Genomic DNA, 144179 nt, shown 5'->3' with positions numbered 1-144179 from the left:
GGAGGTCGAGGTCGTGATTTATGAGGGCAAAGTTTAAAACAGACTTGTTTTTTGAGGAATTTCAGCAAAGAAAAAGACACAGCTTGGGTGCTGGAGTCTAAATTAACGCGTCTCCTGTGACAAGAGCTGCTGCAGGGGAACAGTCCTCCTCATCAATATGACCTGTGGACGTAAAAGGTGTTTTAATAATTGGTAACAGGATTGATCCCTGAAGGTGATCCTGGGCCCCATAAAGCACAGAGGAGACTTCACAAAGTAACTGTTTTATTTTATCGTCTGGTAATTGTTTTTTTTTTGTTGTTTTTTTCTACAGCCTGTTAGTCATACTCACAAAACTTTAAAACACAATTGATTTCCCTCCCAGCCGAGAGTCGTATAAACCCAGAGCAGACGAGACTTGTGTGCAATGACACGGAGCCTTTTGTGGGTCTTGTCGCCTCTCCATAGGTAGTTAATTTGATTGCTCATGCAAGTTTGGTCACAGGAAATTAAACTGAATTTCATTCTGCAAAAATCTCTTTAAAATGTTCAGTTTGTTAAATCACCCAGTGATGCAAGTTCAGCTATTGTCTGTATTATAATATATATAATATTTGCGACTTTAGTGATGTCCTCACGAAATAAACAACTACTAACAACATTATAAGCAACTAAACTCAGACTTTGGTAAATAAAGCCTTCTAATCTTCGCTATGTTACTGCTGATGTGCATGCTAGCATGTTAGCATTTATCTGAAGGCAATAACTTTTAAAAACAGTTTCAAGATTGAGTTTAAAATTATTTAGATTTTTTACATTTTTATAACATGTATTTATATGTCTTGGTGTGTTACATATTTTATTGTCCTTGTTAGACTGGAGCAGTTAATTTAATCTGTAATCACAACTATATTGATATATAAAGCATTGAATTAATAGCCGGAAACTGGAGAGATTGAAGTGGTTTAATACAGCTGCAAATCAAAGTGTTGCCATTGAAACTGAAGAAGTCAGACAGGTCATTTCCTTCATTCTGTGAGTTAATGCTACACACGAAATGAGACTATGAACAGCAGGACACAATGCACAGACCTGCAGCTCCTCATGTAACAGCTCACTGTAGCTGCTCATAGTTTTGGATTGTTGTGATAATAACACACATTTGTATTAAGCAAGCATATGTGTCCTCCCCAGTGTTTTTTAAGAGTTGTAAAAACCTGAAACATAACCTTCCAAGGTACATTTAAAACATTTTTTTCCCCAAACACTTATTTTTTCGATGTGTTAATCGTGCAACTATGAAAAACGCGCGATTAATCGCGATTAAATCTCTAAATTATAAGGTTTTCAAGGCTGCCCAAACAGATTTCTGAATTACACTACATAGGTGTGAATTCTGTAGTGTGTTATGAGAAAAAGTGTGATTTTTTTTCCTTTGTTTAGTCAGATAGCAAAGGTTAAATAGTTTGATGCCTGAAGAAATTGGGACATTCCTTGGAAAATAGAAATTCCTTGCCCTGATAGGAGGTAGTTTATGTCAAAATACCACAAATGTTAAATTAAACATGTGGAACAGGCCGCGGCATTTAAGTTTCATCATTAGCGCTGCAGCCTGCCTTTCTCCCTCAGTTGCCTTCTATTCTGAGGTTCAATACAATTAAGCCTTTCTGGATAATCAAGCCAGCCTAGAGCGTGTTGTTGATTTACACAACGCCATCAAAGGGAGCTTTAGTCCAAATCAATAAAAGCAGCCATCTGTGTGTCTTTGGGGTTTGAAGCTTGATTTGCTTTTTCCGAGGCAGGAGAACGCCTCTGCCGAGGCTTCTATTAGCGTGATCCATCCACACTGTCGGACAATGAAAATCTGATTCTCTGAAATGTGTTGTTTGAATAAGTTTTTAGAGCAGCAGCTGGCTGACAAGATTGTGTATCACTTATTTATTTTAAAGAAGTAGAAGATTAATTTCCACAGCCCCTTTGAGAAATAAAACGACAGTGTTTTTTTGTTGTTTTTTAAGAAAAGGACAAAAAAAAAAATTTAAATCAGTCTTCATTAGTTGGCCCATGTTCAGACTCGATTCTAGAACAGAAATTTCTTGTTTTAAAGCATCGGAACTAACCTCTGCAACCAAACACACACAAAATTATATGTACAAATGCGCAAGAAACAGAAAGTACACATATATATATGTATATATAGGCCCTTTTTATTTATGATTCAGCATGGTATCCCAAAATACTTTAATAATTTTCCAATCCCAGAATGGGCATCATGCATCCTTCAGGGTCAAATTGTCAAATCCAAACCACCGAGTACGTTAGTCTGAAGTTCATAAACTTGGTGCTGAAAAAGAGAGTTGAGAGTATTTTTCTAAATGTAAATTGGTAACCAACAAATTAATAGGAAGTTTAACAATAGACATTACAGCTGCAGGCCACTTCCACATTGATTTAAGGGAAGACTTACATTAGAAACTTTGTATCAAAAAAAAAAAAAATCAACAACGATGCCACAGACAATTATACTAATCAAACCTTCTGACCTTTTTTTTTTTTTTTTTTAATTATAATTGTCGACTTCCTTTAGTGACGAGTGAGCTTACTGATTAATGAAGCTTCTGAATCCAATTAACTGCCACCGGCTGTATAGAGTTTTGACCCTGATTGCACCCTGCAAGAGGACGTATAAGGCGGAGAAACCCTGTGGCTTCATAAAAGGCTCAGACAAAAGGTAATTGAGTGAAACCACTGGGATGTCTGGGCTGTTTTACTCTTTTTAAAAAGGCTTAAATTGTCAAAGAAGAAGCAACTGTGCTTTCAGTACGTAATGTTTTCCTGTCAAAAATTTAAGAGGGATGAAAGGAGAGTGGTCTTAAACATAAACAACATTAATATGAGGAGAAAATGCAGATATTCTCTTATTTAAAGTTACATAGCGGTTGAGAAAAATGAATCCCACCTGGTGGCAAGCAAAGAGCTGCACACAAGAGGTGCTGCCTGCCTCATTTAAAATCCGAGTGCACTCATTTTGATGAGCTGAGAATGCGACTGCTACCTGTTTACTGAGGCGATTTGATTTGATTCAATATCAGATCATTTACAGAGATTTCATATTCATATTTTTACTTAAAACTAAAAGTATTGATACCATTGGTTCCAGAGATCTGTGTTATTTCCACAATAGTTCACCTCTAGTTTCACACCTTGCATGTATTTTTGCTTTTGTGCAGCTCTTCTGTGTTGTTATACCTTTCAAACATTTCGTAACCTCTGAGGGTTTGAGCTTCTGTGCGGTATTGGCTTTCCCTCACATGTGGACTAATCTCACTGCACAGTCTTATGAGATTTCTAAGGTGAGGATACAGCAAGTTTCGATTTTATGAATCGATATCGGAGCTTTTCAATCAAGATTGATTTGAACTCAGCCCTACTAGTCACAATGTCAAGAGCACCTGTTTTGCCACAGTTACAATTTCTTTATGCAAGTTTTTTCTTTTCGTTTTTTTTTAAATTAAAATCACACAATGATCTCAAGCTGAAGTGGGTAGAAGACACTGCAGTGTGCACTGGAAGAAGCTAAAAAAAAAACTGACATGTTACTGCACCTGTCCTCATCAACGACTTTATTCTGCGTCCCAGTGGTATATACTACTGCTTCTGACATCCACTGCATCAGGCATATTAAGTAGTACATGCATTTATATGGGTATCGGCACACAACCTGAAGTTAATGGGCACTAGAAGCATTAGCGATGATGATGATGATGGTTCTGAAGCCGTGGGGAATGGCAAGTATAAAACTTACTTTTTTTCCTCCTAACATTGCGACAACTCTCTGAACTTTATGGATATTTCATGGTCTGTACTTGCAACTACATTGGTGCGAGTATTTTACCGAGTGTACGGGCCTCAGACCTTCACAATGCTAGATTTTCTCTACAGTGCCCCATGTCAAATACATCAACTTTTCTTCAAATATGGCAAAATGCTTTCGCCGGAGGCTCGATCCATTCACCAGACGAATGGAGGGGTTGAAGCGTGAGGCCAGTCGAAGGGCGGAGAAGTGCACCACGTCGGAAAATAGCGACTGAAATCGTTGATGAAATGAATGCGTGCACAGCCACCTGCTCTGTGGACCCAGTGATGCTGTTGCTATGGATACCGACCGCCACGGCTATATAATCGCTACATGTTGTGCTGTTTAATTACATGATTTGTACCTTGACTTCATAAAGGTGGTCTCTTCATGGCATATGGCTTAGTTGAAAACGCTAATTATTTGCAGAGAGTTGCTGGAAACGTTCAAATCATCTCTTCACCCAGTGGTTATAGTCACACAAGTGTGTGGTTTTTTGATGTAAAAATGATTTAATATTATAGATTGGATTTAATAATTTTATTTTTATCACATAGAGAATTAAAAAGAAAGATGGTTTACTTAAGTATATTTTTGTGTGTTGTGTGTTGGACAAGTGCTTGTAAAAATGCAATAAGTGCACTCACTGGTTTGTCTATTTAGTTTAATTGTTTTATGCAGTGTGAATGATTTTTTTTTTTTCACAGTAGCATCGGGAAAGAGAGATAATTTTCTGAACTGAGCTCTAATGGCATCCACAAATGGTCTCCAGCACTCACCTTGGCCTGAGCACTTTTCGCTCTCAAGAGAAGCTCTCGTGTTTGATTGGAGGGAAAACACTGTGTCGGCGTTGACTCTTCTTAAAAGGTGTATGCAGGAAAATTGTTATTTCTATTCAGCTATTTATTGGAATATGAAAATATAAAAACCTGCATGCGTGGACCTTTTCTGTTAAGCTAATGTCCCAGAAAAGGATGAGGCAGGATGGAGCCTGACACAGACACACACAGAGAAACAAGCATCAAGTATTTGTGGGTCTGTGATGTCATCTCTTGAGTGTATCATAGATGCAGATGGGAAAATAAGCGAATGAAACGACGAAAAAAGAGTTTGAGAGAAAAATGTTCATACAGCTCTACTTTTGCACATGTGTTTTTCAATTCAAAATCATAATTCCTTTCATTTATTCAGTTTAAAATAACAATTACGTTACATCTTAACCATTTAAGAAAAAACAAAGCGCACAAACTTGGCTGGCTCAATTTCATGTTAATTTATTTTGAAGATCTAAGCCTGGGGGGGAACTTTTTCTATCCTCCAAATACGATTAAGAAAACCATTTTTTGTTAATATTGCACATAATCATCTCACTAATACGCATTCGCTTGGGAGGATATTTGTGTATGTCTATATATTCCAGATACACAGATATTTATTGTGTGAGAAATTCAGTAAAACATCTTCGCGCTGACTGGGAATCGAACTCTGGTCCACTGCTATGCTCACCTCTATAATGCTCAAAGCATGAACTTCTGTGTGCGTCTATGTGAAAGCAAAAAAAATAAGATAAAATAAAGACTGGCTTATTCAGGAAATGGTCGTGGTACATCATGATACATTTGCTCAGACTTTGAAAATGCAAAACTTTGTCTTAGACTTGCCATTTTTTTATATAAATATATATGACATTAATCTCCTGCACAGTTCTTCCAATACTGATGTAAATTAATTAAAGATAACATTGTTTTTTAGCAGTTCAGTTTAAATCTGTGTTCACACAGCAACAAGCTGAAATTCAAAGTCACTGTCAGTTAACGGTTTCCCGCCCAAAACCACTCAAAACATTAGACTGATATATTGTTTAGTACTTTAACCACCCAGACTGGTTACTCAACTGTAGCCTACCGTAAAAAAAAAAATCAATGCAGTCGAAGCACAGTAGCCATAGAGTGATAAACCGCAACAGTCAACAACCACAGCTACTCTCATCCAGCCACTATGGAGTCTTTCTCCACCCACTAAAAGCTGCATCTCAAACAGCTGTGTCAGTACAATGAGCTCCTTCTTCTTTGCACATGCAAGTATTTCAAGGAGTAGTTGCACTTTGGGATTCTTTCTTTTTCTTTTTTTTTTTAAATGCTGATTTGAAACAAATCCAAACTGCAATAACATCCTGATCTGGCAACACCACAGCCCTGATGCACGCTGTGTGTCAGAGTTGAGCTGGCATCAACTTGTCAATGCTCAATTTACACAGTGACACGTCAACCAATTCTATATTTTACCAGTTAAACTGTAAACAATTAATTTAAACCCATTGTCCTTGTTAGTGGACACTTTACTTTGCCATCTAGTGGTAGCAAAGGGTCAATAAACTAGTTGGTAAAAACATGATTCAAAAGTGGACAAGGAACAAAACCCATCAAATTCTACGGTTAAAACTTCTTTATTCATGCTTATTAACATTTGTAGTTTGATATGACACGAACATTTAATTTTATCAATAGCAACGAGCTACAACGTCGCTAATTAGCAGGTACTCGTTTGAGGACGTTGGGACTTCATTGTTCGCAATTCTGGTTTCGCTCAGCCATGTACAGGTATTAAAATAAACAGTTTTACATATATATGTGTGTGTGTGTCACACATTGATGACTTTGTTGTAGAATAAATAATGATATAATCCCATTGCCACATATGAGGACATATTTCTTTTCAAAAACTATGACTTCCTGTTGAAAGATGACGCTTAGTTTTAATACTTATTAGGCTCTACTGATACCAGATACCTTGGAAAAATTAAAAATGTATACCAAACAAAAGCTTGGGTCTTAGGAGGTTAAAGGTCTGCACATGTACATTATGGTTTTATTGTTTCTCATCACATTCAGGATAAAAAAAAATGAATGAGTTGCCTTTTAATAATTCAATAAAATATTTAGACCTCCATATATTTGAATACTTTATCATTGTAAACTGGGACAACAAAATTTTACAAGTGACTTCTGAACACTGCAAAAGATAAAAAACAGACAAAAGATTCACACAGTCCACAATCATAAATCCATTATAAATAGCCAATAAATAACATGATTCAAAAATAATAACTACTGTACTGTTTAAAATACATAAAAACAGTTGTTCCTTGTCAAACATATTGTGGGCTTTCCAAGTGTATGACTGAGAATCTTACACGGCAATGCTGACTCAAAGATATAAATAAAATAGAGAGAAACAATTTTTTTCTGAGATTTTCACAAAGCCTGTAATCAAAAGAAAAATCAAGCAAAAATAATTCTGACAAACTTTCTGTAAACGTGAATCATCTAATTCAATCTCCCTCTTCAATGATCAACCTTCTCTTACTCTGCAGAACTGTGAATGTGGTTATTATGTTTGGATAATCCCTGGGACTAGACTGTCCTCTGAGGGGAGCTGGTTTTGTCTGCGAAATCCCCACCAACCCGTCTCTGTCTTTTCCATCTCTCCCCAGATGTCTCGGTGAGCCTGTTGTCCCTGCTGGTGACCACCTGTGGTCTGGCGCTCTTCAGCGTCTCGCTCTTCGTCTCATGGAAGCTGTGCTGGGTGCCACTGAGTGGTCGATTCCTCCCAGATGTCCTCAAGGGGGCACACTTCTTGGGAGGGGACCAACAACCTGTCCTTACAGAGGTAAGTGGAAGGACGTGCATCGTGAAGTGAAAGTATTGATATGTGCACATCATGTACAGTATGTGCAGGTTTTTAACACATGAAAACCACTAGAGAAAGGAAATTTTCCCATTTCCCGCAGCTATTGATATAAATGAGCTTTCCCATTTGTTTTTTGATATGTAATATTGGTATTATTCGTCATCACAAACGTAAATGGAGAACTTGGCTAATATTTCTGATATTGTTGAGTTTCCACTGACTAGGAGAGAATTTTTTGTTGTTTCTTAAGCATGGTCAATTACTACAGAAATGTCTGTGATGGTAGTCGTTTGAGTCTTGAATGCAATTTTTATTATGCACCATAATTCTTATAGAGTCCAGTTTCAGTTGTCAGATTAACCAAATTAATTGAACCTTTCTTTGAAGCTTACGCTGCCACATTTAACCCAAACACTAGAGTGGAGTGAAATAAATCAGGTTAATGGCAATTTAAGGTGTAACAAAATGCTGGCATGAGAAGGCAGGTAGTCCAAATGTGAGTCCAAAGAAAAGATTAATCCAATAGAAGGTGACTGATAAAAAAACAAAAAACTGAAATAAGTAGTGAACAAGGAAATCACAACTAGAAACCTGAAGGAAACACTGTGAAGGTTGCCTAGATGCCTGGAGATACACTGACAAAAGACAACTGCAGGGAGGCAGTAAATAGCATCTTGTGACAATACAATGTTCTTTTGGGAAATGTTTGGAACTGGCATTCGTGTGGATGTTACTTTGAAATGTACCACCCACCTAGACCAGACCCTCCCACCCTCTATAGTACTGATGGTTTGGGATCAGCCCAAAAACACGTGAAAAACAGTGTTGACCTGGCCTCCAAATTCACTACATCCCAAACTGATCAAGTATCTGTGGGATGATTCACAAAGACCTCACCCATCAACCTGATGACTCACAACTGCTTTGAGAGCACACAGGAGACCTACACAATATTAGGACATAACGTTATGCCTGATTAGTGTACATGCAAAGGCAGAGACACTGGTGAAACTAACTGCAAGACACACGAACAAGAATCTTTGCAAAGTAAAACATGAATTTCAAAATTAACTAAAAGTCCAAAACTGAAACTCCATTGCATAATAGCAGACAAAGCTAAAAACAAACAAACAAACAAAGGAAAAGCAGAATTCAGTATCATGACACACACTCCACCCACACAGGTGTTTTCACTTATGATGCCATATGCTTAGATTTCCACTGAGGACACTGTGGGCGTCTGCTAAATTGGTTTGATTGACATTTCCCCTATTCTCCTGTTATGTGTTGATATATCATTCTGAGTGGTTTACAGAGACGTGTGACATGATATCAGTCCATCCTCGGCTCCACCCAACATTAACCCAACTAACAGTGTGATCCAGCAGACTGAAAACACCTGTGTGGGTGTGCAGGGCTTTTAACAAAGGATGCATATAACGTTTTGGAGCTTTGGGCTGGTGAATTTAAAAAAAAGAAGCCTTTGTTAATATTAAGGTTATATGCACTTTTGGGTTCAGGCTTAAACTCTGATTTGACGCAAGGTGAAAACACACCTTGTTAAAAGCTTTGTGGACATTTTAAATTCACAGTCTGATCATGAATCCAACACATCCGACCCAAAGTGAAGCCTAGGGATGGATATTGATAGGATTTTATTGATACCAATGTCATTATTGATTCTGCTTGTTGTTCCGATACTTTGCGGTATCGGCATGAAGAGAATCAATAAACATGAGGGTTAATGATGTTGATGAATTGAACCAGTTGGAACTGTTTGTCGATGCCCATCCCTAGTAAAGATTAAAAAGTAATTTGTTTCTTTCTTCTTTTGTTTGTTTGAGATGCAAAGCTTGTAATGAAAAGGAATAATACATAAGAAGAAAGTAGTAATGGACAAGCAAAACACAAATCCGCCAAATCCTCTCTGTAAACATGAATTCGTTATAAGCCAAATCAATCTTCCTCTGCAACGAGTGAGTGATTGTGTTGAATGGATCGGTGAGATATGCAGCTTGCTCGAGGCGAGTTTGCTGCAAGTTTGTGACCTAAACAACCAAACACAACCTGCATTATTTAAACTCATTGTTGTTGACCACCAGTGACCATACAAGGTTTTTAAATCAATGCCCATTAAAGGAATCATTTGAAATTCTGGAAGTTACCTCGCAGCGATCACAACATTTCAAAAGTCTAGGAAAAGTTAGAGAACATATTTATATGCCTGTCATCTTTACACCTCTAGCGTAAATCTTTGCCGTAGAGCTGCATTGTAATCCAGGATGTAGAGCTGCCACATCAGGAACAAAACTACTGGAGGTTCAAATTATTCTGTGATTAAGTTCAAATTTGTGGACCAAGTTTCAGCAAACAAGTCCTCTACCATGGCAGGTCTTGTCTCAAGCCAGTCTAAATTAGCATCCCCTAGTTAATACCTATGTACCATGTGTCACAGTAAATACTGACATGTGCTGCTGTGCAGGTGGACGGGGAGGAGAGGGAGTACAGTGAAGATGGTTGCATGAAGGAACCTTCAGGGCCCCCCTCGGCTGTGGCTGTCCCGGAGTCGGCCCTAAAGATAAGCCACACCTCGCCTGATATCCCGCTGGAGGCCCAGACCAAAGTGGAGAAGAACCAGGTCCATACTCTGGCCCGGGACAGGGTTCAGAGACAAATTACTGAGCCGACGTCATCTGTACGGTTGGTACACGTTAATCCCTAAACTACTGTCCAACTTGGACATGCAGAGACCTCTCTATAAAGTAGTTGATAGAGAGTGAACCCAGTTTCTGCAGTCAGATTTAATAAAACACTTTAATGATATGTCTTTAAATAAAACCACTGTTTCAGGCACAACTCCATCCGCCGTCAGATGAATTTGTCCAATCCAGACTTCAACCCTGCTCAGTTTCAGCGTCAGGAGTCTCTGTCTGGTTTGGGTCGAATCAAACCTGAGCTCTACAAGCAGCGCTCAGTGGACGCGGAAGATGGCCGTCGAAGCGACAGCTGCGGGCGTCTCAACTTCATCCTGAAGTTTGACTTTGACCTGGAGCAGCTGATCGTGAAGATCCACAAGGCCCAGGACCTTCCTGCCAAGGACTTCTCAGGGACCTCTGATCCTTACGTCAAGATCTACCTGCTACCCGACCGCAAAACCAAGCACCAGACCAAGGTGCACCGCAAGACACTCAACCCCGTATTTGATGAGGTGTTTCTCTTTCCTGTGGCGTACGCTGAGCTCACGAGCCGAAAGCTTCACTTCAGCGTCTACGACTTTGACAGATTCTCTCGCCATGATTTGATTGGCCAAGTGGTGGTGGACAACTTCCTGGATCTTCCCGACTTTCCCCGGGAGACGAAACTGTGCCGGGACATACAATACGTGACCTCGGTGAGAATCCTTTTCTTTATATTGTATGAACACATGTCCTCCCTTCCTTGCCCCTGTTTACATCACATTTCTTGTACCTGTGATCCTGCACTAAATTTAAATCCCCTGATCCCTCCATAACCTGGACAGAATCTTCTCAATCAGAAAGAGCAAAAGCTCCTGTTAAACGCTGCAGCAAAATCAAAAGGAACACAATATATCAACAGACCTGTATCTAATTTCCCCTCCATTTAGAACTCATCTATGGTTTCAAGAGGCAGGGACACAGAAATATACTTAGACATGGTTAATGTTTAATGAAAGCTGTAGGAAACACTTGGGGGTAGTGACCCAGATCTACACTAACATAAGACTGCGGTTGGTCTGACAGAAATACACCGACACTGTCTATATTACATTATTCACTTGGATAAATCTACAGTGTTGTTACGAGTTACTCGGCAAGGACGTTATAGACTCCTGGCAGAGAATTCCTCTTGGACAAAGGATTTCAGTCTGGGATAGAAACTCTTTTTTCTTCTTTTTGGTTTTCTTCTCAGCCATCATGAGCATGATGACATATAATCAGTTTATACAATAAAACGACTACTACTAACTCGGGATGTCCTGATCAAGTTTCCTTGCTCCCCGGCCTGATACCAATCTTTTAATATTCAGCATCGGCCTATCTGAGTCCTGCTCCAATCTTAAATTAACAAAATGTTTCCCCCCTGGAGATTCATAAAGACTTTTCTTATCTTAATTGTATTCTCCTAGATAATGCGTGCACTGTGCGTCTGGATTAGTCTAATAAGTTAATGTAGTTTAGAGAGGGAAGCTTGTACCTTAATTCCAGGAACGAGTAGACACTAAAAAGCTGTGTTCCCTGCTCCAGAAATGGGCATCCTGAAGATTTAGTCTTTCTGAGAAGCTGAATGAACTTCCACCTTACGTGTTTGTGCGTGCATGTGCTATTTTACATAAACAATAATAATAATAACGTAACGGATTCGAGTGTTTGCAGACTTCTGTTTATTCTTCAGCCTTGTTAAAGCTCATTCTCAGTGTTCTCATCAACATAATAAGACCCTTTCAAAGAAGAGATGCTCAGGTCAGGTAGACGACTGAGTCAAGGACGAGGATGCAATGTTAAACTTACACGAAGAAGCGATGGCAGCGTTGTGGATTGTTTTTTGTGCTTTGTGTTTGTCTTGCTGATGGACAGACGAATCAAAACAGCTACTTATGTCCTCAAAAAATCCATGCTCACCACAGGCTACATGGGCGGTTGTTTTGATTACAGCAACCCGTTCATGGTGACTGCTTTTCAATCATAGTGGCTGCATCCCTGCTGATTATCCGCTTATAAACGACAAAGCATTCTTTTGGGGCACCCAATCGACTGTATACTGTATGAATTGACTTTACATGGAATGGCACAATGCTTGGTTTTCTGTCACTTGGTTGAAACATTATGACCAAGGACAGGAGAAGTAAATAACATAGACTATCTTGTGACAATTCAGTGTTCTGCTGGGAAACATTTGGACCTGATACCTGTGTGGATGTTACTTCAACATTTACCACCCACCTAGAACAGATCAGACACTCCCACAAGCCCATAACAAAACTAAATGCAATGCAAAAAAACAGTACAATGCTGCACAAGGCGGATTGCCAGACACCACAGGACAGTCAGCTGCCGTCCCTGCTGAATCTGGAAAAGATGCATCAGCACACTGTTGAGGAGAGGTTTTCTGTTCAATCCGCAGATTTTGCAATGACTTTTGTTGCATGAGTCCCATCCTCCTTCACATTATATCTAAAAACGTGGAAATATTTCAGTAGTTAGTTCAGAACGCAGAGCTTCATGCTTCGTAGGCTTAAATCGTTTTTTTCTTGCAAGTTTGAAAAATGCTACCTTATTCTGGACACTTACTACAGATCACTTTATACACTGTAGCTACAGGAGTACAGTAATAAAACACTACTACTACTTCCTTTTAATTATAACGTTGAGGAGCTGTAAAAGTATCACTCACTTAAATATACCTTTAATAACCATTTTCATTACCTCCAGATTCACATGAATCTGTTTTTGCTTTGATTATTAAATATATGATGACATTTGCCAGAATGACCAATTAATTGTCTCAAAATAGAGAAATCAGGCACATCAGAAAGAGTGTATTCAGTTCCTAATTCTAGTGTCTGGATTTTTCAAAGGAAGAAACTGATCCTAAGCTAGGTCAGTAGTGAACCAGTTGTGACCCATTTCTGCTTCGCTTTTGTGACCACAATGCAAAGATCCAGCTGGACGAATCTCCCACCTCATAACAACCACACAAATGTTGGTTCACAGAACTTGCTCCAACACCAAAAAGACGCCAAGTGCAACCCCGGCTAAATAAGGTCAGAATAAATGGGTTAGACCCTCCTCTGAGGCATTCAACATGTGATATATAGCTGTCTTGTCTCAGGTCTCTGGGTGTGAGGCATCTGCTTTCTAAATATAATTCCAAATGTATCATCCATTTGTCCTAAGACAAACTGAAATCAACAGTAAGCGATACTGGACTTCTCCAACTTTGGACTGCATGTGTTTACCTTTACCAACTCTGGAAAACTTTCTTTTCAAGTAAGAGGAAATACTGTATAATTTAAGATGCATGTTTAATTATTTTCCCTTTACTTCATCTAAATTCTTTTCTTTTTTCATGAATACAGAGTAGGAATTTGAAACGTACAATAACATTTATCCAAATTATTGTGAATTGATACCTCTCTAAAATCTCCATAGAGAAGGTTATATCAGAGAAGGAATACGTGCCCCCATGTCACGATCAAATACGTGCCCTCCGTATTTCATGTACAAATACTGAGGGCGATATAATGAGTGCGAGTTAGTCATTGAACAGTGTCACCAATGGTTTTCAGTTTTGAAGCTCAGTATTGTGTCTCTGGCCGACGCCATCTTGGCAAAACCAAGACCACACAGTTGTTGTGGATGGAGAAATTAGCAACAGAGTAGGGGCTGTAAAAGATTTAGTTTGGGCATTTTAGCTCGTAAGTCAGTGGGAATTCTCTTACTTTTGACTCAAATGGTTATGCAGAAAAACTTTTCTTGATTTTTCAGTCTCCTAGGTTGCTGCTCGGTGTAATTGGGAGAGTCCCCATACAGCGGATCAGGTGGCAATTCCAATATATATGTGTGAGACCTATAGAAATCAAAGTGCAGTTGTATAAATATCAACAGAAAAGTGTAATAAGAATGGATAAACCCTTGAAAAATCCCTGAAAAGCGGTTTTGAAGCTCAGTGCAATAGCTTTGGCCGACGCCATCTTTAACACTTGTCTTAGCTTAACTCCTGTCCCAGTTTGTGCATTGTCTTTCCATGGACCCAAACTCCAGGTCCGATAAATCGGATTTGTGTTTTGTTAATCATATGTGTGTGTGTGAGAATGTCTCACCATATTACGTCTGTGAGGATGCCCCTAAACAAATCTAGCAATGTGAAAAGTTTCTCTCTCTCGTTCACACACTGTACCCAGCAGAACTAGGTTACATCCCTTGGGACAACGAGAAGGGACCCAGCGCTGGTCCACTCTCCAGTCTGTGTGCATTAATCATGGCTCCTGGCACAGAATGAACTTCTAGCCATCCCTGACCATATGCACTGGACGGAATATACACTAACATTCTGGAGTTGCATGCTTATAAAATTAATTCAGTTCATCCTTTAGCGCTATACATCACAAGGCCAGTCATGTTTGTTACTGGACTGTGTTAACTCATGTTTACAGGTCAAATTAGCATAACCCTTTTGCGAGTTTTAATATACTGCAACCCAATGCTCTGTGTATAAATATCATGTAGAAGCGTTAACACCTCAGCGTTAATCCACACACTTTTAATTACTGAAACTGTAATTAAAAACCTCCTCTGGAAACCCCACAGACCTCTGCAGGCCCATGACACAGCGGCAGCATTAACAAACAGACCTCACAATGATTCAGTGTTAGTAGGATTTTAGTTCTCAGCTTCCCCATTGACGTCACCATTTCTGAAATAAATGTGTGCTGTGCCACAGTCATGGAAAAGTCACTGGTCTCATATATAACATGTTTCTTATGAACTCATTGAACAAATACAGGGATTGGTGGATTAATCCTTGGTTGAAAAGAAAGTCCATATATCTTTGGTGAAACGTACTCTCCTCATTGACCAAAACAAAGCTGTCCTGAGATATCAAGCTGTGCAGAACTTCTACACAAATAAGGGAATGCTTTGCAATCAGATAAAACTAGAGATGATGATATAAATGCTGTATATCATTCCTGTAAAGTGTGTGAGATTACTGACCCTTAGTGACCAACAGCAAGTGGCTGATAATTTCCTAATCTTTTTCCACCTTAGAAAAGAAGGGTTGTGCTAATTGTTAGCATTATCTCAGATATGTTTTAAATAGAACATGGAATCAGCAGTTCAATCATTCCTTGGTATTTTTGTGCACATTAGCATATTGAATTATTTCTTAACGTCAAGATACTTTTAGCTTGTCCATTGGGTCAGTCGAGGGAATTCAATTAGTTCCAATCTGTCCTATTATCACATGCATGATCCTCTTTCTGCTCAGCTTATTTTTGAGGCAATGAAGACCTCAGAGACACTGTAACCGGCTGCTCTCGCAGAGTCGGTCAATACTATTGACTCCAGACTGGTTGGCGTGTATTTAGGACCTTGATGAATGGGGTCAGTGAAGGAGGTTCCCATTTCCTAACAGTGATAAATGGCAGCGTAGAGCAAGCACTTGTCCTCCCATTTGCCCTTATTGACAAGGGCCTGTCCATGTGTGAGAGCGGTCTTTAAGTCTTTGAAAACTGACCTTTTGGAAAAACTCTGAGCAGGATGAAGATATTCAGAAATGTGTTTACAGTGTTGATGTGTAGAGAGGTAAATTTTGGGCTTGTGATGGGCATCGCTTACAGGATTTTTTATGAAATTGTCTGGGTCCTGTGGGTTGATTGAAGAGGCCTCCATGGACCATAGATGCTTGATAAGTTTGATATCTGGTGAATTTGGAGGCCAAGTCAAGACCTTGTGCTGTTCTGTTTTTTGTTTTATGTTTTTTTATTTGTTCCTAAACTTTGTTTGTTCCTGCATCCTGATGGGGGTGACTCCTGCTATCAAGGAAAACATCAAGTTTTCCCAGGAGCCCATTGAATTGTCATAATATGGTCTATTATATTGACCTCTCCTGCCAGTGGTCCTAATGTTGTGGCTGATCTGTAATAATGTATGAAGAAAACAAAATGGACATGCACAGATACGTACAAGCCAAAAGTTCGCTCTGTCATGGGACCAACCAGTCACAGAAGCAAAAGCAGGTGACGTCTAGACAGATAGAAACCTGTGAGGGCTCCACCTATTATACATAACATTGAGCCTTAAAATGATTAAATCTGGTGAGTAAAAGTCCAACCTTTAAACACCAGTGGAGAAACTAGCTACAGAGACCAAAACATGTTTGTTCCCACTGTAAATGTTGATATTTTAACACGACGGTCCCGGAGGGGATTGACTCACTTTTGGAATCAGACAAAAATGGACTTTTAATGAGCTACTATTCATATTGACTGCTTACAAAAGTTTATTTCATTAAAGAGAAAACAAAGAGGCAACAGGTGAGCTTCTGCAGCTGAAAGGTGTCCAACAAGGCCCTTTATTTGGTCCTCTCAGGTGTGGCTGGTTAAGGTGATTAAACACAAGCACTGCCACTGCCACTTTGATTAACCTTTGCTTAATAGTGATTCGTGGAGAGTGGTAGGAAGTAATGAGGTGATGTCACAACATGTAGCTCTGTGGAATCTGATCAGATCAACTGCTTCTGAGCCTCTTCATTTCCTGTTTTAGTTTGTAGTCACCAGCTATATTTGATTGTTTGCCTCAACATGATGTGTCTCATCTGTGTCCCATTCCCTTTGTACTCAGTCCCAGCGTCTTCTTCCACCTTTGCCAGTTCTTCATTCTACCTCATGTCTGTGTCATTCAAACATTTACCTTGTGTGCTGAATAACTTTTTCCTCATGAATGTTTGGACTTTGTATTTGCTTACTTCTTTTCTGGAAAGCGGCAGCTTCTGTCGCTTTGACTTTGTGCTTTAAAACTTCTCTCCACACTCTTATAGAAAGCACTTGAATCGGTGAGGAGGCCATGCGTGAGACAGAAGCGCTTGTAACAAATGAGGAAGACTGTAAACGTTTCCTTCAAAGCTGCAGCACACTCTTCATACTGGAACAAAACAGCCATTCAGATGGAGTTTTGTTTATGTCCATCTCACTATTCTTTACTGGAAGTCATACAGAATCCTTTAGCATAACCTGAATCTGCCAGGATCCATTTGCTAAAGTTCAGCAGAGGCAGTGATTCATTTACTTCCACCATGTTCACTCAGGCAGATTTACTGGACTGCTGCACGGCTCTCAAATAAAAGGATCTTCAGTGTGTAAGTGAGCGGAAACAAACACTCGTCTTTTTTTTTTTTTTTGTCTTTGTGGTACCAGCACAATTGTAAGAACAATATTAGTTTTTATTATTGTTCAACATCCATCATTTTGGAAAAAATAAACTTAAACATGATATAATAAGTAAAGTATGAAAAACACGTGTAAAGCTGTTAAGATCCAGCAATAAAATGAACCTGTAAACCTATTTGCCATGGATACGGTCCCTGCCGTGGGAACATTTGTGTTAACTGTACACAAACAAGTCTAAAAAAAGCACATCATGGTTCAGGGTTAGTTACGAAGGAGTGATTTGGATTTTAATCAACTTTTGCATTTATTCTTATGCATAGAATATACAATCAAAAAGTTATCTCAAATAAGTACAGGTTTACACTGGGATTGAAGTGTCGTCCAGTGGGTAGAGGAAGTAGTACATGTTTCATATATATGTGCATGTTATTGCAGAGGTAGTATGTCAAATAAATCTAGAAATAAAAATAAGGTTCTGGGTGGAAAAAATAAATAAAATATACAAAAAATATCTGAAAACATGTGCAGGTGTGTACTAAATACTAGAATACATTGCAATAAATATGGGTATGAAGAGGTGGTGATGTAAAACTAAAAGTTATAAGTTATAAAAGCTTATTGGGAAAAAATAGGAACAAGACATTTAAAATGTTGCAAAAGAAAATCTGAATTAGAGTTAAACTTTTGCTGCTTGTGCAAAGAAAAACTTTCTGTTCATGGTGCGCTTCATTCCTTTATTGTCAGCTTTTAGTTTGATGTCAGTATGACTTCTTGAAGATGTCTGGTTCTTATATTTACATCACAATCATGTGTTAGAGCGAGTTTCTAAGCGAGTATAAAATATTTCTCCTTCTCTGTCAGGGATGGAAGGGATCTGGTTAATTTCGTTGTAACACCGTGTCAAACGCTTTAAAGAAAGAAAGGCCTGGACGTGACAGAGGTGAGAGATGAACAAAAAGAGGGTGAAGGAGTCAGAGCGAGTCTTTGATTATGGAAGACACCGGCCAGAGAGAGGCCTGTAGATGAAGGCCTGGCTGCTCCCGAGGGAGAGCAGGTGTTAGTGTTATAATTGGAGAAGATGGACTGTCCACTCTGTCTCTCTCTCTGTCTGCTTCATTGAGGCACTTTAGAGCACCGGTCTAATTTCATTGCCCATGCACGAGTGACCATAATCCCGACCGCAGGCTTGATTTGAGTGCTCATAAAAGTAGTGACCGACACTCTATCGTCTGAAAACGGAGTGTGGGTCTGTGTGTGATGGGAGAACGATATCGGATTTATGAGTGGAGAGCTGAAGGGCTTGTTGATCCACCGCGTCGTTCGTGTGTCAGCAAGTGCCTTCCCGCGCTTGTTACACCTCATAAACTGTTCACCATTAACGGCCCGAGGCTCGGAGCAAACGTCGATGACGCAGTGTTAGGAGTGGACGCTGCCTGGGCGAGGTGACACCTGTGATGAATAAACAGTCTGAATGTCTCAGATCCCAGACCACGTCGTTCATGCATTTGTGTGTTTGTGTGTGTTTGCAGATGCAGACATCCGTGATGAATCTACTCATTTTGTTCAATTTGATTTTCAGCAAATTTGAGCTCGGGGCAGTAACTTCCTAATATGTGTGTGTGCGTGTGTGTCCTCAGCCTGTTTAATCTGACTCCAATTAATCTTAATAAGCATGAGAAGGAGCACTTATTGACGTCTGAGTGGAACAAGGATTCTCCTCTGTAACGGCTACATCTGACCTTTAATGAGTCTTTCTAGCTAATTGGTTAGCTTTTGACAAAGCCTAAATGCAAAATCACTAACTGGTGCCTGTGTATCTATCACTGATAGAATGAACAAAACACGCTTGCTAGTTTGTGGTAACCTGCTCTAAAATAGTGTTGAGTCAGAGTGTGATTCAGTGAGTCAGTTAGTTGCAATTTTCCCTTAAAATCCAAAAATGATTCCCCTGTCCTCGGTCCTATATTTGGCAGAAAACTGAAAAATCAGAGTTCCCCCCTGAAAGAAACCTTCTTGCGTAAACACGCCGCCCGCCTTCACGACATCACACGTTATTTTCAGACGTGTTAATTGAGAAATGAGCTTGGCATGTGCTCGGAGAAGTTGCGAAGGCAGGGACATTCTTGTAGGAAAGCATCAGACGTAATGGTAGATTCCACCCAAGTTCGATTTAGAAACAAGCATCCAGAATCATATTCCTTTGACAAGACATGCCAATTAATGAGTCACTTCATTGATGCAGATGTGGTTTCAAAAAAGGTTCCCATGTCTTTTCTGGGCATGATCTGAGCTGTGAACTCTTGTGTAATTCACTTATTATGATGTGCCTTCTGTTGAATTAACCTTTCTTTTCATTCAAAAACTGTTTCCCTGAACCTGTGAGGTTTTCATCTCAGTCCAAGGACCACAAAAATAGATTTTTGTTTTCCTGCTTTCATTTTATTTCTGGCCCCGGTGTCATTATCGAGCATGTTATTACACCTTCTGATCTTATAATGAAATCAGATCTTTTCACATGGGACTAAGTATACATACAGATTCCAGAGTGCGCCACCTTCAACTACAGTAATGACTCATATGTAAATTAAAGTTTGATATGAAAATGTTGAGAGGAGAACGAGCAAGCAGCACTGATATAGAAATATGATTATATTTCTTTACAGGACAATGTGGACCTGGGAGAGCTGATGTTCTCATTGTGCTATCTCCCCACGGCCGGCAGGCTGACCATCACCATGATCAAAGCCAGAAATCTCAAAGCCATGGACATCACAGGAGCTTCAGGTGAATAAAGCCATATAGGAAGATAACACTCCAGTGTAGATGGCTCTACATGCTAATAGAATAGTTTGTGCTCTTATTTTAGATCCTTACGTGAAAGTGTCCCTGATGTGCGAAGGCCGGAGGCTGAAGAAGAGAAAGACGTCAACCAAGCGTAACACTCTGAACCCGGTGTACAATGAAGCCATCGTGTTTGACGTTCCTCCTGAGAACATCGACCAGATCAGCCTGCTCATAGCAGTCATGGACTACGATCGGTAAGTTGTGCGCAGTTATTCGCCCTCGTGTGTATGTTTTAATGTCTCTTATGCTTTGCTGTGATTTGCTCTCACGCAGGGTCGGGCATAACGAAGTGATTGGGGTGTGCAGGGTGGGCAATGAGGCCGAGAGCCTGGGGCGAGACCACTGGAGTGAGATGTTGACATACCCACGGAAACCCATCGCACACTGGCACCCACTCATAGAGGTATGAACTGTTTTAGCTTGTGGTGCGACGCATTGAAATGCACACACACACACCGAACCGACGTCAAAGGTCTACCAGAAACAAAGGCCGACTGTCTGGACCACAAGCTTGCACTTTGCCAGTATTCAGGATTTCAAATTAAAAAGGGGAAATCTTAGCTGGGGGGCTAGGAAGAGCTTCAAACATACAACACAACGACCAGCCACAACATTAAAACCACTGACAGGAGAAGTGAATAACATTGACCATCTTGTGACAATAAAATGTTCTACTAGAAAATGTTTGGACCTGGCATTTGTGTGGATGTTACTTAGACTTGTACGACCCACCTAAACCAGACCAGGTACCCCCACCCCATAGCAATGACACTCCTTGATGGCAGCAGCTATGCAAAAACTGTGGGATGATCCACAGAGGTCCCTCTCCTCAACCCACAGGACCCAAAGGTCCCCACTAACACCATTGTGTTGCCACCACTGGACACCCCAGGACACCCACAGAAGGCCTATGTCCATTCTATGATGAGTCCCAACTGTTTTGTGCAAATGTTTAGCAAATACATTTACGCTCAATTCAATGTGTTGGCCTGCTAACATGCTAACTAGCACCAAACACAAAGTACAATTCCAAGACTTAGCGTTGGCATTTGGTCTAGGGCCAAGTGCAAAAAGACTGGATCTCATGAATGTGTAAGATGAAAGGTAGAAAGAATTGATTTCTGTACTTTCTCTGATGCGAACATCAATTCCTCAAACCAATTTCAAGGCAATCAATCCAGCACTGAGTTAGGCTTAGTTAGGTAAACAAATGTTCAAGACCACAAATGTGAAAGAGTCAGGTGATCCTCAAAAATCTTTAGGATTAATCTACTGAGATGTTTTGACCTTTAACATGGTAGGTATTAAGATGTATTGCAATGCAAATAAAGAAATTGTCTTGAGGTCGGTGCTAAATAAAAAGAACTCAAGTCATTAGGATTTATCCCCCAAACAATATTGCCATCAATACTGCATTAGTTTCCTGGTGAACCCATTCAAATAACACATCCAGTAAAGCCAGGGGATCTTCAGAGATGGAAGGATTTATTTTCTGGGGACCGTAAATGCCATGGTGTTTTATCCAAGAATGTGGTGAATCACAACCATAGTTGCTATCTTTGCTTTCAGATCTGAATCATTACTCAGCTCGTGTCTATTCACCCACATATCAAGTTTTATTTCCTCTATTCAGATTCATTTATGTGAAGCAAAATTTAAATCCAATGTGATTATCAAGCCAAGAAAATGCATTGTTAATGCACTTTCTGTCTTAATCCAGAGCTAAGTTTAGCAAAACAAATGATTTTAAGTGAGCCCCATATTCCATGGTGTCGTCCTGTGGGTTGCTATTTCGAGATATAATAAATAAATAAATAAATAAAATGATTACGTAACACAAATACCACATAACCCTGATACATACTTGACTTGTTTTGCTGTGATTTACACAACAGAGGCAGCTAGCTTTCAGAGAGCGTGAGAGAGAGGTGGCTACATTCACAGAGCTGTTTCTATTTCTGAATTCCCAGCCCACACTCATTAAAAAAACAGAGCATGCTAAAACAGATGCTGGACTGATTCATGTAAATTCATGTTGAGTTGCTGAAGCTAAATATATTGGTATTCAGCTGAAGGGGTCAGGAGATAAAATGCCTTGGAATGAATTGTCACCCCGGTAAATTTAACGCCTAGCATCTGCTGTGCCAGCTCATTATGCCTCTTCTCTCGACTGGAGAATTTAAGGATTTACTTCAGCTTCACTTGGGGATGCGTTGGCATGTTGAGCATTTCATAACCTGTCTAATGATTAGCAGCTAGCTGGAAGCCGGGCCTCCATGAGGTCGGCTGACGTCAGGCCTCTCCAGACATCATCAATGTTTACCACAGGAGGTCTGTCGATGTTCATTATGAGAGAGGTGAGGGACGTCAGGAATATTATTCCATCCTTAACGGATGTGTCACTGACTCTCTTTAATAGCAATAATTTACATCTATAATTATTTTAATGTATAATGAATGCAATATATGTTATTTATTTATTTAGATCAGTCGCGGTTGGTGCCTGTTTCGTGGCCTGGGTGAACTTCAGTGACGCATATAGAAAACATATGGAAAAACAAATAATACACAGAATTTTCAAACTCAATTGGAGTTGGATGGCTCCTCATCTTGACCAGAGGGAGCTCCAAAACACTTCAGAAGGACCTCAAATGTTGTATTAATAGACAAAATAAGTATCATATATGAGTCTCAACCTTCACATTAGGGGCTGAATGTGGTGAAAACCTTTGGAGACAACGATGACTAGTCGCTTGTGATATCACACAAACATAAAAACCCAGCAGAAAGTAATGCTTTGCAACAATGAAGTATATATTTCTGACCTGAATATTGTTGCCTGTCTACCGAGGCTTTTCTGCAAGTTTATTCAACACAAGCTACTGTCGACTGTAGCCCACGCTAACACCATAAACACCATCAGTCTGACATATCTAATCAGCGGTTCTCTCCCCTTGCAAACTCTCAGTTTCACCATAACTTTTGTCTCCAGCATGGTGCATTCACTGACATCATGGACAAAAATATGCTCTACAACCAACAATGTCAACTAATAGAACACAACAGAACTGAACATAAACACATGAGCTTATCTATTAATACAGTTTATCAAAACAGGTCAATAGCGTGGTACGTAGTAAGATAAGGATAATGGATATAAAAGCAGTATTACTCTGAAGCTTTCTCTGTGTACAGAGGCTACAGCTCAAATAACTTGACAACGTGACAAACTGACAAATATTTGATGTGCCCCCTTCTCTGTTCAGTTTCTCTGTTAGCATTAAGGGGATGCCTTTTCAGATGTATTGCAGTAGTACTTTTGTTGTATTTCAGGACTGACATGTCACAGTAGTGTGGGCTTCATCTTTAGTGGAGCATTTCCACACACTGGATGAACTGCTGCTAGTTTGCTGCAATGATCCACTGGGCTCTTCCTCCTCTGTCTTCTAGGAGGCATCCATGGTGTTATTGTCAAGTGATGAGTGACTAGTCGACATGATGCTTAACGTGTCATGGTACAGCAGAATAGTTGGTACAATGCCTACATGGATTTTAGTTGACAGTCGTTTTTATTGTGAAATTCTTGATGCCGAGCATGGCTGCTTTACAGGATAAAGTTCCACTTCCTTTTACAATATTTAGGGTGAACTAGAATGTGAACTAGGGTGAATGTTTTTGCAAATTCAAATACATTATCTGTCTATTAAAAGTATACTAAAAAGAAGAACATAGCACAAATGTTTATAGGGTATGTCATAACTTATCTGTACACAGTTCAACAAAAGACTCTCTATATAAGTTTGGCCGGAAAAAAAACATTACCAAAAAAAAAAACAAAAAAACAGAATATGTCGTTTGTGGATAAGCAGTGCATAGTTCATTGATTTGTTCGCTTTCTGTAACCACTTGTCCTAAAGGGTTGCGAGGGGAGCCTATCCCAGCAGTCGTTGGGCGAGAGGTAAGGTACACCCTGGACAGGTACTATCGCAGGGCTAACACAGAGAGACAGATAACCATTCACACTCACACCTACAGCCAATTTAGAATCACCAATGAATATGCAACAACTATGAACACACGGAGACACAGGGAGAACGTCCAAACTCCTAAGTGGGCTTGGATTCGAACCCGGGACCTTTTTCCTTAGTCTTTTGTGAACTTGCAACTTCTTTGCTTCTGTCCTGTCCAACCCTCACTCAGTCTGTGTGTATTTGATGTGAGTCAGTGGGAGGATCAGCACGCTGCAGTTTGTTCAGCTTTTAAAAAGAGCGTGCGGTCTCTAACACCTTTTACCGCACCTCAAAATCAATTTGTTACATCCCAACACCAGAAGTCCAACTCCGTGTTTCTCTGAACATTTCATCACGCTGTAAAGGAAGTAAATGAAACACTGGCTGTCACGTTGTGTTTATCAATGGAGGACTGTCGGTACGGGTGGGAGGTCAGTGGACCTACATTTACAGCAATATCGAGGTCAGGCGAGCTGGTACACACTGGTACAGGCAGACACACACATAAATACACACACAAGGGGTTCTGTCAAACATTCTCCATTAGCTATTCTTGTCTGAGGCCATTAGCAGCAGCTATGGATGACAGGAGTCAAGTCCGGGATCCCAACTAATGGTTTATTTGAGTTTCTTTAAAAAAAATATATACAAAAGCCCTGAGGGAACTCGGCCGAATGCACACATGCATGCACACAAACGCACACACAGCTATGCACACATATGTATCTAATAATAATATTTGTTTGTATAGGTCTTGTAAAATGCACAATGTAAATCAGGAGATTTCAACAAATAATATAAACACATCCAGTAAGCCGTCTTTTATGCACACAACACGTCTATCTCTGACACACTCACAGGTTTATTCTCCACTTTAGGTTTCATGGTTGTTCTGAAGTGTTGGAGTAAGCTTCACTGACCTCCTGACCACAGACTGAGAACATTAATAATTCACCAGCTTGATCTCTTAAGCCAGGGCTGCAAACACACTCTCTCACACACACACCATGACCAACAACAACAAAATGTTACTGAATTCCCCAGAGCCATTTGGGGCTGGTTCTGATGCTATTGAGGGGAAAGTAAAGGAAACGGAGGAAGCTGAAAGCTCACTTGCTTCTACTTTGTCACATGAATGAGTGGCTGGATAAGAGAGAAAAATAAAAAGACTGCAGGGGCTGCTAACATGAAGGCAGGTTAGTGTGTTGCCAAGCCAACTTTGCGCTCATGCAGCATCTTTCAGTATCGCAGGGCTGGCTCAGGTTAAAACATATCACCATGGAAGCGTGTGCCGTGGATCAGCCTGCTGCAGGCCAGGTTGAATTCAGATCAAAGAGGAGCAGACCAAAATCAGAAAATCAGCTTTGACAGAGTTGAAACGGAATCCAGTCTGTCTTATATTTGTGCCAAAACAGTTTAATTCACTCCAGGTAATACACTAAAAAAACATTTCCTGAGTTCACCCAGGTGCCATTGCTGCGGTTTGTGACTGTGACGTATTCGGAGAGGATCCTAAATGAAACCTGGACTGTACAGAATTGCTTTGACAGGTTTAGCCGCATTAAGCTGCTCAAACATTATTTGTCCTGCTTTAAATATATTCACAGGAATGAAACCGTTTGAGTCCACATGACTTTCAGTGGCGTGACTCCTTCTAAGGGATATCAGATGTGTCATTCTGTCAGTCCACCATCCGCTGCTTGGCAACCACAACCCTCTACACTTGACAAGGTTCCTAAAAACGAATAAATCTTTTTCACAGAAGAAATTTTAAGGAAACAGATCCGTCTGTCTATATAAAAAAAAAAAAGGTGAAGCCAAAGCAGAAGCTAATATGTCCCTATTCAGACTTAAAGTTGTGGCATCTTTGAGTGACAGGTGGATGCCATCACAGGTTGCTAGCTGTCTACTGTGATGTCACCCACCACCCACCTCCTCTGACACATTTCACCTCTTCGCCCATTTTTGAATTAGCTGGTAGTTAGTTGGAGTCAAACACAGCCAAGATGGAGACCTTTGGAACAACACCTTTCTGCACCAAAACTAGTGTAAACTTCTTTACACTAAGCAGCCACAATATTAAAACCACTGACGGGACAAGGGAGATGTACACAGTATTAGGAAGGTGGTCATAATGTTATGCCTGACTGGCTTATATACACTCAATGAGTAGCACTATGGTGGCAATTACAGCAAATGTAATTGGTAATGTCCAATGAATTTTAATAAATCATTCAACCAGACTCCTTGTGTGATCCTGTTTTAATAGCCTTTACACCACCTGCTGCAATCTAGCAGCCGTCTGTGCAGCATATCCCATCCCATCACAGTTTAAACATAGCTCTACCTCTTCACCACTTCTATGCTGTATCATAAACTTGCTGCATTGGCTCACTTATTTTGAAGTACTTTGATTAAACACGAATGTACGTAGGAAATTACACCTTGTGGGCACGATATGCTCATTATGCGGTTATTTAAGTTTGTAACCTTCTATAAAAGTAGACAGAGGATTTGAAGGCATACCATTTGAAGGCAGATTAACTGGTAAATTTCACAGAAAGGCCCTGTGACAGGCTGTCCAAGATCAAACATAGCAGACAGGGAATATGTAAGGACACCAAGGGCAGTCAACGTTAACGAACAGACACACTCTGACTGGCTAGAACATAAGAGAGAACAGGTGACCTGCTAGAAGTTGAAGCGGTCAACACGCCAGGGAGCTACCGCAGGGCTTTCTGGGAAAAACAAGAATCTCAAGTGACACGAGAAGACTTAAAGAATAATAAGTTGCAAAAATAAGTTTGTTTTAAAGCTACATTAATGGGTTTCAACAGCTACTTAGGGGAAACAGAAAGTCGTTTGGTGATGGGAGGGTAACATATGATTACAGTGGGGGAAATAAGTATTTGATCCCCTGCTGAATTTGTAATTTTGCCCACTTCCATAGAAATGATCAGACTCTGGTTTTTATGGTTGTTTACTGGTTATGGGTATAGACAGAATATCAGTCGAAAATGCATAAAAAACACACAATCTAAAAGTTATAAATTGTTATGTATTTTATTAAGGGAAATAAGTATTTGATCCCCAAGCACAACACAAGTCAGTACTTTGTAGAGAAACCTTTGTTGGCAAGCACAGCGATGAGACGTTTCTTGTAGTTGGTCACCAGGTTTGCACACAGCGCAGGAGGGATTTTGGCCCATTCATCTTTACAGACAGTCTCTAAATCCTTCAAGTTTCTTGGCTGCCTCTTGGAAACTCGGAGCTTCAGCTCCCTCCACAGGTTTTCGATCGGGTTAAGGTCTGGAGACTGACTAGGCCACTCCATGACCTTAATATGCTTCTTCTTGAGCCACTCCTTTGTTGTCCTGGCAGTATGTTTTGGGTCATTGTCATGTTGGAAAACCCACCCACGAGGCATCTTCAGTGTTCTTGCTGAGGAAAGAAGGTTTTTGTCCAAGATGTTACAGTACATGGCTGCATTCACTGGCCCCATAATGCGGTGAAGTTGCCCTGTGCCCTTTGCTGAAAAACAGCCCCAAAACATGATGTTTCCACCTCCATGCTTAACCGTGGGTATGGTGTTCTTTGGGTCATACTCATGTTTTTTCATCCTCCAAACACGAGTTAATGCCAAATAGCTCAACTTTGGTTTCGTCAGACCACAGCACTTTCTCCCAAGCCTTCTCTGAGTCATTTAGATGTTCACTGGCAAACTTAAGGCGGGCCTGTACATGTGCCTTCTTGAGCAGGGGGACCTTGCGGGCACTGCAAGAGTTCAATCCATAACGGTGCAGTGTGTTGCCAACTGTTTTCTTGGTGACGGAGGTCCCAACTGCTTCCAGATCATTAACAAGCTCCTGCCGTGTTGTTTTAGGCTGCTCCCTCACCTTTCTCATCATCATCCTCACTCCATGAGGCGAGATTTTGCGGGGAGCTCCAGACCGAGGACAGTTGATGGTCCTTTTATGGGTCTTCCACTTGCGAATAATGGCACCAATAGTTGTCACCTTCTCACCAAGCCTTTTGCTGATGGTTTTGTAACCTATACCAGCCTTGTGCAGGTCTACAATCTTGTCCCTGACATCTTTTGACAGCTCTTTGGTCTTGCCCATGGTGCTGTAGAAGTTGGAATGTAAGAAACTGATTCTTAGAGCAGGTGTGCTTTATATACATGACGAGTTAAGATCAGGAGTATTGGTAATTAGTTGACTGAGCACAGCTGTGTGCCACATGCGCACCAGCCAATCTGTAGGAGCCTGAATTCTAAGTGAATTGTTGGGGATCAAATACTTATTTCCCTTAATAAAATACATAACAATTTATAACTTTTAGATTGTGTGTTTTTTATGCATTTTCGACTGATATTCTGTCTATACCCATAACCAGTAAACAACCATAAAAACCAGAGTCTGATCATTTCTATGGAAGTGGGCAAACATACAAATTCAGCAGGGGATCAAATACTTATTTCCCCCACTGTATATCAGAGCGAGAAAAGTGCACAAGCCAAAACCATCTCACTGTGGATAACCTCTTCTTCTTCTTTATTCAGTTACTTAAGTAGTAATTTAATTTTTTTTTGAAATAGGAATACTAATTGACACTTGCTACGTTTTCATTACCCCTAGAAATGCGCAAAACCTAAATAACGCAAAAAAAATGGTAATGGAAACGCCTACACTTTGAAAAACCTCTCAAATATCACTAAAACATGTTTTAAATCTCCCATTCCAAATGAGTAAAACTGATTAAATCATGACATCAAACTGATGCCATATTCCCAGGGATATGGGCGGGGTCATTTTGGGATTTTGGAGTCAGAGTTGTATGGTCCGAGAATGGAGATGTTGATGACTGTCCCACACTTGCTCTACCTCCGTCACTTGCAAAGAGACGTTGAATTATACACTGAATTTCCAACTCTTATGGTCCTGAAATTATTTGATGTGTATTTTAGGCCCATCCACTAACATGGAGGGGGTGGAGCTTATGACCTATACCGCAGCCAGTCACCAGGGGGAGCTCTACTTGCTTTGTTCATTGCCCATCTTTGTGTAGTCTAGGGATTATATTTACCTCTTCTTGCCATTACCACTGTCTAACCCTCCTATTATCCTCAAATATTACTAACAGATTTTACCCTCAAGAAAATTATTTACATAAACATGTTGACCAAGTTTTTGTGTCAGGCACTTTATTTGTTGACTACATAAATAACCCTTTGCTACCAGTGAGTTGACCTTCACTCTACTGTTATTTTTTAAATGATGAACATTGATTGGGGTCAAATTGACCCCGAGGATAATAGGAGAGCTAATTGAAAAGAAAATATTGTCAGTGTTAATGCCACTTCACCTGGATGTACCCGTCATTTCAAATCCGCTATCAGTATGATTAATTTGTTGGTAAGTCATTGGTGTAAACATTTGTAAACATTTGGGGAACTCTGTATCAGACGATCCCATTGGATTGTCACCTTAAAGTTTGGATACACTGCCAAACGTTTTGGTCATTTCTGACTCCAGGCCACTCTACTCCGTTTGCCCAGTTGGTTATCCAGCATTATACCAAGAGAATAAAATGTTTCATTACCACATAAACTCCAAAATGTCAGTCTGCCATGCTGCAATATTGTCTCTGAGTGTATTCATGTCCTCAGCTCAAAGGTATACTCAAATTTAACCTTTTTGCTTCCACTTCTGTCTACAACTGACCAACTTTGTCTTTCTCTGTTTTGGTCCAGTGGGTGGGACAGGGAGCGACAGTGAGCGGAAGCCAAGGAGGATCAACCAATTCCCTGAAAACACCTCCGTCACCGTGAACGCACACGGCCCTTCCACACACTCACATTAACAGCCTCAGGGTGGTAGAAGGACGGATGATGGACCTCCAGATAGTCCGACTTAGATGTTAAAGAAAAAAAGAAAAAAAAAAAAAACAGAGCAAGGTGTGACTAACAACAAAGTGACTGCAGTAGTAACATCAGCTACAAGCCGAGTCTCAAACTCGTCAGAGTGAGCTCGTTTTGCGTGTGCTAGGACTGTTGAAAATGCTAACCCCCACTTCTTACTTCCTCCTCCTGTGTCTTCACAACCAAAAAATTACTTAACTACATTCCAAGTGAACTACTACAATGTTTTCTATTTGTCATATTAAGTTGTTACTGACAGTATTAACAGACTGAGATTAATTAACGAGTCAGGCTTTTAATTTTATTTTATTTTAATTTTTTTTTTCTCATTTTTTAGCAACTTACAGTTTGTGGACCAAAATCTTGTGGAGCTGTAACTGTTATTAGTGTGAGTGCTTGGCTATTATAGACAGAGTATTTGCCAAATAGTAAAAGTTGCGTTACAGATTTAGGAATAACAGGAATTGGTTAGACGAATGTAGAAAAAAGGTAAACCTCAGTTTTACATTCACGCAGAGCCCTTCCTGTCAAGAAGTAAACTGGAAAAAAAAGATTTGCTCCAAGAATGTGAGTGAAGGTGAAGTGTTTTATTTATTTAGTGCATGTTAAAACTGTCATACTTTGTTAACAGGGCGTGGTCAAAATAAAAGGAAACACAAGCATCATAGTTGTCATCAGTGGTTTTTGGGGCAGTTTGCTCATCTCCTCTGAGAGATGATCCATGACGATAACGTACTGATCTTTTGGTTTATTACAACTTGGGTGTTATTTTTGTAGTTTTGGGCATCATTTACTTTGCTAATCGTAGGACTCTGTTGCCCAGAAAACAACCAGTGCTCTCACAATAAAGGGGTTTTTGTTAGTTGGAGGCAAACTGAGCAAAACATCATTAAACAGAATATGTTTTGCAACAATTCTGATGATACAATGTTAGGTAATATTGTCATTTTTCTCAGGGGGGTCACTTGGTAGAAGCAGAACAACAAAAAAATATTGAAAGGAGCAACATTATCAGTCCTGAACAACGATTAAACTGACTTTTACACCTGTTGTACCGCCTTGATGACTTATTTTGTGAACATACCATTTATTTATTTTGGGCGCATTTAGTCGATTTTAGAGCCTTTTCCACTTAAAACAGCCGCCTGCTTCTGCTGAGAACAAACATGCTAGGAGCAGTCAAGACATACAGGAAGGAAGGAGGACTTTAAAATATGAACTATAAAATGAGATTAGACCCAATGCTCTATTTATATATATTTTTTTTCAGCAGTATCAGCAATACTTTGCTTTATGCTTTGTCCCACAGTCAAAAGACACGATTTTAGGTTAATTGGTGCCTCTAAAGTGGCTGTATGTGTCAATGCACTGTGATAAACTGGCAACATGTCCCCCACTGCTTGGCCACTGACAGATTGGATAGACTCCAGCCACATAGAGGATAATGGGCATTAGCAATCAACATGCTCTGAGAAGACAAATGTAACTTACATCAAAGAAACTTATTTGCATTTGCCGCATGATGTGTTGCAAACATAGACTGTAAAAAAACATGGATGAAGCATCTCCACTTCCTTCCATTGGCCAAACTGATGTTAGTCCAATAGGATATGGGTGGTGCCATCTTGCGAGTTTGGAGCCAGAGTTTGAAAAGTTACCATCTCAGAGAGGAGCCATGTCATGCATTTGTTTAATATCACCAGTTACCAAGAAATTAGACTTTATTAGACAGACTTTAATGACCCACAAGGGAAATTTATGTCATTTTTCTACTCTCGTGGACCTACGGGACCACTTGCTGCAGTTATCTATGGCAATACCGTGATGTCACATCCTATTTTTATTTTGTCAAATAACTAAAATTAAACTTCTCAGAAAAATGTACACTTAAATTTAAGAAACTTAAACATCAGTATTATATTAACTATGTCAAATGTCAGAAACGATATTTGAAAACATGACATGAACATTGACATGTGTGTTTTAGTTTTGCCCAAATGGAGTGGGCAAACGTGGAGTTTATGACCTACACTGCAGTCAACCACCAGGGGGAGCTCACCTCCCTTTGAGTAGCTGTCATGGAATCCGCTTTTTATGCAGCTGTGGTTGCAAAGCACCCTAGAGAGCAGACAGGCTTTAAATAAGACATCCTGGATGAGATTTACCTTTTACAAAAATAAAACCCTTGTTGTAGTAAACCACAGTTATTCCTGACGATTACACAATGACTGCTAGTTGTTGTACGGCTAACATCAACTCTTATCAGAGTGCCTTTCTGACAGGGGCTCTGTCGCTGTGCTATAGTGTCCCATCCAGACAGAAGCTCAGCAGATAATGAAGGTGATCACTCTGACTCGTGTGGTGATCAGCCTGTTAATGATGCCGCACCCTTTTCCCACTGTAATGACACTTAACATGGTTGTCTTTAAGCAGATCCATAGCCTGTGGTTGTTTCGATAAGTCAGTGTTTTTTCCTTTTTCCTTTCTTAAAATCAAGATGAATACGAGTATATCCTTTATGTCTTTGTATTGGACACCGTCACAGATAATGATGACAACTTCTTCTGTTTGTAGGTACTACAGTGCATGAGTCATTTCTAAATCTTTTTTTTTGTTGTTGTTGTCATTGCAATATAATAATATTGTAAACACAAGATGTATTATGAATCTAATGCAGACTGTGAAAATTGTCCATTCAGATGTTATTAATAAATATTTCTATAAATATACTATATATATATATATATATATATATATATATATATATATATATATATATATATATATATTATATATATAATATACATATAGAGCATGGGTTGATTAATGAGGAGTGTGTGATGCAAAGAGAAAATGAGGCCAATATAAACACACGTATCAACCCCCGAGGCCTCTTTTCTTTTTCCTCTCCCATCACACCTGTGCTGTGAGCTCTCCCAGCAGACCGCTGTGATTGAAAGATCCGTGAAGGGTTTGTGGCACACGCTTTTCTGGTGACACATACAGCGCCCGGTGAGATAGGAGCTCAAAGGCAAAACGTCAGCCTGTCTGCAAGCGCGTATGTGGGTGATGTTCCTCTCGTTTGTATTTATTTTTTTATTTATTTATTCCCCAATCATCCTGGAGCTTGCACTCATTAAAAGATAGGATTTCAAAGCAAACGCTGCTGCGCGGCTACATACAGTGAACGCCGTCGATATTTCCTCAGCCCGACAGAAACGATACAGATCAAATATTCCAATTTAACCGTTTACATGGACGCCAAATAAGAAAAAAGAGAGAGAGAGAGACAAAATATGCATTTACATGAACATCACGAAGTCCTGCTGTGGAGCATAGAATCTGTCAGAAATATGACAGAAGAATAAAAATCTTTTTATTTTAAAATTGCTGTCCACATGGATTCAGGCTTCGTTCATCTTTTCAAACACTTGCTTCAATAACTTATTTTTTTGCTACATATTTCTATCGTCACCTGATAGATTTATTCCAACCATTAGGTCAAGTGTTTGTACACATGGTTATATGGAGCTTGTATTTTCCTATTAGATCCTCAAAGGTTAACAAAGTCTCTCAACCTGTCAGAAAATCCCGTCTGATTAGACTAGTCAGGTGCTTTAAAGAGATACTCTTTATTATTATTAGCCACACACTGATGTCCACATTAGCCGCATTTTGGAGCTTTAAGTCTGCTTAAAGTAAGACTTTTGATCCAAAGCTCAAAAATAGAGCTGCATGATCTGTTGTAATAATACAGAACCCAAATGGAATAACAGAGGTCAGTTTAATCCTGTGTAAAAAAAAGTGATGAATGCAGTGGATGTTAATCTAACACAAGGTGATGCAGAATAACCTAGAGCACAAACAAAAAGAGGTAAAGCAGCAAACACAAGTAAATGTCAAGAAGAACTTGTGAGGGAGCAGGAGAACAGACGCATGACTAACTGGCAGAATGGCCCTAAAGATGGGGCTACATATACACAAAGGCTAACGAGACACAGGTGAGAGCATTGAGGGAGGAGGAGCACCAGGAGGAACCAAGTCTCTAACCAAAAAAGAGGGAAAACACAGACAGGAAGTAAAGCAAGACAGAGTTTCAAACCAAATAAAAACCACGAGGAAAACCAAACAGGATTACTGAAAATGTTCAGAACTCAATCTCATTAAGGAACGAGAAAAGTTTCAATTGTCAGCGTCGTGACATGATCACCACGGCCTCAGGTTTCTGCTACTCAGCATTCAAATCTGATTTGAATCGATCAGTTGCAAACTTGTGAGACATCACGGCAGGTTTAATCAAGAGGTGTTCCCCTGAGTGATAATAACTTTTTAGAAACAAGAACAAAGAGTGGGGAGGTTTTCAGTTGTCAAAACCTCAGCAATTACCTGAAAAATGCTCCACTGAGCCGAGGGGAACGGCAGAGCGTGGACATTCAGTTTGTTTCCTGTTTTCTTTTGAAAAAACAAAACAAAACATGTCTTATCCTGCAGCTAACTTTACTTCCTGTTCCTCCCTCGTTACCGCTCTCACCTGTCTTGCGTTGTCCTTTATCTGTGTGCTCCTCCCTTCGTCTTTGTTTCTTGCTATCCCATCAGCTCTTGGGTCTGTCTTAATAAATTAGAATATCAATATAAAAAAGATACTTCAAGTGTTTAATCAGAAAAGTGAAACTCAAATATTATTTAGATTCATTAAACACAGTGAAATAATTCAAGAAAAGTATTTGTTTTAATTTTGATGATTATGACTAAACAGCCGTAACAACCCAAGGCTCACAATCGGTATCAACTTTTCTAATCATATTCTAATTTAGTGAGATGCAGCTGTATACACTGATCAGCCACAACATTATGAAGTAAATAACACTGACCTTTTTGTAAGAACCCAATGTTCTGCTGGGAAACGTTTGGACCTGGCATTCGAGTGGATGTTACTTAGACATTTACCAGCCACCTAGACCAGAACACAACACAACAATATTAGGAAGGTCGTCATCATGTCATGCCTGGTCGGGGGTATAGCCCCTGCGTTTTCCGGTTTCCCGGTTGCATTTCCTGTCATGGTTCTGCATGGTTCCTTATATTGTAGTTTTTGGATCATCTTCGGTTTGGACCAAGGTTGTTTTATCATGACTGTCCTGCATTGGGATTCTCCTTATTTTCTGCTTCACTCATTTGTCACTTTCTGCAACCCCATTTGATCCATTCTTATAGATAACAAACTGTTATCAGTTGTCTGTAGGTCCTTCTGTTTGCTTCTGGTGTCTGCAGGCGTCTCGTTTCCACTTTCACCAGCAGCTTCAGTCTCGTGCTACATTTACATGTCCTACAGTAGAAACGCATTTTGCATAGTAATTTAAGGTGTTTCTTTTTTCTTTTTTTTAAGTGCCAGGCTGATTTACGTAAGTGTGAATCCAGGTGGGGAAACCTTGACCTCGGGTTTATAAATAGTACAAATTTGGCTACTTGCATGAGGCCGACCGCGGACCCACCTGCCTCAGGACTAAAGCGTTGGTACGGCCACGACACGAGCGCTCATCGTGTGACTGGACATCACCTGAAGACACTTTCGTGACACGCAGCTGCATCCCGTTCATCAGGGTCTCTTGGTTTTATTCTTCTGACACTTTGAACACCTTGAATATGTGCTATTATCCCTCCACTGGAACAATCATCGAGGACCTAAATAAATCCTTAGGTATAATACAGTATTGCATTAGCACAAACATTTAGTAGTAGATCTGCCACACTTCAAACGTTCGTAGATGTTATTTTCAGCACATTTAAAAGCACAGCAATCAGTAGTACAGAAAAACGTGGAAAGCTGCGAAAAATAAGTGGAAATTTTGTAAAAAAATAAATAAATAAAAAAGCTCAGCGACTCCAGACTAAATCCTGAGAGGATAGGATACTTTTGTGTGTTACTAGACTGCAGAGACATGAACATCTTCCTGACCGGTGCAAAAATGCAATTCCTAGATGATGAAAATATTGTGTATCTGGCTTCAGTCCCCCCGTGATGCACGACCACAACCAGACGATATACCACAGTGAATTTCAGAATCTATTTAAGCACTCATATATTTTATGGCACCTTGAAGTGATGAACGTACGAAAGAGTGCATTTTTTTATTTTACTATCTAAGCAAAATGACGCCCTCTCTGAAGCAGATGTGCTCCTCCATATAAGCTTCTGCTCAAGGTTTCTTCTTCTATAGATCTAACGCCCCACAACAGCAGAAGGACTCAAAGAAGTTTTACTGTGATTGATGGAAACCTTCTGTCTACTACCTATTTTTATTTACAGTGGATTTAAATATAGTAGGTGGCAGGTTTTGAATCAGATCCTGGGAAGCTAAAACATGAGTTTTAGACATAGTGAAGGACTGAGATTAGAGTAGACTTGGAGACCACATTAGGACTGAGGGCTGCCACTTCCGTTCACACTCATCCATCCCAACTTTATTAAGCCATCAGAAAATGTACATAGGCAGCTCCTGTTTTAATTGAATGAATTTGATTAAATGTATTATGCGCTAACACAGAGCTAACTCAGAGAGACAGACAACTGTTCACACTCACACCTATGGCCCTGGCTGGCAGATGGATTCGAACTCAGAACCTTCTGGGTGTGAAGTGTTAGTGCTAACCCCCGCCCCCTAATAAAACATACAGCAACTAATGTGCATATTTAATGGACTAAGGTAGAAAAAACAAGAAAAAATATTCTAGACTGTGGCATAAAACGACTTTCTAGAGTGAAACCTCACAAGAACGTTGAGTTATGTTCAGGTCATTCATTTGTATCATTACTGCACTTCAAGTATTTCTTCTACAAGGTGTTTGACTGTTTCTTGACCTGTCTGCACGATTATAAAGCAAGGAGCACTGGTGGACACTAGTGAGGCTTTCATGTGGTTTACTGAGTGGAATACATCAATCACTGCATGAAGGAAAAGGTTATGGCGCCCAAGATAAAGTGTACCGAACATGTGCAGCAACAGATAGACCTTTATAGTATAATGAAATTATTACCGTACACACGCCTGCAGTTTTGTTGCACAGTCAACAACCATGGCTCATGTTTAGAGGAGGAAAAGGCTTTTCTCTTTACAGCTGAGCAAGAGACTTGGCGAGGAGACACATTACAGTTTGACCTATAATAACTCTCTTACGGTCTCCGGAATAATTTTATCAAATCACTGAGGAATAAAAGTCACAATCGTGCAATAAAAGATACAAACGACGTGGAGAGTTACAAATAAGTTATTTATCGGCGATGAGTTGATGTCATTTGATCAGTCCAGGGTAAAATATGAATGAATATGAACACATTTCTTCATAATCATAATCGGTGTAAATTCACTCAAGATGCTGAAGTGGAGATATGTCCTCCTATACGTCTACAAAGAGGGACATATGTCCTGAAACCCTAAACCAGGCGTCTTCAACATTTTATTTATAAATAAACATTATTATTATCATTCTGCATTCTTTATTAAGCTATTTAAATAATACACAGGTTCAAATATTATTAAATTTTTATTTCCATTTTTTGTTCAGGCAACAAAGCGATCCATTATGGCCTCAATAGTTGGCTGATGGGAACCAGCTGCACTTTTAGCTTCTCGTCTCCCAATATTGCCTCAGGGATTTTACCTGGGGGCTCTTGGAACCTGGCAGTAAGCGTGTGATATGTGGCCTCATGATTGGCTCAGGAGCGATAGGGGCGGGTCCTGCTGTGTGCAGGAGGCTTAGATTGACAGGTCTTGTGTGGCGCTCTGTGTAAAGAGGCAGCTCCTGTAGCCGAATGAGTGAAGTGTTGACTGAAAGATAACTGCCTCCATTTATCCCTTTACTAAAACAAGTTGGATTAGTGTCAATGTGTTTTTAAAGAAAATTAAATTTGTGGCGGAAAATTATTAAAAATATTTAAAAATGTCTAATCAACTAAAGATTTTGCGACTCCCCTGTTAAAGAGCTATATCCTAAAGAAACCAAGGAAGCCAAGGAACTGCAGATTAAATTGTTGCATTACTTTCAGTTATCATAAGATGGACCTTGGTAAGTGAACTGTACATGTACTGAGTATAGGAAATCCATTTTTATCAGTTTTACACATCAGTAAATATTCAGAACGTTTTTGGGGGGGAGTAATCTTGAAGCTGAACTTTTTCATTAAAATAAATTTTATGGACCAAGCATGTCTTTTGTTGGGTAATATTTGACCTACTACACAAGGGGGGAAAAAAGGAAAAAATTATATATTTTATCAAGTGTGGACTCCGTTACCTGATTATGTGGGACCCAGAATATCCAGGTGATTCTGGAAGACACTTCCTAGACCATTGAAGGATGATGTTGGTGTAAACTAAGACTGTGCTGTGTAGAAAGTGGTAGTGGATGGGAGGAATAAATGTTATTATCATGAATCACATACAATGATAATAAGTCAAGTTTCCAAAAAAAAAACAAGCTATTCAATAATACTTTTTCTTTTGTTGTTTTGTGGTTGAAATTCTGACAATGCAGTGAGGATACGAACGAGTCGGGAGAAAGTTGAGGCAACTGCGGCAGTATAAAGCGGCAATGATGTGGAATCCGAAGTGATGTCTGGGGTGATATCCCGTCTGAGGCTTACACAAGGACATGACACTTCACTTTCATTGTGTTCAAAAGCACCAAAAGGGAACGGAAAAGTGCTTCCGTGGCGGCGAGGCTGCTGCAGATAAAACCGACCAGGATGCTGACGCGGTGTTTCCTCTGGTCGAGACACCGTCAACAGTCAGTCACTTTCACAGTTCAAACCTCACATCACTGTCGAATCTGGGCCCTGGTCTGAAAATAAGGAGACATTTGAGAAGATAAAAGTGCATGTTGGATGTAAGTCTGCTTTTCAACAGGCATTAACGGGGGTGAGCCAACGGCGAGGCTTCATGGCTGCACGAGATGCCAATTTGTCCACTTGATCTATCCCTCTTGAGCACTTGAGGGCAATTTTGAGAAAGCTGCTGCAAAGCACTTTCAGGGAAGTTTGTGTTACTCTGTGGATATGTTGTACTCTCTTGATGGCTGTTGTGGGCGCGCGAAGAGAAAGACGAGCCTCATGAAAACATCTAAAGCTCCTGAAAAAGTCTTGGTCGAGGCTGTATTGCATTTCGGGTTGAAATATTCAGAGCATCTGAAAGGAAAGGAGAAAGACAAGCTGCTGCTTTCATTATTTTCAGTGCAAACAAGATGGCTGCCATGCTGCGAGGTTGTTCAGTGAACATCTCATGACAATGTTATCTCAATGTTTTTCAGGCCAAGGACCCCTAAATTGATGGAGAGATTAAGTAGGGACCCCCTACCAACTATATGTGATCTATATTTAACGCGGTCTAGTGCTACTCATACATCATTATCATCATTTTGCATTCAATATAAAGCTATTCAAATAATACACAGGTTCAAATGTTCTTTTTTTTCTATTTCAAATGTGTGCAACATTAGGGTGGCTGTGCAACTGCCGTAAACATAAAGATACCAAATTGACAGATTCAACATTTGACTTTAAACATTTTTAGCTAAATGTAATGAATCACCAAACCAGCTGACCAAACACATACTCCTGCATTAGTGAGATGTCACTAAGCTTGGAGGAAAGGATGTTAATGAGAGCAAGCTGCACGGCCAAAGCATGTGGAGCTCCCCCTAGGGGCTAGCTGCTGTATAGGTCATATAAGCTCCGCCTCCTCCATGTTAGTGGATGGGACTTGGGCCGAGTACACGTCATATATATTTTACTCTAAGACTTTACAATGCAGATATACATTTCATTTTAGTTATTTGACAGTGCTTCTGCTAATAATGTAAATATATATAAAAATGTCTTATTAACCAAAGATTTTGTGACGCCCTGGAGTACCTCTGTGGACCCCCTGTTGAAGACCTATGACTTATGATATTAGCTGCTATAGTTGTTTCTTTGTGTTGTCACAAATTCTAAATTACTGGGCACTTATCAGGACCAAAATGTGAGCATAAAACTGACATCGCTTATGGGATTGACATGTTGAACCTGTTAGCAAACAACAAGCAGGAGATACAAAGCAATGTGTGGCGTCAAACCTGCACCACTGACATATTAACCTGTGAAGATTGAGCCCTCTCCAACTGCATACAAACAGGAAGCAACGGACAGAGATGTGGACTAGTACGATTGGCAGAAAGGAAGAAATTATAGAAGAGAGGCGCCCAAATTCTTCCCAGTTTAGGGCCAAAATTGAATCCAATAATTTTGCAGTACATTAAGCTGTGCAAAATAAACACTATTACAAATTAATTTTGAAAAATGAATGACACTGGTTACTGTTTAATGTTCAAACAATTACTGAACATCTATCTGGCTTCTTTAGATAAGAAAAATAACTGAAGCACTCCGAAATATTTAAAGATGGCATGGATCATTACTAGGCCTCAGGCCTATGTCTTCAAATATGAAGACATTTAATGCTATGGACAAAGTAACATGGGATAAAACATGCAAATGAAATCAGTACTATACTTACTAGTGCAATAAACAGGCCCCAAATTGGGCAGCCAGGCTATAGAGGGCATGCACGTGACGTCACAGCATGCAAAGTCTCTGTGGTTACAGACAGTGAGTGGCAAAAAGTTACAGATGAGCATAGATATTAGCTGCATTAATTTGAGTCATAGACTTTAACAATGTATAAACTGTAAAACTAAATAAGAGCTGGTGTCTGATTGACTGTACCAGCAAATTTGAAGCAGTCACTTCAAGTAGGCAGAAGTTCCTGATGATCCAGATAAAGGAACAACTACAATCTAAAAAAGAAAGGACTTGGGGAGAACAACCAGATATTTTTTCATGTTGGAAAGGGAAAGACGTGAGTATGGGCGTTTATGTCTGGCCTTGTGGACTTGTGAAACCATGTTGCTGCCCAAGTACCATTCCAGTTCAAAGTATGCGTCTAGTCAAAATTGACTGAGGATGAAACTTGTGTGAACTTGGACCAGACAGATATCATATGCATTTAATAGGCATCATTAAATACACAACCGTTACAAATTAAACTATGGTCTTGCCTCCTCTCCTCCAGAGTCTGTATGTCAGACTACAAAAGTCTGCATAGTTGGTACTGATGGACACTCTGCATGTCTGTAAATAGATGCATCAACAGTCTAGCCATATTTCCCTTCCTCCTATTGTTTCTGTGAGTGATGGACAAATAACAAATATCTTAACAATGCTGCCGTTGTGACCAGGGCTTCCATGGAAACAGATCTCTGCAGATACTGTTGGTAGAACTTAAATGAAAACATAAAAAAAGAAAAACCAAGTCTAGAGCACTCAAGAGACCTGTGCTTTATTATGGTTTTTAAACACTTAAGTGAGGCTGTGTCTCCAACCTAAACCACAAATTCCACAAATAAAGACGTCAGTGTGTGCGGGAGTTTCATTGAAAGAGGCGGCTGGAGAGCATTATTTGGAAGCCCTCATCATAAACGCTGTGAATTACAGATCAGTTTGTTGTTAATTCTGCTTATAGACACATAAATGTTTGGCTGTGGCTTAATTGAAATACACTATCACACACTGATGCTCTGTTCTGTTTACCTCCCCGATCCCATTTTAACGGATCATACGAGGAAGGATTCCTCAACTCTCAGCCAGTGGCAGACTTACTGAATCTCATCTCACCTCCTACTACGGCTTATCCTCACTAGGGTCGCGGTGGTTGCTGGAGCCTATCCCAGCTGTCGGCGGGCGAGAGGCGGGGTACACCCTGGACAGGCCGCCAGTCTAGACTTATTGAATGAATTCAGTTAAATATTTACAGGGTGTGGGAGCAAAACTCAGCCTCACTTAAAATACTTTTTTTTTTAAACTAAACCTGTGAATGCATGTGAAACATGAGCGGAGGACGAAGCTACTTTTGGATTTTAGCAATGTGTGCATGTGCACTGATCAGCCACAACATTAAAACCACGGTGAGGAGAAGTGAACAACACTGAGTGTCTTTTGGCGATACAATGTTCTGTTGGGAAATGTTACTGGGGATGTTACTTAGACATATACCAGCCACCTAGACCAGACCAGACACCCCCACCCCATAGCAATGATGGCAGCTTGATGGCAGCAGCCATCCCCAATGGAGTGCAGCCTGGAAACACACACAAAAACAGTTTAGTAACAACTCAAAAAACAAGAACAACAAGGTATTGACCTGGCCTCCAAATACACTAGATCTTAAACTGATCAAGTCTTTGTGGGATGATCCATGGAGACCCCTCCCCTTAACCCATAGAACCTAAAGGCCCCCACCAACAACATCCTGTTACCAAACACCACAGGACACCCTCAGATGTCCCATGTCCATTCTCTGATGAGCAACAACTGTTTTGGAAGCACAACAGAGACCTACACAATATTAGGAAGGTGGTCATAATGTTATGGATGGTAAGTATATATATATATATATATATATGCAACCTATTTTCATTCAGTCCCTCAGGCTGTCTAAGTCTGTGGTCAGCATGGTCTCTTGAATAATTAACCTCAATAATGAATGAATGCCATCCATCCTGACGGGGAGCTCATTACCAGAGAACGAGGTAAACGTCGCCCCATTTTTTACCACCTCATCTAAATGGAGAGTCATTTGCATGCGAGCGTCTGTTTGATCTTACGAAGATTGAGGAGAAAAGAGAGAGAAAGGGGGGTTGTGTGAGGTAGGACCGGGATCATTCCACCAGTAAGAAGCACTTAGTTGAGAGAGCAGCGAAGGAGGTCACTTAGTCTGCAACCGCATCATCACCAGTGGGATTCCAACAAGCAAATGCGATACACACACACACACACACGCACGCACACACACACACATGCATAAACTGTAATTGCTCAGGCATGCTAATGGTACCACTAAGGAGATCTCCTTCCTGTCAGCGAGCAGAGAGTTACTGACTTGTTTGTGATCTCTGGGTGGAAATAAATGCAGAAACATGAGCTAATGCACTAATACAACACGCGGCAACATGAAAATGCATCGGTGCCAAACATAGGGCTTGAAAGCGTGGGAAGACGCACTGTCAAGTAGAAGAAACACAACGTGAAGATGTTGGCAGCATGATGCGGTGGCACACATAAATATTTTGCAGTATCTTTCAGATGCTTCAAAAGTCTGACGTGTCGTCAAAGTGGGACGAGCCCTTTTGAATATGAAGCTGCACTAGTCAATATTTTGTTATTGACTGTTGATGTTGTTGCTCTGCTCCTATTGCCTGGTTTTAGTTTGGTTTCTATCCATTCAAGGACACATTAAACTGTCAAAAATACAGTGAGTTAATTACACTGCAAGTCTCAGAATGTTTTCCCTTTTTTTGTCTATAAGACAGCATCACTACACAGAAATTCAGCTTAAGTGCTTTGAATCAGCCTCAGGCTCTGTTCTCTCTGAAGGAATAAATCATTTTGGTTTAGATGTTGTCTCCAGAAGATGCCCGAGTTTCCATCGCAGACTTTTTTGAAAGGCAACAAATGAGACAAAAACACAAAAATTAATAATCCAAGAGGACGATGTGAACATAAAACCTATGAGACAAAGTGTTCCGTATTTGGAGTTGGGGACAAAAAAAAAAAATCAAGCAAATCAACTGATATCGACACAAATAGAAAACCAACCAACCATCATAATTAAACATGTTTTGTTTTATAGGATTTTTGCTATGTTGAAATACAAAAAAATAAAGTAAAGAAGAAATGTTATTAAAAATATAAGGAAAGACCAAACCTCATTTACTGCACCAAATTTACCATTAAGCCCAAGAAAATCTGAAGATAAGACTTTATTCATCCCACAATGGTGAAATTCTCATTGTTAACAGCAGCAGAGACATTCAGCAATCACAGAGTGCACACATGGGTGGACTAAAGAATAAAAAATAAGAGCTACAAAAAGGTTTATTGCAAACAAACAAGGCAGCGTTCCAGCATGAAAATATGGAAAATGTATGTATGTACACATCGATATAGATATATGTACATGTAGTTATGTAGAGAACAGTGCAGTAGCAGATGAGGATAAATATTTCACATATGTTGTTGGAATGATTATGAAGTATTGGCACGTCTTTCGAAATGACCCACCCATTGAAGAAACCCGCGGAGACCAACCACTGAAGATGAAATGAAACGGACGGTGCATGAACCCAACTGCAGCATAAAGAGGCACAGAACCAGGAGGGAACAGAAGGCAGAACCTCCTGGTCGGGAACAGAAGGCTGAGGTTGTTTAACGGGAGGCAGACAGAGCAAGGTTGGAAAGTCTCACATGCAAAAGAACAGTCCCTCAAAGGACTGAGCGTGGAACTGAGCCTGATTACAGAGGATGAGGAGCAGATGTGTGCACAGGTGAGCTGAGTTGACTGATGAGGTGGACATGAAACACAAGTGACCAAATCTGTTTAATTAGATTTTAAATGTGGATTATCTGTGAACTGAGTCAATATATTAAAAACATAACATCTTTTAACCAGCTGCATGTACTTGATTGATATAATCTGGCACATGTTATAAGGTTATTTACACTGATCAGCCACAACATTAAAACCACTGACAGGAGAAGTAAATAACATTGACCATCTTGTGGCAATTCAGTGTTCTTCTGGGAAACTTTTGGACCTGGCGTTTATTCGTGTGAATGTTACTTAGACATGTAGCACCCACCTAGACCAGACCACCCCACCTCATAGCGATGACGCTCCTTGATGGCAGCAGCCTTGACACAGGTCAACATCCCATATATCTTGTTTATCACTGCATTGAGGATATATAATGCTTCTCTCTAAATGAAAAATTCACATCTGAGTTTCACGAGCTGCTTCTCTTTAAGCATTCCCCATCGTTTTCTACACATTTCCAATACCCAACATACAGTCTCTCGCTAAGTAATGTATGTAACATTTGAGTAACAAGAGTCTTGGGAGTTAAAGAGGTTCAATTATTGAAAATCTGAGCAGTGACATCACAAAGCTGCTCGACTGCTTTCGGCACACACAACAACATAAACCTTTTATTGTCCGGGCGTTTTAAATGAACGCGGGGGCTCAGGGTCACCACTGTAGGTTGTCTGGCCGCCTGCCTGCTCGAGGCACATCTAATCACTGCTCTCACAGCTGAATCGCCATGACCCAGAAGCTGCAAAACATCATTCAATATTGATTATTAGCAGATAAACAGCTATTGTTCTTCATGCAGCGTTCATTATTCATGAGCATCTTCCGCTCTAGACGCCGTGTGAGGCTTCACGACACTTTCCAGTGTCATGGTATTGCAAGGTTAACAGCTGGCCTTCGGCAGATGGGTCCCTCCATATGAGCTGGGTTCTGCTCAAGGTTTCTTCCTGTTAAAAGGGAGCTTTTCTTGCCACCGTTGCCCTCAGGCTTGCTCTGGAGGTTGCAGGCTGGTTTTTGCGAAGCGTCTTGAGACGATTTGTATTGTTATTGGCGCTATATAAATAAAACTGAATTGAATTGAATTGAGTTAAACAGGTGCAACATATAAGTTCGTAATGTGGGGGGTACCGGGTCTGGTCTGGTGTCTAAGTAGCATCCACATTCATGCCAGGTCCAGAAGTTTCCCAGCAGGACATTGAATTGTCACAAGATGTTATTTACTTGTTATGTAAATGGTTTTAATGTTGTGGCTTTTCTGTGTTCTGACGGAGCTACTTGGATTAAACACCTTCAGGAAACCAACATCTTCAGTTCTCGCAGCTTTTGTTTGTTGGGTGTATACATAGTAGATACACTGCAGGATAAAGAATGGAAATAAAAGTTAAATTACATTTTAAAGTCTGGCGACTCCATTTTTATTCCATTCCCGCACTCAGTGTCTTCCTTACTCATGTGGTTTTCCATTCTTGCATCACCATCTAGCGGAGTAAACGTGTTACTACAACAGACATGTATTAATTCAGGTTATATTGGACTTGGGGCTTGAGTCAGCCCTGAAGGCAGGTCTCCTCTACTTTCTCAGTGTGTTCTGAAGTAAATCACTAGTTTGTATAATTTAGATATGCAACAAAAAACATCCTCCAGAAACCCAGACTCCTGTCTCTGTTCAGCATTTATTTCAAGAAGCTTTTCACACCACATATTCTCACCTGACGGTACATCAGACATTACCTGAAGCATCAAAACAAAACGCTGAAATTAAACCAGAGCTAGAAAAATAAACACTTACACCGAGTAAAGTGCTGCACTCGAGTACAGATGAGTGTTTTCCTTTTTATGCTTCTTTATACTCCCACTTCACTAGGGAGTGGTGGTACTTCAGCGTCTTTGATTTGATTTTCAGAAGCAGATTTAACACAATAAACTAACAAGCTTTTAAATATAACAAAGAGGTGAAGATTAAAAAGATCAGCCTTTTCAAAAGCAATGTGTAGTTAGATAAATAGCACCTTTTTACCTTTAATTTTTCATTAGTTCAAATGATTTAACGTCTTCCCAGAAATCTGTTTACAGATGAATTTATGATGAATATTATTATTATTATTAATAATACTCTGACAACACTTCAGAATTTAGTTTACTTGAAGGATATTTAAACATAAACATAACCATGTATGATTTCTTTTGTATCATATTGGATTCATCAGGCATTTATTGCAATTTTCTGACCACATTTTAAAAAATAGAATAGAAAACATTTGTCCCACAGTGAGGAAATTGCAGTAAAAAGGTGTCCAAATGTATGGATTAAAAAAGTGCCATGCATTTTATGGAACATTTTAAAACATTTACTGTTTTAATTCTTCCTCAAACAGGATATTTTTCTTTTTATTATTATTTTATCTTTTGATGGGAGGGAATAATCTGTCCTAGCTCAGGCAAAGATGGACTAAAATAAATACTGGTATACTTGGCTAGATAGGTTATACTAGTCAATTTAATTGCGACATCATTACCAAATGAATGTCTACATTATAAAGTTGCATAGAGAAATAACACATAAATATCTTAATATTCCACTGATATCGAATAAAGTAATACAAAAAATGACTTTTTTAGTTGATAATCAATTTAACTGATAATAATAAAATTGTGCACAGTACAGTAAAATGAAATTTCCCTGCAAAGAACTGAAAAGCCATATTGGAAATGGCTGCCAAATGCCTGCTATTGACCGCAGAGTCTGGATAAATCCACCAGGGGGCAGAAACTCATTAAATATAACTAGCTCGTTAATCATCTAATGAGGTCGCACATGATCATATATCAGGGAGAAAGACTAAACCATTACCTTGACTTTAATAATTTAACAACACTTTGCTTCTAATAGTTACATACTTTTATTTAAGTAGGGTTTCTCATGCAGTGTGGGAACAACCTGAGGTCCTTAAAGAACATTTTCTCTCCTTTCTCCCAGCCCATCTTCTATGCTCTTCATTATTTCAGATGAAATATGTTTCAATGATAAATTATTACATAACAGCAATAAGTTATTCAGAAAGTTCGATTTTTTTTATTTATTATGTTTTTTCCTGAGTGCTTATAGCTTCAAACAACAAAACAATCTAGATATTTCCACCTATATTTTTAATCCTATTTATTGCAATTTTCTCACCACATTTTTTTATTTTTTTGTAAATGTATAAAAGATGAATAAATGAAAACATATTGTGCCTTGTATTTGGAAGATTTTAAACATTCATTTGTGATAACGTTTTCATGAGCTTTTTATTTTACCTTCTGGTGGAAGGAAAAATAATTATGTCCTTGTTCAGATAAAGAAAGACAGACAAATGTTGGTGTGCTCTGAATTTCATTTCATTTCATTGTGCTAGGGAAAACTGAGGTCTAAAAAAGACAATAAGGACCGAGTGAACCTCTGCAACATTAGATTGCATAGAAAAATCAGTTTAATTAAAATAAAAGTAACAGGAAGTAAGCGTTACAGTGACAACTGAGTAAATGACCATATTTACCTGCTGTTGTGTAAGTAAAGTAAATATTTAAAGGGTATATTCTTATTATAACCCTACCAAAATTGGCAGATCTCCCTGCAAAAAAAAAACAAACTAGAAAGCCATTTTGGAAAAGGCTGCCAAAATTCCGCTACTGACTGCAGAGCCTAGATACATCCACCAGGGGGCAGAAGACAAGTGACAAATTGTATACAGCATGTTTTTCAGGCAAGTAGTGATTACGTGGGTGGTGCATAGGTCTTAACCTAGGTCTTCCATAATGCAAGTAAAGTCACTTGAAATTCATCACAAGACCACTTCACGATTTTCACATTTACATTTTTTTATTGTAAAGGTGGTTTCTTACAAAATAGTCACGTGATACAGAGGAAAGGAAAACAGAGAAAGACGCCAGTAAAGAAAAATACATCAACAGGAAACACAACTTTGGTGTGAAGACATTCTGATTAAAACTAAAAAAAAACCTAACTGCAACGTAATCTGCTAAGTAAGGTTAAGAAAAAAAAAAAGATTTTACTGATCACCCTCATCATGGCAACACACACAAAAATGGGAATTAAGTGTGCCGTAACAGTCTACTGTGTGCCGGGCTGTCCTACAGGTTCTCATACTGTAAAAACCTTTGTATCCACTGGTGACGCTTTGAAGGCTCTGTCTGTTTTGTGTTTTCAGGAGCCGACGAAGGCAGACGCCGTCCTTTAGCTATCTGTGTTTGAAGACGACGTCTAAGGCTGATAAAGCATAAAGTCTGAACCATAGACTGTGTAAAGATGGACGAACAGCTCCTCAAAAGTGAAGCCAAAGCAAGCAGAGCTCCCCCTGGTGACTTGCCGCAGTATAGGTCATAAGCTCCACCCCCTCCATGTTAGCAGATGGGACTTGGGCCAAACTAAAACACTAAAATACACGACACAATTTTTTTTTTTCAAGGATGGTTTCAGTCATTTTAGGTAGTTAATATAAGATTGATGCAGGTTCAAGTGTCACGTTTTTGTATTAGTTATTTGATGCTATAGAAACAGGATGGGACATAATGGTGACTACCATTTAAAAAAATAATAATAATAATAAGTACAGTGTTTAATCCAACATTTCCTTGTAACTGGTGCAGGTAGAGCAGAGCAGAACATTAATTAAACAAAGTGTGACTCTGGTGTCTCACAAGATGGCGCTGTCCGTATCCCCTGCGTCAGTTTGGCCAAAACAAAGAAGTGGGGACATGTCGTCCATATTTACACAGTCTATGGTCTGAACCGAACAGAATCATCTTCACACATGCTGAAATAAAGTTTTCTGACAGGGAGAGCTAGTTTAAATGCTACATCAGCTGAAACGACAGATAAACAGCAGTACAGTATATAAAGACTAGTCTCAACAGTATAAAACATCTCCGTTTAAATGTATCTGTTTATTAGGGAAAGTGTTTTTTGTTTTTTTTTTAGTAATTACATAGTAGTGTCATGTATACGGGTTGGTTAGATAGTAGATGTACAGTACATCCATAAGTCTGCAGAAACTTCCTGTGCTAACATCTGTGTCCTGCAAAAAAAAAAAAAAAAAAATCACTCTAAATTAAATTAATATTTAATTATATATATTTATTTATTTATTTCCTCCATAGGATTTTTCAACAGGATTCTGGAAATATCAAGAAATAAGTGAATATTTATCTTAATGTAAATTATTTTATCATTTTACTTGTGTGTGTGTGTGTTAACGTCATTCGTCTTCAACACCATCCTGTTGGGAGTTTAGTGCAAAGACTGTATGTTGAATATGAAACTTGAGTCACCTGACTCATTTTCACAGCTCCTTGGTACCAATGAAGCTTTATTGTGTCGCCCCAATTTCACTGCACCTTCTTCCCAATGAATTTTCTCATGCTCAGGGGTGGATCAGTTCAACGTCCGCTTGGTATAAAAAGCGTGAACGCTGCTGTTGAATCATCAGATTGTTGTGATGTGTCCTCTCCTTTATTTTGAAAGGGTGTCCGTGTTACCGTAGTTGATGGCTGTCTTCACCCCTTCCATGGTGCATCTAATGCCCCACTGACACTCTTTATAGCCTGTGACCCCTCTGGTAACATTCAACCGAGAAAATATCTGAAGAAATCCTCCAAAAACTTCAGGCAAAGGCAGGTGTAAACTAGCTTGAATTTAAATACATAACTACATAGCCAATTATTAAAAGGTGGACATGGTGCAGCAGCACTGCACAAGTTGTAATATTTATAATCAATGCTCTCAAAAAGTTCTCATATGATTTATTTTTGATCTTCTTTTACGTCACAAAACTTGAACAGGCGTCTGTAGACATGTAGGACAAAGGGTAAGAGGAAACGACTAGCCGAGTGTGTAGCTGAGTGGAGTTACAAAATAAATGCATAAATCAAGGCAAATGTCAACAAACATATGTTTGAAGAACAATGAGTCGGAGTTTAGAAGGAACTGAGTCATAAGTTTGCTAGCTTCATATTTACCATACAGACTAAGAACAGTACTGATCATTTTGATAAAGTCTATGCGAAAAAGACAAACATTTTACACCTGAAATAGATTGATTTATTTAAGTAAATTTGTTGGATTGTTGAATTTTTTTTTTTTTTTTTTTAAATAGGGTTCTGATTTTTAGGTGTGAAACCATATTTGATTCACCAGTGGGACAATTTATGCAAATTATTGTTTTTTTGTTTTTTTTTGCAGGACACAGAATTAATATCTAATACTTCCATTGTGGTCTAAAATAAAAGCCCTGTTAACTAAATGTCTACAATGGCTTCACTAAACAGCACATCATCATCCTCATCCTCATCCTCCTTCCTCCCTACGTTTCTCTAACCCATCATCTCCTCCCTTTCACACCAACGGAAAAAGTTCCTCCTCGCCTGCCTCTCTCTGTAGCTCAGTAGTGCCCCCTAGCAGACATGAGTGTTACAGGCACGGATCTCCCGCCGGTCCTTACACCTCTTTCCCTTCTCTCTCTTCTTCACAACCATGTAGCGCTCCTGGGTCCCTCCTCCGCACTTGGTGCTGCACTCGGTCCAGCTGGACCACGGCTGCATCTTGCAGCCTGTTGGAACACATGACAGGGATGGAAACTTGGAGACACACGGGAGGATTTACATGGAGTTTATGTTTGTCTCTGAGTCGTAAATGTGCAACGGGATCACAGTTTGGATTCTGTAGAAAAATGATCACTCCAAAGCCCCATACTCGTGTAAAATTATTCGCTTGTTTCTCGTCTCCTGCTAGTGGATGTCCCAGCCTATGGTTGCCTAGGTAACCGCCTTATAGTGAAACAAGCAGGATACAAAAGGCTGGATTTGGTTGGTAGGAACCTAGAAAAGTCCTGGATGGAGGATGTGGATGTCTCCACACGATAAATGTTTAAGAAACTTTTCACATCATCTGTATCAGTTGATTGACAGTCTGTACTTATCTAAAATGTTGAGATTAGTTAAATTTGGTAGCCGCTACTCATGGTCTTTTTTTGCCCCATTACAGCTCTTGGCTTTTAGCGCATATTTCCTCCTAGTTTAATTTAATTTGGGAAAAAACAAATCTATTCTGTCCCGATAAATGTACTTGCAATTACCAAACTTGAACTACGTTTTATGTTTTTTTTTCCCCCTTCTGATTTCCTGGTCTGTGTGCCCTGCAGCCATTCAGCTTGGGAGCGATTCATGCCTCTGTGTCAATTTCAGGCCGTAGCTATGGCAACAGCCCGGACGCCTGACGCCATAGCCTGACATGCACCTCCCCAGAAATGAAACTATGTGGACCTGCATGAGCTGTGACTGGTCCGTTTGTCCGTTTGGCAGTAGCGAAGAGAGGAAAGGCCAGCGGAAGAGGTTCTCTGCCGGTAAGAAATGAGGCGAGTCATCTCCGATATCCTGGGTTATCTCGCCACTTTGAGCAGTTTCCAGTTTCAGCTTTGCAGTCAAATATTAGTTTGGCTGGGTTGTTTCATTTTAGGCTCAATTTTGAAGCTCTATATCAGCCAAAAGTTGGGTTATATCTTAGAATTTATATTTTAATTCATAGTTTTCTAAATGCTAAACATCTGTTGAAAGTTCAGGCGTGTTTTAGGCGTGTTCTCTTTGATGGACCTAAATTAGGACAGAACTGTTTTACTCAAGTGAATGCGTGATAAATAATGAAATTAAATCGATGTTTAAAATTTAAAATCAGATGAGACTCAAAGGCCCCCTTGATCTTGAAACACACTATTAATAGACATCAGTAGCGTTACCGTATTGAGGTCAGTCTTTGTTTAAATATAACGTGGAGCAGATTTCGGAGATGATCAAGGCCCACCTTTCACTCGCTCCACCGCCGCGTCTCTTCCCGGTCTCCCCCCGCACTTCCTGATCTTGCACTTCTTCCTCTGGATGGTCTCGGGACAGGGGGCGCCCCCGAGCTGAGGCTCCAGCTTGATCATACGGGTCCGAATGGTGTGTCCTTTACCGCAGGTCTTGTTGCACTCCGACCACGGCGACCACTCTGAGAGCATGCAGTCGACGGCTGGATGGAGGGATGGAAGGAAAAGAGTAAAAAAAAAAACATAAAAAAGCCCAAATGAGGAGAGGTGGAAGGAGACAAATGTCTCAACTCAAGACAAAGTTTATTAATCCAAGTTTACTTGACACCAAGTGTCACTCCGTTTCGCTCCAGAGAGCAGCTGGGGGAAAGAAAGGTGGACAGACGCGGAGGGTTTTATTAAACTTTTACACTGTGTCAACTCACACTGAACCAGTGACTTTTACGCTGTCGCTGTAGTTTAAATTACACCGGCATCAGGCATAACATTATGACCACCGACAGGAGAAGTCAATAACACTGACCATCTTGTGACAATTCAGTGTTCTTAAGACTTCAGACTTTATTGTTCACAGAAATGTCTCTGTTCCACAAAGACCACCACAGTACAGTGGACACATAGCAAGACACATTACATACACACACAGACAAAACAATATTTTACATTACAAGGGCAGCTATGGCAGCAGGTATCAGGCTTTTTACTGAAGGGGAGTGGGGTGAAATGTGTGTTTAGCGGATGTGTGAGGTCCTGTTCTGTTACGGTTGTGATGCATGTTACATATTAAGAGCTGTTGTAGAAGCTTATTTTGGGAAACTTTTGGACCTGGCATTAGTGTGGCACCAACATGGAGGAGGTGAAGCTTATGAGCTATACTGCAGCCAGTCACTAGGGGGAGCTCTACTTGCTCTGGCTTCACTTTTGAGGAACAACTCAAAAAAACATGAAGAACAGCACAAGGTGTTGACCTGGGCTCCAAATTCACTACTTCCTCCCCTTAACCCATCAGATCGAAAGGCCCCCACTAACAACATCCTGTTACCAGACACCACACGACGCCCTCAGAAGGTCCCATGACCCATTTTCTGATGAGTCTCGGAGTCACAAGGGAGACCTACACAATATTAGGAAGGTGGTCATAATGTTATGCCTGATCGCTGCACACTGCACATAAATAAAAGACGATCAGTGACGGAGAAAAGGGTTGGAAAGGAGCGATCTGGAACCACAGAGGCCAGTTACTTACGGCACTCTGGCAGCATGCACTTCTCCGTCTGCTCCAGCTCGTCGGTGCACTCTGCAGGATCAGACTTCAGCATCCTCTGGCGGGTTCGCATGCCCTGCCCGCACGTCACGCTACACTCACTCCAGTCCGACCAGGGCGTCAGCATGCAGAGGAGGGCGTCTGTCAGCACACACAGACACGTCACGTCACGTCACGTCACACAAAGACCTGAAAGTGAATTCAGCGGCAGGTGCTCATGACGCAATCGAGCGACGCCACGACAGCGACCGTCAACTCACGGCATTCTGGCATCATGCATTTCTCCACTTCCGCTACCTCCGTTTTACACATGGACCCATCTATGGGGGGCATCTTCACCATGCGCTCACGTCTCCTCATGCCCATCCCACAGGTGACGCTGCAGGGGTCCCACTCGGCCCACTCGGTCACCACGCAGGTGCTGGCCGCTGCGGGGGAAATGGCAATGTGAAGCTTTTCAGTTTCCACTCTGTCTGTGTCCAAACTGCTGCTTCAAGTACAAATTCATAAGGATCAGTGTTTCTTTGTCTTAGAGAGACAGTAATATTGTAAGGTGGTGATTTAGATATGAGTAGATGTGAGGTTGTATGAGTCACGGAACGGAGCGAATTAAATTAAATTATATCGACTGTTAAATAACTCCCTGTATTATGATTGCATATAAAATGTATTACTCTGACATTTCGTGTCTTTTTATTGTGTATTTTGGTCCTTTAAATAAAAGTGAATTGAATTTTAACCTGTTGTAAAAGTGCTATCATGACATCTTTATCCAAGTAACAGAAATATAGGCTCAATAAGCCCCTATTTAATGCCTTTATATAAAATAATATTATTTCTTTAATATTTTTTTTTTAGTTTCAACATTTGAAAGTATCAGTGGTCGTTAATTTAATTGCATTCAATAATGAAATATTAAGAACGCTTAGAGACACTACAACAAATCATTCCTCAAAATTCAGAAATAAACATTTGACCAGATGGTTCATCAGATTAATCTATTATATTTTATGCCTTAAAAACCTCCAGCTGACTCGGCCTTGAGGCATCGTTCATGTGGCTACTTGTTGGGAAAAACATCAAAATTAACAAGTAAATTAAAGTAGTTTCTGCTTTGATTCGCTGAACTTTAGCTTCAGATCCAGGTATTTTTAAAATGAGCAGATTAGTACTGGGCTTCAGTTAAGCTTGATCTTTTTTTTTTTTTTTAAACGTCTCCTTCTTGTATTTTAATGGTGGTTGGCTAAGGTCAAATCTGCCAAAGATCCGAGAAGAAGAGTAGGAACCAAAATCACGTGATTAAACGTATCCACTTTGTGGAAGAAATGTACTTTGTCAGTGAGACAGAAATTTGTAAATTATGCAAAAGTGGATATTTGGTGAAGTGGTGGTAGGAGATCATCATTCAGTATTACCAACTCGATTCAGCACCAAAAAAGTGCTGAGCACTCAGGCAAAGGCTGCACCCAAACAACCAAAACAAACACTGAAAAAAAAAAAAGAAAAGTTTCCTGGAGACGGCATCAACAAGAAAAATATTCCAGAGAGGGTTAGGGAGTTTATGTTAGCGCTGGATGACCAGAACATTTATGCAGTAGAGAACACGAGTTACAGGCTACCCTCTCCACACGACATTAACTTATTGGACCGAATCCACTCTAAGAGAATACAAGGAAGACAAGAAAAGATTTTAGGAATCGACAGAGGAAGAAAATATAGTTTATTTAAGATCGGATCAGCACTCAGATTTCCTGATATTGGATTGTAAAATATTGGACTGGGGGCAAAACAAACTAGATCAGGACATCCCTCCCTCGTAGTCGGGCACAGTGAAAGACTCACAGCATTCGTCATTGACGACACACTTCTCGGTCTCCTCGGTGTTGAGCTGGCAGAGCGAGCCGTCCTCGGGATACTGCTTCACGTATCTCTCCCTGGACCTCATCCCCATCCCGCAGGACACGCTGCAGGCCGACCAGCTGATCCACTCCGACATCATGCATGTTGACGGCTCTGGGAGAGAAAAGGAAAGGTCCAATTAGCAGCACGTATATACTGTATTTCGTTCCCATTCCTTTACCTCTGCACTGTTTTATAAAGTCTTGTTTAAACTGTCTCAGAGATACGGCCCATTGCTGGAGTTGACCATCAAGTTGAATGAGTGCTACAAACTATTGATACTTCTAGACACTTTACATCCAATGAATGAAGTAAAACAACACACCAGGACTCCACGGTTCCCAGGAGAAGATATTAAAGAGTGGTAGCACATTCTTTATCATACCTCCTTATTCTACAAGGCCCATGTGGAAAGAAGGAGGAAAAAAATAAAGAAAAGAGACACAACTACACACTGGATATACAAATATGACAAAAAAAAGTAGTCCTTAAGAGAGTAATTGAACATAATCTTGCAAATGAATCTTGATCTAAAAACAGGTGGAGCTGTTCTCTACATAGTGAACAATTTTTTTTTAAAACTTTTAAAATTTTCTGAAGTGACTGAAAAACTATTAACAATAGGCTGGTTGTCTGTGGTTACAGAGCTGACATAAAAAAACCCCAGAGAATGAAGGAGTGCATGAGTCAAGGGGCCACCGCTGTGATTAGACAAAAACGTGCTTGCTGAAATCTGTTTTAACTGACATCAGTGTGATTATAAAGCTTCTCCATACGCCTTTAGAGGAGCTTCTGACTGCAGACAAACACTGTACAGGACATGAGAGTGTGTTCTTGGCCTGGTGTGAACTGTATTTGATCTTTAATGCAAAGTTGTCACTGATCAAAGAGGAATCATTTTCAGATCTACTCAGATCTAGCTTTACATCACACTTAATGAGAAAACTTAATATATTTTGAGTCTGTAACAGCGCAAAGTTACTGGGCAGGTGGTGCATGTCTGAGTAACATCCACATGATGTCATAATGTTGTGGCTGGTCAGTGTAGGTGCACAGGACAGATGAATAAATAATTGACTGTATTTAAATAAATATATATTAGCTGTTTGTTGGTGTCCAACCTATGGGAAGACTTTGTCCCCAACCTGCATAGTAGCGAGTCCGGGAGGAACACATGCAAGCCTGAAACAGAAAGGCCACAAAAGACCTTTCCCACAGCTGCCACTTTTAAGTCGAAGGCATTAATGATGGCTGCACCACTTTTGTAGAGGTTCTGCATCGTCGCTTGCTGCCTTACTAGACTGAGCCATCGTTAGTTCCACCTGTGATCAGTCCAAGTGTCTGCAGTGACAAAGTTCAGCTGTACGGACCTCAGCAAGTTTAACTACTGAACAATGTGCCCCTAAAACCAGCCACTTCTGAAACCATTAGATGTTCTCCTAGAGGGTTTTTTTTTTCAAGAGTAGAGGATGCACGACAGGAATACTTGAACAGGTCCACCAGTTCCAGGACAGTCTCCCTACACACTGAGCTAACCTCTTTAACGGCGGCTTAGATTTCCGCCCGTGCAGCTGTGACAAAGTTGAAAGCGCCGCTTTCAAACGGCTCTTCCTCAGAAGCCACTTCAGCTCTCTTTTAATAAGGCGGCCCGCCTGAGGGACAGTTCCGCTCACAGCGGGGGCCTGAGGGAGTCCGAGTCAATATGTATGACCTTGGCTCGTTACGGCTGGAAAGTGAACCGCGGCTCCTCGACCTTAACGAGGCTCCGCTCTGGTGTATTTTATCACTATTAGCCCGCGCCGAGCTTCAACATCTCCCTACTCTTCGGTCCCAGGGGACGGCTGCACACACACCTCTGACTGCCTCTCACGGCCAACCGGCCTTTCCTCTGATGCAGACAATCGCTTTAAAAGTCAAAACTAAAAAAATCCCAGGATCTCAGTGACACGTTCTACTATCCGAAGGAAAAACAACCGATCAGTTCATATGTGCTGGTCCCCACTCAAGAATAATAAATCAATTAATAACAATAATAATGAAACAGAAACTAACATGCTTAGTTACACTCACTTTGTAAATAACCCATATCTATACTGGATGACAGTTTGTACAATACTGTAACTGTATAGTCCATTCTTTTCTATTGCACAGTCATATATCATATGTCTTCAACAGGGGGCCCGCGACCCCTAGGGGGCAGTGGAGGTACTGCACAACCCCACAAATTTAAATTTCTTAATACACATGAAATGAATTCAACATATTTTAGTAAAGGGATAAGGACAGCTTAATACTGAATGTAAAATGATAATAATAATAATGTATATTTATAAATAGCACTAGGCTGAGTTTAATATAGAACACATATAGTAGGTAGGGGGTCCCGACTTAATCCCTCTTCAGTTTGCGGTCATTGGCCTGAAAAACGTTAAAGACCTCTGGTCTATATTGTAAATCATTCAGATAATATTTCTTTCTACTACTGTTTATTTTTCTCTTTTGAATACAGTTTTTTTTGTCTACTGTTTACAGAGCATCTCGCACAGCTGTGTTTTGCAATGCAATGACAAAGGAAATCTAATTATTTTATTTATTTATTCACTTATTTTTCCTCTTGAAACATATTTAAAATTATGTAAATGGGAAAAATATAATATTTCATTTTTTATATTTCAGTTAATTGTTTAAATATCACTATTTTTAAAATTGTTATTATTGTTGATGTTAATTTTTATTATTTTATTATACTGTTATTATATTTTTTGTATATATACATATATTTTTGGTTCTTTAAAAGTGTCTTGATTTGAAAAATAAAGTTCTCTGAATCTGAAAAATGATGCCTCCAGCCTGAGATTCACTCCCTGGCTTCCTCCCTCATCTAAAGCCCTCCTCCTGTCCCTGCATGTGACCCCTCTCACCCCTCCATCCATTTTCCCTCAGCTGATGTCGACCACCAAACTCCCCCGCATCAATTACAGTGCCATCTTTGTTGGGGACGCTGCCCTCCAACTACCTCGGGGACGGCGTTGCTTACCTGCTATGGCCTAATAAAGCAGAACTAAGTGAATCATTAATAAAAGATACAGGTATCTCCAGCTAGGACGAGGCCCCCCGAGAGCCGGAGTGTAGTCCCCGGGAATATTATTCACCCTCGGCGGCGTCCCAGCCCACCCTCCATCTTTGCCCCAGTGTGAACAGCGCAATTAGCAATCCCCCACCGCACGCTAACGGAGCGCTAAATGAAAACAAAGGAGAAGAGCTTAGGAACAAAAAGCTACCCGTGTTGCTGTCTGATAATCGATAAGGGGAGTAGCGAAGGGTGGAGGAGACAGAGAAGCTACTTCACTCTTCAACAAAAGACCAAGAGTGAAAGACAGATCCTCTCAGTATTTGGAACTGACAACCTCACTGGAAATTAGACGAACTTGCAGTCGTCTGTCTGTACTTTTCTGTTATGTTTGTGTGCTGCAGGCTGGAGGAGTTGTTAGATGGTAAAAGAGCATCAAACTGAAACATCTGACTGCAATCAGACAGAAAAGCATCTGCCTTGACAGCAACGGGGAGAAAGAAACGCTAATTTGTTCAAATCTGTCATCGGCTGGATTATCCGTGAACTGCCACGGCCTTGTTAAATATGATTTGTGAACCTTCACTTTGTTTCTGAATCGTAATCATTTTCCTGGACACACAAAATCCTCCAGATATTCTTAACAGCTTCAACCAACAACTGCAATCAAATCCTGATTTAAGCGCCCCGGATGCACAGGGCCGCTCAGCGTTAAGAGCTAATCCACATAATCTTTTATGTTCCACTGGAGTAATGAGGCTATCCAATGACAGTGTTTATTCTGTGTAATGAGGGATGTTCTGTATTTTGTTACATATTCTCTTGATATCGGCTTCACTCATTTAAATTTCACCCGTTTCACAGTCTGCACATTTTCTTTGCCATTCGTTTCCTTCTGGTTTACCTGTGTTTCGCTGTAACCCTCCAAAACAACAACCTCAGCGTTGGTACAAAGGCTGCACCGTGGCTTTTCTGGATTAAATAACTCTACCAGGCTGTGAAATATGAAAAAAAACTAAAAACTGAAGAAGAGGCAGCTCTATGTCACCACTGCAACTGTTTTATCTGTTTAAGTCGGGAAAAATACCTGAGCTTTAATCTGCTTATTATTTTTTTTTGGAGGGTTTGCTTCCCTTGTTGATCAGAATTAAATGCCCCAAACCCAGAAAGGATTAGACATGGAGCCCTTGGTAGCGCATCAGAGTGTTCGTATTTACGCAACAAAACAACAGTTGGAACTAAATCAGGGTCAGAAGACTTAAACCTGAACTACAAAGGTAATTTGTCGTGCAGTGTTCGCTTAGTTCTTGCAGAAAATACTGAATGCCAGTTTCCTCTAGCCTGGTCTAGGTGAGTGCTACATGTCTAAGTAACAACCATACGAATGAAAGTCGGGTCCGAAAGTTCCCCAGCAAAACACTGTACTGTTGGTGGCCATAATGTTGTGGTTGATCAGTCAGCCATGCCATTTCATTATGATTATACTGTCATCTTAAAGGGACGCACACCTACTGCAGACAGAGACCAGCAGAGACGTGGGGCGAGAAACTATTTATAACATTCAGAGAGTTGAAGTGACAACAGGAATAAAAAGAACAGATAACTTTGAGGCAACGGCCAACTGGAGCAGTTGAGTTCCCCAGAGATCATTAGACCAGCCACTACTTTGGTTCCTCCTGGTTACCATCCTGTCACAATAAGAGGCAAGGGAGGGAGGACCCAAGTCTAGACACACAGTCCAGAGAGACGGGCTGAACATCTCAAAGAAAGTTTAATGACAAATCCAAAAACAGGAACAAAAAGCGCTGCTGTTGTGCAGCAGGTAAAATCCAAAAACAGGAGAAATCCCAATAACGGAAGCAAGATAAGAACCCAGGAACACAAGGGAACATATGTCTGTGTGAAGGTTCTCAGTCGTCCAGGTCGTGGTAAGTCCAGTTTCACTTTCTTAAATGCTTAAAAGAAGAGGGAGTCAGCAATGACGGGATTTTCTTTTCAAATAGAGAACAGTGACGCTATAGAAGATCTAGCTGTGTATATAATTTTTCAATTTCAATTTATTTATATAGCGTCAATAATAGTACAAATTGTCTCAAGGCCCGTTACAAAAACTGGCCTGAAACCTCCAGAGGAAGCCCGAAGGCAACAGTGGAAAGTAAAAACTCTTTTAACAGGAACACATCTTGAACAGAACCCAGCTCATATGGAGGAACACATCCGCCTGAGGCCGGCCGGGCAGAAACAGAGAAGATAGAGAGAAAAGAAGAGCAGGAGAAAGACAAGATGAACAAACCTCTGTCATAGATACATACATCAGACTAAAGCAAACATGTAGAATCTAATAATACAAGACATAGATCATGTGATGTGATGACATGACAGTTTGAGAGTGTAAGAGGAATCATGGGCAGGTTGGAGAATTGTTCATCCAGGCCACACACTCTCAATATTTGATAGTTCTTGCTTCAATTGGAAACATCTGGCGTGCGATATATAATCCTCTTGTATATAAACAAGAAAATTACTTAAGCAACCGCAGCCTGGATCGTGCACAAGTGGCCATATGTCAGGCACAAAGCGACAGACAAGGAGTGAACCGGCCCTTATTTGAATTTTTAAACTACAGTCAAAAACTTCGCTTGCATGAGGAACTGAATTTGTGACAGGAACCAGAGTTGTGGATGGTGTTTCCTTGTGGCAACTGGGGGTTCACGACCCCTAGGGGGTCTGCGGAGGTACTGCAGGGGGGTCGCAAAATCTGTGGTTGATTAGACATTATTTATATACACTTTCCCCCACAAATTTAAATGTCCTTAAATACACATTAACTAGAGTCCAACATATTTTTTTTATCCTTCAGTCAGCACTTCTCTCACTCAGCTTTACAGGAGCTGTCTCAACAGCGCATCGTTTCACACAGAGCGCCACGCTACCCTAGGCCTGTCTATCTAAGTCTCCTGTACACAGTAGGCCCCGCCCCTATCACTGCTGAGTCAATCACAAAGTCGTATATCACACTCTGACCCTGTCAGTTTCCCCGCAATTGGCTGAGAGCCTATTCGGTCCCCGGGTGAAATCCCAGATGCTGCAAAATTAGTATAAGAGAAGCTAACAGTGCAGTTCGCTCCCATCAGCATTCATTCATTAAAAGATTCATTAAAAGATTAGAAATTTTCTCATCAGGGTCAGACATCTCACTAATTGATATGTGCCATCAGATGGTTTGGTGATTCACTGCCCCTACTACATGTAGCTATGTTTAAAATATTATATCATATAATATAATATTGCATAACTTACAGTAATCCACTGTTTTGATTTCTTATGAGTTTTGGTGAATGTTCTTTATCGTCTGCACTCAGCTAAATACGAAACGCTCTTTTCTCATCATCTACAAACAACAGAAATATATTCACATCATGTCCTGGTCATTTCCTTCTTACCATTTAACTTATAAACCATAGATGGTCGTTCAAGAGTACAAAGTGTAATTAATAGACATTTTGGAACACAGATCCAGGTTTTCACGTGCTAACGCTAATGCTCTCTAATTCTTTTTTTAGCTTTTCTTTTTGGCTCTGTCCGGGTGGAATTAAAGAGCAGTTACGATCAATCTAACGAGGGAAACAAAGAATTATCTGTCTATTTAAAGTCTGGCCGCCGTCCATGCAACCAAATGAATGTTATTTACTGACGCAAACCTGGCTGAGAATCCCGCTGAAGTCTTCTTGGCACCTACCAGACTCTGTGTGTGTGTGTGTGTGTGTGTGAGTCTGTGTGTGTTTACCCTCCAGACTGCATCCCGGGCCCATGCAGGGCTGGAAGTCCTGAGTGTGCGGGCACGGCACGCTCAGGTCCAGCTGCGCCTTCAGCATCCTCTGCCTCATCCGGCGTCCCTTTTCACACGTGGCGCTGCTGCACGCCGACCAGGGAGACCAGCCCGAGTAGATGCACATCTCTGGAGTGTCATCTAAGAGGCAGAGAGAGAGAGAAAGAGAGAGAGAGAGAGAGAGGGAGGGAGACATGCAGATCTTTGATGGAGGTTCAATTTGCTTTTTCAAAACTTAATTTTCACTCAGTGTTTTAGCCGATCTCTGTTTGAGCTGTCGGGTGCAGTGGGAGGGGTGAGCGAAGACTGCGCTGACACTGATTATAAAACATCGTACCCAAAGGTGATTACGGCAGGTAATGGACTGCAATAGGCCACAATGTGACATCTGAGCGCAGAGAGGCGGCGGAAGGGGAAAGACGGAGTCGGAGAGAACGCGCCGAGTGTGATTTGTGAACTTCTTGTCCAATTATCAGCGGCAGAGGAGCTACAATGAGCAGCAGGGAGCCGGCGTCAATTAATAATGCTCTCTCAGGGTTTGAGGGAAGCAGAGAAAATGAGAAAATACACTGTCGGGCCACAGGGAAAAACTTGAGTGAGTCCAATTCTCCGGGATAGCGCGCGGTGACAGACGAGGGTGAGGGAAGAAAGGAGCTGGAGACGCAGAGAGAGAGAAGGGGCGAGAAGAAAGGTGGGTAAGTGGAAGTGTTGAAGCTCCGAGCGGACCGGGGGGACCAGCCCGAACGGATACTCATCTCTGTAGTGTCATCTCACGCAGAGAGGGGGGAGCGATGACGGGTGGAGGAACGGGGGAGGAAATAAAAGGAGGAGGGGAAGAAGCAAATGGCTCATGACTGACTGAGGAAGACATTTATTAGGCAGCAGGAGAGCCTTGTTAAAGAATTTCTGCTGTGTGCGCAGAATCCTGCTCCCCGCCCGTCGCCACTTCCAGTAAAAATAGCCATGAAGGACTCGTGCGGAGCATAAACACTGTCATGTACCTCCTGGTTAGCTCGGCTCTGGATCGAGAGGTAGAAATAAATCCCAGCTCATTCGACGACTGTAAGGTCACAGATGTGATCCCTGTATAAACGTTGGAAATGAAAAGCGTCCGTGGCCGTTTGATGGCGGGAAGAAAGGCAGTCACTTCGAGGTGGGATAAATGTTAAAGGTTTTAACTCACTGTCTCCCACAAGACATGAAAAGGGTGACACGTATATTATTTAGATCAAAATAAAATAAATTTAGAATTTTAATATAATCTATTTTTCGTATTCTGGGTAAAAATTATTTAGAGTTTATTTGTAATTAAGTCATTTTTTTCATAAATTAAAATATTTATTTAGATCAAAGTAAAATAAAATTACAATTTCAAGATATTTTTTTTTCCCATTCTGTAAAAAAATATAGAGTTTATTTGTAATTAATTCATTATTATTTTTGCAAATTAAAATACTTATTTAGATCAAGATAATTTATTTTTTTCCATTGTGGGCAAAAATACATAATTTAGAGATTATTTATAAAAATATAAAGGTTCATATATTTTTTTTTTAAATTTAGTAGTGAAATGCTGTTAAGGAAATTTAATTAAATTTTCTTCAGATGAAAAAAATAATTTAACCTTTTTAAATGCCTTATATTACTCTCAACCAAACCAACTCTAAATCTAATATTAGATTTAAGTCAGAATTTAACTTTGGGTTAATGTCTCAGATTTGGTTTAAAACTAGTCATATGCATCACATTCTGGTAACAGCCCCATGTGCATTGCTTCTGAAACATCCACATTGCTGCTGCGTCACAGAGCATCAGGTTTATCTGATAAGGACGGGACCGGACTGCAGTTGATCTGCACCAGCGGGACGAACCACCTTCACACAGCGGGGTGGAGACAAAGCCTTTCCAGGTGTGTGTTCTGACTGTCTGACCTCCCATCTGAGCATCAGTCGTGTCTGTGCTGATGCATGTGTGTGTGTCCTTGAGCGTCATAAGACACTGAATGCCTGCAGCGCTCGTCGGGTCTGTGAGCTACAAGATAGTCGGAGTGGAGTTTTTTTTTTCCGGCAGAGTGGGATCTGAAGAGACAGTCAGGTTCAAAGAACACACAGGGATGCAATATTACAGAATGATAGGGGCTGAATTATTTACTAAACACTCCGTCTGGCTCTTTAAGTTAATCTATCTTGTTTGGGGTCTGAAGCTGAAGGAATGCAATCAGGACAGTCTGTGTGTGTGTTTACTGTACCTTCCTTCTTCTCCTCCTGTCCAATATCAGCTACTATGTCATCTATGGTGTCTGGCACCACGTTGCACTGCTCTCCCTGTGCAGATAAGGAAAGCTGGTGTCACACACTAACGCACACATTCACAAAACCATGTCGAAGGCTTCTTGATAAAGCAGCATCTGAGCACGAGATGCAATGTTTGCACTCGAGAAAAGACCTTGAAATACATCATTGTGAGTCCGTTTACGAGGCTTTGTGTGTGCTTCTTTCTGGATTTTCTTCTGGCTTTTTCTATTAATTACAAATACCGTGCATAAAGTTGCTCGGTCGCCATGATATGGTGATGTGATAAGAGAGAGAGACCTCTGCAACTGAAAGACAACGTGACATGACTGCTAGAGGAAAGTGGCATCTGTGTTGGAGGGCAGGTTTTCTATCAGCTGATCATCTGTGACTGTGTAACTCCTCGCCCTTCAATAGGGAGGAGAACTGAAACCAGGAACGCTGACATTGTAAACACGATGTGCAATATTTTGTTTGTTTTTCTTATATATTATTTTTTTTCTTTTTTCATACTGCAATACCACTGCAATCTGTTCATAAGTTGTAGAGATGCTGGCACAGGTGTAGCAGGGAAGGTAATACACAATGTGGCTTTTTAAAAAATGATGACTTACGAAAGTAGAGAAGAAAATGTGCTGCAGAGGTGAGCAAGACAAACAAATCCAAACAAAAGAGAAACCAAGGTGCAGAGAAGGTGGGAAAACAGCTGGAACAACAAGTTGGTAACTCAACAGAAGACTGGACAAGAGACAAAGAGGGAGGGACAGGGCTAAGGTTAAACCAAGTAGCCAACAAACGAAGTTGGGAAAACACAAGGAAAGTCAAAGTAATTGAAAGAGACTGGGAGCTTCCTGACACAGGCATTTCTACCTAGTTTAGATTTTACTGATATTTATTTACTGAATTTGTGTGATAAAAGAAAATACATGCAGTGAAAATGATTTTTCAAACCGTTATAATGTGCCTTTATTTTCTATAAATTACTCCCAATGCCTTTTCAAAATGACTTTCTTTTAGTTTACATTCCGGCTGAGGTGTTGCCTCAGCGGTAAATGAGCAGAAACTGAAAGTGAATAAAATTGCCAATTTATACGTGGCATTGAAATTTCAATTTACAAATACAAATGTATAAGTTTTATTTATTCACAGTTGTCCCTCCGGTCTCCTCATGGTTATGCATTTCAAACAGCCCCGCGCACACTCTCCACTTATGCACAGCATTTTACCTTTCTAGCAATCCGTTCCACCACCAATCTGGCCAGAGGGGCGATGGCCCCACCGTCTGGGTCGTAGAATGGGCTCTGAGGGTGATCCAGACTGGTCAAGGGTCGGATCTTCTCCTGAGGGATAGTGGGCTTGTTTGGTGACTGGAAGAAGAGTGAAAGAGCTTATGTGAGTTTAATAAAGGATGAAGAAAACGTACTGCAGCTGAATGACCTTACAGGACCTAGCCCAGTGTCTCCCGACCTTTCTTTCTCAAATTTTACACTGGAAAAATCCCACGGCACACCAAAACCATGGGTGTTTTGTTTGAAAATGGCATTTAAGTTTTCTTGTATCCATGGCTTTGTAAGACGGCTTTTCCCCACACACCAATCAGAATGGAGTCGGCTCGGTTGGTTCCCCGGTAGAAGTAGATCCAAAAGAAAGAGAGCTTTCATTGTATTGTCTTGAGCTCACCTTTTTTGCTTTCTTCTGACCACTACTCATACTAGGACCTTCATCTGGGTAAGGATTTTGTCCAGGACCTAGTTCGCACTAAATATTTATCCATTGCTATCACCGCTGTTTCACTCGAAGCAACTTATTCTGTTGTTTGAATGTCAGCAGATAGACAGACAGGTTAATTATCTACGAACAAACGAAGACTAATTATTAGTGGCAAATAAATAATTTTCTGACCCATTAAGTGAAACTGGCACAGAGGTTGGGAATCACTAACCTAGCCCACTTTGCAGGTGCTCCATTGGCTCATACGTATATGTGTATGTATGTGATTGGTTGGTTATTTATAATGTGCGCAGGCAATGGTCCGAAACATGTCAGTTTAATAAAGTTGTTCCATAAACCATATGTTTGGCTGGAGTTTTGCTCAAGTCATCTGTGTCGGAATCATAGACTGTATAAAAAGTGGACGCCATGACAGCTCCTAAAAAATGTGAAGTTCCCCTGGCGGCTGGCTGCAGTATAGGTCATAAGCTTCACCTCCTCCATATTAGTGGATGGGACTTGGGCCTAAAACTAAAAACACTAAAAAACACGTCAAGTAAGGATGGTTTATGCCCTTGTATCCCTGGAATACTAGCGGCAGTTTGATCAACAGGAGGGAGAGGAGACACATTGTCCTTAGTTCCTGGACCACAATACAATTGAACCCACCACAAAGACTAAAGGCCAAGCACCAGCGAGTAAATTCATTCTGTGGCAGCGTAATGGGAAATAACTCTCCATACCAGCAGGTGCCAGTAGTCGGTATTCATCATTGAAATAGAAAACAGGAAGAGCAACTATTAACTGCTAAGAGGCTAGAAAGCTACAAAAAAAATGATTATGATGTTGTGACTTCCTGTTCAGTTTCTCTAAACTGATCAACCAATAATCGTCTCATTCCGTCGCTTACACAACACGGTAAATTGACTAAAAAGTCACCAACAGGGGTCTGAGTAGCACCAAAACTAAGGTCGGAAATGCTCACTAGCTTGGTGTGTCATAGCCATAAAACAAAGCTGTGGCACAAACTCTCTAAAACAGAGAATAGATCCTTCCTGCACAAACATATATCCAGAACCCACCTCAACAACTATCGTTTACTTCCCCCGTCAACTCCCTTGCTGGATGTCGCCGAGTTTCAACGTGAATCTTAAGTAGAACCGACTCCGACAGCTCTCTCGAACGATCAAGAGAAATGGACGTGCGCAAATAAGATGCAGCGGGTAGGGATTTGGTAGTCGATGTGAAGGGCAGCTATTTACGCCCTCCCACGTTTAAACTGTGCACTCTGTGTCTTGAGGGCCGGCGCCCTGGAGGAGAACATCTGCTCTTGTATATTGTGTATGAAAAATGCCTGAGGGAAGAAAGTCTCCGTTTTGCGCAGAGGAACACTTAGAGTAATCAAAGTTAAACAGACAGGATACGGGCCATGGGAATTATTTGTGGGATGAGAATACTAATCCAACAGCAGCAGTATATAGTGAATGCATGTCTGTAAGATAGGCTTTTAAAATAAGGACAAGACAATTTCTATCGAGGGAAAGAAGAGTAAAGCAGCAGTAATACAAAATGCAATTTATAAAAAATTAATAATGCTGCACAGGTGTTTAATTTTATTCTCCATTCTGACCAAAAAAGACAGGCAGGTGTAAAGGGCCCGAAAGTCACAGATAGATACAGATTTTCCCATGAGCCACCTGGTCTGCAGCCTCCGTTCTGTTTGATCTCAGTTTGCATCATTTAAACGCCCCTTTAATAAGGTGTTTGTGCTAGCATGTTTGTTCCTGTATTTTTAGAACTATAAAAAAAAAAAAAAACTACAGAGAGAGAAGATAGGAACAAACATAAATCATTCTCTTTGTTCTTTCAGGTTTGCTTCAACTGTCATTTCAGGTTTCAAACAAACTTTAAAATATACTAGAGAAGTGAATAAGACAAAATAAGGACATCTGTAAAGGAGAGCATTAGAGAAGATATGAAGCTACAAATCTTCCTCAACATTGCATCTATGACGACTGTATCTAAAAGAGACTAAATCAGGACAGACTGGACAGATCAAGGTGGATTTCCAGATTGAGATAGGTGGTGTAAACCTTCAATCCCTTTAATAGGAAAATATTATCTCCTGATATCAATGGAAAACTTAATCGTATGTTCGTGAAGGTTCTCAGTCATCCAGGTCATGGTTTATCCAAAAAAAAGCTGAAACGAGAGGAGCTTGACTTGTAGAGTTTCTTGAAGATGTTTCATTCAAGTCTTCAGTCCTAAAGGAGTGGTGGTGGAGGACTTAAATAAGGGGGTTAAATAGGAGCACCTGTGGTTGTTTATCTTCAGAAAATCATATGACTAGTGTCTGTTAATGACCAGATACTGTAACCTGTAGTTGGCCCTCTTTTTCCAATTAATGGTAATCTAACGATACATTATCAGTCAGAGGCTCCTCTTTGGTCTTCTTCCTTTGGACCATGTCCAAACGATCTCAACCTGGCCCTCTAGCTTTATGTTGAAAAAATCTCACGTGAGCCACCCCACTAATCTACTCATTCCTGATCCTATCCAGCCTGGTCACGGCCAGAGAAAACCTCAACTTCTCCAGCTACGTCTTTTCCTGAAACCCATCAATGTTTTCTCTCTAGCTGCAATAAATTCATTTTCTTTCTGAGCATGGGGTAAACATCAGGTGAGGAGTTTCAAGGAGGGACAGGAACATGGAGGTAGAAAAACAACCAGTTCTTAAAAAAAAAAAAAAAAAAAAACAGGAAACAAGCCAGTACAAATATCTTCTTTGAGTGCCCTTATAGCTCACTAGACGTAGAGGGCATTCCACAAATTTCCTCCTCATCATCTTCTCTATCTCTCAGACCTATAACTTCCACTCTCGCTAGTATCTATCCAATAATGGTGCAAAAACCTTCACAACTTTTTTTTTTTAATATCTTCATTAGAGCACCCATTGGAGCCAATTACCAACCACTTTCCTTGCAAGGTCTGCAAATATAAAAACTAAAAGCCTGCCTTTTTTATGCAGTTGCAGTCCATTGCACTTACATGTCTTTGGCTGCGGGTGGCAGTCATTTAATGTCTGCTGTACTCTGTGATGCCAGCAGTGTCTGGTGGTAAAACCTGAAAACTAAGAGGAATGGGTGCATCTTGTACTTTGAAAAATGTGGCCTTCCAAAGACCAAGGAAACATTAACATCAGCGCAGACTTGTGTCACATTTTATACAATGACTGATTCCCACACATAGAGAAGAATACGCAAGAGTGAGCTCACAAACAGCCCGCTGTCACATTAATGTCAAACTAGTGGGAAAATAAATAGTTCACTCTTATTTATGTTGGATATAACACTAACTTATTGCGCCTATTCTTGGGATTATCTCAGTATACATATGGGTATACCAGGCAAAAACTAAATTCTAGTGTCAGTGTTTGTTAGGGAGCCATTTGATTTAAGGCATCTTTGCAAAGTAACAGAATGTGAAGTGAAAGAGGTCTGGTTTTATGTATGAGAGGTATTTGAAAGGAATTTACCACCTCCCTGGCGCAGGATAAGCTCCTTGCTTATTCATGAGCTTGTAAACTATAAATACATTGCTGTAGTCTCCAAACAGTGGGTGAATATGGATGAGCACCTTTCATTCCAAGGATGTAGAAAACTAAAGAAGAAGTCTGTCACGGTGGCAGACGGGCGGACGTCAGCGGCGCCGTGATGCAGCAGTCTGATATAAATACTGTTTACTGCCAGCAGCCAGTGAGCAATAAACCTCACAATAATACGCAGTATGATAAAACTGACAGCTTACAATAAATCAGCTGTTTTATCTCTTCACATTAATTTAAAAAGGGCTGGAATTCATCAAATTTGTGGCTGGGAAATAAAAAAGCAATAATATTTGCTTTGGTCAACTAACAGAACAGAACACAGTAACATCTCAATCATTACAGCAGTTGTTCAGGATGTCTGTGCCGCATCATCACAGCACACATATTATTGTTCGTATATGTGGGAGTGCCGCTGATTGCATAGCTACCTACCCCAAAAAATTCAAAATTGGCCAAAGAGGTGAAGTGTGAGTAGCCCGACAAACTTCCCTCTATACAAATCCCTCCGGCGGGAAACGATTATGCTTCGCCTGAGATCTGCTGAGCCCAATCAAATGGCTTGGGCGGATTTTATGTGGTGCTGGCCAGAAGATAAAACCAGCCATTACGTCCTATACGTCATCTGAGCGCTATGGAGTTGAGTTTTTTTTTTTAACAACAAAATGGCTCTGATTGGTTGGAGGACTATCAATTGACAATTGCACGCAGAGGTAAAAGCAGATGGAAAACAAACTGGCCTTTTAGCACAGCGCCAGCTTAGCTCGGTGCTAAAGTTTTGTTTAATACTGTGGTAAACAATGAGGAACGAACACCATGAGAGGTTTGATATTCCACTGTAATACACTGTAAATTACTGAGTGTTGGTGCAAGTTGACTTTGTAACAGAACGCATGCACTTCTATTTTAATCAACACGCAGGCAGATTAACACCTTTGGTTCTAATTACAGGGATGAGCCTGAAGCTAGTGCTCCGCTAACTTGCAAATGTTTTGATTATACTGCTGAGGCTGTACCACAGTAACGAGGGTGTACTGGTCGACCTAACTTTCTTTTGCCGTAATTCCTTCATGGTTCCCTTGGGGCTTACATTTATCAAACCGTTGACAACACTTCAGGTTTCTGCAACAAGACATTTGAGTGAACTGGGGTTCATTACTTCATACGTGACGCCACTGTCAGTGCCCGCATCCCACGGTATGAGGTCTGTGACCAGCCTCTGCACCCAGCCACACTCCTTGGTGCAGAGGTCCTCTCCTGACAGCCCCACGTTCCAGTCCGGACTGGGCCCAAGCATGGTGAGGAAGGACATGAGGTGACGGGTCCTGTCCACAGAAAACTCAGCTGACGGAGCTGCTCGCCTGGTGGAAGGAAAATAAAGAACATTACCATATACTCGCTGCAACGAGGACTCATAACAACCTCCTCTATCCAAGTCTGCCGCTGTAATTTCAGTTAAATATGGCCGGTTTGGATGTTACGACCTCTGACCCAAGTCCCGCTGCTAATTGCCGGAAAATTGAAGCTGTGAAATATCCAATTAGAGGCAGAAAATTGCTCATTATGACATTTTCTCTTTGCGGGTCCGATACCTACTGAATGTAATAAGGTATTCTGAACACAACAATAAGGTAATCAGAATTTTCTCTCTTTGGTATCTTAATTATCACGGCTTAACCAAGACATAAGAGCAGACCCCTACTATTTCAGAATAACGTGACAAGTTTGCACGCAGAACTGGAGAAAAATGAGCTCATGTTTCATGCTCACAGCGAGTGTGCGATTGCGTGGGTGCGCACGCATGTGTGTGAATGTTCTCATTAGTAAAAAATAATAGTGGCACAATATATCGCAAATGACAGACAACGCTAGGAGGGGTAATTAAACAGATGTTTGGTGAGAGATACAGTACATCAGGGCGTTTGTGTGTGTGCGTGTGTAACGTGTATGTGTTATGTGTGTGTGTTCATGCCCACACTGCGCTGAGGGGCTAGAATTGTGATAAATTTCTAATTGCTCTTGAACTAATTCCAAAGAGCGCGCAGGATGCCAGAGAGTGCAACTATTTAGACGAGTCAGCCTGGCTTTTTAAAAAGCGCATAAAGAGAGCCTTCAAAAAACAAAAAAAAACAAAAAAAAAAACAATTAAGAATATGTTTGCCGTAACACAATATTATCTGGATTTTAATTATAATTCATTGTTCACATTGAGTGTGTCGGAAATGAAACTTTCCCCCAACTTTTAAAGTATTTATCCTGCTGCTCATAATTCATGCAAACACCACTTTAGCAAACACTGATATTCTGTCTGGAGAAAAATTAAATTAAATCTGTGCCTCTTAGTGTTCCTTTTGTCCACCAATTATACTGTAGGATATTGACTGCTGAAAACATACGTTGTATAGTTTATCTACTTTAAGCTATCTGTATTATTTTATGCCTGAAAAGAACATAGTGTTGAACAATCAGGCAGTTTCTCCGAAAGACAACACGGTGCATCTTTAAGTATTAACTCCTCATGAATGGAGGAATTCAAAATGTTTTATAAACCCAAGGCTGTGTGATTATTTCAAGCTATGAAAAGGCACGTAATCCTCCAATTAGAGTTGAGAAACTCGAGTTGTATCGAGTACTCCTGCTGAAAACATGATGAATTAACTATTATCACATCCATCCTTTCACCTCTGATGCTCTTAAGTACTTATTTATGTATTTGTCTAAATGTGTGTGCACGTACGTGGGCGTTAATGTGTGAGTGCTGTTTCTATAGTGTCAAATAAACAAAATTAATCAGAAAAACTGGCACTCAGGTATGCATCAGTATTATATTAACTACCTAAAATGACTGAAACAATCTGAAAAAAAAGTGATTTGATGTATACTTTTTGTTTTAGTTTGGAGTGGAGCTTATGCCCCATACTGCAGCCAGCCAGCAGGGGGAGCTCTACTTGCTTTGGCTTCACTTATGTCATGGCATCCACTTTTTTTTACAGTCTGTGTGACAAACATGTTAAAGCCATGCACTCCAGTTCAGTTTTGTCTTTTAACTCAGAACATAGAAAGTACAGCTACTTAAAACAGCAACCAAATACAAGTGTAATATTTCACCAACAGAGAATAATGCAGTGATGAGCTCTTTCACAGCTGACAGGCCAATCAATAAACCTTTTCCTTTGTTTTAACTTTACTTTGAATTTTGGTTAAACTTCAATGCTACAGTTTCACTGTTACAACAATCGCTCTCACAGATCTGCCATTTCCCTTCAGTGGATCTGACACTGAGCGATACTTACAGGTTGAGTGGCTGCCACGCCGGCCACTGAGCCTTCGTTTTAATGACAGTCAGTACTTCGTCTCCCTGCAGAGGAAAAAGCCAGAGAGAAAGAGAGAGTTACAAGAAGTAATTTGTCTCTAAATGGATGAGTATAAAGGGACAAAAAAGAAACATTAACAGAGAAAAGGCCAGAATTGACAAATTGACATGACTGAGGGTGGGTACTCTCGACCAAGGACAGCAAAGTGTATTCCACTTTTCAAAGGCTTAAGAGCCTGGACAAAGTGTGTCTCTTATCAGGACAAAATGAGTCTGTGCTGTTTTATAATAGCCGTCTGTCATTCCAGCGAGGAACCCCCCCTCCCACCTCTCTCTGTCTCTCTGCACTTCGCATGCCGCCCATCGCTCTAACCGCTTCTCTCCGCAGCATTACGGCCACTTTATGGGCCACACAACACATTATCTGCCATAATGCATCTAATTATTCAGCCAAAAGCAGGCGGACGAATGATGGATTTAGTGTGGCGCAGCACTTGATTGCAACTGAATTGGAAAGTCCGAACTGGCCCTTTCTGATTTTAATGAGAGCCTCTATTGAGTTTTCTCCACATCCGTCCGTGTGTTTTTGTATCTTCTAAACACACAATCAAGCTCGCAAACACACAACTGCTTTAGTTTGGGATGTTCCAAAAGTGTTTTCCTTTTTGTTCTTGGTTGACAACTTGGCTCGAAAGTCGTTTTCCCTGGTGCCTGTGTACTGGATGGCGGTTGGTTGAGTGTGTGTTTGTGTATGCCTGTTTGTGTGGATCAAAACAACATGTCCATCTCTTCCTTGGAGCACCCCAGGACTCTCCAGCATCTATAGATGTCAACCCAACCTCTCACATGCAGTGCAAACACACAGTAATGGACACAGAAAGATATATAGATGAATGAAGACAGTCAGAGTGATAGAAATGTCGTGCCGGCTCCACAAGCTGGCATGCATTCAAGAGAGACAGGGCCCATAAACAGACAGAGTGATGAGCACAGGATAAATATCCATATACCGGATGTGTGGCAGGCAGGAGATAATAATAACAGAGAAGACTTTTGTATTTCCTCTTAGCAACAGCAATGGCCTGTGTGTTTGCAGTTTAGTCAAAGGGATAGTTGGACAAAAATAAACTTTTCATTTGGATTTTCTGGCTGAAAGAGAAACAACATTGTTTGTATTTAAACTAGTTGGAAGTAGTCCAAACTACTTCTGGTTTGTGAGGAGCTGCAGCCCGAGTGCTTTCAAGAAAGAAAATAATGCAGAAGCTGCAGCAGCTTGGTGGGTCCAGTGCTCTGACTGTGTGAGTAGAGAGCGACGTCTAAAGCTGACAAATGAAGCCAACATAATAAGTTACGAAAACTGCAGTTCCTCTGACGGCCACTTGAGGGTGGCTCCAGAGGTCCATGTCAAAATCTCCAGATTTACAGCAGAAATAAACATGTTCACAGCTAGGTCTCTATAAATAACTCATCCAATCACAGCTTAGGCATAACTAAAGGTGTGGCTGCCTTGAGTCACAGGTTACAAACTGCCTCCGCATCACGTGATTGGCTTAGCTCCACCTCATTCCCATTTAGTTGAGAGTAAAGTGGATGAAACTTACAGGTGACAGATGAAATACAGCAAAAGCATAAAATGCATACTGCGAGCATGCACCATAACTCTGTGAGCTGCTTGTTAAATGTAAGATGATTACAGGCTGGACTACAGAAGGGAGAAAAATACAGATGATGCCTCTGCACTTCCTTCCATTGGCCAAAGTGAGGTTAGATTTCTTGGGATACGGGCATTGCTGTCTAGTTTGTGTTTGGAGCCAGAGCCTGAGCCGCATTATCGATGTCCCGCCAATACTTCCTCTAAACTCAATTGCATTTGATCAGTTTGACACTGCACTCTGCTCTACCTCTTCCAGTTACAAGGCAATGTTGGATTATAGACTGTATTTATTCTGTCCAGCTGTCATGATCCTACGGAGCCACTTTTTACAGTGTCCAATAACTAAAATTAAATTTCTCCGAACAATGTAACACTTGAAAGTACATCAACATTATATTAGCTACGTAAAATGACAACAACCAACCTCGAAAAAAAAAAAGATGTGTACTTTAGCCAGCCACCAGGGGGAGCTTTACTTGCTTTGGCTTCACTTGTGAGGAGCTGCCATGGCGTCCATTTTTACTATGGGTGGGACACAGTTCTTATCAAGGTCAAAAAGCTTTTTCAATTGGTGACTAATGGGGCCAATAATGCACTGCTGTGAGATTTTAAATATATACATATATTTCTTTCCAAAACAGTATATTGGACAATCCTGAGGGCTTCTTGTAGCAGCAGATTTCCTCTAAGTCAACTTTCTTTTTTGTAAAGCCATCACCGACCAAGTGGGCTCAGTGGGGGTTTAACAGGTTCACACCAGCAATGGAGCAGTTCAATCCATGTAAGAGGACAAGAAAATCTTCCACAAAACATCTTATATGGAACAATTTGACAAGTTAATCGCCGCTGGACCAGACGGATGTGTCCAGCACAGATTTATTTCAATAAGAGCTAACTATACGAACTCAGATAAAAGAAATATCATATCACACCACTTTGTATATGGCAAACATCAACAGCTCACTCAGAATTTAATAATAAATAAATTAATAAGCATGCCAAAACGCTGGTAAAGGCTATTACATTTCCAATGTAAATATCCTGCATTTCACTGCGTATATGACTAAACATTTCCATTTATTCACGTTTCCCACCTTTGTAGCACAAATGCAAATAAGTCAGTAATTACATGTTTTCCACATTTGAAAAGAAAAAACAACAACACATGTTCACGGGGAAAAACATGCTGAAGGTAATTTTCTGTGTCGTGCTTTCACTCCTTCCTCCATATGCCATTACCAGACACCTCAGAATGATCTGGTTCAATTTAGCCTAAGAGAAAAAAACATCTCATTCCCGCGAAACAGTCCTGCACATTTCGCGGCAGCCCTCAGCCGGTATCACGTAACGCAAAATGCTTCGTGGGGGCTGCTCGGGAGATGCAAATCTTCTTCGTAATGGTCTTGTTTGTTTGTGGTAATTATCGTAATGGCACAAAATGACGGTGATTTACCAGTGTTTTAAATGCACATTACATTTTCATGAATGTTTCCAAGGAGAGCAGAAAGGAGGGAACAGATGCCAAGGGATGGGGGATTTAGAGAAGCCAATGGGGTAAGGAGAGAAAAGAGGAGAAGAGAATTGTGGAAGAGAAGAAGAGAATGGACAAGGACCAGTGCACAACATGAGATGGGGATGAGAGGAGAGGTTGGGATGGAGAAAGTGATTTGCGGGAAGGAATGAGGACAAAGCGGGAAAAAAAAGTGAAGACAAAGGAGACAGGTACTATGTGCACAAAAGAAACTCCAGTTATGTTGTTTTTCCCCGCAAACACAATAGTCATAATAGTTTTATTTATAAAAGTGGCAAAATACTTCCAACGCGCAAACACAGCTTTCCACTTTGTTTTGTTCAACTGCCTTCTTAAAAAGATTGGCATCATGATGCTTGCACATATCCAAGACTTAAATGAAGTTTTGAACAAAGATGTTTTCCTAACTTTTTAGTTAGTCAGCGCAGTGGGGCTGCAGAGAGGAGGTAAAACCCAGGTCATGGTATGTATCCGAAAATGCTGAAGAAAGTGTCAGCCAGTAATAGAGCACATATTAACTTCAGTATATCATCCTAATAAAATATTGCAACTCAGTAGTGATCCTCACACTCCCTCGCTGGTGCAGTGACTGATTCCACTGAGGTGCAAAGTTTCTTAGCCGAGTGATTCTCTGTCACAGGTCTGCCGTCACCGGTGCTCTGTCACGCTCTGCAGCGGCAGGTGTGATGGCAATGAAAACGGAGAGGAAGGCGCGGAAAGCCCTGGACACATCTTACAAAATAAAATTACGAAGATTAGTGAGTGACACTGCTGGCAAACACTCGGGTACACGGGGCCGAGGTGAAAGGCTTCCGAGTGAAAGAGCACTGTGAGTCACCGCCGTCCACGCGGCATCTGAGCCGTGACAGCGGATATAACATCTATATCTGGACCATCAGGATGATGGATGGGAAAATGGTGGCGGCGTAAAAGAGAGAAATAGAGCGATGCGGAGGAGGCGGACAGCATATAAAAGCGGAGCTGGAAACAGATCCAAAGGGCAGGGTGTTTCAATTCATCTAATGAAAAATACTCAACGGCCGAGGCTCAGTTTGATTAAATGTGTTTCCCATTAGGACAACGCGTTTTACAGTCAGCTGCCAATAAACACAATAGGAGATAAGCAGTGAATGAAAACTATGCATTGAATTAATGAAGCGAGCCTGTGTGGTTGTTCCAAAAAGGTCCCTGTGTCTTTCAGCAGGGCCTCCGATCTGATCACAAGTGGTCTGCTCTAACAACGGATGGGGACACATTAAAGATCAGATCGCAAAGACCTCGTTTAATAATTAAGAACAAGACAGAGTGAATGAAAACATTGAATATGAGAAGGTTATGTGCAACTGTGATGTAAACAAACAATATCAGCGTGTTCACGCTGAGTGGACATGTAGCATTAAATCACTTAGTTTCCAAGACAGTGACCAATGACTTTATTTCCCTTAATTGCCACAGACGTTCACAGCTGTAAACAGTGCAGTGTGTGTTTGCAGGCATCCAGATAAATAAATTAATAACAATAGCCAGTTGACGTTCATGGTTATGACACAGTAACCGTTTTGAGCCAGCGGCTGGTTTCACGTCTGATGCGAGTGTTTATTAGCTCACAGAACACAGAAATGAGATCTGAGCACAAGTGGTCACTTGAGACGCATGTGGAGACACATTCTCCAGACACCAGGTCTTTAAAGACCACTCGTGTGATGCGGTCACCCAAAACACAGGTTAAAGCCAAGTGGAAACTGGACTGAGAAGACTGAACAGTGATTGCTTTCTCCATCTTTACACTGATGACAAATTTACTATCAACCAAAACATTATGACCACTTACAGGAGAAATGAATAACATTGGCCAACAATTCGGTTTTCTGCTGGGAAACCTTGGGACCTGGCATTCATTTAAGGGGATGTTACTTAGACATGTACTGTACCACCCACCTAGACAAGGCCAGACCAGACACCCCAACCCCATAGCATTGAAAACTCCTTGATGGCGGCAGTCACCGCCCGCAGGGTGCAGCCTGACATCCTGCGTGACGGAAGCATCATTGAGCAACATTTACAGATTCCACTCTCCTCGACCTCCACATTGAACCGCACTCTGAATGGGACAAAGGTGGACATGAAGGCAGGCCTGTTCTTTCCCAAATCCCCTCAACGGTCTCAGTTCTGCCCACTTATCACTCAGCTCACTTTGGAATGAAGTTTTGTCTGGAGGGACTCTGCGACACGAGGCTCTGTATTGTCTTTCCCGACTCGGGTCTAATAAAGGAAAATGAGCCTGGGGACTTTGGGGAAGGGTGTCCAATAAAAAATCAACACTGCACTAATGCAATTACAATTGCATGGGGGCTGTGGAACAGATGGATGACTGGGCCACTACGTTGTTACTCAGTTGGATAAAATTCACAGCTTACTTCAAAACGCACAAACACACACACACACAGATACAGTACTACATGTCACCTTCTCATTCAATTCAATTAGACGGTGTGTCCAAAGTTTTGAATAGTAGTGTATATATACATATACCGTACTGAAACATATCATGCACTCGCCTCTATCTAAAGTAGAGTACATGATGAAACAATCTAACATTGACGAAGTAGACTGCAACGCCCGTCATCTCACAAGATGCCTCCATCCAGATGCTCAGAAGGATGTCTGTCAACCACCTGTGACATGGATATGAAGACAACAGTCATACTGTCTAATTACACTGTAACTGAATTTTCCCTCAAGCTAGCTGCTTTAATTGTAGAGAACAGTAAAAAACAAATCCAGAGACTTCAACAAACAAAGCCCATATTGTCTTTCCCCTGAAGTCTCACTAGTTCCAAAGCGATCATTGATTGTGTTTTTATTTCCAAGATGACACGATCAGTTCTGACAGCGAAAGCCTTTGTGTTTGAAGTATTTCAGAAACAAATTTTAGACACTGAACGCTGAGGCCCCTGGAGGTATGACCCATCTCCATGTAACCCATCTCTGATCATATTCCAACAAATTGTGCACACTCAGAACACCAACGTTCACAACAGCGAGATCCCACAGCCCACATCAGAACCTTTACGGCCGTGTTTTCAGTTGTAATGACGGCAGCTCTGATGCTTCCGGCAAGTGCAGTAATATCAGCCAATAAAAAAAAACATGCTGCTTTATTTGATGCAACCAATTAAAGTCCTGAGGTGCAGAAGAAGAAACAGAACCCCGCCATGTTTTGAAGATAATACATCTGCTGCGACGGCAAGAAAAACGCACCCAATGTTTTCAGAACCAGTTCTCGTTAAAGCCATATGAAGTATTCCTCTGTGACACCAAAGTATTTATAAGAAAGGGGTAAGAGGAAATAGAGGAGGGATGAGGTAGTTGACCGGGCTTAATCACAACTTTGGAGCAGTGAGACAGAGCTCCCAAGAGAAGGAGAGGTATATCCCACCAGAAAAGGTTTGAGGAAGAGCTCTGTAAGTCGGGGCTAGTCTGGATCAGACTTCTCATGTGGATTTGTGTACTTATCAAACTGAGGTTCCTTGACAAATATTCTTGTCAGGTTTTTTCTGACGGCCAAGGGTCAGAGACCTGGCAAGCAGCAGCAGCAGCAAAAAAATGAAATGTTTTCCCTGCCCACCTCACAGTCCTGGCTTCCTAAGGTGACCTAGGGTGATATAATGGTGTTCTGACACCACTATAGAAGCCACACTTGAGACTGTCATGGTCCCGGCATCTGAAAAAGAAAGCTGAGAAGTGGTGTGGCTGAATGTGGACTCCCAAGTGCCAGAGCTGAAGAGGGCTCTCACTCTGTGTACAAACTGAGGCTTTCTCAGTCGGCCCCGGTGTAGAGCCTTTAAGATCCTTGGTACATAAAGTAGAGAGCCGTCGGGGACATCAGATATGCCACTGAAAAAGGAATAAAGATGACTGTGGATCACCAACCTGTGGACCTCACATGCTACTTAGACACGAGCTGGGTCCTCATCCACCCTAGCTGTGTTATCTAGGAAGAGGTGTTGAATGTTAAAAAGGCACACTCGAGGAGAAACTTCACAGATATTTCTCTCTAATCTAAAACATGCACACACAGCAGGACAGTACTTAACACTGAATGAACCAACTCGCATGATGGAAGCGGGCGTAAAAAAAAAAGGAGACTGTGGTGCAACGACTTCGTCAACCGCCACTCACAAACCAAAACATGTCACGAACAGTAGCAAGGGAGGGAGGACGCAAATGCACACAAAGTGGATTCAGGAGCAGGCATCAAATTGACTTTAATAAAAACTGTAATAAGGTAACCCAACAGAAACCGATAAAGACCAAACACCAAGACGAGTAGAGGGGCGTAAGTGTGGAGCACACAATTAGAAACCAATCCAACAATCAAAGTGGGGAAAACACAGAAAGTAAAGCGGTAAAGATCAAGAATGAAATTAGTTTTATTTTTTTAATGCAACACGGCACCGGCTTGATTTCTACGGCGACGATCAAAAAAATCTGGTGAATAATCTCATATATGTATCAGACATCCGCTGAGAAGGAGAAGGTTTTCCTCACCTCTAAACTCTGTTATGCAGTGACAGCACTACACCATTTACCATTTACCATTTGCCTGCACTCTGCGGTGTTCGTTTCGGTGCCAAAACGATTCTGTTTGTGTGTATCTTGTGCACGCATTTCCTATATCCCGGGGCCCTGGTAATCCATCACAGCGGTGTCAGGTGTAATATGTGACACATTCACCTGAGGAAACATTGTCACATTAGTCAGCATGGATCACTGTCGAGCTTCGTCTCGGCAGGCCTCTGTGTTTGTTATAAAGAGCCGAGCAGCTGCAATTAATAATGGCTGAAGAACGAGGCGCAGTTATGAGCTTCTTACGAGGAGCATCGCTCACGAAGCTCTATTCGTTTGCATGAATATTTGAGTTTAGTTGAGAAAAATACGAGCAAGAGCACAACCACAGATCATCCCATTTTCCCACCTCTTGCGGGTGTAATCCTTGCTTTTGTGTTTACCAACACATTTATAGGTAGTTTGGGAAAATGGATGGAACGGACTAAATGGACGAAGATGAGAAAATATGATAAACACGTTACGAGAGGTGTGAGAAAATACTTTCAAGCTGAGATAAAAAAAATCAATAAATAAATCCTATGTTGACAAAATGGCACCTCTTGTATCCCTGGGATACTAGCGTCAGCTTGGCCAATGGGAGAAGGGCGGAGATACATCATCCATATTTTCTACAGTCTATGGTCAGTGTGCCCCAACACATCCCCAGTATGCGCCACAGCATGCCATAAGCAACTCTCCGATCTCGGTGCCGCTCGTTTTTGGAGTAGTCGCTCAGGATTAAAGAGCAAAAGAAAAGTGGAGAAGGTGGATAATTTGAATTTATTATCTTTAATTTGTCCAGAGTAAAGAGAGTCTTGTCGTCTCCCGCGTCCCTCAGCGTGACTCAGAGCCCGTGGTGGCTGCAATTTCTCCTTTTATGTCGCTGCAATCACTCAGGTCAAGTAAACCCCTAACTGACTGGCTCTGTTATTTAAGCATTTTGGGAATAGAACAGTTCTAACATTTTTCTTTCTTTCTTTTTTTTCCAAGGTTATGGGATGCAGCCTTTTCCAGGGCGGGCTACGGATAATTAATCCAAACTGCCACCTTGAACCTTTTCCTGTGCTGTAATTTGGGAAGAAGGCAGAGGTCATTATGTGCTCAACTGAGATGGGGTTTCTTTGCTTCTGGCTGCTAGGGTGATGATTCTGAAATTGCCTTTGGCAGTTTCATTTTGTGTTGTATTGTAGGAGACTGACTGCCCTAAAAAACTAGGATGTATGTATGGCTGGAAAAAAAAAATGAAAAAACTGAAGCGACTAGATGTTAAAAAAGGAAGACATAAGACAGAATTATTATTTTTTGTGTGATTATGATATAGTAGAGTCTGACTGGTGTGATAGTGGCCTCAAATGTGTCAAGGTTTTTGTTCATTTTTCAAAATTTAAATAGTAATAATACTTCTGTGCACTCAGGGTTAATAATTAAAAATACCACCTAGCACATTTTGGGTCTGAGTTATCCACTTAACTTTACTTCTCATCAAAAAGCTTTGATTTAAAATCTGTAAAATGACCTAGAAACATTTCTGCTATGGTTATTTATAACATGGGGTGTAATTTGGTTGAGTCTGGGTTTATGGGTTTATGCAGGCACTCAGGTGTGTTATTCTGGTAAGAGCAAATGCAGCATTTAGATTCCACATTACGCCTTTATTTTTCAAACTTGCCAGCCCAAACCAGTGCTGATTTTTACACACAATACATACATACATGCATGACCGGTTACAGGAGAAGTAAATAGCATTCATTTCTGATTTGTAATACACATTTTTGAATGAAAGTCAATCTGTAACCACTTTTCCATGAGTGGAAGTACTACTACTACCACAAAAATCAGTGGAAGTACCTTTTAAAGTCTTGAGCATAGACATGATCAGTGCTGATGCAGTGCAACTTTGACCAAAGGTTAGCCGGTCTACCAAGCTGGCAGCATCAAATGTGTCAGACCGCCCTGGTTCCAGTGACTTCAGACTCTGACGATAATCACCAGCTCTATGTGAAGATAATCAGAGCAGCAGACTTCCTCTGCGGCGAAGTAAAGCATCTGGAGATGATGCTGCAGAGGACGCCAATCACACCAGTCTGTGTGGGTCTGGAGTATCTTAGGTAACGAATCAGGGACTGATTTACGCCCAGGGCGCCAGGTTATTGGTGCTCACGTGCAGCTGGTACAAAAAAACTAGTGATGGTGTAGAGGTAAAGCAGACCAGGATTAAAGCAATTTAGAAAAGTCAGTAAAAGTCTTTAAAAACACTTAAAGAGAAAACAGAAATAATAAGAAAGGGTATATAGAGTCAATGTGATGTGGGTAAATGTGGTCAGGGTAAATCCAGAAAGCAAGCGGAAACAAGGGCAACTGGACTTGTGGGTTTCTTGATGGTGTTTTCCCAACAGCAGCCTAAAGTCACACAACCCACAATTACTTTTTTCCTTGTTTTCCACTGGGGAAGATCAAAACCTCCAATCACAGGTGGTCAAATGGGCAACAACCATAGATGCTCTTATTTAAACCAGTCTTTTAGAAGACTTCAAGAAGTCTGTTTGCCCCCGTTCCTCAGCTTGCTTTTTAGATACAGAGAAAGAAGTTCATGAAGTGGAAAGAAAGAAAAGAGCAGCAGGGGGAAAAAAAATAAATAAACGAAAAGCACAAGTAATTATGGATGTCAGAGAGAACGACTGAGCGGAGTGGTGACAGAGGAGGAAGCAGGGTAAGAAAAAAGTGGAGTTTTGGAGAGTGGAGGGCAGAGGAAAGGGGAGGAGGGGGAGGTCAGAGAGGGAGTAAGAGTCCAGTAATTGCTTTGACCTTGAGCTGGGCTGAGGTGTAACTCAGTCAAAGAGAGTGATGAATACCGTGCCCTCGGCGCTGTCGCGGGAGTAAAGCCACTGCCCGCTCGCAGGGATTTTTGTTTATGACCACTTGGAAAAAATAAATAAATAAATAAAAACACGCAGGGAGGGAGGACAGAGGGACTGGCAGAGTGGGAGTCAGGGCGGGCAGGTTTCACAGCCGCCCGGGGAGACCGGTAAATGGAAGGCTGGACTGGATGGGGATGCTTAAAGGCCAGGGAAACAAGACTGACTGCAGCAGAAGTAATTGTAACGCGTTTGGAGGAGATGGATTTTGATTGTGTGACCTGTCGGACACATGTTTACGGCCACTGATAGACTGAACTCTGGAGCGGCATTGTTCTCTCGTCTCTACTTGGCTGCGGAGTTTTCCAGCACAGAATATATTAACAGGTTTTTCCTGCTCATTAAACTTTCATAAGGCTTACAGCAGCTACAGGGAAATATATCACACTCTGGAATTGCCTGCGCCAGGTAACCCACAGTATGAAAAATTATCTTTCTGCTTTTTTTTCCCCCATACTGTTTTGAGCACTAAAACCGTGTCGCATATTATTATTTTAGCGGTAAGAGGTCATTAACTTAAAAAAAACTACAATTGAACGTCACAAAATCAATGTGCGTTTGTCCACAGCATTTCAAAGGAAGAAATCCTACACAATAAAAGCGTCACAGTGGGTTTTTTATTCCTGTACACAGACATAAATTAAGTTTACATTCTGCCTTAAGGTACGCTCACATCAGACTCACATCTGAAAACTACTTTAACGTGGCCCTATGGGGCCTGTGTCTGGACCAAACAGTTGCACTGGACACATCGCAAAGACAATGATATGCGTCTGATTGAAACGAAATAACTTTTTACACCAGCTCATGACAGAACTGTTTTGAAAAAAAGGAGGAATAACTTATAATTCTATCTGATTGCAAGTGACCAGCTTCAGGCTTGTGTGTTCAGACCTGGCAGTAACACGCGCCATTATTTGAGTCACAACAGAATTTTTTATCACTCAATCAATCACTTGTGGTGCTTCAGGCGATCATGGGTAATACAGACACATCTGGACACATGTGACCCAGACCACCTCCAAATGTGGTCAGAGATTGAATCTCTCAAATGCAATCTCAGTGGGTGCTGGGGGTGTTCACACCTGTAAGGCCTGAGCTGAACAGGCCCAACGATGGATCGTTTAAAAAGTCATCGTTTAAACGTTAATTGTCACTGTGCGGACGGTGTTTGCCTTGTCAGGACACACACAAAAAATATTTAGTTTATTACTTTTTAGCACCCATCACACACAAGTCAAAACACAATGACATTTCACTTTGCGTTGTGTTTTTGTGAAATGTCGTTGTGTTTTCTGAAATGTTGTTGTGTTTTCTGTAATGTCGTTGTGTTTTCTGAAATGTTATATTTTCTGTAATGTCGTTGTGTTTTCTGTAATGTCATTGTGTTTTGTCAAAGTAGTGCTTTTGTGAAATGTTGTACTTTTGTGAAATGGCGTGTTTTTGTGAAATGTTGTGTTCTCTGAAATGTCCTTGTGTTTTCGTGAAATTTCATTGTGTTTTTGTGAAATGTTGTGTTTCGTGAAATGTAGTATTTTTTTGAAATGCTGTTTTGTTTTGACCTTCAGGGCCACCGTACTAACCCTTACCATCTCAACTAAATTCAATCTAACCTTAATCTAGCCAACATTTACATAAAAACTACGTAATTTCATCCCAAAACCAGGTTTTAACCCTCTTTTAACCCTCACGCCTTTTTAAGGGGCCCAGAAAAAACCCACCACCACCACTGGGTGGGCCAAAACTAGACCATACACTAGTACTCTATGCTTCCCTTTGTCCCTGCCGTCCTTTCTTTCTCCCCTCAGATTCTTCTACTGCGTTATTCTTGTCGCCCTGCTGTTGTTTGACACTTATCAGCAGGATATTGGATGATAAGGCGCAATCAGGCCCCCCCCTCATGTCTCACCCTTTAGTTCCTGTGTCAGCGCTGGTTGGCATTTACTGCGTGACAGCAGCTTGACACCAGTTCACATCCCTCTTCATTAGGGACGCTGCAGCCAGTTATATTTTGCGCCAGTCAGCCTTGGTGTAATCAGTTGTGTTCAACACACCAATCTAGCCCCGTGACAAGATAATTACTATGGGCTCCTGAGGGAGATGTGTAGTAGAGGAGGGCCGGAGAACTCAAGTAGAAGTTGTAGCGGAAGTGGCACCTGAAGAGCCCCGTTTCCATCAATTTAATCAGGGAGTTTCTGTGGCTGTTTTTAGAAATGCGTAGGGGAAATGTTTCCAGGAGAGGGGTCAGTGCAAAGATTTCAGAGAGCTTAACAAGCTGCAAGAGCGCTCGCAGGGCTCATGAGAGTCCTCACGAATAATCAGACACTTCATTTGAGGACTTCCATTTCATGTATGTTTTTAATTCTTGTGATTCCAGATGGAAATATCTGTATATCTGATCCCTTTTACTGCACTTAACAGTCCAAATCCATAAATCCATTGCTAACAAACCCGCCCCCCAACACTAATGAAATCAGGTTATATCAGGTAATATTCTTTTTCTCTCATCTCAAACCTGCACAACAGAATGTTACCCAGAAACACTCACAGTCTCACAGTGACGTGGATGAGAACAAAACAGAAGGTGTCACCAAGTAGCACAACCTGAACGTGTTTAATTGGCTGATCAGGACGTTAGATGTGACAAGAATACGCAAAATCACACAGCTCTTCTCATTACTCGTTTTCATCGGAACATTTAAAAGAGGGATGTCCCGATCTAGTTTTTATTTATTCTGCCTGATGCGGAGCTTTTGATATTCAGTATCGGCCGATCCGTGCCCCGATCTGATCTTAAATCCACAAAATATCTTACCACTGGAGATTCATAAAGGCTTCTCTTATCTCATTTATTCTCCTTTGTACACCCTGTGACTGCATTCGGTCCAATAAATAAGACACTCACCCTTGCAGGGTCTGGTTTTATGGCTTAATTCTTGTCATACACGAACAAAAGATAGGCCGCAAGTAACCTTAACTTTACTGTTTATGTCCCGAGTGTATAGGAAACAACATAAGGAAGAGAAACCAGGTGCCTTCTAATGATGAAGTCGGAAATAGTATATTCTAAAAGGTCAATGTCACAACTGAGTATTAGAAAACTACTCTCTAAGATGAGAAGAAACAGTCGCTTCACTTTAACTTCCATTAATTCACATACTGTATTTACACACAAAAAAGCAGGAAATTAACATATATATGTTTAATCAGCTTAAAAATGATTAACGCGTTTCATTTTAATATTTTACACATTAATGAATAATACTACCATCTTTGCAGAACAGACAATTTGTAAAGTGGCAAGGGTCATGATAAAACCTACTCATGGGAACTGAAAAGTGGTCTAATAAGATTCATCCTGACGGACACACAGGGAGCCTGCGATGAGTCTTGTTAGATCACTGGAAAGAGACAAAGAGCTCAGGACAGAAGCAGCAGGCGGTCGTGGAGACGACGATACTGTAAGAATTTCGAATGAGACCACAGTAGGGCGTGCTGGTAATCTGCATCTTTATCACTGTTCATAAAGAGGCCACTCTTGAATATACACTGATCGTTATGATCCACAGAGACCCCTCCCTTTAAATCCATGGGACACAAAGGCCGTTCCGCTAACTCTGTTACCAGAAACCACAGGACGCGCTCAGAAGGCCCATGTCCATTCTCTGTTTTTCAGAGGCACAAGACCTATACAATATTAGGAACGTGGTCATAGTGTTATGCCTGATCGCATTCAAATGGGTGTGAATAATAAATGAGGAAGAACGCAGCAGATGGATCCAAAAAAACAATAAAAATAAGACTGCACCAAAGGTAAAATATATAAAAAAGAAGGTGACAAACAATGCACTGTTTACCATATGTCATGTTGCTGATGCATTGGGGGATTAAAGCTTGGGTCCACATGAAAGACGGCGCCTCATTATAAAACTCCCGACATAATGCTACCGTGTGAAGGCAACAAGATGCTCTACATCCCCCCTTATGTTTGCAACATATACACAAATGACTGACAGCAAATAACTATAACATAACTGATCTTACCAGGCTCGTCTATCTCATGCGTGCAAGGGCCCACTCGGCCAAATACACCCCCTTCTGATCAAACCCTAATCTTCCCCCTCCACACTAATGAGATACAATGGAAAAGAATAATTAGGATGAAAATTGGCGGCGGGAAGCATGTTAATAGCTTTTTTTTTTTTTTTTTTTTTTTTTTTAAAAAGGAATCTTGTCATTATTTCGAAACTGGAAGACAGGCTCGGATTTCGCCCCGGGGGTGCAACAACTCAGGAGATAATTGGGGATTCATGATGCGATTGTGATTATTGATGAGAGAGGAGAGAAGGAGAGGGGACGGAGAGCCGCTGTTAATCCTGACCCGCATCCAGCAGAGCCGCCGCCGCTGCCATAAACAACAGGTGCGGACTCGCATCCTAGTGTTTTCATCCATGGGTTTTTAATGAATACAAATTCACAATTAGAAAAAAAAAAAAGGCACAAACACAAAAGTCCATGTTTGCGCAAGTAAATAAGCTGCAGATGCAAACGTGTACGGAGGCGGCTGCCGAAATGAGAAGGTGCTACCTGTTGAATAGGAAGAAAGGATTAACAAAAGGGGAGTGGAGGTATGCAATCTTCTGCAATCTCTTCCACGCGATCGATATTGATTACGGGAAGCAGCATAGGTGATAGCTCAAGCGTGAAGGGACGGAAAATGAAGGCGTGGAAAATATTTGAATGCTGTTCACTTGTGACCTTGGAAGATACAGTTGAGAAAAAAAAAACTCACTTCAAGTTATTTCCTGCAACTCGACAAATGCCTCATGCGAGGTTTCACAAAAGCAGAAGGAGACGTGCCTTTATTAGGAAAAAAAAAGAGAGAAGGGCTTTTCTCATTTAAGAGCTTATTTTCAAGGGTTTTGAATGAGGACTTTTCCATTAACAACTTTTATGAGGTGGTTTTATAGTGTTTTAGATTATGCTGGGTTTTTGTCTACGTATTTATATCACACATTTGACTTGACAAGACTTTTTATAGGAAATTGTGGGCTTTTTTTCACATTTATTTTTTACTCTTTTGCATACATACCCTTGTGCATCTTTATTATTGATTTTATTGTGTTTATATATCTCATTTTTACCATTCATTTCTACAGGGCATTGCTCTTTTTTTTATCATCCTGACACCACATAATAATATTCCCAGCCTACATATGCGCATGTATTAGATTTTTTTTTTATTTCATACATTATATAAATTGTCCTTCACAGTGTGTTTCTTGATGACCCTGGTGATTGTTACAAGTCGAAACAGGCCAGTCTGATAAAGTTGTTCTTTATACTATGAATACTGCAGTGCTGAGTTTTTCTACAAAAGGAGACACAGGAGGAAAAAACAAATGCAGAAAAAATGAATCGAAAGACGGGCAATTCCACGCGCACGTAACGAGATGCATGAGAAGATGTCTTGAAACACCGTGGTGAGACAAGAACATTTAAGAAAGACAGCTAAGGAACAAAGGCAGAGGCAAGATGACAGAAGCAGAAAGAAATAATGAGAGTGCAAAACACAGGTGAGATTAATTATGGAAGAGCAAACAACCAAAGGAGGGAACACAGACAAAGACAATAAGATCAAGAGGATTTTTTTTCATTGTTAAGGGTTAGACTCAATATAATAAAATCTAGACACATGCAAAACATTTATGACAAGAAAAGCACTTAGGACATTTAGGAAACATGAACTTCTGTGTTGAACGTGTTGGATCATGGGTGATGTTTAAGGCCCTGCCCTGGTCATAGACTTGCTAAACGTCCCCAACTGCAGGATGCTGGGTCCTCTGTAAAAATGACTCCCAAACACTAGTTGGCGCTGTGTCTTTTTTGCCAGTCGGGTTTATTTTTGTTTCTAGTGTTTCCCTTTCAACAATGGCGACTGAAACTTATGCAGGGATAGAGAGAGCTCAGGACACGTCACTGAGGAACACCACTGTGAGAGTAGAGGATGTTTGTTTTTCCCACTCTCACAATCTGGGGATAGTTGGTCAGGAAGTCCGGTATCCAGTCGTAGATGGTTGTGTTTAAGTCTAGTTGTTGAGGTTTTAACACAGGGGTTGTGTTAAAACCTCACCTGGTCTATTGCGCCAACCAGAGTTATTCTGTTAGAGTATGTGGCTAACACCATTGGAGGCAGTGGGAAAACTGATGAGAGCAATCACAAATGAAGGAAAGGATACAGATAAAGAAGCAAAACTGACAGAAAAAGGATATTTTCAAAGATTTTTCAAAGAAAAGCAGGACGTATCAATAAAACATATAAAAACTAAGAGAAAATGTAAATGGTGTTTTCTATCAGGACTACATTCATTAATACACAGGAAGAGATGTTGCCCCTATGCCAAGTACCAATACTAATTATAACCAGACAAAGTTCTCTTTGGTAGGACTAAACGGCTGTTTTTAAGTTACACTGGAGACTCCTCCCACAAAGCACTTCAGTGTAACTCCATAGGACGATGTAGTTAAATGGATAAAGTCCACTAACCCCTCCAGAGTCTCCACAAGGGAAAACAGCTGCTAAGCTCTTCCCCCAAATAGAGCAGAATATGCGCTGCTGCTCCTGAGTCTGAGGTCTTTCGGTTAGTCAGAGGAGTCTCTGGCATTAAGTGTACCCAGGGAGGAAATCTGAGAGTAATGTGATGGCTCAATAAAATTCATTCACTCAGTCACCTTCTGCTGCTTGTAAACCTTACTGCTATCATCACAGAGCAATAATTAAAGGAGACCCAGGTCGACTCACACCTGGATCACGGCAGCGGCAATACAAGAGGACGAAGATATGAATCAAATAAAACGAGAAACTAGAATCGCAGCTGCACGGTCGACTAATGCTTCTGCTTGTTTAAGATATGAAGGCAAGATTTTTATGAAAGTGATTTTTTAATACAAGTGGTGATGCAGAACAGCCTTGGAGGATATTTAAAACACACACTGCTTCGGAAAAGCGACCAGCGTCTGCAGGGAAATCTCGCACCCATGCCACAGCACATTTTAACTCATCTGCAAAACCCTACAGACCCTTTCACACACGGATGCCAAGACCCGGGAACAATTTGATTTCAAGATCCATGAATGCTCATTAATCAGTCCATTAAGTGCTGTATAACTTTGCACAACTACCCCTGCATAATACTGCACAATAATGCACCTTTACACCCAGTCTCATATTGTATTTTTATTTTTCCATACTTTATATGCTGTAAATTATTATAAATTAAGTTTATTGTAATTGATGTGTTTTTGCTGCACAGTGAGCACTGATGGGGAGCTGCACACCAAAATGTCAATGTACTAATTTGGTACAATGACAATAAAGGAACTTAATTCAACTCAATCACGACACCACAGAGAAGCTGACCTTTTAGAAATTCAGTGTCGCCGCCTCATTGTTTTACCCTATTAGACAGTAGAATTCTTGAGTTGCATGCAAAAAGTCACACCAACCTTGAACTTCAACCTGTGGCCGTGAAATTCAAATCTATTCATGCATACATTTGTTTGGTTGAAGTGAGGGTTTGTGCCATATTCGAAGAAATTCTCTTAAGGAGTCCCTGAGGAACCACATTAATAAGAATGGAGAAAGGCCACATAAAAAGAGAAAGACAAAAAAAAATTGGAAAACATCAGGAGACAAAAATAGTGAGCGGGATATACTCTAGGTACAAACTATAGACCAGTGTTTCCCAACCTTTTTCAACTCACTGCCCACTTTTAAATATCAAACATTTTTGCAGCCCACCTCCGACCCCATAAATACAGAGGACATATAATGTGTTCTCAGAGCACTTTTTTCTTTTCTACTGAAGACTGAACATGAAGGAAACAAAACTAAAACATTATTTCTTATGGCTTTTTTCTTTTAAAATAAAAACTGCAGTGGATCATATTAAGATATCATGGTGTTGGTGTTTGACATACAATGTCCCAGAACACAACCAAAACCCAAATATCAAGTGAAATGATTTGGCGGCTTGCAAAATCACTGCTATAAACTATTATTATGGACGACGGAAAAGCCTCCTCAAAAGTGAAACCAAAGCAAGCAGAGCTCCCCCTGGTGTCTGGCTGCAGTATAGGTCATAAGCCCCACCCCCTCCATGTTAGTGGATGGGATCTGGGCCGAACTAAAACATGAAAATACACGTCAAATAATGTTTTTTCAAGGATGCTGTCTGTCATTTTAGATAGTTAATATATTGTTAATACATGCGCCAGTGTCATTTTTTTTTTCATAACTTAAGTTTGAGTTATTTGACACGATAGGATGTGACATAATAGTGACCACCATGTGCCATGCCAACCACTCCATAAAACAGTCCAAAGTGTATAATCCAACATTTCCTTGTACCTGGTGGAGGTACGGTAGAGCGTAGTATTAACTAAATGTGTGATGGCGATGCCGGCATCGCCATGAATGTAGCGTCAGTTTGGCCAATGCAAGGAAGTGGTGACACTTTGTCCATATTTACACCGTGTACAGTTTGACCACCTGTTGTACCATCATACTGACAATATCTGTAAAACTCTGTGTCCTTTCTTCCTCAACTCTCCCTTCTTCAACTCCCGTTGCTCGGGACAAGAGGGAAAAGAAACCTTGACAGGGAAGTAAAATGACCCAACAACATAAAACAAAGTTAGACATGCCAAGGACAGGACGGGCCCTGTGGTGCCAACCAACCAAACAAACTGTCCCGCTACAGCCTCAATCTCCTCCATTGATTTGCTGACAGAGGGATCTTTACTCCTGAGTGAAAAACGATCCATTGTGGACACCGCTTTCTGTCAGAGCCATGCATTTTGAAACGCCTTATTAAACATTTATGTCAGGGCATTTATGTCAAGTGTTATTACCACACCGTTAATCCAATCCATCGCTTACTTACTTGGCTCAGCTGTCGCGCTATTTTCTGGAGAATTTCCTTTAAAAGATCATGTCTAAAATCAGTTAGATGATGTGTTAAAAAAAAAGAAGATCATGACAATTAAACAAGACGGCTGAATTGTCACACAAAAGGCATTAAAGAAGGGAAATGTGGGCAAATAGTGGAATAAAAGGCTCTTGAGAGGCAGCAGTCGTCTCTGAATTAAAGAGGATATGATACAACAGTGACATGTGAAAGCAAAAATTCCCTCAGTGCATCTGAGCATTGAGCTTAAATGAAGTCCCGCTACAAAGTGAAGCGTTAAAGCCTTTCAACACCAGATGAAAGACAGACGGAGGCATGAGATGTGCTGTGAGAGATGTCGTCATCCTGCCTGACAGCAGAATGTAATTGAGTTGTAAACCCTCTTAGTCCGCAGCTACTAATAACTCGCTGTAAAAATCCTATTTGCATCAGGTAGTCTGGCTAAAGTTTATTTGTCTCCAGGTGCATTAAAAGCGTTTGAAAGCTTTACAATCGACTTTTATGTTGGACTTCTCCGTACGGCAGGAGGAGTGAACTCAATTTCAATACCAGAAAATCCTGTGCGTTGATGTCCGTAAAGTGCACATTACCGTTCGCCGGCCAAGCTGATATGTGCGGCTTTATATCAAAACGGGGGGTGAAATAACTCGGTGCTGTTTACGATTGACTGAATTTGACTTTTCAAGTTTTGAATTTGTCTCCTTCTCCGGGAGGTAGGGGCTCCCAGACCTGACACCAGAATTCAATTTGGGCAAACAGACCACGCTTCAATCAGGTAGAAAAAAAGCAAGCGTTGGCAGCCATGCTACATGTGACTGTGAGGCTGAACTGAGGCACCAACGTGTCTTGAGTTGAATGCAAAATGCCCTGTGTAATGTTTAATATATTTTCAGCAGGGCACCAGTGTTCTCGACTAAAGGTCATTGCATCTTTGGCAACTTTTAATTATCACATTTAGTCAAATTGAAGAAAAATAACATTTGAAATCTTAAACAATAATTTGCCCGCTTGCAGCTTGAATGGTTTACTCTTTTACTTTGTATATAGACATGAAGGATTCATTCCAGGAACTAATCTATAAAAACAACCTGTACCATACCTCCTATACAGTATACCACACTATTGATGCTGCATGCACTTAATGTTTTTTGCACTTCTGATGCTACACTGCATTTCATTGCACATTGCATCTGCACCTGTACATGTGTAATGACTATAAAGTTGATTCTAATCTAAAAAAAAAAAAACTACATTCATGGACAATTTCAGTTTTCTACATGCTAATTTAGCGCAAAACATCAACTTGTAAAGTACTTGATAACTTCATATTTGGCTTATTGAACGTGATGGAGGCTGCGTAAATATTTCGCTGAATGAGTGAAGTGCTGAGTGAAAGATAACGTCTTCTGCCTCCATTTATCTTTTTACTAAAATATGCTGGATTCATGTTAATGTGTATTTAATGAAATTTAGTGAGAAAATTGTGGGGCAAAATTAAAAAAAATTTGAAAAATGACTAATCATCCAATGATTTTGTGAACCACCCCCCATAGCAGTAACTCCATAGACCACCATGGGGTCACGGACCTCCTGTTGAAGACCTGTGTTTTGTGAGATTGTAAGTGAGTTAACAACTACAAAAAAAAAGTCTACACCAGTCTAGAGGAAGTGTGGGACATTGATAACGTGACTATACTCTCAGACAGTACTGCTCATGCACAGTTGATGCTTCTGCTTCTGCTTCACCTCCCATTTTCTACGCAACCCCCATCTCTGCAATTGTCGAATTCATTGTTTTGGATCAACAAAGAACACATCTAGGTTAACTGAGTAGGTAGTTAACGTGAGGAGGATTATTGCGGTTGGTCACTCAAAAACAATCACAAAAGAAGCCTGTATTATTCTTTTTTTATGTATTTCTGGCTGCTAACATTTGCTGTAACCTGACAGATGAATCCAACCTTTAGTCATCAGAGCTGGTCATCGTCCCGTAAGATCGGCTCAAATGTCAGAAACGTCAGAAATGTTAGGGGGTTATTTTAGACTTGTAAAACTGAAGTTTCCGTTACGTTAACAGAAAACGTCTTCGGTTGCATTTCCTTCAGAAAGTGCATGCAGTCGCAGTTTAGTTGCAAAGAAATGCATTTTCTGGGAGACAGAGACGCTCCTAGATGTCTGAGATCCCTGAAGAGAGCTGACAAACTGATTTAATGCAAAAAAAAAAACAAAAAAAAAACAGAGCACCTCTTCACACCATAACTGTCTTATTTCACAGCTTAACATGAGCATCAGTTGATTCTCTGACTGGCTTTGAGACACGCAAAAAAGTTCCTCGACTCTGTCTGGATCTGAACCGAACAAGCATCTCCTCTCATCCACTTGCATTTGCACATTGTGTGCGTATGCGCTCGTGTTGCCTCTAAAATTCAGATTCATGCATGAAGAAGCAGACGTTACCCAACTCACCCCCCTTCCCCGATGATGTCTCAGTGTTAATACAATATAAAAGACATTAACAAGCCTTCTTCAGACGCGGGGACCGGGAAGGATGTAATAAAATATTCGAGGCGCCGTCGTTAATTAGTGCTGTGGGCCGAGATGAGACGGGGAAAGGAATAAAATGATTTCTAGAACAAGGGAGGATGCATGTCGGCTGTCACTGTCCTCCGCTTCAGTCGTCCAGTTGTCTCCCTCCAGAAACTCTCAGCCAATTAGAGTCAGTTGTGAGATGCTGTCCGTCTGTCAGCCGCCAAAAGCTTTCCGGAAATCCCCCAGGACCGACTGTGTGAAGACTGATGTGTGTGTGTGTGTGTATGCACCTCCCATTGTCATCACATGCACCCTGACTTAACTACCTCTCACTCTTTCACTGCAAGATAGCGCTATATTATACTGCTCCCACGTGTGAGCAAATCACACACACACACACACAGAGGAGGGCCATGTGCACACACTCAGACACGCGTTCACACAAAGCCAGAGCCGTCTCTCATTTTCCACCCACCTCTCGCTCTCGGAGACGAGTGAAGTTAAGTCCAAATATAGTGCGGCTGACAACACCCTTCATAGCAACCTGCTGTATGACCAGCTTGACAAACGCTGTCAAATCCCTGAGCCCAGCGATGCGTGCGTGCAGCTCAGACACGCACGCTCATGTCGTGGAACAAAACGCTAAAAAACAAGCGCCGTTGTTTGCAGAGCAGCCGTGTTGGGGTTAGGAGGGGAGCGTGTTCATTTTGTTTTGTGACGAAGATGATGTGTGTGTCTGATTAAACCGAAGACGCCCGGAGGCTGAGAGACGCGCGAAGTGTCAGGTCGGCAGCAACGGCGGCAGCGTGAATCCGTCAAGACACCTCCAACCAACTGATATGAAGATGAGAGTCGCTCTATTGTGAATAATGATCGCGGAACGAATGTTAAATTATTCCCCACGTTACCAACCATGAAACGCCGTCGGCGTTAGCGTGAGCCATTAGTCGGGAAGGCTTGACAAGCTGCCTATCACTTCCTGTTTCCCAAAGGGGCAAACACGAAGTGACACAGCAGGCGGCGCGTAGTCTGCTCACAACGAGCACTTCCACATCCGTGAGTGCGTTCCAGCCTTCACAATGGCCCTGAGAGTTCACAACTGTTAGTTTACAACAAATACCGGATGAAAAAGAGAAAAATGACCCATTAAGACTAACACGATAATTACAGTTATTAAAATAACCTTGACAGTGGATAGACAAATTAATAATGAGCGTATCCATGCGCAGATTTTGTCTAATCACACACTGAATGCCATTGATTGGTCCAACAATAAGCTCAGCCTACCAAAATGATTTAGTTATTGTCAGTGATTACAATATATTGAGCTGTGTGACCTTCACATAGCATTTCGCACTACACTATGCCATTAATTTTAGGCAATAAAACGTCTTCTGGGAATATAAAAAAACTAGAAAACATAACAGAATAAAAGCACTCCAAAGAATGCTGAAAAAACAGAGGTGGTAACAGAGCAGATGGGACAAGCAAAAATGTTGTAAATGTCACTGTTGTGTTACTTTAACTTGTTTGTGAATGGGCCTTGGGCCAAACTAAAATACTACATATCAAATAATTTTCTTTTCCAAGGATGGTTTCTGTTATTTTTAGATAGCTAATATGATGTTGATGCATTTTCAAGTGTCAATTTTCTGGATAAGTTTCCTTTTAGGTATTGATGCTATAGAAACAGATTGAGACAGAATAGCGACTATAAGTTGCCATGCCAACCGCTGCGTAAAGTGCCCCGTGGGACCATGAGAGCCATAAAAACAAAACTAAAAGTAAGTTTGATCAAGGAAGTGGGGATGCATTGTCCATATTTATATACAGTCAATGAGTGTGACATGTGCTTGACACTTTTTCCAAAATGGCTGACATCTCACCAGCCACATACTATAGGAGCGTTATAGAAATAGAAAAACATACATTAAGGACGCTCCTAAAGTAGGCATTTCATATGTTTTGATGGTTTAATCTAAACTCCAAAGAAGTTTTATTCACATGCACAACATTTTAACAACAGAACAGTATTCTTTCTGTTGATGTCCCCTGAGGTGGAAATTGGGAGTTACTACATCCGTTTTCAGGTAAAATCCACATTATCACAGGTGACAGCAACTGGTCGGAAAGAGTTCTACTGTACTGAACTTTTGGTTGAAAGCTGGAATTACACCTCTCGCCATTATCCTTGACCTTGCGACAGACAAGAATAAAACCCATAAGTCACCAGTTACAGTAGGTTTTGAGTCAGTTTGCAGGATGCTAGTAAAGAGTGAAAAAGGCTGATACCGGTAGAAAATACACAAATTAAAAATATATAAGGATAATGAGACTAAATAAGGCCTGACTTAAACTAAGAAATATTGAATTTAATAGAGTAATATCATGAACCATGTTGAATTGTGAAGCTTTGAGCTTTTATTTTATGCAGATAATTCGCAAAGTAAAAAAAATAAATAAAAAATTGTAGAGAAGCACGCAAAAGTCTCTCAGACAATGAAATGTAGATAAAGAGATAGAGGAGGAGCTTCGGAGGCTGCGGCCGAATGCTACTCCCCTTCACCACGCGCACGTCGAAAAGCTATTCTGGCTAACTACCAAAAACTCCCCTGCTGAGGCATTCTGAGCAGAGCTACAAAGACGGTTCCCTCGACGGAGCGCAGACGCTGTGATGGCTCGACAAACCATCTCGGAGAGCGGCGTTGGCTTGTGAACACGCACAGAGAGGAAGTACATCACTTAGCATTACTTCCCCGGCTCTTAATCTGACAGGTGTCAGGCATGAGAAAAGAATGGGAGGAAGACTTCGGAGCACTCTCACATCGCCTCGTGTTGTCTCTCTCTCTGTTCAGTGGTGCAATCCAGACTTCTATGGGAAGCAATAAAGATGTAGGGAGTGTGTGTGTGTGCATGTGTGCGAGTATGTGTTCGCCTGTCCGCCTCTCTGTGAGTCTGTCCGTCTGTCTATCTGTAGCCCGTCTGCAGCAATTTCCTGTGAAGTGTTTTGAGTAGAGAGATGAAAGTGAAGGATAGTTCTCTAGGTCCTCTTCTCCCCCTCTGTCTATTCTCCCTCGACTCACCCTCCACCCTTCGCTGACAATCTGTCTGAAATAAGGCCTTTCAAAATGAGGGGGGGAGGGCAATAAAAACACTATTAGAGGAAAGAGAAAGAATGGAGGGAGGGTGGGGAGTGTACAGGACCAACAGAAGAATAAGACATCCACGAAAAGAGTAAAATTGATATGCTCATGTGAGCGTGAGAAAAAAGTTGGGAGCGTTTTCGAAGGAATGTCAATCAGTTACCCTGCGAGGTGTTTGCAGAAAACGCAGGGAATGGAGAGGAACTGATGGATGGAAAAAGGCTATAAAATGAAAAGCGGTAAGGAGAAGGATGCAAATGGGGAGGAAGGCAAAAAAAGAAACACACATGGAAGCTTGGAGGAAAGTTAAGTCATGGAATAGAAGAGAGCAATGGAAAAAAAGAAAGTAAAAATAATGACGTGAGGTGGAAGTGAAACAGAGGGGAATAAAGGACAGGAGGAAAGATGCAAAAATGAGGATTAAATAAAAAAAAATGAGGTTGGAAATAGGAAAAGAACATCTATTAAAAAGAACAATAAAGCAGGGAAACTGGAAACACAGCGACCTGTGAAATGACTCTTGATAACATCTGTGCAGAAGACGTTTTGTAGGTGAAGTAGCTTTAGGCCAGTCTCTCCCAGCTGAGAGAGGGTCATGGTGACACATTTCACATTTTAAGCTTTTTGTCAAACTGAAACTTTGTAATGGAAAGAAGTGTCACTTGGTGCAGCGGAGATTTGAGCCGCGGTTTCCCCCCCGAGAGGAACTTGGCTGAGGGCATTATACGTCCAGGCCGGCGACTCCGGGGAACGTTTGGAGCGGGGAATGTGTGCCTGTAGGTCCACCTGTCTTTATACTCCTTCCCTCTTTTGTATTTCTGTTTTTTAAAGGAAAAGGTGAGCTGCTGACAGCTCCCTGCGGTGCTGAGAGCTGAGCTGATTTTTTTTTTTTTTTAAAGACATATTAAGCTTCCACCACAAAAGAATCCCACATCAAATGGCTTTTCACAACAGCTGTAGCCATGACAGGCAGTGCCCCGAAGCGCTTGCTGAGGGATGCATGCGGAAAGACGAATAATGCAATTGACAAATCCTTTTAGAGGTGAGTAGGAGTGCACCGTGGAGCGAGCGCTGGTGGACCTTGAGATTTCGGGAAGGCTGAAATCACAGCGGAGGGAAGAGAACTGAATTAACTTCATTAAAATGTAATTGACTGGGCTGGTGATCACACTTCTCCCCTTTAAAGTTGATACGAATGGCTTGTTGGTCGGCAGCTCTTGACATTTCGCTGTCTGATCTCGGTGTGATCACACCTGGCTCAGAGCACGTGGCATTTGGCGGGGACTAATAATTAGGTAGCTACCGATTTTTTTCACTTTTTTTTTTCTCCGTGTCCTCTGTAAGTGCGCTGCGACATTAAAAAGGTTGTGCATTTACTCTTTGGCCAGCAGCACTTCACATTTTACAACCTCCACTCGTGTGATCGTTACACACTCTCCGCTGCATGTGACATTTCCAAGTAATCAATAATTAGATGTGCCGGGTGGTTTTGTTTCTTGAGTAGGAGAGCGGTGACATTAAAAAGAGACTTTTAGCTCTCGGAGGGACACAAATCTCTGTTAGCTGTCTGTTCTTACCCTTCATACTGCTCATGTAACTTTAGTTTGGAAGAAAACTCTGACAGCTTAAAAAAAATCAGCTAGCATTCGCTTTGTTAGTTAGTTAGTTATAGGTTTTAGCGTATATCTGGAGTAGGATCCTTTGGGTGAACAGGCTGTAATACACTCACCGAGCCTCATTCAAGAAGTGTATTATAGTATTCAGTGTGTTCCACCTTTTATTTAGAAACCTTTCAATAAAATGAAAAGCAAGTAGGTCCATTAACACTGCAGGTGTTGGCGAGTACAAACACACGTGTCCACCACCTTAAAGGATGTGTTCAAGTACAGAACCAAACTACTCTTGGGTACATCTCTACTCAAAAGCTAATCCATCCACACATCTATGCATGGGGGCTGCATCCCAAAGCTAAAGTACATTAGCTGGTGCTAACACAGCACTCCTAAATTTCTTGCTGCCTTCAAATGGGAACACGGTGATCATTCTCGAGAGACAAGTCAACATGACAAGTCAACAAGCCAACGGGACGCAGTTTGTCACCATCAACGGCTCCAACTCCCCCCTGCTTCAGTCAGTCATGCCGTGCGTCAAAGCTCTGTCCTTGGGGCTCTACTTTTCACTATCTACATGCTCCCCCTCGGTCTGATCATTCACCATCATGGACTTAATTTCTACAGTAACATTGACAATGCTCAGCTCTATCTCAGCACTACAACATCCACTCAGCTTCCACCCAGGTTTCTGGTCAACCATGGACAGACTCCAGTATGTCCAGAACTCGGCTGTCAGGATTCTCAACCACACCAAGCCCTGGCAGCATATCAGCCCTCTTATATGAACCATCTAACAGATAAAATGCTATAAAAGCGAAAGAAAATACAAACAAAATACAGAAGGAGCGATTTAACCTCCTGAGACCCTGCGTCCTCATATGTGGACATTAAGTTTTAGGTTTTATTGCAGCTTATTCTGATTCATTTCAACCCGTTGTCCCCGTTAGTAGACACTAGTCTGCCACCTAGTGGTAACAAAGGGTCAATACACTAGTCGGTAAAAACATGACAGCGGGCATTTCATCGGTTTCATTCTACAGATGATCGCAGGACAAAAGTGGACAAGGAACAAAGCCCCATCACATTCTATGGTTAAAACTTATTTATTCATGCTTATTAACATTCCTAGTTTGATATGACTCGCAAATTTAACAAATTTCAATTAAATGAGTCTTTATAGGTTGCTTAAAATAGACCAGAGATTCAGCAGTCCTAATATTTTTACAGAAGCTAATTCGTGTTAGGGGCCAGCACAGATAAAGGTAGAATCAGCTTTTATATAACAGTTTTTAAGGGGAATGAACAAAAGGCAAAATTTTGAAATTCGTCCAAGTGTAATGCTCCCCCAGAACTATTAAGGCATTTTAAGATACCGGCATGTTTAGACCTGTAAATGCCACTGAGTGCGCGGTGCTAGGTCAATTTTCCGAATAAAGTCTGAGCCGTGACTATTAGCTGGTGCTAAGCGGTGTGTGCACACTCAGGTATGAGCTGCTGCATGCCTGGAGCTTTTCAAAATGAGCTTTATCACGCATATTTTCCACAGGCTCATGCATGTTGGGCTGCGTCCAGTCTGTTCTCTGCACTCACATGCTTAACAGGGAGTGTTTGATGGACGGCATAATGACCAAGTTCAGCTCCAACAAGCAGCAGACGATTGATTTTAGTCACGACTTTGCAAAGCAATGAATGCAGCAGCGATTTACCACCTGAGCTACTTTACACTACTGCATCTATTCCAAGTCTAAATATTTGCATGTGTGGGTTGTCTGATTGCTTATTAAATGCTGCCTCATGACTTTCTGGCATCTTCTTGCTGTGAGCTGCAGCGCTGACAGGTTTGACGAAGCACCTTTCTGACAGATATGTTCTGGCTTGTAGTCACATCATCACAGTGAGAGCTCTCAGGTCTCGCCTTCCCTGCCCGCCTCCCTGCCTGCCTGTCTGTGTGTCTGTCTGTGTCTCCGGCTGCCAGTCTGCTTGGCTTAGGCCTGTGTTCGTTACGGGGAGAGCTGGTCAGCGCTGGGCTGAAGAGTCTGGTCTTAAGGCTTTGTCCACACATCACCACAGCTGATTGCTCCTCTGGATGGTTGGGATTCTCAGCTAAGACAGGGATTACTGACCCACGTCGGCTTCCCACCTTTACAGCAGCCACTTGGACGTTCACCCGGTCTGAACTTCCAATGCTTTCAGGAAAGATGTGTATGTCTCTGTGTGTGCGTGTTTAGTTTTTTTTTTTTTGTGTGTGTCTGTGTCTGAAGCCTTGGAAAGAGTTTTTTTTTTTTTGCGACAGAAAATATGTGAACAAATGGTAAATGGTCTTGTATTCATTTAAAAGCCTTTTCCAGTTACAATGACATCTACCCATTCATTCATGGAAGCACACAAACACAGTTTCAGTTTCTTGCTCAGGGACACTTCAGCACATGGTCCCAGGGACTGAACCACGAGCTCTAACCGGTGAGCCACACAACGGCCAAACCGCTTGAAATGGCGCATTTTGTCGTTAGGGAGCAGCAGGTTGTTTGAGCTCCTCATGCTATCTCCGAGCCTAGCCACGCTATGAAAGAACCTCGTTTCTTCCAGCCAACCCCAAAAGCTTACCAACTTCCATCGACTAGTAAATGAAAAGCTTTTCTTTACGGATGAAAATTATCAGTCCATCTCATGCCCAATTTTCCATCACTCACTAACAACACCCTGAAATAGCTGATAAACTTCTTCGCTGATGAAGTAGTTCGGGAGGTGGTAGACAATCAAATCCATTCGGTGAAAACAGCAGTGATGCGCACTTAAAGATGTTCCCTGTGCAGTTTGTCTGCTCGAAGAAGACTTCAATTGATTTTTTTTTTTCACTTTGTTCTTGAAGAAGCTGCATTATTATCACACCTGCTGGTAATAGAAAATCTTTAGCGTACATATTAAAGAAAGAATTTTTGGCCTCCAGCAGCTATGATTTAACCACAGTTCTTTTGTTGAAACTTGAGAAACTAAACACTCTGCAAGATTAATATTTTATCATGAGAATACCACTGAGGTGGAAAAAAAAAAGTATTGATTCATGGATAAAATTCTTTAAAAAAAAAAAAAAAAGCTCTTCAAACTCTACGTTAGAGAGCCCAACAACTCAATAGCTGACATTCCAGAGTACAGTGCACAATCGAGCTGTTTTAACCAACAGCTCAACAGCTAACATTCCAGTCTGCTGTACACAATCAAGCCATCTCATTGCGCCATGAAGCAGGCTGAAGTTTCCATTGTGTCAGGGTAGTTGTTAGCTGCAGAGGCGCACAGAGCCAGCCAAGAGAGGAGTTAGGGCTGTCCGTCAGCCTATAATGTCTCCTCACAACAGACCAAACCTAAACTGACAGGCACACACCACCCTGACAGCCCACTAACAACACACTATTGTTCCCTGACGACTGGCGAGGATACACCTTTCAGTGCCCACAGAGGAAAAAGAGAGTGTGGCAGGCGGAGGATGCACAGAGACATCCATACACCAAGGTCTCCGTCAAATGCACACACGAGCGACATATTAATTAAGGTTGGTTTACGCAGAGAAAATCTATCACCGCGTGTATAGTTTCATAAAGTGGTTCTGATTTACCGAACCCCAAAGGTCCTGAGGGCCTGTTTGTTAATGCGTAGACATGAGGCAACGACTAAGCCCGTGTGTGTGAATAAAAAGAATATTTACCATTAACCATTTACATCAGTTTACTCTGTCCTCTAGTCTATTAACTGCAGTAGTTTGTTGCTTTTTTTGTCATTTTCCGCTTTATACCCCAGTATCAAGTCGTAGCTACACTGTTACCCCAGACCCTACACAAATTGTAACACCTTAGCTAGATGTAGCCACCACCCAAGAAAAAAAGAAAGAAAAAGTTGGGTTGGGTTGGGCTGGGCTGGGCTGAGCTGAGCTGAGCTGGGCTGGGTTGAACTGGGTTGGACCATCTCTTTGGTTTTAGCTATCGAGCCCAAGATGATTTGTTTCACACCATGAGACGTTGAGTCATCCTGCAGTACTACAAACAACGCTAAAAACCAGCAAAAATTCTTGCTTGCACAAAGCAGTGTCACATTCACTCAGATTCAAATATTTTAGTGTGTTCAAGACTCATAAAAACAAAAATGAACTCTTGGATGTGTGAGCATTTCTCAGTAGTTGCATGTCATAAATATTGTTTATAGATTAAAAAGTGTTTAAATGTGTCACTCAAATAGCAACAATCCGAAGTTATTAATCTGTAAAGGGCTACTTGGAGAGGTTCAGTTCTACAGGCCTATTTTTGCAGAAACAAAGTGCTTGCAACTTGTAAATGTACTGGACAACCTCTAGAGAGACTTGTTGAGTATTTAAGGATGAGGACTAACAGGCTGTAGTTACCAACTCACTGTAATTGTCCAAACACTGACTAAAATATCTTCTGATATCATGCATATCTTCTCTGCTGAGGCGCTTGTACATAGCGACAGTGCTGCTGTGACCTGGAGTTTCATTTATACAGAGCATACATTTGCTAAGTCTCTAATCTGAATCTAATTTTATTTAACTTCTTTGCCTTTTCAGACTCTTTATCGGGAGCCGCCGTGATTAGGTATGAACCTAAACAACGTGCAAATCGATGTACTGATGGAATCGGCACATTCTCCCAGCCCTATATCATAGCATGCATGTACAGAAAATATGTTATGGCATCTAATAAGAGCATGGCATCTGATAGATGTAATATTGTCACATTTCTCTGTCCCATATGGTGCACAATAAACAAGGAAGCATTTGACTTACCCACACACAAGAAAAAGTATGCTCAAGCAAACCTGTCAGCTGTGTCCTGTTATGCTCTTCCCTATATGCTATGTTTTTCTAGACACACACACACACACACACACACACACACACACACACACACACACACACACACACACACAACACACACACACACATAGAGGAGCTAAGGAAACAGCGTGTCCTCTCGGGGTGCTATCCAGTGGATGCCTTCCAAAAATATCTTATCCCCTAAAGACACAGTTCAGTCAAAAGAAACTTGCTGATGTTTTCAAAGGGAAGCTGATCTCCAGCAGAGTTCAGCAATGCACACTGTCAATATGCATCTGGTTTAATGAGAAGAACAATGACGGGTTAAAGCTATGGGGATCTAAAACGGTTTGCCCCGATGTGAGAATGAGAATTTCACTTTACTGCACATTCGTCAGCTGCCATTTTGACAGAGGGAAAATCTGTGTGTGCCATTTCAGACCGTTATTGCCTCAGCCTGTCATTAACCTCACATAATAGCCTCTGACAAATGGCAGCAGGGCATGGGCACGTATAATGATGATCATATTGTATCTACACTCAGTAAGCACTGATGGATGTCCCGCTCTGAGTGCAACTGAAGGATTCTCGATGCCACTAGCACATTAGTTAGTTTTGGTTTAGTCCGATATGAGAGAAGGAAGCATTAGGGAAGACATGAGGACGTGGGGTCATACATCAAAAATGGGGTGACAGAGCACCCACAGAGGCTCCGTTTGTTACCTTCTGTCGAATCTCCTCCTCCATCTTAATAGGGGAGCCGAGCTCAGCGACCTGCCGAACTCCCTCGCTGGCGTAGCCTCCATACTCCCACAGCACGTAGTCTCTGGAGTGGGACGCACCAATCAGCGCGGACCAGTGGTTGGCGCGTCCTGGAAAACAAGAGCAAGAGACAAAGTAGATAAATTAAAGAAAATTTGTAAGTTTAAGAGGAAGCAAGAAAATCAGAAAGAAGTGACTGAATGAGGAGATGAATACTATGTTAACTTCATTAATTCACCCTGACACTGTGTTCATGTTGGAACAGTTGTGTGTGAAAAAGCATTTGAAAAAAGATGTTGTGTTGCATGCAAAACGGGCAGGTATCAAGTAAATTTATGTAAATTACAAGGCAACTAACAGGAGCAGGCAACACATACTTCAAATGTTAACAAGGAACCACAGATTCTCCTAATTGGCACCGGCCTGCATATTTAAAATGATCGTGTCAGTATCGGCTTTGGCCAAGACCAGTCTTTTGTAGTTATTTATATAAGTCAGCCACAGGTCTTCTGTTTTAGTGGCGGTTGGTTAGCACCAAAAAATAAAAATGAAGTCAGTCAGATAGAAATTTGTTTGGCGAGATGTAACTTATGAGATCATCATTCAATACCACAAAATATTCATAAATAACGGAATAAGCCAAGTCCACTCAGGCAAGGGCTGCACCAAAACAACAACACACTCTGAATGCAACATTTAAAAGAAGTTTCCAGGTGAATCTAGTCGCCTAAAGCCCTGTGAGGGTCCTGTAGTGTCTGGCACCAGTATATTATTAGTGGGTTGAGGGGAGGGGCCTCAGTGGATCATCCCACAGATACTTGATCAGTTTGGGATCTAGTGAATTTGAAGGCAAGGTCAACACCTCGTGCTGTTTTTCTTGTTTTTTAGTTGTTCCTAAACTGTTTTTTTGTGTGTGCCTGTGTCTGGATGCATCCTGCTGCTGCCATCACGGAGTGTCATTACTATGGGGTGGGGGTGATTGGTCTGGTCTGGTCTAGGTGGGTGTTACATGTCTAAGTAACATCCACATGAATGCCAGTTTACCTGCAGAACACTGAACTTTCACGAGATGGTCACCTGCTGCATTTCAAACTGTTCCATCAAGAACTGATTTCTTAGATAGTGGGAAGATTTTACTTGCACCTTGACATGTTTCGGCCTCCCGCCTTAGACCAAAAAATGTCGACACTTCTGAGGAAGGTCGAAGTTTCTGTCAAAACATGTCAAGGCACAAGTAACAAAAAAGGAAAACTGTAACATATTACTAATCGCAAAGACACAATGAACACCACTGAGCTGTTCCATCAAGAGTTATTATTCCAGTAAGTTGACGTATTCAGCAAGCTTTGCTGCAGTGTTGACCTTTTTACTGAAAGTGTCATTGTCTATGGATGGTGCTTTGTGTGTGCGCCTGTGGCGTGAACTCACTGGGATAGTCTTTAGGATGCACTTTCTCCGACCAGTTTCCATAGAAGGTGAGTCTGTACTTGGCAGTTCCACAGGCGCAACACTCAATGGCAGGAACTTCAGTGGCTTCACCGGGCACGTGCTCTGCAGGGACACAGGACGTGAGCATGACAACGGACACAAACAGACGCGCACATGGAAAAGACTTGAGAGTAAACAGGATGCACAGCCCTGGTTATTAACAGAGTTTAGTAGTGCGAGGTTTGACATAAACGCAAACATGCATAAATCCCCAGCAACAATTTGGAACCAGCGAGAAAGTTACATCCCTGGAATAAACTGGTTTTTAAATGACACATTAGCCTTACTGCGGCCTCATAAATATTCAAATTTTGCCTTGGACCAGTGTTTTGCAAAGATAGGTCAAGGGGATTACTTGAATATTTATGAATCGCCAAATTATTCAAAAGAAATCCTCACTTGACATCTAAGTTATAGCAGGACAAGTCAAACACTGAAGGCGTCTGACTTACATCCACAAATTGAAACAAGGCGGCTTGATTGGCTTGCATAATAGCCTGGGAAATTAGATTTTGGGGAGAACAGGGAGATTTTATGAATGTAAAAATTCCCCTGAGATTATGTTCGAGAAACCATTCTCTTTTTTTAATGGTACCATAAAATCATGCCTCAGAGCTGAGCTGAGAGAGCCTTGCCGCCATACTGTCTCACAGGAGTGAAGTGTTTATTTGGTGAGATGAGGGCTTTTTCGAAAACTGGCGTTCCTCCTTTCTCTGCGCTGGAAACACAGGCGACATAAAAGCTTTGGCACTGCTCTGTGGTGAAATATTTAAATGCCGCACAGGTCCCCATGACACCGGGCTTCATTGTCCTTGCAGCTTTCCCAACTGGATTTATTGGCTTCATATTTTTTTTTGTTAAAAGGTATAAAAGACGTGGTGGTAATCTCCTCCTAAAGACGGGAACGACGGATAATAGCCCTGAGATGAGCAGTTGGGGATAAAAAGACGAGAAGAGAGGGAGACAAGGAAATGATGGGCAGCCGTCATTACCTTTCTCACACAATCGAATGGTGAGAGAGCCTTCATCCTGGAAATAGATGATTCTCTTCTGGACAATGCTGGCCCTGGAGACACAGAGAACAGTAGTGAGGAAGGTATAAAAAAAAGCAAATTTGAGAAAAGAAAATGGGAGACAAAGTTGGACAGTAAGACGGGTGCAAAAGGGCATTAGATGGATAATACTATAGTGTTTTTTTTTTAGTTTTTTTTCTCAGTATCTGATCCATGTAATCCTCTGGGAGAGGGGAGGCTAATGGGTTTCCTGAGGTTTCATAATGGACATGGAGTACACATCTAGAGCATCCTATTCTTCGCACCTCATGACACAATCATGCTGCTGCAGTACAAAACGTATCACAGCAATCATGCCCATGGACATGAAGGAGCGAGAACAGGAATTACAGTCGGAGGAAGGAATATAGATCTTTACACAGACTTTGGACAAACCCACATTCTAATTTATGAGCTAATAGTGGCCGGAAATGAAAGTGGCCCCGGTGAAAATAGGTTGTTTCACCAAAAACCATTTACATTCCTCGCCGGTAAAAAAAATTAAATGCATTGAACAGATAGAGCTCCAGAACTTTGTGCGCTCTTGCCCCTATTGAAATTCCGAGGAGACAAAAAGGATAAAGAAATTGTCGGAGGAACACTGAGGTCTGGTGGCCTTGCAACACTTTCATATTAACCTTGCAATACTTGTACATTCAGTTGAAATTCCATACAGCCCCAGTCTCGTACACCCTTACAATAGTTCAGAAAATCTGTGCGCCAACATTCTTTCTCAGATAAAATACTTCTTGCAGTTGTAATAAGCTGCCAAAGTTTGCATTGCTTTATATGCATTAAATACACACAAAATAAACTACTTTACAGATAGAAACATTGCAGTTGTTTCTCTCCAGATCACCTCCAGAGCAAGCAACTAGACAATGACATACACCCTTCTCCTGCAGACTTACATTTCCACTGTCTTTTGAGGATTTCTGCTTTATTTTGGGACAACTACCTGAAAATCTTATCTTCCATCTTTGCCTTGAGGACGCGAACTCATGTCACGCACACAGTAAAATGCTTGGTTATGATACATGTGAACCATTTGCCTAGTGCTGCATAATATGAAAGCTTCAAATTGGTTACAGTCAAGCAGCACTTGGTTATGTTAAAGGAAGTTTTCACATAACCCCAGAGCAGACATGAAATAAACATACCAGATATAAGGAGAGGAGGAGATTTCCAATAAATCATACAAAGATTTGATGGGGACTAAGGGAGTTTATGTAGTTGATTATTATGAAAACATAAATTTAGTGTAAAGAAAGTCAACTGTGACATATCACTGGTGTCTGGACCAAAACATTGCACTTGACTTTGACTTTAGTTGAATGCTAGGAAGAGCAACCATTAGCTCGGAGGCTAAGAAGCTAAGAGGAGCTACTATTAGCTGGGAGCATAAGAATCTACAAACTGTTAGCTGGAAGGTTAAGAAGCTAGGAATAGCCAATATTAGTTGGAAGGCTGAGATGCGAGGTAGTGCTATTGTTAGCTGGAAGGTTAAGAAGCTAGGAAAAGCTACTTTTAGCTAGGAGGCTATGAAGCTAGGAAACTAGGAAGAACTACTCTTAGCTGAGAGGCTAGGAATTACTATTAGCAGGGTGGATAGGAAGCTAGGAAGAGCTACAACCCGACGTACAGAGCTGTCCTCTCCTGAATCACAGTGGATCTACAGTTTATTCATTATAAAAACATTTACTGATTTGAATTTGCAGATGAGATGGAGATGAAAAAGGAGAAGAATGTTCTGTTTGCCTTTTGAACTCTGTTATTTAGTTTCATGACTTCTTTTGCTCTGGTTTTCTGAGTTTACTAATCAAGTAATTCTGCCACTGTTCCAGGATATTGTTGTGAGTCTGACATGTGGCAACAGCAGCCAACACATCACCAAAACCAGGCTCAAAGATGCTGACCGATGGTCCGACTCTAGCCAGTGTTCTCAAAATGGAAAAATATATTTAAAAAAAATAATGTGCTGGTAGGAAACATCTGGCACCACAGAGGCTAATCAAAAGATATTTTGTAAATTATCGTGTCTCTCCATTGCAAACAAGGACAGAGTCATGCATACAAATCTCCAATTTCAAATTAGATTTCAGTTTTGATTAGGGTGTTTTTCTTGTGCTGCCAGAAAACCATGTCAGTTTCATAAAAAACATAACAGAATGAGAACTAAAAAGTCGCAAAGTTTGATGGATGTCAATAACCCCCACCACATCCATCTCTCCCGCACTGATCCCATATGGGTTTTATTCACTGCCTACATTTGTTCACAATTTGACATCGAGGCATCATTAAAGGTTTGAGGGATTACTAATCAGCAGTTGATGCTTGTAATACATGCTGGATTACTTTGATGCTGAAGAAATCCTAGAGGAGCTTATATTTCTTTTCCATAAATTCTAAGGAAATTTATGCATTCATGGATTTATTTATTTTTTCATGCTGGATATGAGAAATATTTAAAATGTCAGGGATGATGAGTCAGTAACCAAATGTGTATGTGTCTGGTTGAGATTTATGTGTCCAGTTATGACTCATAGGAAGACTACAGTTTTTACGTAAATTGCATCAAATGGACTCTTTTGATATATCGTAATTGCTTCCATGAGGTGTAGGTCACAGCTGCTGTTGAGGCAGCAGACTGTTGGAAAGAAACCATAATCAGCAGGGCAGACGACAATAGCTGACCTCTCTGTGGTCCTAGTCCCACATGCCCCCACATCTTCTTCCCCTCGTTAACTATCTCCACGCCCTTCACCGACTTCCATTTCAACCGTCCTGCAAAGCCTCCGTACGAGATTTACCGTGTCACTGCATATATCTTACAACGTCAAATCCCATTTTTTGTACAGCAATTAACCAAACTGGAACTGTAGCTGGAGCTCCATAGTCACAAATCTTAACATATTTCAGATTTTGTCTTTGACAAGAAAAAATATATATATTTAAAGTTAAATATATAATAATTCCACAGCATATAAGAATTCTCCTAAAAGCAGCCTTTGCCTCAGTGGCAAGGTCTTTTGACTGTCTCCACCTGGTACTGTAGAGAGACATAAAACCAAATGAAAGTGAGCTGAACAACAGTGACGGTGGAGACGGGGGAGGGACTGGCGACATTAAGTCGGAGTTATCGCTTATATTGCTCCTATAAATCTTACAATGGGCTGAACGGCGCAATATAACCTGCAACACGGGATGACTGCCTGGGCATGAAATTGAAAAACAAGTGAAATATACTGACTATTATTGACCTGCCCTTGATCGTTTTTTAAGCAAATTTTATAATGATTTTAATGATGTTAACGGGCAGCTGGTCAACTTATGGAGTCCAATCAGTCCGAGAATGAATCATCTGATCATTTGGGAAGATGTTTCCCTGCTACAAGCTGTTGATATTTTTTCTTTTTGTCAGCTTAATTTTGAAATTTGGTCAATTACAGGCCACTGCCCCCCAGAGAAGGTAGAGTATTAGAGATGTGTAGGAGGAAACAAGTTCTATGACTGTTGCTGAATTGCCCTTCGGTCTTAAAGAGGTCATAAGATCCCTCAATATATCCCTTGCAGCGGTGTCCAGCAAGTAAAGTCATAAAGTACTTTATATAGAACTTTGTCACTTCCACAGTTGTCTAACTCATAGTGTCTAGACAGTTGGGATAAAACCTGACTTTAAATAGATATTTGAGGAGTTTCACTTGGCTACAGGAAACAACAACATCCACTGAGGTAGCAACCCTGACCCCAGGTGTGAGTGTGAGTGTGAATGGTTGTTTAACTCTGTGTTAGCCGACCTGTCCTACCCCTGGTGTACTCCGCCTCTCAGGCTCCAACAACCCCTGTGACCCTAGTGAGGATAAGCGGTAGTAGAATATGAGATGAATTAAATCGGATCAGGCTTATGCCAACCCCAAACTCTTGTAGTTGTTTGTTTCACGTCTGTTATAAACTAAAACCAGGTCCCCGTAGAGACACAACTTTTCCTTCTTCTGTTTTAATGGCGGTTGGCTAGGGTCAGAGCAACATGTGTGGAAGAACGTTACTCTAAACGATGAACACAGTCAGAGAGAAATTTGTAAATTGTGCATTGTGGATGTTTTGATGAGGTGGTAGTTTGAGATCTCCATTCGGTACTTCCAAATTCATTCCCCAACTACGTGAAAATTACAAAATGGATTCCGCGGCCTACACTTGGGTAAAGGCTCCACTGAAACAAAAGCAAACTGAATGCTACGTTTAAAAGAAGAAAAAAGTTTCATGACGACCGTGTCAAGGAGAAAAATATTGCAAAGAGAGTCTGGGATTTTATGGTGCTGGATGACCAAAACATTTCCGGAGTATAGAACACAGCGAAGACAAGAAAAGACTTTAGGAGTCTACAGGGAATGAAATTTTGTTGATTTAAGGTGAGATCGGGACTCAGATCAGCCGATACTTATTAAAAGATTGGCATCAGATTGTGGGGAAAAAAAACTTTGGATCTGTTTCACTGTCCACAAACGTCTGTGATATTTAATAGATTTCTGCGGAACCAACATGCCAACGAGCAAATCCTCTGGGTAAAATGCTCCAAAGCTAAAGTATATGCTTCGCCTACACGGCATCGATTGTCTTTTAATATCCTTGTGTTGGGAATTAGCCATTTTAAAGACAGCACTCACCTCCCCTCTTGCAAATGTTCCAAAAAAACAAGTTTCTCAGACACTGTTTTGCAAAGGCACTGTTACTGCATCCTCGGCTAAGCACCTTCCGAGACGACTGCGACTGGTTAAAGAAATACAAACGAGCCAGAATGATAACGGGTGCAGCCAACGCACAGAATGGTTTCGGTTATGCAAGACCGCTTTCATGGTGAAATATTTTCCGCTTGAGTTACGAATAACACATCTATTTAATTGTACTTTAATGAAATACTATCATATTTTAATGATGACACGTACAATAACACACAAAGTCTCTGGTAAAGCATATCCTCAGTCCTTTTCTCCCCGACTATAATCATTATGGTTACTGCAGAAGAGAACATTTGTGCTGGCGACAGTTGTGTTCATCAGCTGACCTTCAAGCACACCACGCTGCAAACAAAACACATATTAACGTTGGCTAATCTACATTTCCCCTCTATTTCCAACCTGACAAACAGCTGTTGACTGTAGTTTTTCTTCTTTCCTACACTCCCAAGCCTCTCCTGTGTTCAGTATTAATCATACGTCCAATGGAATTTCTCACCTCATGCATTATATACGGTATATACATATATATAGTCTCAGAGACGTGTCTGCTGGCTCCTCTTGCGCGTATCCTGGACGGCGCTCCTCACTGAATTACTGGCACGCTGTTTGGATTCATGAGGGGAGCGACTCTAACACATACAACCAGTTATGGTTTATAGAGCAAAGTTTTAGCTACAGGTGTTCCTGACTGCAATAATAAACCTCTCAGAGCCAAGCTATTATTTCACTCATCTGGCCCACGTGAGATCAAATTGGGCTATGAGTTTAAGACCCCTGTTAAATTTGTCCTAGCAGCCCTCGTGTGGAATTTATCGCAGCTTGTTCTCGACACATAAACCGGGCAGAAGTTTTTTTTTTGCATGTAGCGTCCGGCAATTATTCTGTGTCTGGTAAGAAGCTGGAATTGGGCGAGGTTAATGCAGGACAGCGGAAACGCTAGCGACCACTCTGTGAACTCCCAGATACTAATATTCACAATATGACTGCTCATCCCTCCTGGGTAGAGATATACGACATGCTGTGTGTGGGTGCATGCTGAATGAACGGCATGATCCGATGTACATGGCTGTCAAAACATCTGGTCGACATCCGAAAATAAGCATCTCCAATGCATAGACAGTATAAGTCATAAGCTCCACCCCCTCCATGTTAGTGAATGGAACTTGGGCTAAATTAAAACACTTAAATACACATATATAAAAAAATTCAAGGATAGTGTCATTTTTTTGGATAAGTTTAGTTTTAGTTAGTTATTTTACACTATAGAAACAGGATGTGACATAATGTCGATTACCAGTGGCCATGCCTTCTGAGGGTGTCCTGTGGTGTCATGGCAACAGGATGTTGTTAATGGGGGGGCATTTGGGTCCGGTGGGTTGAGGGGAGCGTCCTCTGTGGATCATCCCACAGACACATGATCAATTTGGGATCTAGTTAATTTTTGTAAAAGTTGTTTCTAAACAACTGGAAAGTGTCCTCCTCAAAATGGAAGCCAAAGCAGGTAGAGCTCCCCCTGGTGTCTGGCTGCAGTATAGGTCATAAGCTCCACCCCCTCCATGTAAGTGGATGGGACTTGGGCCAAACTGAAACATTAAAATACACATCAAATATATATATATGTATATTTTTTCAAGGATGGTTTGTCATTTGTCAATTTTAGTTTTTTTGGATAAGTGTTTTAATTATTTTATACTATGGAAACAGGATGTGACATAATCATGACAAACAGTTGCCAGGCCAACCGTTCCGTAAAGCAGGTTTATTTATTTTTAATACATTTTAAAAATGTACCTTTTTCTTACAGTGTATGATCCAACATTTCATTGTATCCGGTGGAGCTAGAGCAGAGTGTAGTATTGATTAAACAAAAAAGTGTGCATCACCTACACCCAGTTTGGCCAATGTAAGTAAGTGGGGGACACATTGTGGAGTCTGTGCACCCACATGTGATGTATGCTGCTGTGGGAGAGCCCTATGACGACCTCCCAGCAATTCGGCATTTGAGTTTCTAGTGAAGTATAAATGACCCAGTCAGAACAATTTTTTTCTTGTTACCACAGCCCCAGGTGAAGAACAAAACTCAGTGAGTATGTAACAAGCTTATAGTTCAGGAGGTCATGAAAGCCGTGAGCAACCTACAGCATGAATCCACACACGAGTGAACCGGGTCAGAAAAAGTTTAGGAGGAGTAAAAAGCGCTCAATTCGCAGACATCCTCACAGCAGGCGGGATCACAAAAAGAATCTATTCATCAGTCTGAATCCATTTCTGTACTTAGCATTCTGAGAACTTTAAAGTTTACATGGATTAGCAGCCAAGCTCAGCGGTCTCCAGCAGCTGAGCACGCTTCAAATAATCTAATCAATAAAACAGCCTTGCCTGACTGTGTCAAGACAGAAGAGTGTGGATCCTGCTGTCAAACAACTTCAGAGTCTCTCAGTTAGACTTGTGTTGTCACCGAGCAAAGCAGGTGAACGGCGGCCTCCTCCTACTCCTCCTCCTCCTCCTCCACCTCCTCCCAGTAACAGCTTCAGAATACTGATGGGAGGATCAAGCTGGGAGGTCGATGTGAGGTGAAACCGTGATGAGGAGACGGCTGGAGGGCAGCGGTGGAGCGAGGGGAGAAATGTAAAAAAAAAATATATATATATATATATATAAACCAGATAACGAGATGAGAAATGATCAACAGGACAGCAAAACTCGGATTGAAAAATAGTCTGCTTCATCCTCTTTCTGCTCGCACACACACGCGCGCACACTGCTCGCTTATCTCTCATCTCTCTGTCTGTTTTCGCTCTGGGTGGGAAGCCTTTCCACACACTGAAAGACTTTTCAGGAGTTTCTGGAGATTAAAGAGCAGATTTGGGCTGAGTTCATCAGAACTACAAGAAGGACCTTGGTGACCTGGGGTTGAAACACACACCAAGACACACACACACTTACTCACAGGGCCTCATGTGTACGCGTACATACGCACGCACACACACACACACGGTCGAAGCCCGAGGTGCTCCTCTCTCTCTAAACAGGCACTTCACGCCTGCGAAAGATAAAAGTCAAAACAAATCAGAAATGTAAAAACCTTTCTCCTCGTAATGCGCGGCAGCTGAAACAGGAGGACGCTTTGAAGATGCAGAGAGGAGGGAAATTGTGTCTGTGATTCACTATTATTAAAAGGAGTCGGAGAAGATTTGACAGTTTCCCCATGAAATAGAAATGTAATCAAGTTGTTTTTACTATACAGTCTCCAGATATAAACAAAACTTCCTAGTGCTGACTGTTCTCATCTACAGAGGTTGTCAGAGCTGAAATCTGAAGATAATTTCAAAGCGCTGTGTGCGTGTCTGGAGGTTTTTCTTTTTGAAACTCCGCAAGTTTACGTGGGCGCATCCGAATCTAAACAACTTTGCTCTTTGCTTTCAAAAAGAAGAGGCAATTGTTCTTACACGTATACCAATAAATGTTTGGATCTGTATATTAACAAAGGATAAAATGATATCATTTATACTGAAAGCAGGGAGTAGGGAGACATGTGCTCTCTGGTTTCCAGTCAGTCAAACTGATAAGCCCTTCTGACTCTATGTAGAGGATTAGCATCTTGTAGCTTATCGCTAGTATGTGGTGGAATCCAAATCAGACCTAAAGGCAGATTTAACTTTGGAAACACAGCACACTGCATGGACTGTCATATTAGACTGTGCCTGCAACGTGCACACACATTAGCCATAATTAGCTATAGTAATTACAAAACAATTACAATACGTGATGTTTATGCAGCTTTAATGATGTGAAAAATGTGAATTTAAATATGGCACATGCAGAATAAATCAGAACATTGAGACAGTTGACAGTGTCTCCACTAAATTTCCTAATACCTACCAGCACATTAGGCCTTTTAATAACAAGTGCGTGCATAAATGGTAAAAATCTGCATTGTGTCATATAAGGGACAGAATTACAGATGATTATCAAGAGAAAAGAATCGCTGTCTTCAAATCATGATGCTATGCAATACATTTTTGTTCACCTATATCATCCACTTAAACCAAAGTTGGGTCAGCATGGTATTCCACATGTATCTCTAGGAGTGCACCCTAGTTCATTATTAGAAATCTCAAGGACTTCCTGGGCCAGCTGACATATATGCTCCCTACAGCAGATTCTGGGTCTACCCTCAGATCTCCTCCCATCTGGACATGCCCGGCACACCCCCACAGGAAAGGTGACCAGCGGGCATTCTCATAAGACACCTAAACCGCCTCTACTGGCCCCTGGAAACACGAGGAAGCGGCGGCTCTACTTCAAGCTCCCTCCGGATGCCAGAACTCCTCATCCAATATAAGTCTGAGTCCAGCCGAGAAACTCCTTCCTGCCACTTCTGCAACGCCACCAAAAATTCATGACGTTTAACGAAGATCACTGGAACAAATTTCTCAAAAGTGCTCCGACATACAGGACGGTGGACTCATCTGTCATGACACACTGTCAACCCGCTGTTTATCCAAGTCGAAACTTTTGCGAGACCTGAGCAACAGCGAAGAGAAAACGAATGCAGCGACGAAAATAAATATAGTGGAGCTGAATATGTGGCAGAAACAAAAGCAAACATGGTCAACACCAGCGCCTGTGGAGCTTTTCCAGATGATGTCTGCCTCGGGCGGCATATTGTTTTAAGGCAGACAGCTAAACTGAGGAGGAGGAGGGCAGGTCTGACAGTACCCTGCCTGCCTCGAGGAGAAGAGTTGCTCACTGTATCTTGAAGTTGTTGTTAGTTCCAGTGCCAGTAACGGCTGAGACGAGCGGGGATGGCACATGATAGAGAGAGCGCTTTTCAAAAGCTGCTGACATGTTGTGCTCGCCAAGAAACTGCCCACACATTGCTTCTCTGCGTGAACTGAGGGGGGAAAAAAGGATGTGTAGTCGCAAGTTTCAGAAGGAGCAAAACTTTCTTTAATAGGACTAGAACTAATATTATATCACAGTTAAAATAAGATCGCCTTCCTAATAATGTGTAGGCCTCCAAAACAGTTGTGACTCATCAGAGAATGGACCTGGACCTTCTGAGGGTGTATGCTAACACAATGTTGTTAGTGGTTGGTCCTGTGGGTTGAGGAGGGACCTTTGTGGATCATCCCACAGATACTTGATCAGTTTGGGATCTAGTGAATTTGGAGGCCAGGTCAACATCTTGTGTTGTTTTATTTATTTGTTTTTAATTATTTTTTCTTCATGTTTTCTGCATTTCTTGACTGAAAATAACAGCCAACGTATAAGTGCCAACTAAACTGTGGTTCTCCAAATGGCCACTTGAAATAAACGTCTGGCACAAAAACACTTTTGGTCCTGTAGCTCGAGTCTTCAGGACACACACAATTTAACTTGGTTAATCTTTGTGTTGTGTTTTTGCAAATTAGCACTAAATGCTGTTTTGCAGTTACAGCAGGTTTTCCCCTTTATATATTGTCCAAACCAAGTGGCAACCTCTGGAGGAAAAAGATGAAGCCAACAGCTGTAGTACCTTGAATGTCCACTTGAGGCGCACTCTAAAAGTGAGTAATGTCTTCATTTGTGACAACTGCATTTTTATTTAACTCTTTTGATTTATATTGAGGTTTGAAGTTATGCATGATTAAGTGACGGGTGTCCTCACATATCTACAGACATTGTCTATTTTTGAATGAGCGGAGGGTCAGGAGCTGCCGATATGGCAGCAGGCAGCGCACCCATACCGTGCTTCAAAACCACTTATCAGGAAACCTATGAACGTCATGGAGGCCCCGTCCACCGACAAACACTCAATGGTCCTAAACTAAACGAATTCTGGCAGCTGCCTGATATTTAACACATGAGAGAAGAATCGATCTTCTCATCATCTTCTCAGCGAGCACATATTCCTGTGAGAGCAAATTCGGTTTTCTCCTCTCCTCTCTTTTCTTGTAATAACAACAAGTCCCACTTTTATAAGCTAAAGCTGTCACAACAGATTTGTCACTCCCACTGCAAAAATAAAAAAAGAATAAAAAATTATATTGATTTTTAAATAGCAGGTGTTGGAGCTGCCATTAAATAAAAATAATAATAAAAAAAAAAAAAACAATCCCAGCTTTCTCTGCTACTGAAACGGCCAGCGGCGTACTGGAGCACTGCCAACCATAAGAAGTCGCATTTGAAACTTCTTCTTGGAACGAGCTGTGAGATGTGTCTGATGTGCTCGAATGACGACATACAGTCTCCGAGAGGATGCAGGGAAGCAGAGCGAAACAGATGCAAGATGGAGAGAGCAGAAGAGAAGAGCATTGCCAAGATGCAAAGACGTGGGATGCGAGGGAAAATGTGTGAAGATTCCTACTTACAGCTACATTTCCTGTCTTTGACTGACAGGAGACAGCTGCCACCACAGTGGCGTTTTACTGCGCAGACCTACCTCAGAGTATCGTCCCAACACAGCATGCAAAGTTAACAGAGAGTTAAAGAAGAAGGAGGGAGGCAGGAAGGGGAAGACATTAGATGAGGTAACTCTGAATCTTGATGGACAAAAGTGACAGGAACACGGGGTGAATCTGAGTAGCAGATGTTCCACTACACAGGGCTAGATTTATTGAACTGGTAAACACTGGGATGGCTAGGTGCCATCTGCCATACAGCAGCGGCAGATAAATTAAAAGTAACAGCTGTGAGTACACCGTGGAGGTGAGGGCAAGTTATAGCATCTCGCCGAACAGCGGACGAGGCGCATGGCGGGGAGGTTATTTCCTTTGGGAAGTCAGATGAAGAGGAGGGAAAAAGGGTGGCAGACGGAGAGAGGGGAATTTTTAGAGGCGCATTCGCTCCGAGTTAACGTCTGTTCATCATTTGTAAAAAGAGGCTTGCAGCGAAATTGTCATAACTCACTGTAGCAGCTCCGCGTTTAATTTGTTTTCGCTCTTGCATGGCCTGAATTACACTTTACACTTCATCATGTATGAATGGTGAGAACCATTTGCTGCCAGAAAATATTACTTTTGTAGACGCATGAACTGTAGTCATTGTGCATAAAAATCAACCCCTTGTTTTTTTCCACTGAAGTCTGCCTTCCAGCTCTTGTTCTTTTGGAAAAAAAAAATTCAATTAATTCCATAACAGCTTGTGGCTTTATTAAGAACAACATTAAAGATAAGTGTTCATCACGACAGGAGAGAGCCAACGTTTGTAGTCAAAGGGATTCACTGCAGTCCGCTGCGTTCAATCAACTGTCTTCAACAACAAAGCAACGGAGGTGAGAGTCACTGATTTCTGAATGTCACTTTAGGGTCATGTAAAATAAATTTAAATAAAATTCCATGTGATATAAACCGACTTCCTCTACCATGGTGCCTACAGGGGATACACTGGAGAGACAAGGGAACTTATTAATCTTTAACCTTTTCTAATCTAGAAAAACAACGGTCCAAGTGTATTCAATACTTTATCCACCTCATTATCCAAAATGAGAGTCCGCCTGGTAAGATCTGTACTAAAACCTTTGCTAAGTATGTGTGCATTGGGCCATTTCTATAAACTCTTGCTTGAGTGGCATCTCCGTGCATGATATCACTGCTATCAGGGTGTTATATACCATGTAATCTACGAGAAATTTTAGGCGAGGATAAAAATTTTAATTTAAATGTAACCGGACATAGTGACAGCCACAACGTCACTAACTATGCTCACCGCCCACTTCATTAGGTACACCTCACTAGTAAAAGGTTGGACCCCCTTTTGCCTTCTGAACTGCCTTAATTCTCCATGGACTTTCAACAAGGTGTTGGAAACATTCCTCAGAGATTTTGGTCCATATTGACATGATAGCATCACGCAGTTGCTGCAGATCTGTCAGCTGCCGTTCCCAAAGCTGCTGTATTGGGTTGAGATGTGGTGACTGTGGAGGTCATTGTAGTACAGTGAACTCATTGTCATGTTCCAGAAACCAGTTTGAGATGATATGAGCTTCGTGACATGGTGCATTATCCTGCTGGAAGTAGCCGTCAGAAGATGGGTACACTGTGGTCATAAAGGGATGGACATGGTCAGCAACAATAGTCAGGTAGGCTGTGGCATTTAAACCATGCTCAGTTTGTACTAAGGGGCCCAATGTGTGCCAAGAAAATATCCCCTACACTATTACACCACCACCACCAGCCTGAACCGTTGATAAAAGTCAGGATGGATCTCTGCTTTCATGTTGTTTATTCTCTGTAAACCCTAGAGATGGTTGTGAGTGAAAATCCCAGTAGATCAGCAGTTTCTGAAATACTCAGATCATCAGCCTGTCAGGCACCAACAACTATACCACATTCAAAGTCACTTAAATGTCCTTTCTTCCCCCCATTCTGATGCTTGGTTTGAAAGTTCAGCAAGTTGTCTTGATCACCTCTACATGCTTACATGCATTGAATTGCAGCCGTGTGATTGGCTGATTAGCTGTTTGTGTTAACACACAATTGTTGTGTCTTTTTAGGCTTAATCTCCCATCACCCTAGGGTTTAAGAGATTAATCAGCAAAAAACATCAATCAATGCAAAATTCTCCCCTGGTTATGGAAGTACACCAGCGAAACAACCTCCTGTAAGTGTTTTGCACCAACTGTCCACCAATTTCTGATGTCTTTTTGAAAGCTTTGGCTGTACAAAATGGCTTCAGCTGCAAGTTGTTTAAAGGATTTACCACCTGTTTCACATCTCTGCACAATATTCCACTGGGGTGGTTTAAACTAGACTCAGATCAGTGCATCCCATGACCATCCATTTCTTCTATTTTTTTTAGTGTATTTACCTAGTTGAAATCCGCTTTAGATTCAGCTTCAGCGTTCAGACACATGACCTCACAGTTTCTTGAAGAACTCTGTGACTTCATGGAGAATCCAGGGTTGAATCTGTGACCTCAAGGTGTCCACTCTCCGAACCAGTGAAGCAAGCACCAAACCACAGCATTTCCACCTCCATGCTTCACAGCTGGTAACAAGGTTCATCTCCCAGAAAGCTGCACACATGTACCGTTACACAAGCCAAATAATTCTATCTGGATTCGTCTGTCAAGAGCTTATTATTCCAAAAGACATGGACTTTTTTGCTTATATTTTCAGTGACAAACTGTAGTTTTCTTTGAATGTTTCTTTGGGATAGTGCACAAAGAAGGTTTTCTGCAGTTGTGTGATGAAAATTGACCTTTTATTTCCATCAGATTTCTGGATGCAGTCCAGTTGTTTCATACACTGGATGCATTTATCTCTAATCATTTGTAGATATTTTTAAAACTCACACATGCGCACCTGATTATTATTCCTTAGAGAGCTCTTGGAATAATGACAGCATATATTGTACTTCAATAGCAGAGGAGAATTACTATGATGTCCTAATTATAAATTACAGATGTTATAGATGTTGCTATCCCTTGTGCCAAAATCCGAGGCAAAATACATTTAGAAGCCCAGTCCAACTGAAAAACCGACAAGAAAACACCAGCTAACTAGCCTAGCCAACAGCAGTAGGCAGTATACAGCACATCATTGGTGTTTTCAAGTGGGCACCTCCCTTCACCAGTGTTTCGTTAAGTTAGGCCCAAGACACCTCAAGAGGGCTTAACAGTGAGTTCCAGCGTCCTGGAGTGACTCCCAACCGAGAGATTAGCTTAGCTCTAATACTAACTACTAAAACCACTCAGTTAGCCTTACCGTTAGCATGTGATAATACTGATCTGGTGAGAATCTCTGTGATTTTACTTTTTCAAGACTTGATGACTGAAGTTTTTTTTCTGGCTCTTGTCACTTAAAAAGTTTTCATTCTCCCATTTAGACAGATGAAATCATTAAATCAAGTATTAATGTGTTTTTAATTTCTTACCTGGGATCGATCAAATAATAAAATAGTTTTTTTCTTCTTTTTTTTTTCATCAATTAGTATTTGCTAAGTAGCTAAAGCTGCCAAAAACTGTAAACTGTCCTCTGACGTGGTGGAGTGAGGCAGTATGAAACAGAGACATGACTATGGAGAGTAAAACAGAGAATTTGCTTAGTCTGTGCAAATGAGCCACGTGAAACACAAACACAGGGAAAGAATTTAAATCACAGGATGTCCCCAGGTAAAACTAACATATAGTGAAATGCATCAGTAAATACAGCGAGACTGGGAAAAATGTGGATAATCAGATTAAATTAATTGGATTCAACAATGATCCATACGACATCATATGGACTTGGAAAAGTGCACTAGCCTCAGTTTCAGTTAGTTTAAGTTAGTTTTAGGTAATTTATGATAATTTTAGCTAAATAAAATATGCTAACGCTAAGAGCTTTACTGAGAAGTATTCCATTTATTGTTTTATTCTTATTTATTGTTGGCCATAACTATGCCAAGACAGCAACAGACAGATAGACACTGTTGCCCCTGGCAACCAATAACACCCAACTTTAACTCACTTAATAACAAGGAAAATGGAGTATTTTCCGAATATAACATTTTATTAATTTGGAGAGGACAAAACACTGGATACATGGCTGAAGAATAACATGTCCCCCATTTAGTTGTAAGCCATGTTCTAAGCAGGCTTTTAATATGTGATGAGAAACCACACTTATCATTATTTTCATTATTTCATTTCATTTTGGGGTTTTTTTGTTTTTTAAAGATATTTTGAGGGCTTTTGCATCTGTATTAGAGAGGGACAACTGAAGAAAGGCAGGAATCAAACCCCCGCTGCAGTAAGGACCATTATTTCCCAAGAAAAAAACTGCGGCTAGTGAAAATGCTGAGTGGCAAACAACAAAAAAGTTAATGTCAAGCCCTGGGCATTTGACTAAAGACAGTCAGTACCTGGTTGTATTTAACTTTTGCATTTATGGCCACAGTAAAGTCATTTTAAAAGTACATTTAGACGCTCCATAGACGTAGACTTACAACTCCATTAAGTTATGTCAATGAAATACTTCTCATGTCAGGTTTTTAAATTGAACTCAGTTTAATACATTTTCAAAACTTAAAGTAATCCATTATCTTGACCTCTTGTGAGTTTGGTGTGTGTGGTCAATTTTCATTTAACTTAAAAAAAAATAAAATATGTAGAAGGAGGAGGGGGAGGAAAAAATACCATTAAATTTACAGAGGCTGCCACCATTTTTCACATTTTTGAATAAGACAAAACTATAAAGTGGTGAAAATAGCTGTTAGTAGCAGAGATTCCACAGAGAATGACATTTTGGGGTCTTTCAGGCTCGTTGTTTTGGTTCACTCGTAAAGCTCCTATTTAACTCACTGAGCTCATATTCAAGCCTCAAGCAGCTACAAAGACAGATGTGTTAGCGGAGACCAATGAAATGGAGATTGGATAATGGGCTTTTATATTCATCTGGTGTAGAGCTACGCAGCTGCAAATGAATGCTAATCTTGCTCCACGAATAATGTGCTGTATGTCTAATTAGGCAATTGTTAATTAAAATGTTATATCAGTAAAATGTCAAGGATGCATTAATGCCTTGTTTTGCCAAGTGGACAAAACAGGAAATTGGGCTTTCAAATGTTTGTATCAGCTTGTAAATGATATTTAACATGAATGCATTTTCACAGCTCTAACTCAATTATTATTACCCAACATGTAGTGCGCGCCAACACCGATATATCTACGGTTACCACGGCCAATTTAACCGTCAGGCTATACTTTCAAATACCTAAATCATGTCCCTGCTGTCATTAATATTCAATGCATACACATTTTCTCGCCCCATCTGCTTTCTTTCGTTTCAAACACTCCAATCACCGAACCAAGCGAGCAGTCTAGCAGAGATTTTATGGAGCTTTTAAAATGACTAACAGAGACACAACGCACAATGCTTAATGCTCTTCTAATGTGCGCTCGGATGAAACAATGCCAGGCCTCTGAACTGACACGGTGGACGTTCCTCTGCTGGATTCACGGTATTTTTTTAGTCACATAAAGCTGAGGTCACACACACACACACGCGCAAAGCTCACACTCTCGGTTTAGAGTCACACCTGCTTTACATCACAAATTGCCCCCAGTGATCATCACCTGTCTGTCTGGTCCCTTTAGAGAGGAAAAAAACCTAGAGAAACACCTGGCATTAGCTTCCTTAATGTGTTGCCTATAACCAGTAATGACTATCTGTAAAAACAACAACGACCACGTCGGGCATAATGCATTCACTGCCAGTGAAGGACGCCAGAGTCGGCTTTCCAGCTTGTGGAAGATAGGAAACATTATGTAAATAGCTCATGCTGTTGTGGAATTATTTAACAGATTTGACAGATCATACAGGTGTTTTTTTAATTTTTCATATACTTTCCACATTTGTTCCGTCCATTATTCAAAGTACGCCATGTGTTTTTTTTACATTTATATCCTTCCTGTTCGGGATTTACTGATTTCCATTTGGCAGAAAAATAAAACAACACGGACATGAAACTTGGTTGGGTAACATTACCCATCATTGTAAAGGCACAACAAGATGGCCAAGAAAACAGCAATAACACAGTGGATATGGGCCTTCTGAGGGTGTCCTGTCGTGTGTGGAAACAGGATGTTGTTAGTGGGGGTCTTTGGGTCCTATGGGTTGAGGAGAGGGACTTCTGTGGATCATCCCACAGATACTTGATTAGTTTGGAATCTAGTGAATTTGGAGGCCAGATATGCTCTTCCTCTGTTCTTCAAGTGTTTTGAGTTTTTATCTGTATCTGTGTCATCATGCTGGGGACAGCTGCTGCCATCAAAAGGAGTGTCGTTGCTATGGGGTGGAGGTGTCTGGTCTGGTCTAAGTGGGTGGGACATATCTACATCCACACTAATGCCAGGTCTAGAAGTTTCCCAGCAGCAGACCTGTGTGACAGCACAAGGTGTCACAAGATGGTAAATGTTATTCACGTCTTAAAGTGGATCAGGTGCTCCACCTGGACGGGAAACAGTTTTTAAATGCTGAAGAGGCATTAGGCTGCGAGAATTATTGGACATCTCATTCAGCTTGTGGTGCTTAATGTTATTCGAGAATGAACGGACTGAGTCTGCAATACGACATTTGTCTCAGATTCTGCTTTAATCACGGTAGCACTTTAGAGGCTTAATGCATTGGCTTAGTTTCTACAATCCTTATTGTTCATCCTTTGAGTTAGAGTTTTTAAAGAAACTCACTTTATTCAGTCTCTTATAATGTGTTGCCTTTAAAATGACAGAAGGATACATCAAATGCATCCTTAGTTTTCAAATGGTAGCAGCATAATTAGACCAACTCACTTCAGTATAACACAGCCGGTCCCGGAGGGTGGCGCTGTCCATAAGACCTGTATCCTTGTACGTCTGCGAGGCGTGCTCTCCGTCACTGCGGGGGGGCAGTTGGTCATGAACTGCGTATCCACTTCATCTGTGATCTGGAAACAAAAGAGACGATGACTCAGTTTTAATTGAGGAGCAATTGACATTGAAATGTCACTTCTTCAGGGTTGAAAGGGAAGAAAACAGCCTTCCTGGAGAGAAATGAACGCCTGAATCATCCAAGGCAATGGACTGCAAACCGCCGCTACAGGAGGCAACGTGCACTTATGTGGTCTGTCAGGGTGTGATATTATTTACAAGAAGGATGACTCGACTTTTTCACTCAGACAGGGTCTTTGGTTTAGTGTAAGAAATATAGTGGTAGCCTTTCTGGAAAATGTTACCAGATACTTTCTGGTAGGTTTTTCTGAATTTTTGTTTGTCATGTTCCTGTGCAGCCATTTTGATTGGTATCGGGTCAAGTCATTTTGAAATGACAGTACTGATGAACTGATATCATGCAACCGAACCTTTTTTCGCTTACTAACCCCATTGGTCGGTCGACCACTTTGGTCCACACCGAAATACCTCAATGACCCCTCAAGGATCTTAAAGCATATTTGCTGAAGACATTCATCTTCCGACAAGGTCAAAGTTTTTTGTCATTCAGTGAAATATAAATTAAAATTACTATTCAAGGTTTCACAAAGCATTTATCAGATCAGACTGGACACTCAGCCAATGTCAAATGTGAACATGTCGGTTGTGTGGAATTATTTTACTTACAGAGAGATTTTCCCTTCATTCGCAAATGAGTTCTGCAGGTTCTCATAACTTGAAGTTACAGCGATCTATGAAGATATTTAAGATTTTTAGCAGGTTATTTAATCGTTAAAACCATCCAGCTCTAGGCGTTTATTTTTATTTATATTTGTGAGCCAATAAACTTTTACTTTCTTTCTTTACTGTTATCTGCTTACACAACGAAGAAGGCTCTCCTGTTAAAATAAAGTGAAAATATTTAAGGAACAATTTGTAGGCAGGCATTTTTTTCTTTATGCCCTGCAGAACTATTCAGTTGTCAAGCATATGGTTCAGGCAGATCGGGACTTGGATCTGCTGATACTCAACGTTAAAATAATCTTATCAGGGTCACAAAAACTTGTTCAGAGTTCAATTTTTATTTTATTTTATTTAAAACGTGCTACAGTGGCAACATCTGCCATGTAATATGCGGCCTTGTGATTGGCTCAGCAGCAATAGGGGCGGGGCTTACTGTGTACAGGAGGCTTAGATTGACAGGTCTCTGCTAGTCTGCTGAGACAGCTCCTGTATCGCTCGATGAGTGAAGTGCTGACTGAAGGATAACGTCTTCCGCCTCCATTTATCTCTTTACTAAAATATGTGGGATTCATATTAATGTGTAAGAAATTTTAATTTGTGGGGGAAATTTTAAAAAATAGAAAAATGTCAAGCAAAGATTTTGCGACCCACCTGCAGTACCTGTTGAAGAGCTATGCTCTAAGGACCATGAATGTCTGTAGAAAATACCCTTAAAAAGCCTTGAAAGGCCAGCAAGGTTAGGGTAAGGGTTTTGTCACAAATGTGACCACATTTTCTATTAATATTACTTTCAATTCCAGACGACCAACCATTGGAAATTATGCCATTTTCTGCATTTTCAGCAAACTGTCAAAAAAAAAATTTGGGACAATACAAGAGTAACCCCATGCAACTGTTGGAGTTTAGTGAAAGAAACAATGCCCTTTGATACATATGAATATCAGGTGTGAACTTAATGAGAGTTTCATATAACACGTTAGGTTGAAACCTGCAGTAATATGTGCAAGTTTAACTTAAATATAAGTCTATGCTCCACCTGAAGGAAACATCACTACTAATAATGGGAACATTTCCTTGAATCACAGAAGTGACATCCCCTAAAGCCATTGGCAAAGTTGTGCAGAAAGGGGACAATTCCCCAAGTCTCGAAGTGAAGCTTTGGATAAAAACAGCCTTGTGTATTCAAGACATGTCCAGTTCAGTCCCATCGGAGGTTGGACCTTGTCAGACACTTTGAAGACTAAACACACACAGAAACACACATGCACACATGGTCTCTGACCTTGCGGCTAGCGCTCTCCAGCTGCCTTGCCCCGACAAAAACAATGACTTAACACCCAGTCCCAAACTCCTGATAGGACATTAAGAAGGAAGCAGAAGTCACGGACTCTCTTTGCTTCTTTCTTGAGAAACACTTCCCGTGTCTCTCTGTTGACTCCCCATGCCTACTTATGCACAGTTTGGTTCACTTTGTTTCGCTGAGACTGAAGTCCCGTCAGTCAAAAGCAGACGCAAACAATTGGCTAAAAGACCTAAACGGAGACTGAGAACAGTGAGAGAGATATAAAAGACGAAAATGAGAAACAAAGAAAAAGGAAGACATAGGCGTTGGAACAAAACAAACACGCAGAGTATTTTGACGGAGAGGAATATTTTGATAGATTTGGGCTAACATGATAAATTCAAAGAGATTTGGTACAAGAATAGTACTTAAATATGGAGCTGCTGTCTAGACATAAATTCTGCTTAGAAAATTCTGCTTATTTTCTGTAATGATGCCGTGGGCTACGGCGTTTGTGTACACACTTAAGAGTCGTCAGAGTGAAAGCGCAGCAATGACAGGAGTGTATGAATAGGACATTGTGTTCTTTTAAACTGTTTGGTTGTCGACTCAGCTACAGTGTGGCGTGTTTACAATAATAACACCATAAAGATAGTCCTAAATCAAGACCAGAGCAGTGACAGCCCCAAGTAACGTTCCAAGACAATGCAAAGACAAAGACAAGGCCAAACTGAAGACACGCACGTTAAAACACAAAGACAAGCAAGTCTAGACGGGTTGCTTCCCGCCCAGATCAATATTCCCGATATCAAGACAGGTTAGTACTAAACTTTAGGTTCCAACTAGATTATTCTTTCTGTTTGTCAAAAGTACCCAGATTCCATGTGAGCACAAGTCTCTCCAAAGTGCAAAGTGCTAATTCAAGGAAATCAGAACCAATCCTAAATCAAGGTCAAAACAGCGAAGCCCCGTGATTTAAAGTCAAAGCAGCCGAGACCGGACAGTCCTAAGTCAGGATGCAAGATCAAATTACAAATGTCTATCGTCAAGTCCCAAATCAACACTATTACAGATTTCAAGTTCAGACAATCACACAGCCGGTCCAGAAAGTGAAGCCAAAGCATGTGGAGCCCTAGCAGCAGTATAGGTCATAAGCTCCGCCCCCTCCATGTAAGTGAATGGGACATAGGTTAAACTATAACACTCAAGTACAGGTAAAATAAAAAAAAATATCAAATATCATGGTTTCTGTCATTTTAGGTAATTAATATAATACTGACACACGTGTCCATTTTTCTGAAAAGTATAGTTTTAGTTAGTTATCTGACATTATAGAAACAGGATGCGACATCATGATGACTACAAGTTGACGTGCCAACTGCTCCGCAAAGCAATCCTTCAGGACCTTGGGGTTAAGAAAAAATAAATAAAAAATCTACAGTGAGCAAATTAAATATTTCTTTGTGACTGGTGGAGGGAGGTCAGAGCGCAGTATTAAACTGAAGTATGGGAAGTATGGCTGGGTCATCGATAATGGCGGCTCCATGTGGCTCCACCCTTGGACCGTACTGCTCAGACTCTGGCTCCAAAGTCGCAAGATGCCGCTGCCCGTGTCCCTTGGAAAATAGTCTCATATTTATATAAAGGCCATGTCTGAGACACGAAGCAAAAAACTAGGGCCACAAATGTTTTCAATAATCGTATATTGACCAATGTGGTCAACCATCAGCTCGGGTCACGTCCCTTTCGCCTTTCAAGCATCACCGCTTTTAAAGTCAAAAATGTCAGCCAGGACTCTAGATGCAAGGAAACATAAAATGACAATGTTGTCGTTGACTGTTATGTAAGCAGTTTATGTCTCTGTATCCATATTGATTGATTGGTAACTAGGTAAAGAGAATCTGCCAGAGACGGAGGGAAAGACAAAAACAACAAACGGAGATGAGGAGAGGGAGTGTGGGAAGATTGGCAAAGGAGCGTTTGTTTTCACTGCATAGCCCGGCGTGTCTGTGTGTCCACGCTTTGTCTACCTCAATCTCTCTCTCAGTGTCTTGCTCTCTGTTGAGACGGTAAACACAGATGCTTCAGAGTGTCTGCGCAAGCAAACGCAGAGCTCTGTTCAAACACACTCAAAGAGACAGAGAGCGGGAGACGGATGAGGCAGAGCCAGGCTCGCACAGACACCCGCGATCCCCGGAGAAATCCGACAATGAGAAAGTTATTAGCGTGCACGCGGTTGCTGGCCGGTGTGCACACGCCGCACATGTTGCAGGTTAGTAATTAAATGCAAAGCAGTTACAAAAGAGTGAACACACCTGAAACCTTTGGGACTTGAGCGCAAAGATGAAACTTTTCGGTAGGGGAAAAAAAAAAAACAACAAAAACCAGGGAAGACAGAAATTGAAATGTCACGTCAGCACTTGGAGATGAGCTTATTTCAGAAAGTAACAAAGTTCTCTTGTCTCGATGAAGACCTCGGAGGCGCCACCATTTTGCCTTGAGCTTTCCATCAATCAAAGCCGCACTATTACCGCAGAACGCTGCTGAGATCTCGGGGCTATCACCAATATTGCATCATATTACATTTTGTGTCTGAGCCACCCGACTGAGGCTGCAGTGTCACATATCCAAACAGTGACTCCTTAAAAAAAAAGAACTTACTGCATTTGTGTGTGAGTGTGTGTGTGTGTGTGTGTATGTGCAGCTTTATTTCCCAGCAAATGGGCCAATTCTGTGGCTTTTGGCGTTCAATTACACAAAACAACATTGAAAAAGAGGGAGCGCATTGTTCACTAGGCCTGTTAAATATAAAAACGGCCCCAAAGCTCTTTTCAATATCCACTTATTTTTGCCATTATATTCACATTTGCGGCGCTATAAAGGGTTCGTGGAGGTCAATTCAGAGAGCTGTATTGCTGCCATAACTGTCAAAACCAAGAGATGTTTGTGGCTCGTTTGCATCCACGCATGTCTGTTTTACTTCTAAGGAAACCTCAAATGGTTTCTTCCCTTTGCTTTTTTCACGAAAGCGCAGACACCGTCGAGGTCAACGAGACCTAATCCGAAATGATTCGTCCGTACAAAACAGAGACTGAAGACTTTTCAAGTGAGGAAATGAGCCACCCCTCCTCCCCGTCAGTCACCGAGTGGTTGACCTTCATTTCTGACAAAAAGAATCCTCTGGCTCCCCGGTGTTGAGAGGAACTTCGGATGCGTGCATAATCAGAATGAAATGTGGGGAGAGGGTGCAGCTTTAAGGCAACTAACTGTTGGATGTTTGAGGGTAGTCCTGGCTATTGGTTTATTCATAGTAACATGGATACTCATATCATGGCTTCACAACTTAACGTGACTAAGACCTGATTGCAAGGGTCAGTGTTTTTCTGAACTCGGACACTGTGTGTACACTTTGTGTAAGTGTGTGGCCACATGTGTTTACATGTGTGAATCTCCATCCTAACATCCAACAAGAAACAGCATGAGTTAAAAGCAGGTTCTTGCACAGAACAGTGGACATCCTCGACTGCTCTAGGCCAGGGAGGACTCACACCATGTTTGCTTGTGAGCTACTTCTACAAAGTCAAAATCTACCTTTTATATTGTGTATTGTATATTGTGTAGAGTTGGGAGGAAGTGTTTCTGATCAGTTTGGGATCTAGTGAATTTGGAGGACAGGTCGACACCTTTGGTTGTTCTTTTTTTTTTTTTTTTAAGGTTTTCTGAGTTGATCCTAAACCGTTTTAGTGAGTATGTGCCTTTGTCAGGCTGCATCCTGCTGGGGGTGTCTTTACTATGGGGTGGGGGTGCCTGGTCTGGTCTAGGTGGGTGTTACATTTCTAAGTAGGGCTGTCACGATATCAGATTTTCACTTTGCGATTATCGTGGACAAGATAATGGCACGATAACGGTATTATCATGATATCAACAACAATGTAAATAATAACCGCAAAATCAAGGAAATGCATTATTTATGTCTCTTCTTTTTGGAAATCAATCACATTCAGAATAATAGTAGAATGGAAGAAAACAGCAGCAGATGTAAAACACAGGTCGTGTTCAAGTGGCACTGGATCATTTACATAATATTATCATATGTGCATTGTTGACACAATATCATGATTATCGTCAATACCGGTATCCCACGACAGCCCTAATCCACACCAATGCCAGGTAAGCCAAACAGTTTCCAAGCTTCTCTTGACTTGTCAGCCAGGGTTTGGACAGCCATTATGAAAATGGTCATAATGTTATGCCTGATAGCCCAGCACTTCCATTCATTTTTATGGGAAGATCTGTCATTGCATTGTACGTCAACCAGGTGTCAAATGTCACAGAGTCACGCAGATGAATGGTAGCAAACGCACTGGGCGCCCTTCGCCTGCTCTAGTGTAAAAACGTTGTGGCATCTTATATGACACCAAACAGTGGTATTTAGTTTTGCTTGACCCACTGTTGTGGAGATTGTACAGTAATTTCACGGAACATAAAATCGAATCCTCATCTAGTCTCTATTTTTGGAGCTCAGTTCTCTTGGTTGTTTTACTGCACAACTTCCCCATATCTCCTGTCAATCAAACGCTAAAATCCAAGGTTTAATTCCCAGCAGCGGTGTCTCCGTTTTGTTTTCCATTAAAGGCTGATGTGGTGTTTCCTACCGGTTGGTTTGTTGGGGTGCCTGACTGAGTTCATCTGCTGGGAGACAGAGTAAAACTCCAGTGTTATATGTCTCTCAGGCGAGACTCTACCAGGAAATAAAAAAAATAAGTGGGAACAAGTAGCACATGTCCGCCTGCAGCCTTCCAGATGTCATAGGGCAAACCAAGGGCATAATCACCCGGTAAAAAAAAAAAAAAGAAGAAGAAGAAGAAGAAAGAAAAAGCGACCGGTTCTGTGACATCTTCCTGTGTAGATTTTCTCCAGCTGAAATGTGACGTTTTGTAGATAGCTCTTTTCAGCGAAGGCTTCTATCGCTGCTCTGAAAAGTCACTGTTTAACTGTCAGACGATGGCAGCAGTTATGGGTACGAGTGGCTCGGAGGCGATATTCTGCTCTGCTGCAGAGAGGGTCCAATTGCTTGTAGTAATATCTCTGGGCTTGGAGTCCAGAAAAGACGTGGGAGTGGCAGCCAGTGAGGGATCTGTCCTTGAAGCCGACTTCACAACTTTTCTTTAGTACTTTGGGGGTTTGGGCATCGGCAAAGAGAAAGAAGAACTTAGTGTTTTCTTTCAAGTTTGATTAGTGATGGTGGCTAATTTACACGCCGCTGCTGCTTCTTCTGGGAATTTAATATCGCTTCTTATGTAGAAAAAAAAAATACATTAGCACATGGAAATGCCTTGGGTACAGCTCAAATAAACAGTAGTCTAGATTAAATGTGATACAGATTGCTGTAATGACTATTTATGATGAAAAATGTCTCAGATTGCTGCATGATTGATCGGTCTTCCAGAAAAGATGTGGATGGGGAAGCAAGTTAGGGATCAGTCCTTGATGCTGACTTCAAAACTTTTTAGTACGAGCACTGACAAGGAGAAAAATTAACTTACCGAGAACCTGTTTTCTCTTCAAAAAAAGAAAAATCTGCAATAATGACCACTCAGGATAATAAAATGTCTGCAAGAATCCGCTTTTTATTCACATCAATTCATGATTGCCCGAGAAACTATTATTTGACACCTCATTGGAAGAAGTCATTTTCTCAAATACTCGAGGAGCCACAACCGAATCCCCCAGACAACCATCAACTGCAGAAGCAAAGAGCGGCCCAATGCACATAGCCTTGCGTAATGTATTTAATAAGCCATAATCAATGCTGCATACAACATTGTTTATGCAAACCTCAAGCATCTGAAGCAACCGGCTCGTCAGGCGCAGGAAATTTAATTTGTGCAAATTATTCTGTGGTGTAACTGGAAGTTGCTTAAAGTCAACAAGAACACAGTAATTCTTGTAAATACTTGTTAATCAGGAAAAAAAAAGGATGGGGTTGATGGGGTTACTTTAGAGTAGGGATGTCCTGATCAGTGTCAGGGTCGATCAGTCTTCAGCCAAGCCTGCTCTTTTATAGTTACTTATTTTAGGTCTGGCATAAACCAAAACCACATCCTGTCTGGACGCGTCCACTCAGGTAAAAGGCAGCACCCAAACAGCAGCGAACACTGAACACTGAGTTTAAAAAAAAAAGTTTCCTGGAGACAGTGTCAAGGGGAAAAGTACTCCAAAAAGGTTGAGGCGTTCTACGGGGTTGGACGACCAGAACACTCTTGGTTTTCTGGAGCCAAGGTACGAGCTGCGCTCTCCACATTACAGTTGCGCGATGCACACACGAACCAGGAGAGCACAAGATAAGAAAAGCCCTTATGAATCTCCAGGATAAGATACGAAATTTACTTCACTTAAGATCGGATCAACCTGGGACCGGCCCGAAACTGAATATTAAAAGATCAGCATCAGATCAAAAAAAACTTAATTGGGACATCCCCAGCTCAGAGTGTGATCGAGCCACGTACCCGGCTCTCTAAACACAGCTTGGCTTATGTAATTGCCTCTATGATTTTAGCTGTGGCCCTTTAAACTGATTGGGTTTGTTTATCCCCAGCTCAACTCAGAACCCTAGATAATCTGTGCAGGGGAAGAAGGGGGGTGAAGGGGGGGGGAGATAATATCTCATGTCTGCTCACCTCTTCCCTTATCCAAACAAGCTCCGTTTGCCTCCCTGAGCAATAACACGTTGCTGGCCTAGATAAATATGACCCACGTCCCGCAGCAACGCAAGGAGGGCTGGGAAAAGCACACATGCAGACCTGCACAGATACACATTACACATCATGCCCATCTCGTTCATACACACACACACACACACACACACACACACACACACACACACACACACACACACACACACACACACACACACACACACACACACACACACACACACAGAGACCCACACACACATGGCTTCAAGCAAGACAATGACTGCCGGCTCAGTGGGATGGACAGTATCTCGCACACACAGATGCACCACTCACCGCCACGTTCGCTAACACTAAGACAGAAGTTCTTTAATGGTAGTAATGGGGGCAAAGAGGAGATTATTGCTTAAGGAAAACAAACAAACAAAAAAAGCAAAAAAAAAAAACTAAGATCAGCGACTTTCAGCAGGCGGGCACATTCCAGGACAGCTGCCAGAAAACAGCCAAGGAGGGAGAGCAGCCGTACGGAGAGCCACCACTGTGTTCATCTGGCTCCTCTTCCACCGCACAACAACAATACTGACATCGCAGCCCTAGCCACGTAATTAACTTGTGGGGAGTAAACTCGCAGGGATATGAATTGTTGTGTACACTTCATTTTATACAAGTGTTCTTACGTAAACCTCTCTGAGAACGAGAAGCTGAGGGTTGATGGATTGAGGTCATTTGGATAGAAAAGTCTGACTCGCTGTCACTCCGCATCTTCTCTTCATCGACCCGCTAACGCAAGCGGGACACAAAGGACGGTGTATTTAATAAACTACGTTATTCTTAAACTCATTTCTGCATTTCTGCTATAAGCACATGAGGGGATAACTTTGTGTGCTTGTAGTGCAATACATATCTTTTATTATCTTTTGTTATTTTCTCCCATCAGTCTGTTGACTTGCACACATCTTCACGGCCCCTTATCAGTTTCTACATGTGGGTAAATTACAACTGTCAATTAAACAACTAACAAAAAAAAAAAGACTTCACCAATATGTTATGAAACAGACTGCGAAGCCAGACTGTCAGCTTTAATTCTGCTCGAGCTCAGCCCACACCGTTCCAGTTTCTGCTCGCTGCCTGCCGCCTGGTCTCAGCCGCCTCGCTACATCTGCCGGGAGCCTCCTAAGGGGCGAGACCGCGAGGTGTGGTTATTGCGTGGGGAGCCGGAATCACATAGAGCAAAAGGGGAGCCGAGATGTCGGAGTTTCAAGAAAAAGGGAGGTTAGCTTCACGCCACTTTCCTTCGGCACGTGCACCCACGACCTCTGCAAAAACATGGAAATATATAATCCCTGTAATTCCTGTTTTACATGTTTACATCCTCCTCGGACAGTTTGGAAAGTTAAAAACATTTCTAGCATAGTGTTTTTGGGTAGATTGTGTGCTGTTCAATTTTTTTGATGTCCCAAGCTTTGTTTTCATACAAGCCAATTTAAAAAAATATATATATTTTGCTCAAGGAGCTCACATTAAATCATTTTCTTCCGCTAAAGCCTGAAGAACAGACTTTTACAGACCACCACACAATCATTTCCAGCCGGTCCCGTGTTTTTTAAATTTTTTTTATTCAATTGTTGCCTCTCTTTTTTTTTTTTTCATTTATCCCATGGCTGCTATTTGTTTGTTATTTGTAAAGAGCTGTGTAAAAAAAAAAAAAAATGCGAGGAATGCTCATTAAAATGTAGCGGTCTGAAAAGTTGGTTAGGAGACTCGGAGGCAACTCCGCTGCAAAGATGAAAAGAGCCAAACCATGGCCACGCACGAGAGACTCCGCACCACATCAGAGGGCAAAACATTACAGCGGGGAGTGAATGAATAAATCAACCAATAAACAAATTAAAGGATTAGGAGTGTGGATATACTTGTAAAGGGATATGCTGTGCTATGTCAGATGTCAAAGACGAATAACATGTTTTTTTTTTTCCTGCTCATTTTGCTCAGTTCTGTTTGTCAACTGCAGACATTGACAGAACCTCTCACAGTCGCTATGGGACTGGACGACAAATCGATACGTGATCAGGATCAGGATCAGTCAGGATTAAATGTCCGTTGTTTTCTTCTTAAAATAAACTGTGTGCATTCAGAAATAGACGATCGTTGAGATACGTGAGGCAGATTTTCAGACTGTGTATGAAAACAATGCAAAGATGTGCCCTGTTTGATGCCCGTGTTGCAAATGAAGCAGTGGATCTTGCAGACACCACCGTAACCAGTTTGATTCCAGACATGGACGTGTGTCACATTCGTCTCTTTTTAAGGCAAAACTGCAAAAGACGAAAAAGACGCACCATCTTTCCATGAGACAGGAGGCTGTTGCAGAAGATCTGGGCAGTAATGTTGAGGTATATGCATACTTTTTTTGTCGTATTACACATACTGCACTGAGTTTCTAGTTGGTTAAATACTCAAAGTTAAATCAAATCAAGCTAAAGCACTGCAAAAAACTTAAGTCGCTACAGTTGAGTTGAAAGTGTTTCAAAGACGCATTAAGTGATTTGTCATTTAGGAAGTTGTAGTTTGTGCTGCTGCTGCTGCTGAAAAGCATTGCGCTGTACCGACGGTACTGAATAATCGTTAGCTGTCTGATGTTAGCATTTAGCACACCACGCATGGTTCCAATATGAACTCATGCTTTTTAAGGAAGGTACACCATGAACCCCGTTCTCTAAAGGTTGTGAGCATCCAGGCTTGTTTGTGTCAATATTGCATCACTATGTTCTCCTCCTTCTCTGTGGTAACCCCCAAAAAACACCTCCTTATAAAACACAGCAAGAATCTACAAAAACACAAAAGAACACCGACCGAAGCAGAACCCAACCCGCCTGTTGTAAAACGCTACTCTATAGGTTTTCAATACGAATCGTTTTTTTCTTTTTCTCGGCTCCAGTCTGAGCCCCTACTGAAGATGTGTCCTCAATGCTCAGTACAGTGTAAGATGGCAGCTCCCACATGCATCAAAGCGCAGCTCAGAAACTTTTGAGACTTGGCTAAAAAATGTTTGAAAAATTCATTGTTTACATCCGGCTCTCCTCGTCACGCGCTTCTTGCTTCCTGACGACTCAATGTCGCAGAAATGTGCACCGCCAACATGTTCTGTGCACGTATGATATGAAGGAAAAATGAATAAGAAATGAGACCACTGCTCTGTGGAGCTGCTAGTGGTCAAACATGCCCCAGGGTGTTTCTGATCAAGTAAGATCATTCACTAAGGCAGCATTGTTTTAGACACACAATACTCTGTTGTTGTGCTGGTGAAACCAAGGGACATATACACCGATCAGGCATAACATTATGACTGCATCCTGCTGGGGATGGTCGCTGACAGGTAGGAGTGTCATTGCTATGGGGTGGGGGCGCCTATCTAGGTGGGTGGTACATGTCTAAGTAACATCCACACAAATGCCACGTTCCCCAGGAGAACGCTGAACTGTCACATTGTTATTTACTTCTCCTGTCTGTGGTTTTAATGTGGTGGCTGATCGGTGTACGCCTTGTCATATTTGCTTTTCCAAACTTCTCCATGGTGGCTAGCAGCTCTCCAGCGAGCCTCATTCAATTGCCTTCCCGCTTCTCCAGTGCAACAGCTCCTCGCCTCGTCACTACAGGCCACACAATATTCTTTAAGAGGAGCCTCTCACTGATGAGTGTTACGCCGGATGACTGGTTATTATTCCACATCCCAGCCTTGACTCCATTATGAAAAATGAACGCTCGTGCTTTTAGACAAAGAGTTGGAAAACGTGATTACTGGTTAAAAGTCAGAGGTCTAGTGGCGAAATCCAGTGCCTACATGAAAGGAGCATCTTGCTCTGTTTGGTAGCAGTCTGCTTAGAGTCATTGTGTGGAAACAGCTACAGATGTGTGTTCCTGTTTACACTGAGCAGGAGGTAATTGAGGAAGTCTGGCTCTCTCCTCAGGAGCTCTCTGCTGCTCAGTGGGAGCCGTGTTACTACTGAACCAAACATTTCGCATCTCCCTCTCCAACTCCCTCTGTTGATCTCTTTTCTCTCTCCGTCCTCAAATGCCTCTTTCTCTCTATCCTCCTCCTCCTCCTCCTCCTCCTTCCCCCTCTTATTCTTCCGCTGGAGGAAATATCTGCTGCTTAGCGGGGGGAAGGTATGCCATGTCTGCCTCGCCCTGCAAGAGCGGCACCAAAGAGGCAGCCAGAGTCTCTTTTCTTTTCCCGCCACAACAGGAGAACTTTCCAGCTTCATCCGGGGGAGCCGCGCTGCATCTGTCAGGAACACCTCCTTTAACCTCCACATCAGAAGACAGCGGGGAGCAGCTGAGTCGACTCCCGTGTGCATTAAAGCATGCAAATGAGTTTGTCTTTTCGCAAACTTTCCCAGAGTCCCGGAGAGCGCGCAGCACGTTCAGTATGCAAGAGGTTCCTCTCCACACCTGCTCATCCTTACCTGGAACTGGCCGGTGTAGTCGTCGTCGGTGGTGCCCTCCCTGCCCTCCTTCAGCGCGATGAGAGTGAAGCCTCTGAAATACGCGGGGCTGGTGGCCAGGAGGATCACTGCGAAAGAAGAGGAGAGTGCGTGCGCGTTAACTCCACAGAGACACAGGGCAGTAAAGAGGCTTTACGTCGACACATTCGCGGCTTCGCTGTGGGTCATCCTGGATGACGCCGCACGTGGAGAAGCAGCTTTCCTGCTGTGATGTGTGAAGAGTGAAAGCTGCAAACAGCAGCTCAGTATCTCACACTGCAAATAAAAAGCTCCTGTACAGAGTTTTGTAACAGGGAACAAGGCCCATACACAGAGATGTGAGTGAAGTTTCATTCGGCTCACCCTACACTCTCTTTGTCTTCAAAATTTTGCTCCCGGCGCTGAGAAGGAACGCGTCAATATTTCCAGCTTTACCGTGGTTTTAATAAGCCATCTTAAACACTGTGAGGGCTTAGGGATGGTTTATAGGTAGTGTCCTTCATAGCTGATTAGAGTTTAGCCATGAATTCCTAAAATGGATGTTGCTGCCCCCAAAAATTGCATGAGCTGGAGAATGAGCTCAGTGGGAAGACATTAAGACAAGGTGACTCATTTTTTGTTTGTTTTTTCTGTCCTTGATTTCAGAGTCAGCCTCAAACACGCTCCCTGCTCTCTTCTGAACTCATCAAGAATCTGTGTGTAGGTGTTTTGTAATGTGGTCAAACCCATCAGGCGGGTTTGGGACTCTAAATGTGAAGGGGTCAGCTTAATTGGAGCCAGATCTGTTTGTGTGTATGTGCATGTTAGTATGTGTGTGTGTGTGTGTGTGCACTTGCTTGCAGGAAAAGGAGAGGAAGCGAATATAGGTCAGACATTAAAACACTAAGTAGCCTTATCAAACCACTGTTTCCCAGCACAAGCCAGAGAAAACAGACGCGGTTTGGAGATTGTCTCCTCAAGCTGCAATTTCCAGAAAACTGGGGCCGCAACTTCTAACGTTCGTGGCAGCGTGGTTGGTAAACACACTCGTTTGTGGAAATAAAGCCGAGACACAAAGCAGAGATTTCAAACAACGTGTGGTTTCCAACTTGATAAACAGTCCACTTGCTCAGTTTGGCGCAGCTTTACGCACCGATTGCGCAAATGGACTCTGAAAACCAACTCTACCTCTGTACGTGTTGCCGGGCTTGTAGGTTTCCGGGTCGCCCTCCATTCGCAGCCTGAACTCGTGGTGCCCATCTCTCCGGGTCCCGTGGGTCTGCGCCCGGAGGATCCGCCCGCAGTACCCGTCCGACCTGCCCCCGGAGGGCTCCTCCACAAAAGCGACGGCGCTGAAGACAAAACTCGAGACGAAATAGTACTGCAAAAGCAGCAGATGCAAGAACATTCCCATTTCGGAACTGCAGCCCGGAGAGAAGTGTGCACTAGCAGTTTAATCGGAAAATAAATTAATATAAAACAGAGAACCCGGCAGGGGAAAAGGCGAAACAGCGGACAGAAGATCAGTTCCTGCTCCCTCCCCCAGGAACTCCCACTAAACTACAGCAGCGTCACAGTCGGTGGTAAAGGTGAAGAGAAGGAGACGGAGACGAGTCCATCCTGAACTGGAGAGAGCGCGTCTGGGGCGCACCACGGCTAAGCGGTGCTGAGGGGCGAGAGAGAGAGAGAAAGGGGAGGAAGAGCTGCTGCTGCTGCTGCCGCTGCTGTTCCCGGATCAGTCAGTGGTGCTGACAGAGAGCCTGGAAGCAGCGGGGCGCCGCTAAATAACAGAGCGTTTTCGACTTAACGCCAGGGAAGGTCTAAAGTGAATCTTCGCACATTTAATAAGAGCCAAACCCCCCTAACACACACACACACACACACATGCAGCACACACATACACTACACACAATGTTTCTCAGATTGTGTGTGTGTGTGGTTCTCACACAGAGTGGCCTCTCGGGGAGAAAATACAAATGCTCTGCCTGCTGTTCAAACACGACAGCATATTTTGAATTCCCTGCACACTGCGGGCTATATGGAAGCTGAGACACATCATGAAGACATAATAAATTTAAAAAAAAAAAAAAAAAAAAAAAATGGGAAAAAAGAGTGGCCTTAAAAGTGAAGAAAAACATAAATCGTGTAGATTGATTCCGATTCTTGTGCGTATTTTACGCACAGTGGCAGCCTTTAATAAAGAAATAAAAGGTTACATAATGTGATTTGTAATACGCCCAGAACGCGTTCTTGCGCATTTTCTGGAATGCGTAGAAGTGCGTAGAAACACTGGTGTAGGATGAATTAGAGCTAAACATAATTTTTATAGTACCCAGCAGCAAACAGTAATATTTTAGATGTATTACGTTGACAGAAAAGTGAGCAGAGGCAACACATGAAGCTTCCCGCTGCTGCCTGTTCGTCTAATACTGAAAACATCGAGGCTTAATTAACAAAGACTGTTGATTTATTGAATGGTTTCATTCTACCATATTTGTTTAATTCCCAATGAAGCTTTTAGAAATGTAAGAATGCCATGCCTATTCGCCTGCTGTGATTTTATTTGACAACTCATCCAAATATTAAATGTTTCTGTTTAGTTTTTTTTGTTTATTTTTTTTATACAGACATCTGGTTCATGTGAAGCCACAGCTCATCCTTTCTCACATCCCCACACACAGTCTCGCGAAAACAAGTTTTTTAAAGCTTGACATGCACTTGAACCTGAGACACAATTTGTGTGTGTGCGTGTTGTCCGCCAGGTGTCGCCAAATCGTCCTGTGTCTTAGGCTGCTTAGTAAAAATGTCACTCTCTTCCTCACTACACTCCTTTTACTCCTCCATCTCCTCCAGTTTTATCGTGGTGTAGAGAAAAGTACGAGGGATTATGTAAATGCAGGGGTTTAAGGTCTCATATTAAATGTGTAGTTTGGACTCAGCTGAAGCAGGAAGTTGACTTTGGATGATATTTTGATCCGTTTCCTTTTTGTGAATAAAAATTGTTCTTTTTGTTCCTCTCAGATATTTTGCAAACTTCTTTTTTATTCTGCCTGAAAGAAGCACCCACACTTTGATTAACTGTCCCTGTTTACTTAGTGCGCAGCAATTATGAACAGGGCCAACTTTTTAACAAATGTATGTGTGGGCGCGTGTGTGTAAATAAACCTCACGGAAATGAGCTGGATCAAATAAACTAAAGTGGTTCCCCCCTTGTATCTGTGGCTTCTCGTTCGCATGCCCAACATGTGTCTTCATTTGCGCGTGTCTAAACCTGGCGAGTGTTACCTAACTGGAAGCAGTTCTCGGAGCTGGGGATGTTTAAGCTAAACAGCATCAGCCCGGACGTCTCTGCGTGTGATGGATCCCATCTGGAGTGACTCTGCTTTATAAACTGTCGGACGGATGGCTGACGTCTGGAGCGTACCCTTGACCGGGATGTGGATTCAGAAACAACCCGGTGACCTTTAAGAATGAAAACAACCTGTTCACAGACCAATCAGAACCATTACTGCATTCAACGATCCACCTTTTCCTCTTTTAGAGGAGGGATAGAGTTGTGTGAAGTCTACCAGTCCATGATCAGTTTAAATCTTATTAAACATTTACCAGTTCATTTGCTCTGTCTTCTGACTAAATGGCTTAACGGAAAGCTGTAAATGCTTCCCTTCTGTAAAGAGCTATCTGCTTTTTCAAGGTCTGCGTTTGACTTCAGTCAACGTAAATGCTCGAATAAGACTTTCATGAGAGTAATAAGGTTGTGATGCAGTAGACACGGGGCCAAAGGGGTGTATTAAATATGAAAATTGCACTGATCTTTGCGTGTGGAAGTCATTTCCTCTAATGGGCTATAAGGGTTCTAAAAAGCCCCCGATATAATGCACAAGTGTGTAATAGAATTTCTAATCATGAATATTGATTTGACTCAAGCATGGAGGTGTTTTAAAGATGAACGTCACAAAGGAAGCTTCCTACACAGTTAACTGTTTGTAGGTCAGTTGGTCACTTGTGTAACCGTATCAACAGATCAACAGATAACTTTCAATCTCAAAGTGCAGGTTTTCTCGTGGTTCCAAGAATTTAAAAAAACTGAATGGGACATAGAACCTCAGGCTCCTCTCCTCTAGGACAAGCTTCCAGTTCGGGTTCAGGAGGCAGATGTCTCCTCTACTTTAAAGGTTTACAGACTTTACTTTTTGATAAAGCTCATAATTAGAACTGGACTGAACCATCCTAGCTATGCTGCTATAGGCCCAGGCTGCTTGGGGATGATGCACTGAGCACCCATCGTCTGTTCT

The 144179-nt window shown here is 41.3% G+C and overlaps 2 protein-coding genes across 2 annotated transcripts in view; one reads left to right on the top strand and one right to left on the bottom strand.

Moving 5' to 3' along the window:
* The window catches only part of syt9b (synaptotagmin IXb), a 43757-nt gene extending 10822 nt beyond the window's left edge, over positions 1-32935 (top strand). The window contains exons 2-8 of the mRNA XM_047597456.1: positions 7329-7504; positions 10008-10225; positions 10376-10916; positions 20096-20216; positions 20299-20470; positions 20550-20679; positions 30039-32935. Of these exons, the coding sequence (XP_047453412.1) occupies positions 7329-7504; positions 10008-10225; positions 10376-10916; positions 20096-20216; positions 20299-20470; positions 20550-20679; positions 30039-30116 (1436 nt within the window). The 3' untranslated portion in view covers positions 30117-32935. The remainder of the gene's footprint in view (positions 1-7328; positions 7505-10007; positions 10226-10375; positions 10917-20095; positions 20217-20298; positions 20471-20549; positions 20680-30038) is intronic.
* Positions 32936-48502: 15567 nt separating this feature from the next.
* spon1b (spondin 1b) lies at positions 48503-141699 on the bottom strand. Its single transcript, XM_047596167.1, has 16 exons — positions 141073-141699; positions 139888-139994; positions 126584-126717; positions 108531-108604; positions 107479-107601; positions 106012-106160; positions 73482-73546; positions 71348-71549; positions 66101-66241; positions 64832-64907; positions 62542-62724; positions 55628-55798; positions 54046-54213; positions 53768-53926; positions 52518-52724; positions 48503-51270 (listed from the first exon to the last, which is right to left on the bottom strand). Exons 1-16 carry the CDS (start codon positions 141296-141298, stop codon positions 51116-51118), a joined length of 2340 nt encoding a protein of 779 aa, XP_047452123.1. The 5' UTR covers positions 141299-141699; the 3' UTR covers positions 48503-51115.
* Between the last annotated feature and the right edge of the window lie 2480 nt (positions 141700-144179).

This window comes from Mugil cephalus, chromosome 10 (assembly GCF_022458985.1).
Source record: "Mugil cephalus isolate CIBA_MC_2020 chromosome 10, CIBA_Mcephalus_1.1, whole genome shotgun sequence".
Lineage (NCBI taxonomy): Eukaryota > Metazoa > Chordata > Actinopteri > Mugiliformes > Mugilidae > Mugil > Mugil cephalus.
Note: the sequence above shows the minus strand (reverse complement) of the source record. Positions and strands in the feature narration are given on the sequence as shown.

Excerpts from the sequence above, each read along its gene's own strand:
- spon1b (XM_047596167.1), bottom strand. The coding sequence starts at position 141,298 with ATGGGAATGTTCTTGCATCTGCTGCTTTTGCAGTACTATTTCGTCTCG. Across the intron at positions 71,550-73,481 it reads GCGTGGCAGCCACTCAACCT|GCGAGCAGCTCCGTCAGCTG; the intron begins GTAAGTATCGCT and ends TCCTTCCACCAG. Across the intron at positions 52,725-53,767 it reads GTGCATGCTGCCAGAGTGCC|CCGTCGACTGCATGCTCTCA; the intron begins GTAAGTAACTGG and ends CCCTCCATCCAG.